Source organism: Rattus norvegicus, chromosome 18 (assembly GCF_036323735.1).
Source record: "Rattus norvegicus strain BN/NHsdMcwi chromosome 18, GRCr8, whole genome shotgun sequence".
NCBI lineage: Eukaryota > Metazoa > Chordata > Mammalia > Rodentia > Muridae > Rattus > Rattus norvegicus.
In genome coordinates this window covers 76,968,645-77,107,245 of record NC_086036.1, presented here as the reverse complement: position 1 = coordinate 77,107,245, position 138,601 = coordinate 76,968,645, and the positions used below count along the sequence as shown (strand labels likewise).

At 44.8% G+C, this 138,601-nt stretch overlaps 3 long non-coding RNA genes across 11 annotated transcripts; 2 read left to right on the top strand and 1 right to left on the bottom strand.

The window, feature by feature from the left end:
• Positions 1-29,611: 29,611 nt before the first annotated feature.
• LOC120098157 (uncharacterized) lies at positions 29,612-77,358 on the bottom strand. Of its 2 annotated transcripts, XR_010059910.1 has the most exons (5): positions 75,675-77,358; positions 71,539-71,617; positions 45,247-45,400; positions 40,579-40,715; positions 29,612-36,377 (listed from the first exon to the last, which is right to left on the bottom strand). It is a non-coding gene; the product is annotated as an uncharacterized LOC120098157 (long non-coding RNA). The 2 variants fall into 2 exon arrangements; XR_005496197.2 differs by having other exon boundaries at positions 29,612-40,715.
• On the top strand, positions 76,589-79,607 carry LOC134483065 (uncharacterized). The gene is made up of 2 exons (XR_010059909.1): positions 76,589-76,940; positions 79,157-79,607. It is a non-coding gene; the product is annotated as an uncharacterized LOC134483065 (long non-coding RNA).
• A 32,959-nt stretch (positions 79,608-112,566) lies between these two features.
• Positions 112,567-135,460, top strand: LOC102548287 (uncharacterized). Of its 8 annotated transcripts, none has more exons than XR_005496223.2 (4): positions 112,567-113,447; positions 125,893-126,003; positions 126,077-126,255; positions 132,070-133,964. It is a non-coding gene; the product is annotated as an uncharacterized LOC102548287 (long non-coding RNA). The 8 variants fall into 8 exon arrangements; XR_597075.4 differs by having other exon boundaries at positions 112,567-113,854; XR_001842161.3 differs by having other exon boundaries at positions 112,567-124,411.
• Positions 135,461-138,601: the final 3,141 nt, after the last annotated feature.

Below are 138,601 nucleotides of genomic sequence, written 5' to 3'. Positions count from 1 at the left end.
TTATAGAAGTTCATATTTGTGCCTTAATATTAAGTTTTGACCACATTCTCCATTCCAAGTGTACTTTCGTACTTGAGACAGAAAGAGGAGGAGGAAGAAGAGGAGGGGGGAAGGAGGAGGAAGAGGAAGAGGAGGAGGAAGAAGAGGATGAGGAGGAGGAGAGGAGGAGGAGGGGAGGAGGAGGAGGAGAGGAGGAGGAGGAGGAAGAGGAAGAGAAGAAGAAGAAGAAGAAGAAGAAGAAGAAAGAAGAAGAAGAAGAAGAAGAAGAAGAAGAAGAAGAAGAAGAAGAAGAAGAAGAAGAAGAAGAAGAAGAAGCAGCAGCAGCAGCCAGTTGACCCAGTTGAAAAAAATGATCCTTTTCTTCTTTAATGGTGTATTTGGAACAATTCCCCTGGCTCTCTGTGTGTCAGATTGTTCTGGATTGTCCTGTTTACTCTTCATTCACACCACTGTCCCTTCCAGTCTCCTCTCCTGAGCTATATTCCACTCCTGTCCCCTGTAACTAAGTCTATAGTGATGTCTTAGGCTTAGTCTGAAGTTTTAACCCATTTTGGTCCAAAGCCTTCCCCTTGATGAGCTTATTTACTCTGTGTGGGCAGTGACATGTCGATGTGTGCATGTGTGTGCATTGTGTGCATGGTGCACATGTATGCATGTGTGTGCATGTGTGTATGTGCACACATAGGGGGGGTGCAGGCTTGTGATGTAGATTTGCAAATATATACCTCACAATGCCTAATTGCATCTAGATATTCAAACAAGTATTGATTTCCAAATGACTGCTCTCCACATGTTCCCAGAGGATCAGCCCTTTCCGTCCTCCAACTCAGGCTCGGCACCAGTCCAGCTCACTTTCATCTGAAATGCACTCTCACATGTGTGTCCACTTCCACACTTCCCCATCCACAGTGTCGGCCAGATCCTGTCTTAGATGACACGATGACTTCATGGCTCACTACTGGTTGGCTCTCACCACCTAAGCAGATGTTCTGTGATCTGACTATGAGTTGCCCTCTGCCATCTTGTGTGTGATCTGCAGTATCTTCCCATCCTGATACAGGACGGCTGACAACAGTGACTGGGATGAGCTTCAGAAAAGTCCTTTGTAGATCATGGACTCTGATTTCTAAACACACACACACACACACACACAGAGAGAGAGAGAGAGAGAGAGAGAGAGAGAGAGAGAGAGAGAGAGAGGAGAGATTATCCCACATATACACATGCCTTCCCAGACAGCCACTGGAGACAAGCCATTTTCTGAGGCTTCCCATCAAACCCAGAAGTACAGAGTAACTAGCCAGAGGATTCATCATGCCTGTGAAATCAGGCCAAAGGTCACCTTTCCTGCTCACAGCAGCCCCCAGATGCCTCTTCAGCCACCCAGTGCCCTTCCCCATATCTTACAGTAGATGGCAAAGGAATTCCCCTCACACTAAAGGCCCATAGATCCTCTGTGTGCATTATCTTCTTTCCTGATAATTTCTTCTCTCAAAGGAGTCACCACCTCCCAGGCTGCTTGTTCTGTCCTTGGAGTTCATGTGAGCATTTCCTTTCATGACCATCGGACAACCATAAAGGATATCAGGTTTCCTCTTTCCAAGTCCAGAAGTATGTCACCTTTGCTTTGAGAGAAAGAACAACTTAGTCCCTTTTTGAGGATTTACCCAAAAAGAAGCTTTGCTCTCAGTTGCAGGCCTCCCTGGCGTGTGCTAGACAGGCTAGCCTTCTACTCCAAAGCTGAGCCTCTTCATGCTTCTCGCAATCTGTTCTGCAGTTGGGCCAGGTTTTGTATAAACAATCCACCTTCTAAGGAATCCTCCTTCGTGGATTCCCTGGACCTCTCAAGTCTGGTGAATGGAGTCTCGCTGATTCACACCAAGAGTCTGCCCTGGTCTCCTGGATTGCTGCTGCTCCCCCACACTCTGTTATCTCCTCCCGGCGCTCTCATCCGGTGTAGACTCACACACAATGCATTACATCTTCACTTTGGCCTGTCCAAGCCTCCTTCTTCCTCTCTGTCTGTGGCATTCATCTGTTTTCTCATTCTCCAGCTTTGGTTACTCACTGGTGTATTAGGCCCTTGTCTAGTTTCTTCTCCTAAGTAGCTGACAAGAAGGGATTTAAGGGAAGAGGGGTTTATTTTGGCTTATGGTTTGGGGATGCAGTCCATTGGTGGGGCACAGTAGCAGAAGCAATCTGTGGCTGTGGTAGCAGGAGGAGGAGGAAGCTGCTTGCCCCTATCCAGGGAGACACAGTAATTTTGGTTGAGTTTTTTTTTTCCTTTTGGCTTGGATTTTTCCCATGTATTTCTCATTCTTAGCTGCATCATTCCTCTCCAGGCATATCTTTATGCTATATGCTACACCTATGAACTTAAGATAGGTCACCCTTCCTACCACGTATTACACCTCTCGACCCCTTACATCCAGTAAGCAAATTAGCAACTAGCTTCAGCCTATAGTACACAGAATTACTGGGAATGATTAATCTAGCTAAGCCATTGTTAGAAGAAGATAACTACGTGTCGATTCCACTGGGCTGCGAATTCCAGTACTTGGGAAGTAGAAGCAGGAAGATCAGGAGTTTAAAGTCATCCTTGGCTACAGGGTGAGTTTGAGGATAGCCTGGACTACATGAGTCCTATCTTAACTCCTACCCCACCAAACAAAACAGAAGTCATATGCTGGTTCCAACCACCTTCTCAATAGAAAACAAATTCAACTAAATTGTGGCTGAAAAATCTCACATAGCAGATGCTGAATTTCTTTCTGTGCTAATGTATGTGTTCCTAGCTCAGAGAAAAGGTCCGGAATATCTGGAACCTAAAGGGTGAATGCATTTTTTTAGAGTGGAACTTGTTTTCCTGTGCTCATTTCCTTTCTTCTGTGATCTGAAGGAAGTCAGACAGCAGATGTGACCTGGCTACTGACACTGCAGTGCCATCACTTCCACATCGTCACAGCTGTGTGTCAACTCAGTTTGCTAGTATCCAATATTCCAGGAACAAAAGTTGTGAGAGCTTATGTGGACACTGAGGAGAGGCTCTGCTGCAGTGTAAACGAGCTGTGTTTAGGTTGGCCGTGCATGCGTCTCAGCCAGTAGCATTCAGGAACCAAGGGTCCAGCATAACCCTGGGAAAGAGAAAGAGCTCCAAAGCTGTGCAAAGCTGACTGAAGCACCTGGGCCAACCCCCATCTTCACAGCAATCACCAGTTTAAATTTCTGGGGGCCTCTGCCTTGTGAAGGAGACATGAGAGATCTTTACTACAAATCACCAGTCCTACCCATACTCCTGACACAGACTCAGCCTCAGTGATGGGGACCAAGTCCATCCAGGGAGTAAGTCATAACCAGCCTACTCAGATCAATTTGAGCTTTCAAATAAGTCCTTTCCAGGCTCCCGCAGTTAGCTAGAAGGTCTAGAAGAATCAGTTTACATCTAATGTAGACATTAGTCTTCCAGTATAAATGGAAAGGAGAAAATAAAGAGGAGGAAGAGGAGGAATAAAAGGAGGAAGAGGAAGAGGAGGAGGAGGAAGAGAAGAAGAAGGAGAAGAAGAAGAAGAAGAAGAAGAAGAAGAAGAAGAAGAAGAAGAAGAAGAAGAAGAAGAAGAAGAAGAAGAGAAGAAAAGAAGAAGAAGTTGGTCCCCAGCTTCTCTAAGCCCACACAAGATACCATCATTGTATCAATGCATGAGGGAAAAAAGTAAATAGATTCTCCAGATATTTCTGGCCCACTTGGAAATGCATGCCATTTACAGTAACTACTATGAAGAGCTCCAGCTTTCTGGGGTAATGCCTACTAAAGCAGGGGTCCATTGGGGAACACTTTATTTTAAGCTTCCATCAATGGGTGCTTAGCTACTACTAATGTAGAACAGTGGCTTGGGGAACTATATTTGTGAGTCACACATGTATCGAATTATTCCATTGTGATTGGTTTTATGGCAATGAATGCCGGCAAGGCAGCATCGATGGGCAACATAACGAGCTGGGCTGTGGTTGGCGTTGCTCTGCTGAGCTGAGCCGCTTTGAAGGGCCAGAGCTGGAGGTCAGTCCCACAGGACCCAGAGCACACCAATGCTGATGGGGAAGTGGCCTGGATCTCAGCATCGGCGTTGTGCAGAGGAGCCAGAATCAACCACACTGGCCCTAATGTACACATCCAACCACTGGATTCCCTTTGTCTGGTATTGCTAGGGAGCTGGGCACTTATGTGTGTGGGCAGTGATCTGCACCAATGGCTTTGCACTCCGAGTCCTTCATTTACCTGCCCATGATGCTTGCCCCATAATGCTCATTATGTTTTCTGGATGTTCAGTGTGCTCTAGCTTACCTTGGTCCTCACAGAATACCAGGTCAGGCTACCCTCCTCCTCCATAACATAATTGTTTCTACTACTGAGGAACTTCATGAGAACCTAAGTCCCTCCCTGACTGTAATTATGCAGAGCTCTCCTAGCAATGGACACCCAGGGTAGACCCTGAGCTATCTCCTTTCTCCATTCTCTCTACCATGCAGTCTAGTGCCTCTGTGGTCCCTCCCTTGGTTTCCCTTCTTCTTGGGTCATCCCCAGGGCACACGGTCTCCAACCTGCCATTTATGAGTAAGCTGACATCCTCAGCCCCTACTCACACTGATCTTCCTTTCCTGAAGGTAACAATGAAACCGATTTCCCAGCTGTCTTTGGTGCTGTGCGTTCTGATGCATCTAGCTCGAGGTGTTCCTTACTCCACTCCCGCCCCAGCACATGGATCTGCCCATCCTACCCATGCTATTCTAGGAGCTTCTTTGCCTTCCACCCCATGCCAGTCAGACTCTCTCCACTTTGGACCCCAGCTTCAGTCTTAGACACACAGAAATGCATGCAACTCTACTCTTGCGGTGTGCCCCAGTCCATAGCATTTACAATATACATCAAGTCATCCCAGCCTACAAGGGAAGATTCTCATGAGGGTCAGGAGGTGACACACAGAAATGGCGAAATGGCTTGAAGGTGTCTGGCCAATTGCTCATTGTGTTATTAATAAAAGCAAGTGCATTTGGGCTTTATTAATTGCTCCAACAAGGCCATCTGCCTGTGCACTGAAAGACTTCTCAGAACACCGTTAAGGCAGTAAGGGTTGGGGAGGAACCACTGACCAGCACACAGCTACTTTTATTAGCTGTCCTAAAAATGCTAGGCCTACATGAACTCGGGGGAGGGGGTCTCCATCCTGCCTTCCTTTCAGACTCTGCATTATGTGCCAACGGCCTTGGCGTTTGTCTTCACATCCCCATGAGACCCTTGTTATGAGGCTCAGTGGAAAGCAGGGAAGAGGAAGTAAGGGGCTGCCTCCCTGGAGAGACTGAGTGCATAGACTGGGCTTCTTACATTCTGATGACTTCATAGTTCTGAGAAGCCCTTCCTACTGACTGTGGAAGGACCTCTTCTGTGGCTACAGCGAGTCACTGAACTACATCCTATTCCTCTTCTCACCTCCTACTTCGTATTCTGGTCTTGAGTGCTCACTGCACACAGTCATGGGTACATAGCTGAGGTCACCACTGGTTCCTGCACATACGCTGGAAGGTTACCGGGAGCACAGGTGGTGGGTGATTTTGGAGTCAAAACCCACTGAATTGAGGCATCAGTTAGCCCCAGCCTTCTGTGCTTCCCCGGCTGAACCGTGGGACGAATAGGAGATGCATCGACTCTGGGCTTCGCTCTGCTGGTTTCCAAGTTTCCTGTAGGTGAAAGGAGAGTAAAGAGAAGAAATCCTGGAATGCCATAAAAGGGGGGGGGGGATGCAAAAAAGGAAGAATGGAGATGAAACAAAATGAAAGATGAAGAAGAGGAATGAATGAGGAGGGGAGGGAGAGACAGACATTGGGACATGGGGAGGAAAAAAAACAACAACCGCATCCCATATCATTGGAAGGATATAGAAAAGACACAGAAGCCAACAGAAGGAGCCTCCACAGTCAAAGCTGGGGAGATTCGCTAAGCCAAGTCAACTGTATTGGATGAAAAGTCAAGTACAACTATTCCTGGGTGATGGATGGGGAGGGAAGGGACAGGGGAAGAGGAGGGAAAGGAAGGAGAGAGAAAAGGGGGAAAGGCCAGCTCTCCTACGTAGAATAGCCATAAGCAATAGGTGTAAAGCCCACAGTTGGAGGGGGACAGGCGTGATCCCTCTCTGAATACAAGAATGGGTACTTGTTAAGTTACCCCATGTGGGTAGATGAGCCTCCCCTTGCCAGCAGAAAGTCATTATGGGGCACGCATGTCATGGGAGTCGCTGAGGGTGGGGCTTGCTTCCTTCCCATGAGGTCAGGTCTCCGGTCTACCCCAGGCAAAGCAACCTGGGGGCACACTGCAAAGCTCCAAAGCCAGGTTCTGCAGACCTTGTGGCAGAATTGTCAAGGTCACATAAGAATGAGAAAGTAACCCGTCAAGAGGAGTCTGGAGGGAAAGAACGTTGTCTCATGGCGGGACCCTGAAAAGATAAGGAGGTGTGAATACCAGGTGGGTTTTAGCCTAAGTCAGTTGCAACACACTAACTTAAAATGTCACTAGAGGCAGAGCGTAAGCTTGGGGTGCCAAAAGTAAGACGATCTCCACAATCCTCCTACAGAACAAAAACTGTCTCCAAAATGGGGCTCTTATGTTAGCTTTGGGAGACATGGAGGGCCTCACAGGCTCAGGAAGGAGATTTACCAGCAGGGATTCTGGACTGCATGACTTGGTAGGATCGCCCCGCAGAGACGCTGCCTGTGCTGTCGTGTGCAGTGGTGGAGTCAGCTGTGGACCTTCCTGGATGGCCCTGTCTCTCCCAGAACCTGCTGGAGCCTGGCTGGAGGTGGCAGACCTGGGTGAAGCCTCAGCTGATCTCACAAGACTGAGAAAAGCAGTTTGTGGAGGTGCACCCTAAATGCCAACCCAACCCAGTGTGGAGCACCACCCACGGGGCTACACATTTACCAAACAAAATGGAGATGTGCAATGTGACGGTGTCTACTCGTGGACGTGATGACCCTGGGTCAGAAGGGGGACTCTGCTGAAGAAGGACTGTGAACAAGGGGTGGGCCTTAGTAACACTAATACATCCGTGCCAAACATGAGCCACTCAGAAAGCAGTAATGGAAATGCTGAGGGCGGGGACCCAGTGCCTTCTAAAGCCCGTGCCCTCCGAGTGCTGATGCTGGCTGCCCAGCCTTCCCTCTGCTCCACAATCCGTGTGAGAGCCCCGCTTCTTCTACATCACCAGCTCTCTCTTCCCTTCTGTATAAGTCATCCGTAATCTTGGACGAAGTTCTCATCCCCATGTTAGAAAGGTAATTTAAGAAGCTGTCATTTTTTTTTCTGAGCACAGATATATCCTTCTTCAGATTGCATCACCTGAATCCCTTTAAACCTCCCATGAGCCCTCTAGGTACAGGTCAGAACCCACCTCTCTCACCAAACACAGAGAGCCTCTGAGGAAACCTCTGCCCACGAAGAGTACTGCTAATCCTGTAACCAAATTTGGAGACACACACACACACACACACACACACACACACACACACACACACAGAGAGAGAGAGAGAGAGAGAGAGAGAGAGAGAGAGAGAGAGAGAGAGACAGAGGACAGAGACAGACTGAGAGAGAGACAGAGACAGAGACAGAGACAGAGAGAAAGAGACAGAGACAGACTGAGAGAGACAGAGAGAGACAGAGACACACACACAGAGAGACAGAGACAGAGACAGACTGAGAGAGAGACAGAGACAGAGAGACAGAGACAGAGAGAGGCAGAGACAGAGACAGAGACAGAGAGACAGAGAGAAAGAGGCAGAGACAGACTGAGAGAGAGACAGAGAGAGAGACAGACACACACACACACAGAGAGAGAGACATGTCGATGTAGGATGTGATAACTAAACTCGCAGACACTTGAGGGGGGAGATAAACTTGGTTTTTAGTTTTATAGCCCAAATAATTTTTAGCTGAAGAAAATAATAGAAATGAAAACACACATAAAACTTTAGCCTGCGTAAATTAAATGGTTCTGCCGCATTAACTCCGTAAGGCCCTCATCCTGTCCTCTGCAGACTATTACATGCACGGCAACATATCTGATTTATGGGGTGGAGAATCGATGGGAAAAATTAATGCTTCAAAAACATATTAGAGACATTATTGAACAGATTTTAATTGAGATTTGATTTCAATGCCCCTTATCCCCGTGATTAATGGGTCCTACCCCTCGACTCCGTGGGCTGAAAGGAACCTTAATATGACAATTAAGTATCTGTCTTTGGATTTTATGGTGGCCTCCTCAGTGCTGTGACTTCATCAGTACAGTGCAGCCTTGAGCAGATTAAATTGAGACTCAATTTTCTCTATTTTCCAGCACTTACTTATGTTTTATGACAAGCACTAAATCAATTTTATGCTATTATTGATTTTTTCTTAAATGGACACAAACCATTTCGCCTTTTGCCCTTCTTCCCACTTTCCCTCGCTCCCGTTTTCTCACTGTATGCTTAATATATGGCCAGCGGGGCAGATTTCTCCCGTTTCCTGTGATTTCCATGGGTCGCGCCGACTCACTCCATTTTTACAACATCGCAGTTGACAAAGGTAACCCGGGATTCTCTCAAAACTTATATATCGCAGGGCTCTGACAAGGCCTATGAATCCCTAGGACGCTCCCCTCCCCCTTTCCCCCCTCCCAAAACAAAACAAGCCTCAAGGTGAATTCATTCCCCTGCAAGTTCTGGCCAAGATTTCCTCTATAATATTGCCTAATTTTTGCAGAAGCTTAAGCTATAATTTTTCTAACATCCTTGAAGTCTAATTAATATTGCAATAGAGGGAGAATCTATTTCATGGCTTGCAGGGAAAGGACATTATCTGCAAGCTGCAATGACTCCTTTCAGGTGCTCAGTGACATGGAGTCCTATGCTGTAGAATTAAGAAGCTCCCAGATCTGTGGGGCTTCATCCTCTGTGACCTATGGCAAAAATTAACTGCCGCCTTGGGCAAAAGGAGGAAGAATAGAAGCATAATTTGTAATCAGATAGCATTTTCCATCCCGGGTGAAGGATTGTATATGATAAGGAACAGCTAACAGCCTGGGCTACGGCAACAGTTCCAGGTCTGTTTGCTCACTGTATCTACTTGGCTTGAAGAGAAGACATATTTTCAGTGTAAATACCAAGATTTTCAAATAATTTTAAGGCATATAAATAGTGCAATTATTGAGCGCAGATGAAGATTCATTTAATTAATGTAACTGTGGCGTCCGGCAGCACATACGTATGAAGACACCATGCTTCTCCATTTAGTTGCATACAATCCAACACAGTATGACAGGAATACCTTTGTCTTTGATTAGACACGGTGTAGTTGTTACTTGCAACCAAAATTTGAAAATGAGAAAATTGCCAAATGGCCCAGAAATCAGTCACTTTCTTTCCATATCCCTGTACCATGCAGCGTTCATTTTCCCGTAAACTTTAGAAGTAAAAGACAAGAAGGACCGGCACGGGGACTCAGGGCTCGGTTTTCTCGAATTCACGTTTACGTTTCTCTCTTCACCTCTGTGTTATCTCAGAGCTGAGCAGTAATGGAAAACGCTTCCTGGTTAATGTTAGGTCCCATGCCAGGTGACAACGCACAGACTCAGATGTGAAAGCCTGGTGAGTGTTTTCCAGGACACTGACTCCAGGATGCTTTACAGCAAGCATATGGATGCTGATGCTAATGCTGGGGCCCCGAGTCTCTACAACCTACAGCTGCCATGCTACTCTGGGAGATGAGCAAGGTGTGGCCCGGTGCACAGATGTCAACTGCTAATGTCTTCGGGCTCTTTACCAGGACCCGTGTGCTGCAGCCTCGCCTCTTCAGGGTAGGCAGAGAGGAATGCTACTACAAACTAGTTAGGTCCCTGGTTCATCACTGTGGCCAGCATCACAAGGCAGCTCTTGGGAAACAGGCTCCCTTTGAACGAGACACACCCAGATGACTGCGCGTAAAGGATACATACACACTGTTAAGACAAACAGGGGCAGAGAAAGAGCAGGCAACATGTCAGAAAACGTGCTTCGAGGAAAGCTGTAAAATGAAGGTGACCATGGAAGATGCATTAAGCTCTTGAGATCCATCTCTAGTGTTCTCGACAGAGTTTAATTTCCTCACTGCCTTCCATGAGTTTTCCCTCCTGATCATGATACATCCCCGTGTTTCTGTAGAACAGTACTGGCTCCCTGCCTTGCTCTGCTGATGTGCACGGTAGGAGGCTTAGCAGCGTCTTAAAACCCCTAGATGCCGAAGTACCCCACTTCGCACTGAAAACCAAAAATGTCTCCAGCAGCTGCCGAAGTCCCTAAGGGATGGATAAGGGCAGAATACCCCTGGGAAGAACCATAGCAGACAGTGTGACTGCTTCAGCGTGGTGGGCGGCCAGCAGCCCTGCCTTCTGTTAGGGCATCTGCTCACTTCTGGTGTAGCTTAGTTTACAAACTTCCAATTAATCATCACCAAACGCCATTTGGTCTGTCTGATCCAATCGGCTCTGATCCATCTATCCATTGTACATATTCGAGGATCCCTGAATGCAGGGAGCACTCTTGGTTCAAAACCGGAGTCACTGCTCTGCTTGGCGAAAGCAAGCAGTCCGTACAGAACCCTACCACACCTTCCTAAGGCTCTCTCCAATTTCCAGAAATGTTCATCAAACGGCCCTATTGCTAACCTCAAACCCTGTCAGGACTGTTTCTAACATGGCCAATGGCCCAAGTCAGGGAAAAGTCACAAGAATGAAGCCAAATGGCTGTGAGCACTTTGCCACCAAGCCATTCACTCAACCATGGGAAATCCTAGGCTCAGGGTCATCATGGGAGCGATTGACCTCTCTGGACCTTCACAGTTGAGCTGACAGGTTGGCGACTGTCTACTTACCTGCACTCTCCAGGTCTCCAGTCCCACCAGTTTGGGCAGCAAAGATTGTCTACCAAGCATCTAGCCATTCTGACTCCACAAAGAGTTTACTCACAACAGAACTGTGGCCATAATGTTTGTTGATGAGGGCTTGTTTCATATGAAGACTCCAACACCAGATCATGTCTTCCTTTCATGTTCCAGAACACACAGATCATAGGAAGAAGACATTGCATACACACAGCCCCAGGAAGCTGTTGTTTGCGTTGTAGGAATAAAAACACGGGTAAAATTGTCTTTATCCGGTTTCAGTTCTGATCATGTGGGGTGGAAAACTATAGAAGGAGACAGCTTGCCGGGTTTGATGTGGAAAGAAGCTGGGCAGTTCCAGGAGACTGGAGTCTGGGTGCTTGGAGAAGTCCCAGGAGGTTTCCACTAAAAGAATCGACTTTAGAAAAATCTAGTTTCAAAAAAAAAATACATTCTGCTACAGAAATACAAACTGTTAAAATGTAATTAAAATGAGTACATGTTTGTAGTAGTATTTAACTGAAACATCGGTCTGAAAAATTAAGGTGGTAGGGCGACAACACTTTTAATGAGAGAGAGAGAGAGAGAGAGAGAGAGAGAGAGAGAGAGAGAGAGAGAGAGAGAGAGAGAGAGAGAGAGAACCACAAAAACCACAAGGCCTCACCTACGCCAAAGTTGTCTTCACTTTAACAAAAGTTTGAACCTCTGTTATCTCTGTCACTCCAATTAAGGCACTAATTAAGGCAAGATGGGGTTGTTCTTGAATAAATTGGGTCCTTGCTGCTCAGGACATGGAGCAAAATACTGACTTGTGTCAAACGGGGAGAGGGAGGACACCGACCTTAGAAGCTGCTCTATCAAGGCCACCTCTTTCCTGGAGAAATGATGCTCAAAGCCACAGCAGAGGTCATCGAACTGTCCCGGAGGGCGGTTGGCTTTCTCCTTTCCCACATTACCTACAGCTGGATGCAAGAACCCTCAGACCTTCAAAGAAGCCACCACCGACGGCCACGGGGTTAGAGGGACCTTAAATTAACAAGGTCAGAGAGGCCACCAGAGCAATGCCCTAGGGTCCCTGCCAGGAGCCCAGCTTGGTGGCTTCTTCTTCAGAGACTTCTTATCGAGCACAGTGGAAGCTGTGACCTCCACATAGGGACTTCTCCTGTGTGTCATGGGGTGAGGGTTAGGGGTGGGGGTGGGACAGTCAGGCTGAACACAGGTCCCCATCCACACTCCGTCTGTTACTCCTTCCCAGAGTCTCTTGTCTCCATAGTATGCAAGCCTGTAGGCTAAGAACTCCACAAGGTGGTAGGTCCTGGAACCTCTGCTCCACAACAGGATAGAGGCTTTGGAGCAAAACACCTTAACTCAGCGCGGGCAAGGCGGGCAAGCCCACCTTCCATGTGCAGCTGGGGCTGGAGCTGCCTGCCTGCACTGGAAAGATGTGCAGAAATTACCTATGGTTCCCTGTAGAGGCATCCAGCCCCAAGCCCAGCCCAGCCTTCCAGCGCGGCGATAATATGCTCCTATCGGTTTTAATAGCCCCATGCTGGATTCAGGAGGTATTATGGATTGTACGGCAAGCATATTGTCATTAAATTAAATTTTCAGAACACTCCCCAGCTCATCACAAATACCACAGAGAGTCATCATAATCGAGCCTCGACACATGTGTAATTGCCTTCAGCTGGCGTCTTTTACAGTTGACATTGTTCCGCAGTGATAAGGTGATTGGCGATTTGAATACACAGCTTGTTCCATAGCTGCCGTAATTGAAATATGGTATGTGTGAATGGAAGATTACATTAAGACCTGGGATAATCACCTGACATGAGAGTAATTGAGTCTACAATCTGCCACTGGGTCTCTCAGGGAGGGCTGCAATGAAAAGAAGCCATTAGTCGATTACACCACGGCTGCGGCTCCGAGCGGCGGTGCCAGGCTGGTATTCCAGAGCTGCGGGCGCCTCGCCGTGCTGTCGAGGGCACCATAAATGACGAGAATGAAAGGCGAAACAAAACAGCACCGAAGGAAAGTTGGATTTGGCTCCAAGGGGAGAGCCAGGCTGGTTCTAGAACAAATGCTGTGCCTGCTCCACTCCACCTTCTTGTGAGCTCTCCACTTGAGCTGTGACAGGGAGACTGGCCGAAGCTGGCCTCGGCCCCTCCCCTCTTCCCTCCCCTCCTCTTGGTCTCAGTCATCTCTCTCCCTCCTCTCTCTCTCTCTCTCTCTCTCTCTCTCTCTCTCTCTCTCTCTTGCCCTTTAGTACTCTCTCTGCCTCTATTGATCTTCCTGTTTCAATCTTTCTCTCTGTTTCTCCTCTTCTCACCCTGTCCCTGTCTTACTCTCTCTTTGCCTCACCATCTCTCTGGATGTCTCTGTCTCACCTCATATCTATCTATCTGTCTGTCTGTCTGTCTGTCTGTCTGTCTGTCTATCTATCCATCCATCTATCATCTATCTATCTATCTATCTCTATCATCACTTATCTATCTCTGTCTATATCTATCTATCCTCTATTTGTCTGTCTGTCTATATCTATCTATCTATCTATCTACCTATCTACCTATCATCTATCTATCTACCTCTATCATCTATCACTTATCTATCTCTGTCTATATCTATCTATCCTCTATCTGTCTGTCTGTCTATATCTATCTATCATCTACCTATCTATCTATCCATCTATGTATCTATCCATCTATCTATGTATCTATCCATCCATCCATCCATCTCTCCTCTCTTCTCCTCTCTCTCTTTCTGTCATTCTTACTTTCTATCTGTGTTGACCTTTCCTCTCTGTTTTCTGTCCCCTTTCCTCTTCCTTCCGGGGACCTTTCTCCCCTCCCCCCGCCCCCAGCCTTCCTTCTGGAGACACACATAAAGCCCCTATCCTCTTACTTGGCCCATAGGTTGCCTCCAGTAGATAAGCAGAAAGACAGACACCCCAGACCGGCAGGTGAGGGCACTTCACATACACAGAATCCAAGAGGACAGGCCAAATCACACATCTTCCAGCCAGGGGAGGGCTGTTTTTCAGAGAACTTGGCCTGGTTGGTCTGGCAACCTGGAGTCTAGTGACCCGCTGCTACCTAAAGAACAGATCACACTGGGGTTAATCCTCTTGGTGTACCTCATGCAGCCTAGGTACAGAGAACTACCTCAAGCAGAACTCCTGAGAGGTCCGTATTTCCTGTCGCCTCCAGAACCAGACAGGTGTGCTCTACTGCTCAGCCCACTGGGCTGTTTCACTTATTGCAAAGGTGAGGGATGGCGCCACTGTGTCCACACGCTCACTTTCCTCCCTTGCAGTCCCTCACTGCCCTGGCTACCTTCAGATCAACAGTGAGCCTCATCTGATGCAGCATCCTGAGAAGGCAGTTTCTCATGACAGGAAGCTTTGGTCGGCCTAGGAGCCAGGAGAGAAGCTTCCTACTGTGACTCTGTTGAGACCCTACTAACTCCATGAGGTTCCCATCATTCTTCCTACGGATATCAGCCTGGACTCTAGTCACAGTATTCTGCTGGTCCGCAGGCTGTGGTCTCGTTCTGAAAGGCAGATGGCTAACAGTTCTGGCCACCTCCGTGTGCCTGGGCAGGGTCTAGGCACATGTATGAACTGTAAGCATAAGCATCTGCACTGACTGCCATATTCTACTCTGTCCACTCTGTATTCACTGCAGGCCAGTGACCTATAGAAATGCACTAATGGTATTTAATCCTATTTAATAGAAGAGCCAACATGTCCATAAATAGAGGGAAGAGAAGCAGGGGGCTCCTCAGGCCTTTGTTGAATCTTCCTTTCAGATGGGGCTGGGAGGTGCTCTTGACCTTGGAGGCGAGCCTAAATACAGCTCCCACCGCACACATACCACCAATGACCTAAGGTGGGAGAGCTCATGAAAATATTCTAGGGGAACATCAGAAAGCCATTTCTTCTCCAGTCAGGAGCCTACGGGGTGTTTCAGGGCCTATGTCAAGTTGAGGACAGTGATGGATCTGACTTTCTGGGCAGAGGAAGGATCTCGTTAACTCAGATATTACACTAAAGGCAACAGTAGAGATGCCCCTCACCCACAAAAACAAACAAACAAGAAAAACAGGGCCCAGGATTGAGGCAGAGAAGTCTAGCAGGCACTTGCCATTTGTTTTTTGTTTTTGTTTTCAGCTTAAATGTGTCCCTAAAGCAATTCCACACAAGAACCATGACACACAGCAGGGGGCTGTGACTGGAGAGACAGCTTAGTGGGTGAAATGCCTATTGTCACGACTGAGAGCTGCCCTAGAGTGTGCACTCTCTCACACACCCACGTGCACACACGGGCACAGACAGTGCAAGCTGTTTTCTTCTTTGCGAATTTTCCTCCTCTATTTACTATTTCCTCAACGTGTCTCCCAGAAGATGAGATAGATGTCTTTGCACTCATGCCTGAGATGCCGACGAAGTACAACTTTGGTTCATTGGACCATAAAGTAACAAAGTTTTACAACATACAAAAAAAAAATACAGTAGTCCTGTACGGCACTGTCAATATCATTTATAGCACAGTTTTATACAAAGGCACAAGTGTCATAAAAGAGAACTGCCTTCCATCAGCCGCCCCAAAATGACTTATGTCATAAATAAGTCAGATTTCTCAAAGAGAACCAATAAACTCCTAGCAAATACAATTTTTCCCACTAAATAATCACCCTGACCTCTTCTAGTAACATTAACCCCTAAAAAAATAATAACACTGGTCTTGAAATGATAAAATGAGTCCATTCTTGATAAGACAAACCTCAGGTCTCCTCTCAGAAGGAATGGGAGCGCTGGTATCAGCATGGGTCAGCGGTCACGGTCACACGGGGGTCCTGAGCAGCAAGGGCCTCTCAGAATGACCGGCGACTTTTTCATTCTGTTTGTAATTAGGTGTCCACAAAGTGCTGAGCCGGCCCCATTGTATCTCTCCTGCCCAGGCTGATTTGCAGCCATTTTCCCTCCTGTTACACAGTTCATGACTCCCCTAGACACAACTCCACAAGTACTCGTCCTTGGTCACAGACACAGGTAGGAAGGACACTGACACACACATGTACACACACGAGGGCCAAAAGCTTTCTTCTTCCCACTCAGTCAGGGGGCCTCGAACTTAGCGGCACATTGTGCAACTCATCTGCCTGCCTGCCTGTTGGTTTGTCTGTCTATTCGTCTGTCTGCTAAGTGATATGACAGGCAGCAAAGGGCTGCCTCAAACACACAGGAGGAATGTGTGAGCACATGTGGAATTCAGTCCTATCTGGGTTCTTAACAAATATTCCTTCATGGTAATGTCTAAGCTGTCCATGTGGGTTTAGGCACAGAGCACATCATAATTATCATATCAACACTGAGTGCAGCTGTGTTTAAAAGCAAGCACCTGCAGTCATGCTACGTCTAATGTGAAGGACTTGAAATATTTGAAAACGTAATGCCTACCAGAAAACGATGAGTAAAATGGTTAATACCCATTCCTTACCAGAGAAAATGGTATGTCTTTTGTTTTAATTTAAGACACATGAATTCATAACTCATGGGTAATATGTCACTTTCCTATTTTTCCATCCTGGATAGTTTTGGATGTAGAGGAGTATGTGTGAGTGTGGTTGTGTGAGTTGTCTCTGTAGGTGTGTCCCTGTGTCTGTGTATGTGTATCTGTATGCCTGTATGTCCATGTGTGTGAGTGTGTGTCCCTGTATATGTTTGTTAGTGTGTGTGTGTGTGTGTATGTGTCCCTGTATATGTTTTTCGTGTGTGTGTGTGTGTGTGTGTGTGTGTGTGTGTGTATGTGTCCCTGTGTGTGTCCCTATGTGGATGTGTGTCTATATTGTCCATGTGTATGAGTGTGTGTGTCCCTGTGTGTGAGTGTCCATGTGTGAGTATCCATGTGTGTCGGTCTGTGTGTCCATGTGTGTGAGTGTATGCTCTTGCTAACCCCAGGGAGGAAGTAGAGACTCAACAGAAGCGCAGCAGAAAGTTCTTAATTCTACCTTTGTGTGCATGTGTAGAAGCCAGAGGTCAACCAGAATGCCTTCGTCTGCCTCCTTTAACCTAATTTTATGCAGACAGCGCCTCTTGCTGAACCTGGAATTTTGGCTAGACTGGCTGGCCACTGAGCACAGGGAGTTGTCTCTGTCCTTGCAGCCCTGAAGCTATAGGCACACATCACATGCCCAGCCCTGATATGCGTGCCAGGGATCCGAACTCAAGAATTCCGTGTTTCCACAGCCAGCACTTCCTAAGCTGAGCTATTGCCACCTCAGATGACGTAAAGGAGTTGAGGGAAGTAGACTCTGTAGCTCACTTGCTTTCCTATCATTTACTGGTTATAGTTTTGCACTTGTCTCATTTAGAGGCATGTGTAGGATAAATAGGTACACGTCCATTTGCTTTTGTGCATATGCATGTGGAGGTCAGAGGTCAACCTTGACTGTCATTCCTCAGGCACAGCTCAACTTACCTTAAAGTGTTTCACATGGTCTCTCACTGGCTTGGAGCTACCCGAGTAGGGTAGATGAGATGGCCAGGGAGCCCCCAGATCATCTTGTCCTCACTTCCCCAGCACTGGTATGACAAGAACATACCACTCCTCACACACGCATTCTTTATGTGGTTTGTGGGGATCAGACTTGTACCTCATTCCTGCAGGGCCAGCACATTACCAGCCAGGTCATATCTCCCGGCCTCTGTGGTTCCATTCTGCCGTGTTTTGTGCTATGTCTTCAGTTAGCTGCCATGCTCGCATGGCTTCCATCCCCTTTCCAGCTTTTTTTCCTCCTTCTCCACTCACAGCAACAAGAGATACCACAGTGAGCTTCAGCCCTCAAACTGTGACCCCCAAATAAACTGTTCTTCCCCCCAAGTGACTTATTGTCAGGCGTTTGACCACAGTGATGGGAAAGACAGCACACGAATCTGATCTAAAACAAAGTTATCTTCTCGGCTCACTCCTAATATCTGGAAACCAACCGGGAGGGCTGGCTTTGCCTTGCTGTGCTGGGCCTAAGAGTTGCCCTATGTGGCCTTTCTCTTTCTACCTCCCACACATGGAGGAAACCATCCTTATGTAGACAGGTGATTCAGGATGCAAGCCTCATCTGCATTCTCTGACACACTTTCCTTCTCAGAATTGAGAAAATGGCCGTTTCGATTTTAAAGTATGCTACTTTCCCAATAGGTGGGCAATGTCACAGTTTCATGAGAATACAAACCTGAAGTGTGGCTCCATGGGGAAGAGGGGTATGGATGACCTGGGCTTGTGATCACCTTCTCCTAACCTTTCCCTCCACGCACCACACCTCCAGGACAGCTCATGAAAAGAGCATGGGGGTACGGTGTCCCCAGAGAAAATGCCATGTGGTTTTTTAATAAAACACTATATTTTTCTTTCACTAGTTAATGTACACTAGTTAATTTCTATTCACTTGAGTATTTTCCTTTTACTGTGTCTCAGAGAGAGCCACAAGCACCCACACACTCACCCTGCTGTGTTTTCAGGAATTTGCATAGGTTAATCCACTCAGTGAGGGTCGAGTGTGGGCTGCTCTGCTCTAGACAGCATTAGCAGTACATGTGCTAAGCCTCGGAAGGAAGGGACGATGTTTCCACAGCAGCCGCGTTGCTGACGTGCTTGTTCTCGTGTCGGCTGTAGCTCTGATTATTTATCTCATCCCTGGAGTGATGCCTGATTTGAAGTATTTTATCCTTGTCACATTTACATTATACCCTCAGTCTTTTTCCAAGTGACACGGGCTTGCTGCGTGCATGCTGGAGGAAAAGGCATCTACGCTGTGCTGATGTACTGGGCTCAAACCTCCTTGTACCTTGTCAGGGGACAGAGCCGCTGAATGCAGTATTTCACCATCTAAAAAAAATGATTAACAGCTCGGGGGACATTTATCACCATCAAAGGTAAATCTCTTTGACTAGGAAAAAGAAAAGGTGCTCTGCTGGTCCTCTGGTGTCTGGGACGTCTTTGATTGAGTGTTTTCAATCCCTGCCTTCATCTGGCTCCCAGAACCAGCTGAACCAGGTGGGCTCTTCCCACTGCCTCACGCCAGGGGAGGAAGGGAATCGCTCCTCCATCCATGGTGGATAAAATGACCAATTCAGACTTGGATAGATGACCCCACTTCTATGAAGTGGAGACACTGCCAAGAAATAAGGAAGGTATGAAAATCCATGGCAGTGGGTATAAGACGTACACTCACAGATGACGGTGCAAACGCAGAACTAGGGGGTGACAGGAGGCTGACACATGGGCAGGAAAGGTGACCTGAGCCCTCGTGCGTTGAGGAGGTGAAGCAGGCACCCACAAAGGAACAAAAATGAAATCTACTCAGCTTGGGGAAGTCTCATCTTGAGAGTAGGCACCGGTTTCTGGAAAGCGCTGCTTTGGAGATCCAGAATATACTGCGTCACCTATGAGCACCCCCAACAAGTTATTGAGTTTACATTAATCACTACACCCATATAATCTTACCAGCTGAAGGATGAGGGATGGTTTCTGAATGTGTGCCCCAAAATCCCTACCCAGTGCAGCTGTCTCAAGAAAGAAAAACGAGTTAAGAGCAGTGTGAAAAAACAGGCGCAGTGACTGAAAATATGAGACTCTCCCCTATAATAGATAGATAGATAAATAGATAGATAGATAGATGGAAGGAAGAAAGAAAGAAAGAAAAAGAGAGGGAGGGAGGGAGGGAGGAGGAGAAAGAGAAAAAATACATCCAGGAAACAATGTGGAAGTGGCAATATCTCATCAGGAAGTCAGTGCAGGAGAATTACAGTTAGAGAGGGTCTGAGGCAACACGGAGGGCAAGTGGCTTAAGTTACAATACTTAAGGCTAGGCATCATGAGCAAAGATGTGCAATCAGCTTGGAGTGATATTCACACCAGACAGGGAGTGTTTCCCGGTCTAGATTAGATTCCCCCTGCCTGCTGCCTATATACCACTTGGACCGGTTTGGAAGTTGACCATAGACAACCACACAGAACATGAAGAGTGGGCCCTGAGCAAGGTAAACGTGACGAGCATAGTCAACAAGACACTGCACAGAAGAGCACAGAAGAAAGAGTGAGCTGAGCGAACACTGTGGTTTCTAGCAAGAAGAGGAAGCCTGAAGAAGGTGAAAGGTCAGCCTTGTTTCGAGGTGCTCAGAGACTACCTCCTTGTATCACATGCAGAATAAATAAATTCACACCTGCCCTTGACTCTACAAAAGACCAAGGATAAGAGAAGTTCTTAAGTCACCATGAGATAAAAGACGGTGTCCACAGAAGACAACGGTAAAGCAACTGACTTCTCAGAAACAGCAAAGCCTGCAGGAGACAGGCTGCTAGAGCTTCAGAATGCAGAAAAAACCTACCATGTACCTAGAAGAGGCTATTCAGAATTGCTAATATTGGTGGGACCAATAGTGACCTATGCACAAAACAACACCGCCAATACCTACAGTGCACTCAGATAGATCCTGTCCCCACTGCCCACATGTCAACTCTCAATGCCCCCAAGAGCCCTAGTAGGAGTCCCCCAACAAAGGGCAACTAAAGCTTTAGAAAGGTTTTCAAAGTCCACATACCCAGCAGGTCTAAGACAGTGTCCCTGTTAACACAGGAGATGGAGACAGTTACCACAACTTTACCAGAGACAGAGACTTACTCCAAAGACTCAGATGGACAATGTGAAACAGAATGACAACAGAGAAACTGAAAATCAGATGAGCCATGAAAGTAACAGAATGGTGTGTGTGTGAGCGACGAGGTTATAAAATACAGGACAATGATGCAAAACGGGGTGGAGGGAGGAAATGTTTGCGATTAAAGAATTCTGTCAGGTGATAAGTGCTTTTGTGCAATTGTGAAGACCTGAGTTTGTCCCCAGAACCCATGTTAAAATGCATACATACATACATACATACATACATACATACATACATACATAAAGTGGTCTTGACCCCTGCAGCCTTGACCCCTATATCACAAAGGAAAAGACAGGGGGATGCCTGAGGACCATTAGCTACCTACTCTAGCTGTATCACTAGGCTGAGAACTCTGAGAGATGCTATCTCAATAAGCAATGTGCACATCAATGAAGAATAACACCTTGAGATACCTGTCTTCCACACATACCAACCCATGCACGTGCACACTCCTGCGCACGAAGCCGCATGCACGCAGCAATAAATGAATTCTAAATGTCTATACTGAGGGGAGGAGCTACTGCCCATGTGGAATTATTTGGATCAAGAATTCCAATTAAATACTTGAAGTGTACCACGAAGACAGCAAACCTATCATGCATTCCAGCATACAGAACACTAGGCAAGGGAAGTCACTTTAGCAATGAGCTCGTAAACCCTAGTAATATGCAGCAGCCATTTGTGTTGAAATAGCTGAGTGTTCAATAACAGCAACCGAAATACTGCACCAAGAGGATACCGTTCCGGATTCCTTTACGCACCAGTGCCTTCTAACATATAAATAAAAATAACAGAAATACAAGGAAACATTGAAAAATCTATAACCACAGCAGTATCATTTATCATTTTTTGCTCTAACTGATAGATTTAGCAGACAAAAAGTCTATCCAGAGAATCTAAGATATTTGGCAAATCTAAGTTAGTGGACATACCAAAATATTAAACTTGACAATTGGAAAAGGTACTTCTTCTTGTACACATATAAAGTATTTTTGTTTGTTTATTTAGTGTGTGTGTGGTATGTGTGTGTGTGCATGTGTGTGTGTGTGCATGTGTGTGTGTATGTGCGTGCGTGTGTGTATGTGTGTGTATGTGTGTGTGTGTGTGTGTGTGTGTGTGTGTGTGTGCACCTATGTGAGAGAGTACATATACACAGGGAGTCCAGAGGTCAATGTCAGGGGTGCTCCTCATTTGCTCCCCACTTTATTTTTGAGTCTCTAAATGAAACTAGAATTCACCATTTGGGCTAAGCTGTGAGCTGTGAGCTCCAGAGATCTTTCAGTTCCCCTGACATGCAGTAGACATGCCTATAGACACATGCTACCTCTTTGAGCCCTTCCATTGGTTCTGGGGATAAGACTCAGATCCTCATGCTCTGGTGGCAAGCACTTCACCACTCCTCCTGGTTATAGAGTAGCTTCATTAAGGTCATTTGTTATATGTAGATGCGTATATCTTAGGAGGCAACTAGAGTAGGTAGAAGTGTGTGTGTGTGTGTGTGTGTGTGTGTGTGTGTGTGTGTGTGTTGTACACCATATACCACATAGTAGGCTTCCACTTGGCTTTCTCAAAAGTCTGTATTGGCCAACATGTGTGCACACTGATGCCCATGGTGGGGTAGAAACTTCACCAGTTTGTATCCCAGTTTATTGTTATCTGTTTCATTTATTGTTGTTATTGTTTCACTGATTGTTGTTATTGTTTATCTTGGCTGTTCTGTTGGGATGGGATGAAATCTCAAAAACAAAAATCATACCTCTTGTAAAAACAAACCAAGAGAGAAAAGGAGAACCTCTGTTCCTTATTAAGAAGGTATAGATTACAAGGAGTCAAACCCTGTGGTAGCCATCTTCACCATCAGCTGTGGTGGATCTGGGATCATCTAGGAGTGCCACTCAGTGTGTCCAAGGGCATTTCCAAAGAGGTTTAGCTAAACATGGAAGATGTCCCCTATATATGGGGAGAACTATCCCATGGTTAAATAAGAATAAGAAGGCGAAAGTGAACATGGGTTCCTGTACGATGATGTCATTACTGAGGTGAGGGTAGGTACAAGATAGAATGAGGTCTGACATTGGATGAGAAGGAAGGATGGGCAGGAGAAAAGTTTTAGGGAAGTGGAGAAGATTGGAGCTAGGAGAAGGAGAAGCAGCAGAGAAAACATGGAGGCCGATGTTAAGATTCCTCTCGGCACATTTACAGGTTGTTTTGAATGTTCTTAAGGGATGGATGTGTACAGGGCTTTGTATGTCTAGGTGAGCAAATTATATCTTATCAATTAGATTGGAGGCTATTGTGTTGTGTGTTCTTTCATGTGGTGATTTAAGTTTAAGAGAGTGTGTGGTGGCTAGACACACCAACCCCGCCACAGAACTGGGATGTGTATGTTTGGCATGGTGGCAACCTGCCTTGGGAACTAGATGGGTAGAGAGATTTTTGCCAGGCTCAGAGAGTAGCCATCAGCAGTGTGATATGAGTTGGAGCTAAATGGGTGAGAGGCTTTGCTGACTGAGATGAAGACATCCAACAGATGTCTTGGGGCACCTAGTGCAGGGTAAAAGACAGCATTTTTATAATTTTACAGCAAGAGCTTCCAGCTTATCACATGAAATCCTCACACATTCTGCTACCAAGTCATGCTGCAGCCACCCCAGACCCTTCCCAGGGCTGCCGGAGTAACTTAACGTTCAAACATCTATGAAAACAGTTTCCCATTTTCACAAATTAATGGGAGAGACAATGTAAAAGGACCTAATGAAATATGTAAAAAAAACCCCAATGGCTAAAAGTTAACATGTGATTTAATTAGTAATTAAAAAGTAAAAAGTCAACGCTAAAGAGACTCTCTAGCAATGAATTTTTGAATTGTGAAACATTTCCATTGCTTTCTTCTTTTAAATTTTGTTATAGTGTGTGTCATGTATGTGAGTGTATGTTTGTGTGTGTTGTGTGGTATCCTTTGTATGTGTTGTGTGAATATGTGTGTTTGTGTGTTTTTGTCTGAGTCTGTGTGTATATGTATACAAGTGTGTGTGTTTGTATGAGTGTGTATGTTGCCTTTGTGTGTGGGTATGTATGTGACTGTGTGTACTCGTGTTTTGTGTTTCTGTGTGTGAGTGTATGCATGAGCATGTATGTGTGTCTGTGTATCTGTGTGTATTAATTCCTGTGTGTTGAATGTGTGAGTGTGTCTGTGTGTGTTACCTGTGTATGTCTGTGGTGTGTGTGTGTGTGTGTGTGTGTGTGTGTGTGTGTGTGTGTGTGTTTAAGGGGCATGCATCTTCCACAGAACACACATGAAGGTCAAAGGACAACTTTGTAATTGGTTTTCTTCTCTGACCTATGCATGGGTTGTCGGTTGAGCTCAGACTGCAGGCCTACAGAGCATGTCCCTTTACCTGCAGAACCATCTAGCCAGCCCCTCCACTGATCTCTTTTTAAAATCAGATGCCAGCTGGGCCTAGGGGCTCTGGTCTGTTATTTCAGCTACCCAGGATAGGGAAAAGAGGCAGGAAGATGATGCCACGTTAGGTACAAAGGGCAGTTGGTAATTGTTAGCACATGCACTTCCAGTTTGGTAAGAGGTGAACCTGTCGACTGAGAGAAGCCAAGCAAACCACAGACTTATGATTCTGAAGGCATATAGCATGCATTATGTTGTGGGATCTGACACCTTGAAGTCAAGAGGACATACAAATAAATTACCACTGGGCTGACAGTACAGCTCAAGGATTGCTTAATAGATTCCAGCTACAAACAACCAAGAAATCAACCTTTAAACTCTAACTCATGAGAAATCTTAAATTTAAAAATAACTAGCAGTGAATCCAAAAGAGTATGTTTTAAGGAAAAAAATGTTAATTTTGGGTTTTTTTTTTTTGCTTGTTTTTGTTTGTTTTCCCTGTAGTCTAGGGAAAGACTATTTATTCACAGCCCCCTGGCGTGTATGTGGATGGTCCCCAAGGGATACTCAAGCTCTTGGTCAGTAAAGCTTGTACCTTCACTCAGGGCTCCTTGGGGTACCTGCTATGAAATACAGCCACATTCAGCTTCTTGTCCCCAGAGCAGAGGCAACTTTCAATCAGGGGAGCAATGAAACCAGATTGCCCACTCCACCACTGTCTGGATCCCCACCACCCCTGCTGTAGCCATGACAACCACTCACACCTGCCCACAAGGTGGCAGCAGAGTAGGAAGTGCCTTGCTTCCTTTACATGCCTGTCAGGCTTCCAGAAGATTCTATCTCGGTTACAGCCATCCAGGAACCAGTGGTGGGGGCGCTTGTTGGCCTCTGCAGCTAGGATACAGAAGGACAGGACCTGCCTGGGAGCAGCAGCAAATGCTGGTGACAAGCTAGTCTTTGCAGAGCACCAGGCATTCCAAACACAGACTCCTAAGCCCAGTATACCGTCGTTCTCATTCTAGATGATGAAGCAAAGCCACAGAGGAGCCCAAATACCCTCCATTTGTATGGCACCGCCACAGAATAAAACTGAAAGTCCAAGCCCACTGCCAGCCCTGCCTGTCCTTTCTAAATGTGTTCGTTTTCTCACTAAAATTCAATTAATGGACCCGGGGAGATAACTCAGTAAAGTTCTTGTCTCACAAGTGTGAGGACCTGAGTTTGATGCCCAGACCAACAGATAAAGCCAGGAATGGCTGAATATACACTTGTGATCCTGAGACTGAGGAGAGAAAGACAGGAAACTCACTGGAGCGCAGTGGCTGGCCAGTTCAGTCTAATTTGTAAGCTCTAAGCCAGTGAGAGAAAGACCTGTCTCAAAGGAGGAGGAAGGCATTGCTGAGGATAATATCTAGAGCTGTCCTATGGCCTCCACATACATGTGCACACCCATGCACCCGTGCATGCACACATACACACACACGTATACACACTCAATATACACATACATAAACATATGACACACGACACCCAAACATAGAACACACACCATACACACATGCATATACATGCACAAACTATACACACATACATGCCACATATATATATAAACATACTATACATACACCACAAATACATACACAAACATACTACACACACACATGAACACACACATGCATACACATGCACACAAACTATACAAACACATACATACCACACACATGAACATATACACACACTATACATATATATACACACAAACATACTATATATATACACACACACAAACATACTATACACACACCACACATATATACACAAACCTACTACACCACGCATACATACACAAACATACTATGCACACACATATACACACATGAACACATATAATACACACACTCGCATACACAAACTTACTACATACACCACACATACATACACACAACACAACACATACAAACTCAGTTACTTTTCTGGAACCTAGGACTTGATTTCCAGTAGCTTCTCCAATAAGAAATCATAAGTCCTTGGAAGACAAACAATGGAGGAATGGATGAATCTAGAGTCCCTTAAACTCCCATGAAAGCAGGGAGATAAAAAGAAAGAAAAAGACACACACTGATGGAGAGGTGTCAAGGGTACAAGAGGCCAGCCAGGAGTCACTTGAAAGAGCTGGGACAATTAGAAGAAAGAAAATAAACTATTGAGATTGGATGCAAAGAACACAGTAAATAGCAATGTAAATCAGGAAAATAAATATAAGAACAATGTGCCCAGGTCTCTGTTATCAGTAGGCAGAGAGTGCACAGTCATAAATGTCTGTCTTTAAGAGGCAGCAAGTGGAATGGAGAGACTGAGGCCCTGCAGACTAGCTACCAGTGTCACCTTCAGCACTGATCAACTATTGATAGCACAGAGGCCCTGCAATGGTATGGGCCTCACTCTGAGGAGTCCTTCCTCAAACCAGTAACCCCACTCTATCCACCAAAAAAAGGGGACAGACTGCTCAGAATTGTGCAGACCATCCAAATAAGCAAACTCAGAGCCAACCAAAGGCAGCATGACGCCCAGGAGGAGTCCAGGAGAAAGAGACTTTAGACTTAGTGAAGGAACTTGGAATGCATTATGGATTTAAGGGATAACACGATTTCAGTACTCATAGGTGTGCCCCACTCATATTAAAGGGACTCTCATACTCCCCCCCTTTGAAAATATTTCTGTATATATTCAAATAGTCTATGATTAATAACATTTTTGTAAAACCTAATAGAGCTTGGTCCTCTGGCAATCAGTATCCAACAAGGATTTATATTTTTAGTTTGTAATCAAGAAAGAGATGGCTTTATCCTTTATTATTTTATCTGAAAACTATCTACGTGGGCTTCAGAGAATATAGCATACAAGCCTGCCAATGTTGCTGACATTAACTCCTTTAGATACACACACACACACACACACACACACACACACACACACACACATATGCGTGCTTATGAACACACATGCACACACACTCACAACACACATGTGCTTGCACACACATTCGTGCATATGCCCATGCACGTGCACACGCACACCGTGCACACCTGCACACTCTCACACAGGTTCGGGTGGATGGAGGCTCCATGTGTCTTCAGGGACACACTAGGCAGGAATATTCACATGCTAGCAAAGCAGCAAGACAGGAAAGGTGTCCTAAGGGTCTCCATGCAGCTCTGCTTCGCTCCAAAGCAAGAAGAAAAGCTTGTCTGTGGTCAGGCCTATGCAGCACTTGCCACCTACTTTCCCAGTTTGTCTTACTTGGGGTGGTGGACCCATGGCGGTCTGGAATCCTTTCTCAGTCACACTCCATTTTAGTTTCCGGCTCTCACAGAACCCAACTCATCAACTAGAATAGATGGGCTAGCCAAGGAACTTCAAAGGTCCAACCTGATCTATCTCTCAGAACTCAGTACTGGGATTACAGGCACTCACTAGATTGCCTGGATTTTTATGTCTGTTCTGAGGGTTCAGGACACAGCTCCACCTGGTTGCATATGACAGGTACCTACCCAACTGAGCCATCTTCCCAGGCCTCCAACTCACAATTTTATCAAAATTCTAATTAGAAGAAAATGCAACAATAAGGCTATTCTTCCTATGAGAGAAACATTCAGCCTGTGAGAATTAGGGCATTTTTGAGTTCACTGACTTTTCTTTTAAATCATACTTTATTTCCATGATAACAAACACTCTCTTTCAGATTTTTTTCTCTTTAAACTGATCCCCATTTCAGTGAAATGAAGACATAATCATCGTTGCTCTGGTCCCTGCTTGTTCTGAGTTACAATATATGCCAGATCCTGTGACACTCCCGGGACTCAGTGTCACGCCGAGTAAATTATTCATTATTGCAGAACTGGTGAGACGCAGAACCCAGGCTGGCTTCTTTGAATCTGAGAGCAGGGTCTGGTGTCTGTTTTCAGCTGAATCCCCTTCCTAGCTGCTCTGAGTGGGTCAACAGACACAGACAGTTGGCCCACCTAGGTTAGGGGCAGCAAGCGGCCCTGGCTGTGGGCTCCACTTCTTACTGTTAAATAACATGCACTCCCACTCAGAGGACCGTCGTCACATCCCTTAAATGAGAAGAGACTCGGAATCCCAAAATGCCCCAAAGTTATTCTCAGAGGCAATGTTGTTGGTGACTTATCCTAGATCAATCACCATGGAAGGTCGCCCGTCCTTCTCGGCAATATTTGTTCAGTAACTAATAAAGCTCAGCCTGCGGTCTTTTATATTGGGTTATCATCTCTCCAGGGTGAAACTTAATCCATTTTGCAATGTTTTTCCCCAACAAGACAACATGAGTTTCTCCGTTGGAAAATGAATTAAGTGCTGGGTTTCTAAACATGGGATCTGACGTTGCTCTTGTTACAAAAAAAAAAAAAAAAGCAATTTATTCCCCAAAGGCTTACACCTCGAAGGTTATATAAAAAGGTTCAAATATCAACACTATCCATTTTTCAATTACTGAGCTTCCTAACACCTCTAGCTTTTGATAGATAAGCAGTGGTATCAGTTTCCTTATTCACCATCTTAAAGGTTTCCAATTCCACCGCGCCGGAGAAAGCAAATTTATTGTAATACATTTAGCCACTGCGGAAACAGCGACACAACTGTCCTCCATGACTATAGAATGTATCAAATCGCATCTGAAGGGGTATTGATGAGGCGCCAGATACTAACGATCGCAATTGTAGACAGAGCTGTGAGCATCTCTATAAACAGAAACATACAAGGAGAGGGTAAGGGGCGCCTGGGAAACTATTTTCGATGTGTGGAAGTCCAGAAGCTGTGGGATAACCTGCAAGTCCCTTAGAGAGTTGACGGCGGGCGTACGGTTTTCTATCAAAGAAGAAAATCTTCCTTTTTTCTGTGGTGCAATCAGATAAAAAAAAATAATCACGTTATTTGTATTTTCCTTCTGGTGGTTAAAAGAGATATTTGGAGCAAGTGAGGATTTCTTCTTTGTGAGAACAAATAATGCCTTGATCCCAAGTAACAAAATATTTGGGGCCCGGGGGCAAAATGTTGGGGAAATAGCTCAACCAGAAAAGTGCTTGTAATGTAAGCCTGAGATGCGTCTCCAATTTCCAGGATCCACGTTAAATGCTAAATGCAGGGACATGTGCCTGTAATTCCAACAGGGGTAGCAAAGGCAGGAGGATCTCTGGGGTTTGCTAGCCATTCAGCCTAAAGTACTTGACTAGAGCCCCAAGTTCTAAAGAGACATCCTGTCCCCCAAAATAAGATAGATACCTCCTGAGCACAGAGGTAGTTCTCTGGCTTCCACATGGTTGTGCATGCATGTGCACTTCTGCACAGACTTGCACTCCCATCCATACAGAAACATACGCATGCAAAATCAAAAATAAATTGTCTTTAACTCAAATATGTAACTTGAATACATAACCAAACAATTTTTCATAAAGATAATTTTTATTTCTTTAAAATATTTTTATTTTTAAAACTAAAATGCAATCCCATCTCTGCTTCCCTCTTTTCCTCCCCCACCCAATCCCTTCCTTGTGCTCCCCTATAACCCCTTGAATGTACGGCTCCTTTTCTTTTAACTGGTCCCATGTGTATAAATGCATGCCTATATAAATGTAGCCTGGTGTGTTTATGTTGCTTGTATATGCATGACTTCAGGAATGAACATTTGAAATCAGATAGCCAAGTAGGGGGATTATCCCTGATGATAACGAATTCCCCCTCTGCAGTCCTTAATTGTCTGTAGTTCTTTGTCTAGAGTGGGACCCATGAAATATCCCTGGGCAGGAGACTATGTCTTGTTATTGTCACCGTCCATGTCTTGCTGAGGCAGCCATATTGTTGAGGAACCATACAGTATAGCTTCACCCACCATCATTTCCAGGAGGAACTATCACATAGCAGGCTTTGGTCTTCTGTCTCTTACAATCTACCTTCTTTCCTGACATGCTCCTTGAGGCTTGATTGAAGGATCTGTGCTGTAGATCTACCCACTGGGTCTTGGAGTCGCATGAACAGTTGTTCTCTGGGTTTTGACCAGGTGTCATTTTCTGTTTTGATCTCTAACTGATGCAAAGAAAAGCTTCTTTGATGAGGGGTGAGAGATGAAGGCATATGTGGGTATCAAAAGTACATATTTAGAATTTAGTTAGGAATTATGCTGGCTTGCAGTGGTAGTGGTAGGTTTCCCTCTAAAATCTATGACCTCACCAGTCTTGGAGAGTTGGATAGGTTTCCAGGATCAGTCATGATTGCCTCCTGGTGAACGGGTCTTAAGTCCAATCAGACATCCATTGGTTACTGAGAAGATACGGATCTCAGAGTTGTAGGTTTAAGGATATCTTGGTAGGCTAGTCATGTTGTTCACAGATATTATAGGACTCTCTGTTGCTTCCTTCCTTTGGAAGCTTAGATAGTACCTTATGGTACTATAAAAATTATTCTTCTTGGGGGGTATATTTTCAGGTTAGATTCATCTCTAATTCTCAAAGTTCTGTGTCTGAAATATATAGTATCTTCAACAACATTTCGTACTTGATATCAAATACTATACATACAAGTATATGAGTATATATATTGTGTGTATGTATGTATGTATATACATGCATATAGTTGTATGTCCTCTTCTTAATTATCTTTAGTAACAAAACAAAACTCCTTTGGCCTAGGCAAAGCTCTTTTATCATTGTTCTCCCATAGGAAACAACAGCGGTATCAGGCCATCATGATACCCAAACATTGGGTGGGTACCTTGTGGTAAGCAGTATAATGAGAATGGGATATGGTGTTCATAGGTCTGCTTCATGATTCCCAAGGCTGTCAAGTGTCTGGGGTTGGGCACAAGCTACAAGTTACCAGGGTTTCCACTCCCTGGGGGAAAACCTTGGGCTATCTGCCTGGACACAGCAAACACAGCCAGCCAGCTCACCTGCACCCAAACAGAGTTTGTATTTTGTTTGGTTTCTGAAAAAACTCATGGGCTCAAGGTCTTGGTTTTAAATACTGAGGAAAACAGTGTGGTAGGTGAAAAGGGAGAGGGCAGAGACCAGAGTGGTTTTGAGGAGCTTGGGTTAGGATGTGGAAGGTCAAAGTACAGAGCCATGGGTTTGTTTGAAGGAGAGGACATAGGAGGGCCCTGGCATAAAAGGGACTTCACAGAAGTTCTTGGGTCCAGACACTGAGTTAGAAACATCTCTAGGACAAAGCAAAAATGGGTAGTCAGGTCCTCCTGGATGACTACATCAGAACATAGTCTCCTTGTTAACATGGCCAGAGTCCCACAAGACCTCTGAAGCTCCAGCATCCCAGAGAAGACTGTCCCCAAGCCTGCCAGTGCACTGCCTACCTGCTTCTAAGTGAAACTTTGTTAACATAAAAGTACACAGTCCTGGAGCTGTAGAGGGCCAGGTCCTCAGCCTGTCTTCTGTGCTCGGGCTCTTGTATTTAGAAGCCTGAGGGTAGTGTGTGGAAGAGGAAGGGTCCTTCCTTTGCTCCCCATGGAACTACCAACTGCTTGCCTAGTAGGGAAGTGTGTTATCACTTAAAAGTTAAATCTGTCCTAAACAGAGTGTGCATCTCTTATTTCATGAAGTCTTGAAAAGTGGTGTGTCAATACTAAGTCTACCTGTACCAACAGAAGCCAAGAGCGCAAGTCACCTGGTATGTCTGTAGCCCATGTGAGGCCTTACCAGAACCCTGACTCAAAGCAGGGTCCTCCAACTTCATAGTCAGAGACCATAGGTGCACAGCTCGTCAGAGCCTCTTTATAGGCATTCCCAGGGCTTGGTACCAGCTCCCAGACAGTATTGGTCGTGAGGTGTGATCAGCATGCTCTTGGCTAGACCCAAGTCCTTTTATTCTGAACTTTATGTTCATGTGGAACTGTTCCTTCTTTCCTATAAAGTTTAAGCTCACCTTCACCCTGGTTGGTTTCCTGTTACAGCCATGCCACTCTTGCTTTGGAAAGGTCTTCCCTAATGCTAGAGATGTGTTTTGGTGTGCGTGACTCTGATCCAAGCATCTTCTTGTAGGTTGATGTCATTTTACGGGTGAAGGCGGGTACAGGATAAAACGAGGCCTGTCATTGGACTAGAAGGACAGATGGGCAGGAGAAAAGTTTTAGAGGGCAGAGGAGGCAGGAGTGAGGAGGAGGCAGCCGAAAGAACATGGCGGCAGATACTAAGATTCCTCTCTGCGCATTTGCAGATTGTTAAAACTATTCTTAAGGGAAGGATGTGTATAGGATTTTGTGTTGTCTAGATGGGCAAGCTATATCTTATCAATTGGATCACAGGATATTATGTGATGTGTTCTTTCATGTGGCAACTTAATGAGGTCAAGAGAGTGTATGGTGGCCAGACGCACTGGGCCCAGCATGGAATTGGGATGTGTACGCCTGGAGTGGTGGAAACCAGTCAAAAGAGCTGTGAGTGAGGGCAGGGCAGCCTGACAGGATGCCATGTTGGAATGGCTCGAGGATAGAGGGTCAGAAAGCAGATGGGGGCAGGGGAAGTCACTGAGATAAATTAGCACTAGTTCTAATGGCCGACTAGAGCCAAAACTAGCAAGAGAGAGCGACTGCCAGAGTACACATGGGAATCAGTTCCGCCATTTTTTTTTAATTTTTACCACAACATCTTCTGTGTTCATTGCAGCACTATGTCACTCCAAGTTCCCTAGGCTCCTTCTGCTCCAAGCTCTAACCATCTTTCCTAATCTGTGTATACTAAACTTGCTAATCACAGCCATGGCCAGGCAAGCTGTCACTTCAAGTTGATGCATGTTTTCCTTAGGACTGCCTGTGCTCAAACCTTTCCCATGTGTCCCTTTCCTACCTTCAGCTTCACAACCTCTGATCTTGGCTTACAGGAAACCTCATGGATTCGAGTTTTCCTTATTTGACCTGGTGTCTGGAAACCTTAAGAAAACTAGTGATTAAAAACATGGGACGAGGTTCACACTTCAATGAGGCTGTCTTTTCTCCAGTGGACATTTGATCATCTTCGCCAAGCTTCAGGTGGTGTGTTTGCATAGAATCATCTGTGGGTCCTCGGCTCCGTTCAGCTGCTCTACAAGTCTGATTTTGTGCTTGCATGTGAGTTCGAGGATGTTTTGCCTATTTCTGTGAAGAACTCCTTTGGACTTTTAAAGATTACATTGTCAGTAGATTTTGGTCCTACAGCCAACATCACAGTGTTAATTCAGCTCATGTAGGAGCACGGGAAGTCTCATCAGCTTCTAGTGGCTTCTTTAGTTTCTTTCTTCAGTATTAATTTTCACCAATGATGTCCTTCACCCCCTTGGTTATATTTATTCTGGGGTATTTTTGTCATTACTGGGACTGAAATGGTCCCTCACCTTCTTTCTTAGCACATTCATACTGGAATACAGAAATGTTACTGATTTTCTGGTTCTGTTTTTGTTTGGGGGTATTCTACTGCTTTGATGAAAGTGTTTATTGATTCTTAGATTTTCTGTGGAGTCTGTGAGGTCTTTTCGAAACCAAATGGTGTATACAATAAACCCTCCCTCACAGGTGCTGCTGAAAGACACTACCTACTTAAAAGATTCCATTCCGTGTGGCAGTCTCTCAGAGTCTTACCTGTATTTCTTATGTGAAAACACGAAGCTTGGGAAGATTTGACTTTAATATATAACCTGCTCGATGGATGGGGTCAGAGACAGTTATAAACAACTTGTCGATGGTCCTCCAGTTGTTAGAAACTTTTGTAAAGGGAAAGTGATACATAGATTAATGTTATGCACATGTGGCCATGGGATGGGATGTCCTTGAGCTCAGGGAGACTTAGCTAGGGTGTATATCCACAATATACCCTGCCGTTCATGAAGACCATTTAAGTATCTCTCAGCCCATACCCTAGATATAAGGAGCAGCTGTCATGGGACCTCCTGCCCTGTTACCATTGGTAGGAAGCCACATGTCTTCACATCTACATGGAACTTCTGTGCTTCTGCTGAGAAGACATGAGCTATAACAATTATGGACTGTTGGCACCTGTGTGGAGTATAGTAATTTGTGCTTAGAAGGGAAAATCCCATACTGACTGCTGCAGTGTTACTGCATGTGGACAAGTTCTTATTCCGCCAAGAATTACTAGATTGTGAATTGCTATTTTGCAGCCAAAACGGAAGGAAGAAAGAAAGAAAGAAAGAAAGAGAGAGAGGGAGAGAGAGAGAGAGAGAAAGAAAGAAAGAAAGAAAAAGAAAGAAAGAAAGAAAGAAGGAAGGAAGGAAGGAAAGAAAGAAAGAAGGAAAGAAAGAAAGAAAGAAAGAAAGAAAGAAAGAAAGAAAGAGAGAGAGGGAGAGAGAGAGAGAGAGAAAGAAAGAAAGAAAGAAAGAAAGAAAGAAGGAAGGAAGGAAAGAAAGAAAGAAGGAAAGAAAGAAAGAAAGAAAGAAAGAAAGAAAGAAAGAAAGAAAGAAAGAAAGAGAGAGAGACCAAATTATACATTTAGTAAAAGATCACCTGTGGATTTAAAGTGTAAAATGTAGGAAACTTTGTGTGTATCAGAGTTTTCCTTAAGCCTCCTTTGCCAACACACAACAAAAGCCATGAAGTTCAATGTCTACAGTGTTCTCACATAGGGCTGAGCAATGGCTATAATGTGCCCTCCCATGGAGGGGGCCTCCACAGGACTCACTCAGACCTGAAGTGGAAGCCCTAAACCTCAATGTGCCTGTAGCTTTATCTTAACATCTTAGGCCACCACCTGTCCATGGCATTAATTGATACATTTCCCCCACAATGCTGAGAAGGGGGACTGGGAATATACACAGTAGGTAAAGCTTGTTCCACAAACTCAAGGACCAGAGTTAAGACCCCTAGAACAGACATAAAGGCTAGACATGGTAGGTGTGTGCCTGTAATCCCAGCATTTTTATCAACAAGATGGGAGGCAAAAACAGGAGGCCCCCTTCCTAAAGATGAAAACTCAAACTGCCGGAGGTTAAGAGGCCTGTCAAGATTATATAACTATCAAAGAAACTAGGAACAGAGGGAGATCTATTCAGATGGATTAAACGTGAGATCTTAAAACTGCCAGCTTACATACATACCTGCATAAAATCCATCCTGCCCTACCCATGCCCTGCTCCCCTTCATTCACTCTTCAAATAATATAGATTATGTAACGTGAAAACTATGATTTCCGCCAACGTAAGGATGGAGGAGTTGAATGTTTGGGCAAATCTCCCTAGACACAGGGTGTCTCCCCATGTGCCACCTTAATCATCTTACTCCTCTGTACTCGGCAATGATAGGTACCTCTGTCACCTCCCCTGCATAAGACACCATTGACTTGGCCTCCCCCTGCCTCTCCCAGACCCTTGACCCTGGCCACATTTTCCTAGCAATCGCTATATGGCCCTCCCTGACCTTCATACTTCACCAGCAGGACTGGATAAGTTTTCTGTCTAAGCTTCGGGAGAAGACTTAGGAGAAGGAGAGAAGAGCTGTGAGATACAAGGGGGTGTCTATGTGGTTCCTCTCCAGCCAGTGCTACAGTTCTGTTTGGGATCAGCTGCTGCTCCAACACCAGCCTCTGCCAGAGGTAGAACCTCCAGACAGTGACCTTGATGCATTTGAGCTTTGACTTTGAGAGACCTCTTCTTCTATCCTAAGTTCTTGCCCTTTAGGAATACTACAGGCCAGAAGGCTACCACATACTCCAATTGATATTGTGCTTTACTAGAATGCAGAAGACCCTAGGCTCAATCCCAGCACCACATAAGCCATGTATGAGTTTTGCAACCACCACTGAAATTAATTTTAGGGTGACCTTACCATTCCACTCCTCTATCCATGTCCTGTTAGTGCCAGGAACCTACTCACCTTGGGGTGTTCCAAGTCAGAATACACAAGTGTTCTGACTCCTCGAAGACCTGACTTGAGCTGGACTCCAGGACCTCATTGATTGGCCCAAATCTTAGCCACTGCAGAAGAGGTCAGAAGATACATAGAGAAAACAATCCATGAGGGCTCTCATTTTCAGGATTAGAAACTCCTTCCGTCAACCCAGCAACCCAGCCCCCGTATCAGTTTCGCCTTCGTGTTTCTCACAGTGATTTATACAACCACAATTCCTAGGCCAATTCCAGAAAGACATCTAACCTGCAGCGATTTTTCCATAACTCACATTTTTTTTTCAATTCGGGTCTGAAAAAAAAAATCACTTCTCATAGCTCTGGAGTTGATCCACTTAAATCTTCGTCTGGATAAACCACAGGATGTGTGGTACCTCCCAAGTCACTGTACCCTCATCCTTCTGAAAGCCAATGAGTTCATCATAATTAATGCTATAGAACAAACCCTGCATATAGTAATTAACCACATATTGTTAAGTGCCATCAAAAATGCACGGCGTTTAATTAGGTTGAAACAACATTCCCTGTATATTACAGAGTGGGCTAATGATGCCCTTCACGGGACCATTCTTCAGCAGGAAGCACTTTCGCTAACAGTCTTTTAATGTATTTATTAGGACTTCAATAATATTGAAGTAGTGCATGAGCAATTTAGCTTGAATATTCCATTTCAATTAAACATTTGACCTCTTTGAACTCTCCGGATTCTTCAGAGCAGAGATGGGCTTGCAGTCTTGTAGTCTGTGGTACAGTATGACACAGTGGCCCTAGAACACCGTACTTTAGCACCTAAGGAAGATGCTTTGAGCAATGAAGACTCCAACTTAGCCCTCTTAAAGTTTCCAGAGAGTGAGACCAGCCACAGGGTCACCCAGAGTCAAGAGTGAAAATTTTGGTGATATCCAGTATGTGATACAAGAATTCAATGTCCCCACCCAACATTCTTCCTCCAAACCTGTTGGTAAGCCTGCCTTGTCTCCAAGTGGCTTTTTTCTTCTATGAAATAGGATAATATTGCTTGATTTGTTGTACTTCCTGCCACTCCCGTGAGTCTATATTAGTTTAAATGTATATGTTAATGAATGGTGCTCATTGAGAATGACTACAGAGAAACATGGGATTGCAACAAAGGACAAAGAACTGCGTTTCTATTATTCCAGGAAGAAAACGCAACTTCATAATCACTTATCCTGGTCCTTAACCATCACTGCAGAAAAATGTTATCTATAAATAAATGGCACTGGCAGGCGAATAGAACTCTGAATAAATCAGCATGGGAAGAAATCCCAGTGGATAAAAACAGCTGCTTAGACCGCACATCTGATCATCTGTCCCTCACACGTTGGTTTCCTCTGTTTGTGTCTACCATGCAGGTGAGGAGGCTCCAGGCATGATGTGCCCAGGGTCAATCCCTGCTCCTGGGGAAATGTAGCAGTAGAAGGAAAGTCCTCTGCTCCCAGTGCTCTGTTAGAACAAGGTCCATGAGTCAGAACTGTGTATGTCTGAGCATGAGAAGAGAGAAAAAGGAAGGGAGGAGAGAGAATGAGAGACAGATGGACAGATGGATTGACAGATGGTCAGAGGGTAGAGTGAGGAGATGGCCCAAGTATCTGCAGTGCTGTAGAAGCTCATCCAGGATCCAAGACTGGAGGTGCCTTGTATTCTGGTAGCCCCGAGCCATTCCTCAGGAGGTGGCTGGCACTAGCTGCTGAGTGTCTTCACACGCTCAAGTCTCACATACTCCTGCTTCTCACACTGCTGCTTCTCACACTCACACTTCACACACTCACGCTTCACACACTCACGCTTCACACACACTTCACACACTCACGCTTCACACACTCACGCTTCACACACTCACGCTTCACACACACTTCACACACTCACGCTTCACACACACTTCACACACTCACACTTCACACACTCACACTTCACACACACTTCACACACTCACGCTTCACACACTCACGCTTCACACACACTTCACACACTCACGCTTCACACACTCACACTTCACACACTCACGCTTCACACACTCACGCTTCACACACTCACGCTTCACACACTTCACACACTCACGCTTCTCACACTCACACTTCACACACTCACGCTTCTCACACTCACGCTTCACACACTCACGCTTCACACACTCATGCTTCACACACTTCACACACTCACGCTTCACACACTCACGCTTCACACACTCATGCTTCACACACTTCACACACTCACACTTCACACACTCACACTTCACACACTCACGCTTCACACACTCACGCTTCTCACACTCACGCTTCACACACTCACGCTTCACACACTTCACACACTCACGCTTCACACACTCACACTTCACACACTCACGCTTCTCACACTCACGCTTCACACACTCACGCTTCACACACACTTCACACACTCACACTTCACACACTCACGCTTCTCACACTCACGCTTCACACACTCACGCTTCACACACTCATGCTTCACACACTTCACACACTCACGCTTCACACACTCATACTTCACACACTCACGCTTCACACACTCACGCTTCTCACACTCACGCTTCACACACGCTTCACACACACTTCACACACTCACGCTTCACACACTCACACTTCACACACTCATGCTTCACACACTCACACTTCACACACACTTCACACACTCACACTTCACACACGCTTCACACACTCATGCTTCACACACTCACGCTTCACACACTCACGCTTCACACACGCTTCACACACTCACACTTCACACACTCATGCTTCATCCTTGCTCTCTTGGCTCCTCCTACACTAAGCAGTGCTCCCGTTGGATAAAAGTCTAGAACCAGGCAGCTCCCCTTCTACACCATTGCAAATCATGCTGGAGACTCTGCTCCACAAGTCTTACCTCACCACCCAATTCCATGGCCCTGCTGGGAGGCAGGTATGTGCCTGGGCTGCTGGCACTTGTAACCTTGATAGTTCCCAAGTCCCACAGATGAGCTCTGTGACTGATGTCCTGGCATCCTATCTACTTGAGGCCTGGAAAATGGGTGACCAGTTGCCCTCAGTTTCTCCAGAGTGTTCTGTGCTGCAGGCCTATTCCTTCTACTATGATTGCAATCTCAATGGGATATATGAGATAGAGAAATATGAAATATACATGAGCTCTGTATCTATACATACATACATATATACATATATGCATATAAATAAATTCAAGAGCCTCATCCCTTTTGTTGAGTAAGCCTTCCCATTTTCTTTCTCCATCACACTATAAACAGAGAGGAGGAAGCAGGCTGTATTCACAACACTGCTCTGAGAAGTGCAGGCTCCGTTTCCTCTGGGAACGGACTCCAACTCTCCCACCTATGAGCTTGTGAAAATAAAATCTCAAGCATTGTGGGGGCCGGGGAGAGAGCTCGGTAACTAAAGTATCTGTAGCTCAAGGAGGAAGAGCTGAGTTCAGATGCTGGACTGGGTGTGGCAGTGCAAACCTGTAACCTCGGCGCTGTGGGGAGCTTGTGCAGACACATCTCTGAGATTCACTAGCCAGTCTAGATTCCTGAAAGGGAAAACTCTAAGTTTGTTGAGACAGCCTATCTCAAAGAACGGGTGGAGAACAATTGAGAAAGATGCCAGTTCCTAGCTTTCACAGCACTGGTGAGCATAGTTGCATACATGTGGGAAGTGCGCGCACACACACACACACACACACACACACACACACACACACACACCGCTCCAAGGTACAATGGAAGGAGAGAGAGAAGATGAACTCTTTATTTTCCCTGTTCCTAAAAGGCAAGTGGGGGAATAGAAGGCTCCGTTATTCAAGGTGAAAGGGGGGTGGATACATATCTAATTCACAATCGGCCCCACCGGAGACACGAGGTTCCTGTGAATCATCACACGGCTTTACCTTCAGAGCAATTCTATCTCCCGAATGCGTGATAATCTGATGCGGACACAACAGCCCGCCTCAGGAAAGATGACGTTAGGAGTAGAGAATGGCTGCTTTTGTTTTTGTTGCTGCTTTCTTTTCCCCAAACAATGAGGGTCCTGGGTGTCTGAGGTGTGGAATTTCAGCAGCATGACATCGGGCTTTGATTTGTTGTCCTATTCAGACTTCGATTTCGTTGTTAAGACCCGTCAATTTCATTTACTTGGTGTCCCAATCGCTCACACTGCTTAGCTATGGATGCCGCAGAGTCCTGGGGCGGCTTTGTTCCACCTCCTCCGTTTCTGCAGCAGCCTTCCCATTGGCCCACTTCCACTCGCAAGATCTAAATTTAAGCCCGAGTCAAGTCGTTCTTGGTGCTTAGTTACTTCCTAGCTGCACAGATCAATCATGTTTAATTGACTTTAATTGTATATGAGCTATTTGGTCTCACAATGGTCACGTGGTCAGGTATTCTTCAAAGGCTGTGACAATGGGGACCTCCACCAAACCACACAGGACATACCCGTCTTTTCCCACCACTAGAGCCCTGCTAGAAAAGACACCTCACCTACAGCTTGACACACCATTGCATGAGTTCTGCTTGTGATATTTTAAGACAGTAAAAGTGCAGGGGACTTGGAGGATAGCCAGCTCAGCGGGTGAAGTACTTACCCATGAAAGCACGTGGCACAGGTTATAATAAGTTTGATACCTTGAACCCCAGTTGAAATGTCAAGTGTGGAAGCGTGTGCCCATAGTTCCAGCACTGGGCAGGCCCACACAGGTGAGCCTTTGAGCTTACGATCCACCTAGCAAAAGAGATGAATACCAGGTTCAGCAAAAGAACTTGTTTCAAAACGTAAGGTGGACGGAGATAGAGGAAGGCAGGCAGTATCAACCTCTTGCCTCTACAGATGTATGCACAGATACACACATACAAACACATACATACACACATATACACATACACATATACACATATAAATATACACATACACATACATACACACATATACATATACACATATAAATATACACACACATACACATATATACACACATATACACATATACATATATACATACACATACATACACACATATACACACATACACACATATATACACATACACACATACACACATATACATACACATATACACAGACACACACTCATACACACAGACACACAGACACATACATATACAAATACACACACATGCACACACACTCACACAGATGTTTACACCCTGAGGACATCACTACCAACGCAGGAAAGCGCCACGGGAAATAATGACTTGTCAACATGTCAAAATCCGCACTGAGAAACAGGTTACATGATCTGGCGCATGATGCTGGCAGTGGGTACCTTTAAGTGGAAGAAGTTCCTTTCAATCATTCATTATCTCTCAGGAGAATATTTTGTAATCAGAGAATTTAAAAACTATTCTGAGCTAGGTGAAAAGGAGGAAGATGAATATTTTGTTAGCTGTTAGCAGAGGGGTGCTGCTCACAGGACACGAATTCTTCCTGCTTGCAAAGACTCCACCCTGGCTCACCCAAGCATGGACCCTGGCGACTCTTCTGACTGACTTTGGGACAAACCCCTGTTTACTTGGACATCATCACCCCTGGAAGCCAGTTCCTCACTTCTAGCCATGGGCTATGATTGCCTTTGCCTTTCATTCCCATCTCTATGAGAACTCTCTAGACATTCCTTGCAGGCTTGTAGAGCATGAGTGAGCCAGGGGAAAGGTCCCTGCATGGCTGATCTAGGAGCCCCCCTGTCACAGAGGGTTGAGGGACCATCTAGAGACCGGGCTCCACTTTAGAAATCCTCTGCATCTATAGTTGTAGCAGGGGACAGTTGCAGCAGGGACAGCCACCAGTCTCCAGAGGCACAGAGAGAGATGGAAAGCCTCCCACCCATGCAAACTTGGTGTTTTCAAGAAAAGTACCACAGAAGAGACCACCCAGACCAAATGCTGCACAGGTCATTTATTACCACCATGTTTTCCTTCTGGGTTCTGTGAGTTATCATTTTGGGCAATTTCTGACATAACCTCTCCACTCTAGTGCATCCTAGCCTTGAACTCATAGCAAGCCTCTTGCTTATGTAGCACTGAGATTATAGGTATGAGCCACTTTCAGGTTCTGACTTCCTCCTGGGTCTTAGTGTTAATAGCGTAACGCAGAAATGTGCTCTGAGTAAATTTGAAAACAAAAAGCCTCAATCTCTAGCCATCCACTCAGATTTTCTTATAGGGTGCCTTTTTGCAAAGCTATGGTATCAGATAAGACCCAAGGATAGGTTGACATTTGACAAAGCGTCCTAGCTTAAGTGAGACTTGCAGGAAATGAGAAGCAGCTCAAAGAAGCTTCACACTGAGCTTAGCGAGACGTGGGGATGATCTAAGTCCACGTTGTCAAGGAGGATGCAGCCCAGAGAGATGGAGGGCAGCATCCCTGGACCTGGCATGGTGGTACACCCAGGATCCTAAATCAAGGACACCTGCCTCTCCACGTGCTACCTCACTCTTTAGCAATTGACTCCTGGCTGGTTTTAGCTCCTTCCCAAAACACTGCCTTTGCCGGCACCTGGAGGACCACTTCATCTGCCAGCTCGCCCCATTGCTCAGCTGCGTGGTTCCAGCCAAGCTCCTCAGTGCACATGAGGACCCCTGGCCATCTCTCCCCTGCTGTTGGTAGTTACGAGAAAGATTCTCCGGCCTTTACTCTTTTCTGGGTTGTTTCCTCACCTCAAGCTCCCTAACTCAACCTTTGGTTTTGGGTTTCGTTCTCACTTCGTCAGGGCTGTGTTCTCCGTTTCCGCATCTCAGGATGTTTGAGCATCTTTCAAATTCCTCTCTACTATTGTCTCTGCAAAACCATCCCGCATGTCTTCGTTAGTTACTTGACTCCGTGCTGTGAGACAAAACCTGGCAAAAACCAACTTGAGGGAGGGTTGTGTGGGCTCACCACTTAAGGGTCCTGCCTGTGTGCCACCGCAGGGGAAGCATGAAATGAGGGCGGGCAGCTGCTCACACTGTGTCTTGAGATAGGAAGCAGAGACGGATGGACGCTGGTGCTCAGATACGTCTCAACTTTCTACTCAGCTTAGGAGTTCAGGCTGCGGGATGGTGCCTTGTACTTAGACCTAGTCTTCCCTTCTTGGTGTAACCTTCCCGGAATGGCCTTCATAGACATGTGTGCCTGTCTCTTATTTGATTTTAGTTATCTACCACGTGGGCAAGTGAACTGTCTTGATCTTGGAGTTAGAAAACATTGTCTCCTGACTTTCTTCCCAATCTCTGCCTCCTAGTGGCTCTCCCTTCACCAGACCCATGAAGCTTGAGCACCTGGCCTCTCCCTCCCCTCGCATAGTGGACCTTGAAGGTCTACTCAGCCATGCATATCTTAGTCCCTTCTGAAGCTGGCAGAGAGGGCAAATGCTACTTTCCCAGGGAGCAAGCCAAGACAATAGGGTCTTTACACTTCCCTAAGACCTTCTTTATCATAGGGAACCATACACAACTCAGCTTTATTGCTTCTTAAAGAGCATAAAATAAGCATATACAAAGATATAAACTAAGCTAACACCACACACAGAATAATTATGAAGCCGATAAAACGCCTGCAGTCTTCAAAGCACATGACAATCACCTGACAGAGAGCAGAAGCACAAACCAAAGAGCAGGGAAGCAAGCCTGCGAGAGAGGAGCATCCTGGGAAGGTGACTTGGCTGCCTGTGCTGTGGTGAAGGATCATGTCCACAGAGTAAGGAAAAAGAGGATGAAGGGAACAGACTGACGGCCCTCCTGGTCGATTTACTCACATGTTAGGGGTGTGTTCCCATGTATGCTTTTGTGGTTCATGATAAACTATGTGAAAAGCATTTTAATCTGCAATTCTGCCCATTAACACAGACGATGGTTTTCTGTTTTCTCACCGTATATTTCTGAATCAGCAGGTAACAGTAATATCACAAATTCTCACCACATTTGCAGGAGAAACACACAGGGCTGTGGAAAAGGATCAACTGCTTAAATCTTGAGAGCCAAGCTCAAATGGAAACAGCCATGCAGAAAGGCAGGTGTGGCAGCTGGTGCCTGTGACCAAGTGCAAGTGAGGAGGAAGTGGACACAGCCAAACAGTTCATTGGCTAGCAGGACTAGTGGAGTCCATGAGCTCCAAGTTTAGTAAGACCCTGACTTAAAAACTAGGAGTGCAACTTGGGAAGACATTTAATGTCAACCTCTAACCTAGCCTACATACACACACACATACACACATACACACAGGCACACACACACACATGCAGGCAGGCATTCATGCACACCTACACACACATACATACACACACACACACACACAGAGTCAAGCATGCACATAGTACAGCACAGCACACAACACACACACACCATACACACACACCATACACACACATACCACACAACACACACACACCATACACACACATACACACACACACGGTCACACACACACAGAGATACATAAACCACACCACACACCCATGCGCACACACACACATACACACACACCATACACACACATATCACACAACATACACCATACACATACCTCACAATACACACACATACCACACACATACCACACACACATGCACACACACATAGGTACACACACAAACATACACACAAACCACACCACACACACATACACACATATACCCGCATGCATGCAGGCAGGCATGCATGCACACAACACACTCACACAGACAAGCATGCACATAGTACAGCACAGCACATACACACATACACATGCACACACGTGCATGCATGCACACTTGCATTCACACACTTATATATATAGGCACACACACAAGCATATATGCATGCATGTATGCACATATTCGCATGCATTTACACAGGCATATATGTAGACACACAGACATACATATAGAGGATATATATTAAATTATATATATATTAAATATATAATACACATATGTATTATATGTGTATATATATTACACACATAAAAATAGAAAATTCCCAACAGGAGGTCCTAAAAATTGTGGCACCAAGCCTCAAACCACATCCCATCGTCAGTGTCCTTGGGCACTATGTCATCTGCAGCCATGGCTCTCCAATGCGTGATCACATATTCATTCTACTACCAGATGCTAGGACGGCTTTAACCGGAGCATCCAGGGGATGCTGCTGGGGAAGCCTCTCCTTCTGTTCCAGTCTCAGCTTCGTGGAGACCAAGACAATGCTCTCAGCTTCTCTGACCTTCTGTCTCTTTATTCACAAAGTGGAGACCATAGCAACTCTGCTTATTGACTATATGCATACCAGTATGAGGTAAACAGACAGGTAAGATATCAGCCCATTGAAATCATCTCGCAAGTAGTGACCACATATTTTCCAAGTCAATGGATGTAAGTCTCAGGGATGATCCATGTCTTGTTTGGACTCTGGGTTCCAGATGCCTTTACAGTCCTGGAAGCTAGGATGACACAAGGTAAGAGGGTGACTTACTGAGATGCAGGATGAACTTCCCCTGACGTGAGGGTGTCCCATTTTCTACCCTAGCGAGTTGTCATGGAGCGTCTACAGCCTTCTGACCTGGGGTCAGGCTACTTCACCCTTTGATTTTCCTTGGAAACCTGCTTGAGATCATTGGAATCCAACTGAATTGCCTTTCTAACTGTATTACATTAGACAAATATATTGTTTCAGGTAAATATAAACCTATATAGTACTCAATAAAGGCCAAAGAAAAGCACATGGTTTTTCAAATGACTGCATTTAGAAACCGTAGAAGGACTGCTTCAAAATAAGGGCAGGCACTGCAGAAATGAAAAGTACTTGGGTAAACAGAGCAAGAGGAAAACAAGATAACCATTGGCCTCAGCAGCTATGAGATGATAAACGTAGGGTCTTTATTAAGATGTCTTAGGCATGTGTCCATAAATAAATTCTCTGTCATGATAATATAGGGTTGCTATTTTAGGATCAAAGATGATTTTATATCAAGCCACAAATGATTAGAGACTTCAGTGGAAATTTAAGAAAATCAATGTTATATTTTTTTAAGAAAAAAGAAGCCACGGGTATGTTGAAGAGATGGCTCGGTAGTAAATAACATCACTTGCTCTTCCAGAGGACCGAGGTTCAGATTCTAGTACCCATGTGGTGGCTATAAATGTCTTTAATCCCAGTCCAAGGGGCTCTGACTACTCCCTGTAGCCTCCTCAGGAACTACATACAAATGAAACAGAGACACATATGCAGGCAAAAACACCAATATAAATAAATCTTTAAAATAAGAAGCAGTGAATAATGTATGCTGTATTTCACAAATATCTCTCAATCTGAAACTTTCAAAATGGTCACGAAGAGACAATATGGAGTATGTTTTGAACACATTCTCATCTACGCTCTTGCTGGAATAAAAAGCCAACATCCATCGAAATTCCCAAGTTTAGGTTTGTCTAAAATAGATAATCATGAATCCAAATGATTGTGTGCATAGTCAGATGCGCCTATGGGATTTGGCTTCATAATGGAACATACAAGAAAATGCAACTTCTTTGGACACTTACACATGTCCCCAGGGAAAACTTGTCTAAAGGAATACTGTGTTGGAGCATGAAACAGTTCCTGTGAAAGACTTTATCTACACAGTAATGTTTTAACCCACAGATATGAGATCTGTGGGGATTAAGGAGAAGGAGAACAGGAAGGAAGGAAGGAAAGAAGGAAGGAAGGAAGGAAGGAAGGAAGGAAGGAAGGAAGGAAGGAAGGAAGGGAGGGAGGAAGGGAGGAAGGATGGAAGGCAGGCAGACGGACAGGAAGGAAGGAAAGAAGGAAGGAAGGACAGGACAGAAGGCAGGCAGACAGGAAGGAAGGAATAGAAAAAGAAAGAAAGAAAGAAGGAAGGAAGGAAAGAAAGAAAGAAAGAAAGAAAGAAAGAGAAAGAAAGAAAGACAAAAAGACAGACAGACAGACAGTCTAGAGGAAGAGAGGACAGAGCATGAAGGAATGCAGAGAGCACACATGCGCACACTTTTCCTAAGGCAAAGGAACTGGATGCTGGATCAGGTAACATGCCCCTTATTTCAGAAGACTAGCATGAATATGTGCAAGAGCTGAAACCCCGCACCCGAGGGAAAGGTTTTCTTGTGAGATGCCAAACTCTCTCCTGACCCAGTGCCTGAAAGTGAACTCTGTGTGCAACTGCCTTCCCACAGCCATCTCAAGAGAACTGAGGATGCCTCGCTCTGCTCCTTATAGTACAGACCTCATGATGCTTGGCTCCTTAAGGGCGTGGCTCTCTGTCACTCTTCAAAGTACATCGTGTCCTCAAATGGGTGGAGTGTAGACAGCATGGGACAGAGAGGACCTCTACTCTTGCCACCATCTCTAGCTTCCAGAATCATAAGAACTCGGGGCTCATGTTCCGTCCCTTACCCAAGACAGGATGTGGCACAGTGCCTAGGACAACTTGGCAAATGTGGTAGAAAAGAACCTCAGAGCCCGTTTGTCCTTAGAAGGTGATAAACACACTTGTTCCTCCATCAGAAACATGTCACGTGGGAAGATAAGTCACATGTTTCATTCGGGTTGCCAAACAGTAGGGTTTGTGCATAGAAAGGTGGGAATGAGCCTCTCTCTACCCAAGCGCCTCATTCTCCTCAGCAGTTCTCCATTGTCACGGTCAGTCTGGCTTTGACTCACTGGAGCAGTGTGGGTAGTCTCAATGCAGGGAGAGCTTTAGAAATGGATGCATGAATTCAAGCAACCGGGTGCTTTGCCATTCTAAGCAAAAGCAGGTGGTAGGGGGAAGATCCTAAGACCAGTAAAGTATACTACCATGAATCGGGTTCATGATTCCCCACAGGGTGGGTCCTACCTGGTGACGTTAGTGCTTGTATGTGAGGAAGCAGGGGAAATCATGGCAGGAACCACACTCACACACACTGTGACTTTAGCCCCTACACCCCTCAAGTCTCCTTGCCTGTGACAAGCACCCTAGGAGAGCTCCTCTGGCCTTGTGGTGCTCTAGCTTGAGTGACCCCCATTGTTTCTGAAGTAAAGAGCACATGGTGAGGGTGGGTCTCTGGATTCAGTCTGGTGACCTCTTTTATGAGTCTCAGGAGTGGAGCAGTAGACTAAATGCAGCAGCTCAAAGTTGCCCACCAGGACAGCTGTGCTCTGCACGATTTCCCATCGAGCCACGCTGAAGTCACTCCCCTGGCTCACAGGCTGTAGTTCCGATTCTACGGTTCCCACTGTTGCTGGACTCCTCCTGGTGCTGCAGTTTTGAACGTGGGTGTTTTCTTAGGGTTCTATATCTCCACCTGTGGACATTTGGTCACATCCGCGGGGTGTTGCTAGTTGTTCCAGTTGTAGTGCTGTGTGTGGGAACTGGGAAGGCCACTCCTCATTTTATGTTCCCCGAGGAAGCCTTCCTGCAGACACCCATTCAGCCCAAAGCATCAGTAGTGTCACGGAGAGGAAACTGCCTTAAAGAAGTGTCCTGATGCCTCTTCTCCACCCTCATGGGGAAAACATCCATTTTTTTTCCTTTTAGGGTTATTGTGGCTGAAAGACTTATGTTTCCATTCCTCAGACTCTAGGATTTCTAGATGCTACTCCATGCTCTCAGTTCATCGGGGTCACCAGCCATAATGAATGTGGAGTTTTACTCAAGACTCAGAGACGATACTTGTGCTTTTTGACCCAAGCTTTCTTATAAAGACCCCTTGAGCAAACCCTCTCTGCACCACTCTCGTTCCTACAGTTAAACCTTAGGCCGCAGCCTACTTCAGCTTCCTCCTAAATTTTACAGTGAGTGAGCCTGGCCTGTGGGAGTATCTGTAATTTTCAAAGATTTTTTTTTCAGAATTTTGCACTCAGGGTTTTATTTTCTGAAAGAAATTAGGAGAACGATCATTTTCTGTCTTCTCTCAAAATAAAATAGGAAGCTATGTGTGTTTCTTGCAAATTTAAAGTAATTGCCTCTAGAGATGCCCAATTAAAAAAATACAGCTTGGAAGGAAAGAGGGTGCTGAGGCCCAGGCCTGTAGAGGAACTTTGGGCAACTGGTGACTTCTAGGGGAAGGAAAATCACCATTTGTGGATGTGGCAGTTGGTAGTTGGTCATACCCTGGTGCGTGGTTCTACATCCATGCATATATCAATAGCACTAATAGATCAGGGTAATAACTAATTAATAATAATAATAATAATGAGAAGAAGAAGAAGAAGAAGAAGAAGGAGAAGGAGAAGGAGAAGGAGAAGGAGAAGGAGAAGAAGAAGAAGAAGAAGAAGAAGAAGAAGAAGAAGAAGAAGAAGAAGAAGGAGAAGGAGAAGGAGAAGGAGAAGGAGAAGGAGAAGGAGAAGGAGAAGGAGAAGGAGAAGGAGAAGGAGAAGGAGAAGGAGAAGGAGAAGGAGAAGGAGAAAGAGAAGGAGAAAGAGAAGGAGAAAGAGAAGGAGAAGGAGGAGATTAGAAGGAGGCGGCTCAGGGATGAATTGTGAGGTAGTAGGGAGAAGGTGATGTGGGAGGGGTGACTAAAATCAAAATAAACTACAAACATTTATGAGAGTTGCAAAAAATATATAAAACTCCAATCAGACCTGTAAACTAGGAACAATTCAAGCAGGGGTCACCTTTGATAAAGGACCAGTTTCTGATAGGTGAAGGAAACAGTTTTAAATGTGAACTTCCGAAAAGATAGAATATAGTCTTCTACTCTGGAGGTCAACAGGGCCTTCAGCCCAACTGTCTGGGTGCCCAAGTCAGTAAGAAGCAAGGAAAGTCGTGATATGGGCATGTACAATAGGCAGACGCATTAGGACAGGCTCATGAATGCAGACACATACCTCACACTGGTTTGAGACAGAGGCTGATGCAGTAGACTGTCTGTGTTGGCTTGTGGCGTAGACAGGTGCATACCCTTGGCTTGCGACTTGGCAGAAAGAATGTGCTGGGTCTGTAATCTAGACAGATGCCATAGCCCGGGCTCATGGCATAGGCAGGTCCAAGTCTAGACTGATATAGGCAGGTTCTTTAGATTGGCCCTGTGGTGGAGGCAGGCATCAAAGCCTGATCTTATGACACAGGCAGTTCTGTTGGCCTGGGCCTGTGATGTAGTAGATGTTCTAAGTCTGAGCTTAGACAGGACATATACAGTAGCCTGTGCTAATGTTACAGGCAGACACCATAATCACCTGGTCTTTGGCATAGGCAGGTACCACTTTCTGGGCTTGTGGTGTAGGCAAGGGTAGTTGTCTGAGTTAGTGACTTAGTGCCTAGGATTGAGCCATACGCAGGTGAAATAGCCTGGCCTTGTAGTGTAGATCGATGCCTTTGCACTATGGCCTCGTGACACTGCAGATGCAACAGCCTGGTTTGTTAGATAGGCGGATGCCATAGCCTGCAATTATGATATAGACAAACCAATAACCTGAGCTTGTGACATGGACAGATGCAATAATATAGGCTTATGGTATGGACAGGTTCAATAGCATGGGCTTCTAACATAGGCACGTATCATATGTGCTTATGGCATGTGCAGGGCGTGTAAACTGTCATCGTGTGAGCTTGGAACATTGTAAGATGTCATAGTCTGGGCTTGTGACGTGGACAGATGCAATAATCTGGGCTTCTGATATATGCTGATGCCATAAGCTGATTTGAAACATAGGCATCCACTACAGTCTAGTCTTGTGACAAAGGTAGGTACTGTTATCTGGACTTGTGACACAGAAGATCCAAACACTTGGGCATGCGACATAGGCTGTTGCGTTAGCCTGGCCCTTTGACTCGAACTGATGGCTTGCCCTGGGTTATGCTGTGCAGATGTAATAGCCTGAGTTAATGTGAGAAGCAGAAGATACAATTGCCTGGGCCCATCACATACGCTGATGTCATTGTCTGAGCCCATTACCTATGTTGATGCTGTATCCTGGACTAATGACATGGGCAGATGGCATAATAACTGGGGTCAGAGCTTTGCAAATGGAGCAGCCTGGTCTTGGACGTAGGCAGATATAATAGACTTGTCTTGTGACGTGAGCCGATGCCGTAACCTGGGCTTGTGATGTAAGCAGACGCAGAAGCCGGGAACTGCGGCATGGATAGATGTGATGGCCCAGGTTTGGCCCAGGCAGATGCAATAGTCCAGGTTTATGACATGTCCGATGAGTTAGCTTGAGCTTGTGAAATGGGCAAATGATATACCCTGATTTATGATACAGGAAGATTCACCAGCCTGGGCTTATGACATGAGCAGTTGTTGTATTCAGGGGTGATGACGTTAGCCAAGGCCAAAATCTGAGCTTGTTAGATACACAGGTGCAATAATTTGGGTTTGTGACATAAATAGGTGCCATAGTCTGGGCTACAGATAGGCAATTGTATTAGCCTGAGTTTGTGACTTCAGCAGATGCACTAGCCTGGATTGAAGACATGGCCATCACTCAGATTCCTATGATGGTAGCTTACTTCATCTATGTGTATGACAGCCTGATAACCATAGCGTATGCTTGTAACACAGGATGATGCCATAGCTTGGTGATGTGACATAGGCAGATGCAATAAGATGGGCTGATGGCATTGACCCAGGCAGGCGATATATCACGTGCTTATGACATAGGAAAATGATATTTTGGGCTTGTAACCAAGGCAGGAACAGTACACTGGACTTATGAGTTTACAGATATTATAGCCTGGGCTTGGATATAGGTAGGTAGATAGATAGATAGATAGATAGATAGATAGATAGATAGATAGATAGATAGATATAGATATGTAGATATAGATATAGATAGATTAGATATATCAGTCATATAGGTAGACATATGTCAGTCTAGGTTTCTGACACAGGCAGATATGAAAGCCTGAACTTCTGACATTGGCAGGTAGGCAGGTCTAAATGTCAAGGATTATGATATAAGAGGTTGCATTGGCCCAGTCATGTGACGTAAACGGATGCAAAAAAAGCCTGTATTCCATCTTGAATATGTAATAGCTTGCATTCATATGACAAGAAGATGCCATAGCCTGAGCCCACCACATAGGCAAATGTCATAGCCTGGACTTAGGTCATGGGAAAAGGCCATGTGCTTGTGACTTGGGCAAATGACATAGACTGGGCTTAACTCTTGAACATAGGCATGTACCAAGAGTCTGGGCTTGTAACATAGACAAATGTTTTAGCCTGGGCCCATGACTTGGTGGGTGCAATAGCCTATTATTGCATGTGTCACAGAGAGGTGCCATAGTCTAGACTTAGGGCATATGTGGATGTTATAAGCTAGGTTTATGACATGGAAAAATGCCAAAGTCTGGGCTTATGACATAGGTAGATACCATAGCCTACATTCATGATATAGGCACAAACATTATTCTTTTGAGGAAGGCAGATGTGATACCCATGGCTGATGACTTTGGTAAATGCAGTCATCTGGGTGTGGTATATAGGCAGATACGTGGTCTGGGCTTGTAAGGTGGGTGGGTGCAATACATAGGGTCTGAGACTTGAGGAGATGCATTAACCTGGAATTTGTCACAGGACGCATGCAATTGCCTGAATTCAGGATTGGCCTGGAAGATTGCTCAGCCTGGCTTTATGACACATTCCAATAGCTTAGCATGGGATATAGACACATTTCATTGTAGAGAGACTCTCTTATGTACTGTGTGGAAGCTCTCAATAAAAAGTTGATGGCCTGTTAGCTGAGGCGGGAAATAGGAAGTGGAACTTTGGCAACAGCACCAGTGGAAAGAGAGGAACTTTGGGATAGAGTCAGGCACAGGAGAGATTTCATTTTGAACTCTGAGGAGACAGAAGTGTGGAACTAAGAAGAGGTTAGCAGGTATGAGGCACTCATAGAATAGAATGCATGAATTAATTAAGTTATGAAGTAGTCAGGGAATGTGCCCTAGCTTACAGCCTAGGCATTTGTTGACAAATAATGAGTCTTAGAGTCATTATTTCCTAAGATGGGGCATAGGTGGAAAAGCTGACGGTTACGCTCCATAGCCTGGGCTTGTGACATAGGCAGATGCAATGTTTTGGACTTGTGACGCAATGTAATATTCTGGGCTTCTGATATAGATAAGTGTCTTAGTGTGTGTTTACAACATAGGTAGACATGAGAATCAGATGCGCCAACCTGTCCTTGAACATAGGCATATGCCATCCCCTGGGCTTACTGTGTGACACATGCCACAATGTCTGCTTGAGATATGGGCAGATAGAGGCCATAACCTCAGTTTATAACATAGGCAGATGTTGTCATTTAGAAGGTGGAGTAAGCGATGGCACGGCTTAGACATGTGACGTGGCAGATACCTGTGCTTGTGACAAGGTGGGATGCATCAATCTGAGTTTGTAATATAATACCACAGTTTGGACTTTTGACCTGGCTGATACAGTAGACTAGTCATACTAGTTAGCAGATGAAATAGCTGGATTTGTGACATAGGAAGACGATGTAATCTAGGCTGATGCCTGGGGTGGTGATATTGGCAGATATAATAGCCCGAGTTTGTGAATAGCAGAGGCAATAACATGGGTTTATAACACAGCAATTTCAGCACCTGGGCTTTCTGACATAGGAAGATGTCATAGCCTGGGCACATGACCTGGCAGATAAGTTAGCCTGAGCTTGAGAAGTAGTATTTCTGTGGAGCAAACAGGCAGATCCTTCCAAGTGGAAGGAAACTAAGTTTTAAGAGGTGACATCACAAGCCCAGAGTCATTGGTCTCTGTTCCGTCTGGAGTCGCACAGCATCCCTCCATTTCCAGAACCCAGTGTGGTAGAAAGACAACCCTGGACCTAATCTGTGACTCTGTCTATTCCTCCTCCTCTACCTATGTGGCCACCCAGCAATGTGACAGACACAAGAGGAGGTGTGGATTGTCAGTCTGTCAGTGGCGTGCCTCTTGCTACTTTCTGCACACCCTTCTTCACCAGCACTGGGCACATTTCTCCATTTTTTGTAATTTAAATTGCCATGCAAGGTCGTTCGGCATACAGCAACCAAACTACTTTTTTAGCAATGAACTGATTATCAGAAGACAGTAGAAAAACAGTACTTTACTAATGCTGATGTGAAAAATTGTGTTCCACATTTCTTAGCATAAGTGGCTTGCTCCCGATTTTTTATGGGAGAATAATATTTAGAGACGGGGAAAGAGGAAGCACATCTGATCCAAGAAATGATGCTAACGGTTCTGTGATCAGTGTCCTTCCAGCTGTTGGAGAGATGACACCTGGGAAAGGTATCCTGTCCCAACCCAGACGTCGAAGCACACAAGTGTGTGTGTTCCTTTGTTTCTCGAGACTTTTCACTGTCAGTGCACCAGAGACACTTTGTCAATAATCTCTCTGGGATCTTGATGTATCTATGAAATTATGCAACTGGACAGGAATTCATACACCCGAAGCATTCAGGTCTAAACCTGAGATACCCGATTCTCATAATGTCTTGCAAATTGTCTTTATTACCGGCCAGATGCCTTCCAATCTATCTTGTCTGCCTCCCTACCCCTGTCATTGCCAGATAAACACAACAAACACAGCTAGAGATAGGAAATCTCTGTGCAAACATTTGGATTCCCTAGAAGACAGACAAGTAGATACAGGCAGGCTTTGGCCATGAATCTCCTTCCAACACAGTTCTGATCCTTTGCAAAGGTCGATTATTTGGACTCTCCAGCTGGAAGTCACTGTGTGTCATCATTTCCGTAGGAGAGAGGTGACCGTCAACGTGCCCGGCTTTCACGGTTACATACCTGAAACTGTGTTTTTTGCAATTCAAGGTCCCATCTTCAGAGTGGGTTTCAGTGAGTGGCCTACTGTTACTCTGTACACCATGGTCTTGAAATTGCCTTGCTTACTTGGATATTACCTTTGGATGACTACAGTCATTGAAAAGTCAACTTTCTCATCCCTCCCTCAGTGCTTTAGGTGCCCTCCCCTTCCTCTTTCCTCCTCTCCAATACAACCGATCTAAACATGGCCTGAATGACACACCAGGACCTCCCATATCCATCTGCCGTCAAGAACAAAGTTTATCTCCAACATTTTGACCAAACAATCTAAGTCTCATCGCCTTTTTCCATAGATCCACTAAGGGAGCTCTTCGCATCCTTTGGGAGGTCGGGAGCCACGGCTCACTAACCCAGGTCCATCCCAAACTTCCTGCCTTGGCTTCTTTCAAATAATTATCTATGGTATGAAACTGTGAGCTCAAATAAACCTTTTTTATCCAGGTTGTTTATTGGTCATGGCGTTTTATCACAGCAATGGAAACTGTAACAAAGACTGGTCTCAGGAGAGATGGGGCACCCTGGAGGGTGAGTGACCTGGGCCTGGACTGTCTTCCTATTCCTGTCCTGATATTCAAACTGTTCTATGGTTTCTAACCAGTTACTCCCAAATAAACCAAAGGAAGAATGCCGGAGATATCCGCAGTGCACCTTAAAACTGTGTGTGAATCCACAATCATACCAAAATTAAAAGTTTAATTAAAAATCTCAAGTGGAAGACTGGACTTAGGGTCAATTAATCAAAGATTAATTTGCCCTAAATCAATTTAGGGACTAGCAGTTCACTGATAAGCCAATTTGCAGATGCAAACACATCTCTGGGAGCCAGCTGGCAGGAGCCTTCTGCTGTTGACAAATTTACCAAAGGAGCCAGTCACCAGCACTCCTCCAAGTCTTCATGGAGGGCGTCGTGTACTGACTCTGCCGACCCTGCAGGGTGACTCTGTGGACTCTCTGCCAATTATAAACCTCTAGCGTAAGCTCTTCACAAAAGTGGAGGACTCTGAAGTAATCTTTAAAGCACAGATCGGCTTGTATCTTTCAACTAAAGAATTTGATTCTGAAATAAAGGAACAAAGGTTTGTTCACGCAGGAGGACACTGGAGTCCTACCCTAAAAAGATGAGACACCCACAAAGATTTGTGCGCACTCCACTCCTCAGCGTGACCTGACCACATTTTCTTAATCCCTGTCTCAGCACGTGATCGCCCCTACTCTGTAAGATGATGCCTCACACACACCAAAGGAACGTCTCTAGCTGTCTTCTCAGGACCTATCCTGCAGAAGAAAGCATCCCACATCCGGGGAGTCACTGAGTGTGAACAGGCTTGTCTTCCTGGAAGCAGTTCTTATAGGAAATCAACACCAGCAAGCTGGGCCCTCGAAGACAAGCACCAGACAATACACAGGCTCAAGTGGGGTTCTCCAAAGTGACTGCTTCCATCTCTAATCCTTATCTATTCTTTGGAAGTTCTGCCCTGTCTTGTCGATTCTATTGATTGCTCATAAAGCTCAAAATACACACACACACACACACACACACACACACACACACACACACACACACCCTGAAAGTAGCCGAGCTTCAGTAAAACAAATGCCTTGGAAAAGGGTGCTACAAGGTGTTTAGCCATGTTAAATGTGTAATACAGATCGTATAGCCTGATGTAAGATTAGCAAATGACCAGCCACATCCCTCTCTCTCTCTCTCTCTCTCTCTCTCTCTCTCTCTCTCTCTCTCTCTCTCTCTCATTCTCTCTCCCTTTCTGGGCCCAGCAGGGAGTCTGTGACTTTTCATGGTCAACATCCAAAGATAGATGTGCTGTGATCAGCCCAGCCTGGGCCAAATTCTCGCACTGCAGTGAGAAGCTGAGTTGTGTTGTGACACACCTAAAAGGTTCTGAGGGCTCTGTGTGCAAGCTGACCCAGCCATATGGCTTCCAATACATTCACCCACGCACTCACAGGATCTCAACTTCAGTTGGAAACACAAACAGTATCCCTGAAAATACATGGCAAATCAGTGAGGGGTGAGATTTTTACCAGCACAGAGTGGAAAGGTTTCTGGGGAGGAGAAGCTCAAACCAGAGGCACAGGCCTCATGAGAGTTCACACATCACTGGAGACATGAGGCACAGGCCCCATGGCGGTGCACACACCACAGAAGATGTGTGGGGCATCACTGAGGAGCTCCAAGAGGAGACCCACCTAATAGATGATCTAAAGCCTGTGAGAGGAGCAGGAAGAGAGAATCTAGAACCAGAAGGGACAGGTGGGCCTGGGCTCTGGAGATGCTTACTGTGGATGAAGGCTCCCTATCTGGCAATAGACCAGCGTCCCTGAGGTGTCCACAGACCTAAGCATCTGAGGTTCAGGGAAACGCCTCTATGTCTTTTCCCAACACCTTCCAGCCTTGCAGAGGGTCACCATGAGGGCTTCCAAATGAGGAGATGGCTGGACTCAGAGATGTCAGTTTCAGAATAGGCACAGGAGGGCATTTTGAGGCCACATCTTGGAAGAGGACCATCTGAGGTCTGAGAGGGACAAGGGCCTTCTGAGCAGAGATGGATATTCAGGAGGCATCGGAGCCTAGAACTACTGGTAGTGGATGAGAGAGGTCAGCAGGGATGAAGGAGGAGAGCCAGGAGGTCTGCTGAGGAAAACATGTGGAAAGGAGCCAGTGACCAACACAGGGTATCCCAGCGAAGGAACAACGTGAAATTAGGAACAGAGAGGCCACACACATAACAAGGGCCCTCACCTAGGGAGAGCTGGGTATGGCGACTACCCTGGTGAGAGTTTGAATGGGGGTGCACGGTCCCAAGTGACAGAAGGCTTCGTGAAGGTCACGTGACCTTCAACAGTGACTTAAGACAGCACACAGTGCCAGTCTAATAGTAGCAGCTCCCATAGCAGAAGCTTCTACCCAGAGGTCTCCAGCCTGGAAGATCCAGTTCCAGGCATGGGCAGAGCCATGTCCCCTGGGCCTCTGGGGTAGGATCTTTCTGCCTCTTCTATGTCCTGGCAGATTCCAATGATCCTTGGCATACTTGGGTACAACCATTACCCTCCCCTGTGTACGCTGTGCTCTGTGACCCGGTCCTGGCTTCTCCCTGCCTATGTGTCTATGACTTTCTATTGCTGTGGTCTTATAGAGAAGCACTAGGGCCCACCCTGCTCTGAAACAACCTATTCTTAGGTGACTACATATGTAAAAAACCGTATTTACACATAAGATCATTTTTTTTAGGTCCTCGGGTACTAGAGAGACACTATTGACATACTCTAAGAGTTGGTTAAGAGAATAGCCAGCTCAGGTCACCAGTGCAGCAGGGAGTGTACAGGGCCACCTCTAGCCTTACTTAGTCTCTGCTATAACCCATGGGCTCGTGGGAAGGAGTCCCTTTGGAGTCAGCACAGAAGGGGAAATTGTCAGAGTCCAAATACAGCCTGTGATCAAGACCATCACTAAGAGACACACACAGCAACGCCCATTCATCCTCTGTACATGACATGCGTGCTTTAGGAAGGGTTCTTGATCCTTGAATAAGAATGTCTTCCACAGGCTCACCTGGGAGTGAGTGCTTGGTCACCAGGGAATGGCACTATTATGAGGTATAACCTTGTTGGAGTAGATGTGGTCTTGTAGGGAGTGTGTCACTGGGGGTGGCCTTTAGGGTTTCAGTCAAGCTAGGCCCAGTGTCTCGCTGCCTGCTGCCTGCTGCCTGCTGCCTGCTGTCTGCCAATCCAGATGTAGGACTCTTCAGCTACCGTTCCATCACCGTGTCTGCCTGTGTGCTACCATGATTTCACCCATGACAATAATAGACCAAACCTCGGAATGTAAGCATGCCCTGTTGAATGTTTCCTTTTCTAAGGGTGGCTATGGTCATGCTCTCTCTTCACAGCAATAGAAAACTGCCTAAGGCACCAACCATCTGCTAGCCTTCTCCTAATGACCTCTGTGTATACCGCAAGAGGTGACAGCAGTTTACCTGTTGCAGTATCCTCTCCAACCCGAATAGGCCCGTACAAAGAAAACGCTACTCAATTAATATGAAAACAATCTACCGTCTAGATTGGGCAGATCCACCCTACACTGTCCTATTCCTAGCTCCCAAATCCCTCATCCCTTGCACCTTTTATTTGCCAGGTTTCCAGCTTCTCCTTCTCCCACGACTCTCTCCTCGCTTCTTTCCTTTCTCCTCCCCTGACTCCTCCCCCTCCTGACTCCTCCCCTCCTGACTCCTCCCCTCTCCTGACTCCTCCCCTCTCGCTCCCAACTCCTCCCTCTGCCCAAATCTCGCGCTCTTGCCTTTATTTTACAAATTCAGAGAGAACTCCAAGGCAAACCACAACATTTACCTGATAATCTCACTGAGTCCCAGACCTCATCTTTGGACAGGGACACTTATGTATGGAGAAGATGCATCTTAGAAGTACAACCGCCTTACAAGTATAGTCCCCAGACATGGCTGCCCTTTGCCCATGAGAAACATTCCCCTGCACTTTAAGAAAATTTGTATGCCTCTGGGAAGTGGCAAGGGTGAGGGAGGTGGGTGGGCAACAGAACATGGAACACACACACACCTCTTACCCTCATGAACCATTTCCACCAGAAATGTCAAGTCAATGTGTCAGACAGGCAGGGAATGCAGTTTGAGAACCTCTTGCTTGCTTCTCTCTTTCTACAGCAATGCCCACATCACCACTTCACGCAAAGAAAGAGGCTGCCCTAGTAAGTCAGAAAGAGCTGCATCGGTTTTCAGAGGAGAAGGGCTGTGTGCCTTGTGCTTCCAGCCTGGGTCATTGTCACATTCAGCCACTTGGGCTTTTGGCCAGGCCTCTCCAATGGCAGAGAGCCCTCTTGCTGATAGATGCTCTCAGCAAAATGGCACCCAATTTGTGCTTGGGAATTGTCACTGTCATATGAAAACAGACACTGTAGTATGTAAACAAGAGGGACAAGAAGGAAAGACACCTTCAGCGTGACACTGCCAGACACTGCAGCCCTCCGTGGTTTAACACAATGAGAAATTCTTCCAAGTGAGGACGTGGCCGCCAAACACCTTTTCCCAGTTCCAAGTTCTCTAGGTTCTCACGAAGACAGTTCCTTAATATTTTTTATTGTTATTTCCTCAAAGACAGTTCAGTTTAATAGGAACATTTTACAATTGCTGGATGTGGAACATTGTTTATGAAAGGGAATTAGAAAAGATTGATGCACAGCCATAAAATCGTGTATTCGTAGTTATTTCTTAATTTTCAAAGAAGAAATAATAGCGATATAATATCTCCTTACTAGCGAGGGAGAAAACAAGATGAGATGGTAAATTCAAAATCAAATAAGAACCCCGAAACGGCACAATGTGCTTTTTCCCTTAAAAGGAAGGCAAGGTGACAGGTTTCCATCTATGAAACCCAATGTTTACAAATATTCAGGCTCATAAATTTGGAGAGAAACTGATACAGAAAATTCTTGTTAATGCACTGCATTTTCTGGTAATTTTATAGTCCAATTTTCAGCGATTCCCCACAGAACAAATGCAGTTCAAAGGCAATTTTATAAAGTACTTTGGAGATAACTATTATCTGCTAATTATTAGAAATTGCATGTTGTTGTTAATTGCATAAATAAATTGTTTTATCTGAAAGCCATTAAAAAAGGTTCGGTGTTTGCAGCATATCTGGTTTTTTGATGCTCCTGTATAAAAACGCTTAACTGTTTAACTCTGAAATAATGCCACGCTGTTTTTAAGACAATTTCTTAGACTAATGGGTTATGGGGGGGAGGGTCCTAAGCATGACCGTATTTTATTTCTTTGACATCCTTCAACTGCTCATAAATACACATAGAAAAATGTGTGAATTTTCCTATAAAGATAGGAAAATAAAGTGGTACTTAGGGAAAAAAATCCTTAAAAATATTTATAGAAATATTTCCGTTTATACAAAGACGTACTCGTTTTCACAGAAAATATGCTCCTCTATTTTGTTCATTGACTTCACTCATAATTAGCTTCGAGAGAAACATGTCTTGGGGAGGGCCAGGTGCTTTTTATTTTCTGTGAAATAATTCAGAAAGAGTTTAATGAAGCACACTAACAGGATGGGAAATCAAGGTGCTGGGCTATCTCTGAAACTTCCAGAAGTTCGGGTAAAGTGCAAGACCTTCTCTGGAAATAGTGGCCCAAAACTCACTGCTGAGCCAGCAGACACACACTTGGCACTGGCCAAGGAGCTGCCAAGGGGCAGGCAACAATAGCTTCAAGAATTTCCAGGGAAGAGAGGGCATCACAAACCATCTCACCCACTGGAAGATGGCAGGCTAGGGGTGCTGGAGACCAAGACTGCTGCTGCTGATGTTGGAGATCTGGTAAGAGAGGCAGGCCTCCTTCCCAGTGTTGAAGAAGAAGGCCCCTCTTAGAACCAAAGGGAACAAAGAGAAGAGAGGGAGGGAATGAAGAAGGGATGGAGGGAAGGAAGGAGGGAGGGAAAGATGGAGGACAGGACAAGTCCAGGTGTGGGTGGTATGTATGGTGTGTATATGGGTGTGTATGCATGTGTGTGTGTCTGTGTGTGGTGTATGTATATGTGTGTGGTGTGTGTCTGTGTGTGTTTGTGTATGTGTGTATGTGTGTGGTGTATGTATATGTGTGTGGTGTGTGTGTATGTATATGTGTATGTGTGTGGTGTGTGTATATGTGTGGTATGTGTGTACGTATATGTGTATGTGTGTGGTATGTGGGTATGCGTAAGTATGTGTGTGGTGTGTGTGTATGTGTATGGTGTATGTGTGTGTGTATATGTGTGTGATATGTGTGTATGTGTAGTATGTGTGGTGTGTGTGTATGTGTATGGTGTGTGTATGTGTATGGTGTGTGTATGTGTATGGTGTGTGTATGTGTATGGTGTGTGTGTGTGTGTGTGTGTGTGTGTGTGTGTTTTGTGGGTATCACCATGGTCTCCTGGCAGGACTAGCTGATGCCCAGCAGGGTGCCTAACATTCCATGTGATAAAGCATCTGTGCTGATATTCTATGAGGCTCTCCCTCTCAGGGTAACCATAAGCACTCAGCCTTTCTCACTTGTGCAAACCTGGGTAACATGCAGAAGCTACCCCTTCCAAGGTTACAAACCAAGCTATCTCCCTCACCATGGACTCATCTGTGCTCCTGCTTCTAAGATCAGAATTGCCACAGACACCCAAGGGACCTTAGGGTGAATAACTGAGCCATAGTTTCCACAATGCTTCAAACTTAACAGATGTATGAAGCCTTGCCTTTCTACCATGATGAGAATACCAAACCTTTCTCCATGTTGTCTATTTGTCTTCACCAAATCAAGAGTCGTCGTCATCATCATCATCACCATCACCACCACCACCATCACCACCACCACCATCATCATCACTATCATCATCACCACCACCACCACCACCATCACCATCATCACCATCATCACCATCATCACCATCATCACCATCATCACCACCATCATCATCACCATCATCACCATCATCATCACCACCACCACCACCACCATCACCATCATCACCATCATCACCATCACCATCATCACCATCATCACCATCATCATCATATCATCATCACCCTCATCACCATCTCCATCACCATCATCATCTCCATCACCATCATCATCACCATCATCATCATTTTCTTGATTAATGACAGGTCTCCAGTTTCTCAAGGGTTGTCTACTGCCACTTCCCTATCCCCCACACCTCTGCATCCCCCCACTACCTCCCCAAACACCCCCACTCCAAGTATAAAAGGATTAGGGAAAACAGAGACAGAAGAGGTGATTAAGGTGAGAGGACCTGACTCTCAGGTATGTTAGCCAGAAAACTACTTATACTGATGGTGACCATTTCCTGGAGCTGCAGACAGAAGCTGGTGACTCATGGCTCTGGTGTTCCAAGCTGTGAAAACAATGGCTTTATGCCCAGACCTATGCCCTCCTGGGTACCTGCCTTTGTCAACAAAGTCCTGACTCCAGCTCTGCTGAAAGCAAGAGTAAAGGGACTCTGTACCTGAGCCCATCACACACTCCATTCCCTATCTCCTCCCGCTCTCTCACTCACAAGTCATATGAATATCTACAGACATGCATCGGGCATCACCCCAGAGCCCCCAGACACCCCTAGGCTTCACACATACTTCTGCGTGGTTTTCCATTTCTGGTTTTCCTCATGGCTTTCACAGCCCTGGGGTACATGACCGTGCCACCCATTCTAACTTTTTGAATGGGAAAGCCACTGGTTCCAGTGTCTTCGTCACCACTGACCAAAGTCTTGTGAGTGGGCACTGTAGGCATAGGGATGGAGGGGGCGCCTTTCGGATTCCTCCTCAGAGACAGCTGAAGGTGGAGTCTTTGTGTCATAACAGGTACAGAATGGAGACCCCATCGTGGTCAGAATTTGTTTCCATCTCCCCTCTACACTGCCCAGCTTTGCCAGGGTCCTAAAGAGATCCAATTTGCTACCCACATTCTCACAGTGCTGGCAGTTCCTGTGAGTGCACTCTTACCACACACGTTGGCCAAGCCTAAAGTTTCTTGCTTTATGAGATCTGTTGAGAACACATCTCAAAGGGGTACGTTTGAAGTTGTCAGTCAAATTGATGAAGGAAAGGACAAATTCATTAATTAATTCACTCATGAGCGGGGTTCTCACATGCCAACCTTAAGCTCAGAGTGGATTTTTATGGTTGAGTTATAAATCTTTCACCAGTGGGGTTTCCTATAGACAAGCTGTCAGAGCTTTAAATGCCACAGCATCCTTGGGTGCTGGGGGATGTCGTAAAAAGGACGTCGACTCATTGCCTCTTGGGCGAACTTAGAGTTAGACCTTTGGCAGATATTCCAAATGATTATCGTTTTAATTACCAGAACCCACAAAGCGACCTCCAGCCCCATATGTCTGCATACCAACTGGTTGACTTTAATGACCCTCTATGAGATGTGGGATTTTAATTCTGTATAACACACTGTATCCTTGGGTAGAGAATGAGTACCTCATGGAGAGTAGAAAGCGCATCTCCTACTTCTCCCTCCCCAGACTCTATCCCAAGGTATCTTGATTCCAGCAGCCCTGTTGACCCATTGGACATAGGAAGCCATAGTCTTCCGCAACTTTTCCTGAGACTCAGAGGGCATAATGTAGATGTCTGAATATTTCTTCCATTTGTGGCTGAGCGGTGGACTGATATTCTGCTGCCGTGGTCATTTATTACCAGCAGTTTGAATGCTTAGGAGGCTGGAGAAAGTTTCCCTCCATATCCAAGGCCAAGAGCAGCAGTAGTACAAATGTAGATGTTTACAGGAAATTTAATGGGCCTATCACATCTATTTATCAAAGTGATAACAACCTCTCCATTGCTCCTACGCCGTCACAGGGTTTTGCCCTATCTTTCGGCACTCCTACAAAGCAGGCCCTAAACCTGACCAGAAAACATTTGGTTACCTGACCATGTCACCATTGCCTCAGTAGGCCTATCTTGCCCGATAGAATGGCGTTGTAGCATGCCAGGTCTACAACCAAGAAGCAGCAGTAAAAACAATTCTCTTGCAGAAGCCCACAGAGCACCTCTGGCACTATTAAATCCACCAAACAAGGAAGGATCTTTGTGAGTGTAATTTTATTTGCTAGATATAATTGTCATCTTGGGGACTTAGAGTATTCCAGCCAGGGGGATCAAAGTTCTGTCATTCCAGCCGGATCACACAGACCTAGAAGGACTTTGGATGTGAGCCCCTGCCCGCGTATCTGCATTGCTGGATTAAAATTTCTCTACAGATCTTTAGCTCAGTCTCAGTTTAATTATTCCATGGCCTAAGACCAAAGCATGTGATGTCATCAACAATAGAATTTTACCACCTATTTCTGGAGTGCAGCCGACAGTAGTAGCAATAACCTTATTGATTTAGAAGTGTCTCAGGGACCGCCTACCAATCCATAAGGAGGTATAGCCAAGCGCTGGTATGGCGTTTTCATTCAACATGGCTCCCACCTCTAGGACAAGTACAATCTTTCCTACCTGCCATTTTTTTCCTTTCATCCCATAAGGGAATTGTTGCTCAAGCTCTAGTGCCTCCCAAGGCTTACTGGTTCGACATTTTTCTCTTTGGAACTCCAGCATGACACAAACATTCTCACATTCACTTTCAAGAGCCATTTGCTTGTCTCTTCCTGAGTGCAGACCAGGTTTCCACAGCAGTCTAGATTACTGAGATATGCCAGAGGTTCTCCTACTTTATAAATATCATATCTCACGGGGCTTAACAAAGCCACCAAACTCACATGCCAGTCCCAGGAGCCCTGCTGAATGAACTTCCTTTTTAATACTATAGAGAACACGGTCCTAGTCTGAGAGGCGAGGGCATCAGACACCGTCTCTCACATGTACCGTGTCCACTGTGAAGTCTCCCCATTGTTCTCTTCAATAGTTGAAATTGCGAGGACAAAGATGGAGAGCACCCGCTGTTCCCGGTAGCTCAGGCAAGCGAGTCTATGGGGGCTGATTCCCTTCACTTTGTCTCAGATTACACAACTTTTATTTCAAAGACGAGCGCACTGCTCAGTTCCTCTACTTTCAGGATACCTAGGCTGCTTCTACACACTCCATGCCCACTGCCTCACGAGCCGGGAGATAAGAGGTTCTTTTATTTCTTATGGTAAATTGTTTTTCCAATTCAAGCAGCTCATGATGAGATGATTGGGTAATTCTCACAGTTTACAATACTGGTTAAGTCTCTCTCTCTTTCTCTCTCTCTCTCTCTCTCTCTCTCTCTCTCTCTCTCTCTCTCTCTCTCTCTCTCCTTCCCTCCCTCTTTCTCTCTCTCCATTTAAAGTCAGGCATGAGTGTTATTTTCTATCATTGACTCCCTGACTCTTCTTTGTCTGGTTTCTCCTTTGGGTTCAATGTTCTTTTATTTTCATTCATTAATTAATTTATTCACTTTATATCACAATCTCAGCACCCCCTTCTCCAAGTCCCTCCTCTCACATAGGCACATTCCCCCAAGCCCTCAACCCTTCTTCTCTGAAAAGGGGGAGGCCCCTCTGGGTACCAACCTATCCTTGCACAAGTCATTGCAGGACCATGCACATCCTCTCCCACTGAGGCCAGATAAGGCAGCCCATTTAGAGGAACAGGACCCACAGGTAGGCAACGAGAGTCAGGGTTAGCCCCTGCTCCAGTTGTTGGGAGACCCACATAAGACCTAACTGCTACAAATGTTCCAGGGGCCTAGGTCTAGTCCACGTATTCTCTTTGGTTGGTGGTTCAGGTTCTGAGAGACCCCAAAGGTCCAGGTTAATTGACTCTGTTGGTCTTCTTGTGGAGTTCCTATCCCTGGGTCCAACAATCCTTCCCCACGAATCTTCCACAAGACTCCTAAGCTCTGTCTAATGTTTGGCTATGGGTCTCTGCATCTGTTTTGTTTGACTGATGGGTGGAGTGCTCAGAGGACAGTTATGCTAGGCTCCTGTCTGCAAGCATAGCTAAGTTTCATTAACAGTGTCAGGGATTGGTTGTTGCCCATGGGACAGGTCTCATGTTGGGCCAGTCATTGGTTGACCATTTTCTCAGGCTCTTCTACAATTTTGTCCCTATACTTCTTGTGGGCATATTCCCAGGACAAATCTTGGGTTGAAGGTTTTGTGGGAATTCTGCCTGGTAACAGAAGGTGGCCACTTCAGGCTGTGTATGCCCCACTGCTAGGAGTCTGAGTTAGAGTCACCCTGGAGCCTCCCCCACTACAATCCTCTAGCACATCATAGAGAGGCCAACTCACCTGCCTCCGATTTGGATTCACTCTCCTGGCCCTATTTGCCTGTCTCTAAACTTGATCTCCCGTTTCTCTCTTCGCCCCTATTGCATTCCTCCATAGAACTCTGATGACTGTTTCATTTCCTTTTCTGAGTGAGATTCAAGCAAGATTTCCTTGGGCCCTTCTTGTTATTTAGGTTTTTGGGAATCCTGTACTTTGTGGTAAATATCCACTTATCAGTGAGTACATAGCATTTGTGTCCATTTGTGTCTGGGTTACCTCACTTAGGATGGTATATCCTAGTTCCATCTATTTGCCTGCAAATTTTATGATGCCCTTGTCTTTAATACCAGGATAATATTCCATTTTGTAAATGAGCCACATTTTCTTTATCTATTCTTAAGTTGAGGGACATCCGGGTTTCTTCCATGTTCTGGCTTTTACAACTAGATCTGCCATGAAAATAGTGGAGGGTGTGTCCATGTGGTACGGTAGAGAATTTTTTGGGTATATTCCCAGGAGTGGTATCATTGGTTCTTGAGGTAGAACTATTCCCAATTTCCTGAGAAACTGCCAAATTGATTACCAGAGTGGTGGTACAAGTTTGTACTCCTACCAAAAATGGAGGAGTGTTCCTTGCCTTACATCCTCAACGACATTTGCTGTCACTTGAGATTTTTATCTTAGCTACTCAGCTGGACATAAAGTGAAATCTCAGAGTTATTTTGATTTGCATTTCCCTGATGACTAAGGATGTTGAACGTTTCTCTAAGTATTTCTCAGCTATTAGAGATCCCTCTGTTGAGAATCCTCTGTTTAGCTCTGTAACCCATTTTTAACTTAGGTTAACGAGTTTGTTGTTGTCTCACTTCTTGAGTTCTTTATATATTTTGGATATTGGCCTTCTGTCAGATGTAGGGTTGGAGAAGATCTTTTCTCATTCTGTGGGCTGCCATGTAGTCCTATTGACAGTGTCCTTTGCCTTACAGAATCTTTTTAGTTTCATGAGGTCCCGTTTATTAATTGTTGATCTTAGTGCCTAAGATATTGGCCTTCTGTTCAGGAAGTTTCTCTCTATACCAATGTGTTCAAGGATATGCCCTGCTTTCTGTTCTATTAGGTTAAGTATATCCACTTTCATGATGAGGTTTTTGATCCACTTGGGCATGAGTTTTTTTTGCAGGGTGATAAATATGTTTCTATTTGCATTCCTCCACATGCAGACATCTAGTAAGACCTGCACCATTTTTTGAAAATGCTTTCATTTTTCCACTTTATGGTTCTGGTTTCTTCGTCAAAAATCAAATGTTCATAGACATGTGCTTATTTTTATGTCTCTGATTTGATTCCCTTGATCAATCCATTTGATTTTATGTCAATGACATATAGTTTTTATTATTATTTCTCTGTAGTACAGCTTAAAACCAGGAATGGTTATACCTCTAGATGTTTTTATTGTATAGGAATGTTTTAGCTGGCCTGGGTTTTTTGTTTTCCTTATGAAGTTGAGAATTTTTTCCTTCAAGGTCTATAAAGTGTTGTGTTGGAATATTGTTGTGAATCGCATTGAATCTGTAGATTATTTTTGTAAGATAGCCATTTTTACTATATTAATCCTACCAATCCATGAGCATGGGCGTTCTTTACATTTTCTGGTATCTTTTTTCCATTTTTTTCCCAGAAACTTGAAGTTCTTGTCTCATAGGACTTTCTCTTACTTGACTAGAGTTACACCATGATATTTTATATTATCTGCAGCTATTGTGAATAGTGTTGTTTTCCATATGTCTTCAACAGCCCATTTATCATTTGTGTAAAGGGGGGCTACCGGTTTGGTTTTTTTTTTTTTTAGTTAATTTTACATTTAGACATTTTGCTGAAGGTATTTACCAATTGTAGGAGTTCTCTGGTAGAGTTTTTGGGGCCACTTGTGCAGACTTTCACATCAACTACAAGTAGCAATACTTTGACTTCTTTTTTTTTTCAATTTTTATCTTCTTGATCCCCTTTAGCTGTCTTATTGCTCTACCTAGAGCTTCAAGTACTGTGTTGAATAGATAGAGTAGGCAGGCAGCCTTGCCTTGTCCCAAATTTTAGTAGAATTGCTTGACATTTCTCACTATTTAATTTGATATTGCCTATTGGTTTGCTGTATGTTGCATTTACTGGGTTTAGGTATGTACCTTGTCTCCATGATCTCTCCAAGATGCTTAACATGAAGGGGTATTGGATTTTGTCGAAGGCTTTTTCAGCATATAATGAGATGACCAGGATTTTTTCTTTCAGTTTGTTTTTATGGTGGATTGTGTTTGTGTTTGATGGATTTGTGATTTTCATATATTGAACCACTCCTGCATCCATGAGCTGAAGCCTACTTGATCGTGTTGGATGATGCTTTCGATGTGTTCTGAGATGCAGTTTGCAAGTATTTTATTGAGTTTTTATACATCAATGTTCATAATGGAAATTGATCTGAAATTGTCTCTCTTTATTGAGTCTTTGTGTGGTTTCAGTATCAGAGTGACTGTGGCCTCATAGAATGACAAAGTTCCTTCTGTTTCTATTTTGTGAAACAGTTTGGGGAATGTTGGTATTAGCTCTTCTTTGAAAGTCTGGTAGAACTCTATGCTAAAGACATCTTGCCCAGAGCTTTTTTGGTTGGAGATTTTCAAAGAAAACTTCTATTTAGTTATGGATTATAGGAATACTTAGATTGTTTACCTGAACTTGATTTACCTTTGATAAGTGGAATCAATCTAGAAAATCATCTATTTCATTTAAATTTTCCAATTGTTGGGAGTACTGGCTTTTAAGACTTAATGCTTCTTTGGAATTCTTCACTGTCTACAATTATATCCCCATTTCATTTCTAATGTTGCCAATTTGAATGTTTTCTCTTGGACTTGTAGTTTGTCTAATAATTCATTTAATATAATAATTGGTTTCACTGATTGATTGTATTATTGTTTTTAATTTACTCATTTTATCCCTGAATGGGATTTTGTTTTCTTACTGTCTACTCCTCTTGGGTGTATTTGCTTCTTTTTGTTTTAGAAATTTCAGATATGCTGTTACATGCTAATATGGGATACCTCAAATTTCTTTATGAAGGCATTTAGTGCCATGAGATTTCTTCTGAGCATTACTCTCCTTCTGTCTCATAAGTTTGCATCTGTTGTGCCTTCATTTTCACTGAATTTTAGAATTTCTTTAATTTTCTTCTTTATTTCTTCTTTAACCAAGTGGTAGTTGAGTTGAGAATTGTTCCCTTTCTGTGAGTTTGTAGGCTTTCTGTCGTTTCTGCTGTTGTTGAAGTCCGGTTTAAATCATGATGATCTGATAAGATGCAAAGAGTTATTTCAATTTTCTTATATCTGTTAAGGTTTGCTTGGGGACTGAGTATATATGGTAAATGTTGGAGATGATTCCATGAGGTGCTGAGAAGAAGGTATATTCTTTTGTGTTTGGATAAATGTTCTGTCTTTTAGGTCCATTTGAATCATAACCTTTATTACTTTCATTTCTGTTTAGTTTCTGTCTGGATGGCCAGTCCATTGGTGAGAGTGGGGTGTTGAAGTTTACTACTATTAATGTGTTGGGTCCAATGTGTGATTTAAGCTTTAGTAATGTTTCTTTAATGAATATGTATGCCCTTGTATTTGGGGCATAGATGTTCAGAATTGAAACATCATGTTGGTGGTTTTCTCTGTAGAGGAATATGAAGTGTTCTTCCCCATTTCTTTTGATTAATTATGAATTAAAGTTTTATCTTATCAGATATTGGATGGCTAGTCCAGCCTGCTTCTAGAGTTCATCTGCTTGGAAAACTTTTTTCCGGCCCTTTACTCTGAGGTAGTATCTATCTTTGTTCCTGAGGTGTGTTTCTTGCATGTAGCAGAATGGATCTGCATCTCTTCTTTATATTGGGGAATTGAGTCAAGTGATAATACCTATTTCTTGTGTTTTCTTGAGTGTAGTTACCCTCCTTGTATTGGCGTTTTCCTTCTGGCATCCTTTGTAGGGCTGGATTAGTGGAAAAATAATATTTTAATTTGGTATCGTCATGGAATATTGTTTTCTCCATCCATGGTGATTGAAAATTTGCTAGGTATAGGAGTCTGACCTGACATCAGTGGTCACTCAAGACATCTGCCCAAGACCTCCCAGCTTGTAGAGTCTTTGTTGAGAAGTCAGGCATAATCTGATAGGTCTGCCTTTATATGTTACTTGGCCATTTTCCTTGCAGCTTTTAATAATCTTTCTTGGTTCTGTACATTTAGTATTTTGATTGTTATGTGCCATGGGTATTTTCTTTACTAATTTATTCTGTTTGCTGCTCTTTAAGTTTCTTGTAGGATTATAGGGATCTCTTTTATGTTTAGAAAATTTTCTTCTATAATTTTATTGAAGATATTTTCTGGGCTTTTGAGCTGGGAATTTTCTTTTTCTATTCCTATTACTCTTAGGTTTAGTCTTTTCTCAGTATCAAAGTTTCAAAGATTTTGACTTTCAGGAAGGATCCTTTAGTAAAGGTCTAATTTATAACCAACCTCATATGTCCCACTAACTGTGAGAAATATTAAGCCAGTACTACATCTCCTTTTCTCCCCTTTTCCTGCCAGTTTAGAAGCTAATGTGGAGGAAAGCTTCTCGGTGGGCTTTCATTTGTTTGTTTTAATCATTGTCATGCCTCACTTAGATGAGAAAGTTTTTTAGTAAGAAAACAGTTCAGTGTTAGTTGTTGTCTTATCAGTCACAACAAAGAGCACATTACTGCCACCATAGACTGTTTAAAATTCCATCCCACTTATACATAGTTTATGGTTGCAAAATGTTTTCTTCCCCACAGTTTTTTGAGCTGGATTGTGACTTCAAACAAGTTTGCATAAATAAACATGATGATTATAAAAAATGCTAATAATAAAAGGTTCCAGAATATTCAATAACCAAAAATAAATTAAACATCCACTGTGCCGTGAAACTTACGTGCCTCTGGCAAAACTCACCCATATGGTATTGCCTGGCTTCGGTGTGGCCTTGAAATCTGGACCCACAACAGGAGGACTTCACATTGTGTATGCTGCCCTGTCAGGAAATGCCAATAAACACTGTCTGAAATACCTGGTCATAAGTTTAGGACTATTATGTGTTACGAATTGTGGTGCTTTTAATGTACATACAAGCTTTCTGCTCCTATAGAAACATAATGGTTTAATTACAGGAAACAAACAATATTTTTCTACCATAATTCCTCAGCATGTGCCAAATTAGTATGGCTTTGGATTGAATTGTCAGACAGTTTGATTTTCACAATTGCTGTTGGAATTAATGACTAGAGTTCCATAAGAAATTGTTAAATGAATCTTAACTTGTGCTGAGAACATGAGTGTATTTATCAGAAAGAACATTCTCAACATTAATAATTATAAATTCAAAACATCAATCAACCATGCAAAACATTGAGGGTATTCCATGTTCTGTAATATAAAATATTCAGGAAAGATTTCTTTATATGAAATATATATACCATTAGTAGGACGCTTTGCTTTTGTCTTTAACAATCAAATTGATGCAAACTGAAAATTTGTCTTAAAATGAATTTCCCCATGCCTATTATAAATAAATCTTTTATACTTTTGCCTATTTTATATTGGTGTTAAGGGATCAGTGTGAAAAGTGCTGTATAGGAGGACCACCGAGCTTATTCAGCAGCATGGACAAAGAGTTATGCATCTTTGAAGAGGATCCCCTCAGACAGGAAAGTGAAAGGACGGAGATGGAGAGGGGCAGGGAGCCACTGACCTTATGGCAGCCAGAGATCTGAGAGTCAGGGGAAAGTGCAAGCAGCCACTCCCTCCCTCACGCTACCAGAGTGAAGGTTGCAGAGATAGTGAACAACCCAGACAGAAACTAAGTTATGATCCTGAGTGCAGGATGCCAAAATGGCCACTGCTAGTGGATTAAGTTGCAGCTCCGAAGCATCCCAGACAGAAAGTAACAAAGAGCTGAGGAAAGGATGCCAAAGCCACGGCTGGAGAGTGAAGGGAGAGAAATCTCTAGGGACCTGATACAAAGTAGCAAAGATACAGGGGGCTGAAGCGGGTGATCGCTTGAGGAGCCAGCCACAGATGGGCAGGGGGAAAGAGAGAACAAAATGACAAACTTTATAACAGACAAACAGCTCCCGTGGAGGAAACAAAAGGAGCCCAGTGGTGAGAGCCCACCCTAGGCTTCTAGGGCATGACCTTCTGAAGTCCTTCTCCCTGATTGGTCCTGCAGGTATGCTCTGTTGAATATATTGGTTTCCCCTGCCCACCATTTTGTTGCAATAACAGTCACTTAAAACTCAGGCAGAAACTGTCAATAGTAGAAAGTTTAAGAAGCCCCATTGGAACAGTCCATCGGAACTTCAGAAGGCATTCCATTAATAAGAGGCAAGTGCCAGACCCTGTTCATTAATGAGGCATTCCATCCCATACTGCACAGAGGAAAACAGTTACTCCGGGATTCCCTCCAAGGACTCTTCATCCTCAGGTTTCTCAGCCTCAGCTGAATGCCCTATTACCAGACCTGGGAACATACAATTGTCACTACAGCAAGAGAGCACGCCATCCCACACCACATGGGTAAAGATAGCAATGGCTGGATCAGCCCACATGTACTCTATGCCCGGGCAGATCAGCCTCAGGTGTACATCTTGTCACCAAGAGAAGGGTCTGTGCGACTACTCCGCCAAACTCATCTTTGCCATTCCGTACTTGAAGATAAAATGGTTTCTGTAACTTTTCCTGGAAAGGAATAAACAAATGTCTGTTCAGGCAAGAGAAGGAACTGGTATGAGACCAAAGAAATTATTTCACCCAAGTCAGCTTTTCCAGATGCATGATTGCTCAGAGGAACAAGGGTGACTAAAAAAGCCGAATCATCACAAGCACCTCCCCAAGCATGGGTGGCAAGTCGTGAAACTAACGCTATAATTAACTGTTCAATTCGTAGGTAACTTCACTTAAGAGTCTCTTCTTCCCTGGCAATTGCTGGCATGCCTCCTGAGTCTTGTAAGCTTTGTGGACTTCCTGAGTCTAACATGTCTTACCCTGGGAAGGGCAGTGTGACAAAGTGTCTTGGTTCCCACAAACAAGTCACACATGGCGGCTCTTGCTTCATGAACCTCGGAAGTCCTTTTGGCCATAAGAACTCTCTAGGATAGGCTGGAAAGGAGCAGCCAGTGGTATTTCAGGTCAACCTTGGCAAGAAGGGGCTTCTCCTATCTGAGGGAAGACTGAGATGATATAGGACACGTGGAGACCTTCCAAACCTGGTGCCATCTATGGCTTGAGATACAGGTAAGGAGGAGGCAAGAAAATGTATTCAGACCCTGGCCCTTCATTTTCTGAAGCGTCTTGACTTGCATCAACCTTGTGGTTCCCAAGGAGTGCCGCTCTCTCCTTTTGCCCCTTCCCTGCCCTGTTAGCTCTCTGGTGTGAGTTGGAGCTATTGTCTAGTCATTGTGACAAAATGCTCAACCTAAGAGAGGGAAGAAGCATTGTGGCTCACAGCTTCAGGTCTCACAGTCTATAATGATAGGGAACACAAAGCTGGGCAGCTTGTACAGTAGTGACAAGAACATGTGTCCATGGCCGCCTCAGCAGAGGTGGAACCAGGAGGGAGAAAAAGGTTATAACCTGGGAGTATGACCTTCAAAGATGCCTCTACAGTGACCTACTTCCACCAACCAGGCACCCCTTTCTGAAGCTACGATAACCTTTAAGACAGTAGTATAAGCCATGAACCAAGCATTAGTAGCATGAGCTTGAAGGGAGGAACTTCACACAATAGCATACCTCCCTCGCTCTTCTTCTTCAGAGACCTTCTCAGACATCTCCATGTTTCAGCTTTCCCTCCATCCCTCTCCCTACCTCAGGTGTCACTGACAGTGAAGACCATGAGGACTCATCATTGCAAGACCTGAGCTGAACTCAGACCCTGAGGAGGGCAGTGTTGTGGTGGCCCCACCCACCCTCATATAGTCTCCTGACTAAGGAGCAGTCCTGGCCTGAGCGTCAAGTTCCCTGTAATGCTGGAGACTCTAGAGTTGGGATGCTGTCCTCCCTCCCACTTATATACAGTGACACCAGGGCTTTGCTATCGAAGAGTAAGGTATTGAGCACGGTCACTAGGCATAGACACACAGGATAATCTTTGTGCTCATTGCCAAGGCAGACAGCACGCTGGCTCACCGTGATTATCAACAGCTGCTTTGGACACGTGGGTGAGCAGCTGCCAAGTGGATGCTGAAGCCAGGCTGAGTGAAAGCTGGGGACGTGGACTGCAGTACAACTTGAGTATTGGGTTCGACAGTTCAGTGTCCCCTTGGGGACTTTATAATATGTGGAATTCCCTGGCCCCATGAGAATTCAGCTTTGAAGAGAGGTGGTAGCCACACTGATCACATGGCAGAGGATCTTTATAAGGGACCTGGAGACTGTGTCAGGCAGCTGACAGTAGTGGCCTTGCTGCCTTCGGCCCCATCCAGTGATAGGAGGTCACCATGAGGAAACCTTCAACACTGTGACCATCAGCTGTGAGATGATTGGTTTGCCATGGAGGCACCAGCCTGCATATTCCCAACCAGCAACAGGACTTCCTCCCTACCACCCTGACACACAGGGCACAGTGAGGAGCCTTTGTTCAGCTACTTGTGACCATCAGGAAAGGATTGGTTGATGGATTAGAGATTTGGACAAGTCCCTACCATTTCTTGCCCCTAATCCCAGTGGTGTGTGTGTGTGTGTGTGTGTGTGTGTGTGTGTGTGTGTGTGTGTGTGTGTGTCCAAGCCGAAAACTACTCCCCGTGTCATCCTCAAGTACCATAAGCCTTATTGTTCCAGGCAATGTCTTTCACTGGCCTAGATTTTGCCGAGTGGACCAGATTGGCTGGCCAGCAAGCTGCACTCCAGGATTACAGTCATACATCACCATGCTTGGCCTGTTTGTTTTGATGTGGGTGCTGAGAACCAGCCAAGCTGTCATCTTGCTATCTCTCCAGGTCTCCTTCTACTTCCTTTTCTACCCAAAATAAATATAATCCAAAACAAAACCAAGTCCCAGAGACTGCTGGCTGACCCTTTCTCTTTCCTCTTACCTTGTTTCCTGAACTACCAAGTCTTCCCACTGAGGCGATGCTAAGACAAGGTCACATGTCCCATGGTGACTATTCAGTAGGATTTCTCAGCAGTGTGGTTTGGAGGAGCAGTGTCCTCACTCTGGGCATCAACGTCTTTTCCTCCGTGGCTCCGCATGTGACACTGTTTTTCCTGGTTCTGAACCAGTACATACGCGCCGAGAAACATTGTAGGAAACCGTACCACTGGGAAGGAAGGACTAGGAAAGGAACCTGCCTTTGGGATCTCCAGAAACCAGGCCTCCTCCATCCCAGAAATGCTTGCTCCATCCCTCTAGCTCCTGGGTTGTCACATCCCCGCTTTCTTTCTTTCCCTGCAGCTTTCGTGTGACCCCTCTAGCTCATACTATTCCACATGCTGAGTGTCAGCTGAGCGTGAACAAAGGGACCTTTCTCCTCTGCAGAGATCGCTCAAGTCGCAAGCTTCGGAATTTACAGCGGCTCTCTCTTAAAATGCTTGACATTTCCCCACGATTTCTTAGGTATACTTGGTGGGCAGCGTGCGTCATCTCTGTCTGAATTTATAGAACAGAATACGCCGTTTTCTCCACTTTAATGTCATCCCCTCGGTAACCAGGAGGTCAGAGGCAACAACGCCCAGAGAGCAAATTTGTCACTGGAATGTGGGAAGCTGGGTATAAATTTATCTTGTCCCGATCCCAGCCACTCTCTAGCTCATGATTTCTCATATGCTTGTGAGAATTTTCCTGGACTGGCTTTCTCACACATTTCACCTTTCCAGACAGATCTGAGACTTCGTCCTGTGAAGCACTGTGGCTCCGCCCCTTCCGCCCCTCCCGCCCCTTCCTCAGAGCTCTGCTCTTTGTGTTGTCTCTCCCACTGCTCTCCCCACAGGAATGGCAGGCAACACTTATTGTGATGTCTATGTGTACAGAATGTTTGCAGAGAACACAAAGTCACTGTGCCCTTGCGGGGGCCTCCCAGGACCCACTGGGCTCGTCACATAGCTGATCTCCTCCCAGTCACCACCACTCATGCCCTCCGAGGTGCCAGCAGGAACTCCGATCTCGCTTTACCTGCCTGGGTACCATCCTAAGTACCACTTTCCGGCCAAGTCCTGGAGGATAAGCCAGATCTTTCCCGCCCTCCTATGGCTCTGGCATCAGTGAGCTCTCACAACTACTACCTGAGAATCATGAGAGACCCTGAGGCTCTCCGGGACGTCACCATCTATCTCTGTGACACTGCTGAAGGCTGTTGGTGTAGGTGCGGTAGATTTTGACCTTTTTGTAATGGCACCCCGACACACTCATTGAGCAGGCTATGGCAAGGAGAAGGTCAACAAGGTATTCTGTGACCCCTAGAAGGACCTTTGTGTCCACCTCTCTTCCTCTTGCTGCTTCTGGTGCTTAGAAAGGGGTTTGGACTGGCAGTGACAAAGGCTCCCTGGGAGACCCCATTTCCCTCTCTTCCTATGGATGTCAGGGCCAATGTCCCCATTGCTACCCTGCTGCTCAGAGCCTCAATGAGACCCCACGGGGGATGTACAGTTCCTGTTGGCCAGCTCTGTTCCATCTATCCTTATAGTCATTAAGACCCCTGGCGATCTCTTTCCTTCTTTGTGGTGTGCCCTGAGGCCAGTACATCAAGAACATACAATCAGGAAGTTAAGAGCAAACATTGAGTCCCGTGAAGATTAGGGATGGGGATTCCAGAACTGGGGTCGGGGCTTTAGCCCTACAGTAGACAATGATGTCACAAAAGACCATGGAGAGCTGGGAGGAGGGGCTTCCCTAAGAGCACATCTCCACTGGCCAGGGGCTCTACTCCCTTCACTCAACCAGTATCACTGGGCTCTCTGCACTAGGTAAACCTGATCCTTGGGTACAAACGGACCAAAGTCCTCTGTGGACAGCAAGACCCTTGGTTATCTCTTAGGGGGTGTCTCATGCAAGTAAGCTAACCCTGAGGGCACAAGGGAGCTGGCCCTCCTCTCATCTGCTTTGAGGTGGCCTTGACTTAGGAGGCGTGACCCCTATTGTCACCCCTTGCCATCTGTGGCAGGAGGGAGAGCTGGCCCTGGACCTTACCTGGGCCACATAGTAGAGCTGACCTGGTGGCATGGGTGCAGGAGACCTGGCAGGCTACTCAGGTCCAGTGCTTTGAGTTGGCATACCCCAATATCTAACATATGTGATCTGCTGGATTGCATGAAGGGGCTGGTCCTGTAAAACCAAAGCTGCAGGATCTCCATGACATAGGGTAACAACAGGATATCGCAGAGGAGTCCAGGTGAGGATCCAGTATCGATAGTGTTGCAGGAGCCAGAGGCCTTGAACCAGACCAATGACTCAGTGCAGTGGGCATTTCCAAGTGAAGGTGTGTGGACAAAGGGGAAGACTGTGGGACACTGTGACACACTACAGCCTGCACAATGAGATCTTTTTTATTTTATTTTTTTAAAGACATATTTATTTATTTTATGTATATGTATGAGTACACTGCAAATTCAGACATACCAGAAGAGGGCATCAGATCCCATTACGGATGGTTGTGAGCCACCATGTGGTTGCTGGGGATTGAACTCAGGACCTCGGGCAGAGCAGTCAGTGCTCTTAACCGCTGAGCCATCTCTCCAGCCCTCGATCTTTTTTATTTTTATTTTCTTTTGGAGGATGGCTGTGAGGGCAGAATATGGATATGAAGGGATGAGGGGGATGATTGGAATTCACGAAGAATCAATAAAAAGTTTAAAAAATACTGAGAGCGTCAGCTTTGAATTAGAACGACTGCTACAATTGCAATCCTGGAGGTCACTCTGGGGATTCAGCTCTGCACTGGGATGCTCTACCCTCTTTTCAAGGCAAACAGTGCCAGGAAAGTGTTGTGAGATCTGAGAGGTGGACACACACACACACACACACACACACACACACACACACACACAGAGAGAGAGAGAGAGAGAGAGAGAGAGAGAGAGAGAGAGAGAGAGAGGGGAGGGGGGGGTGGGCTAGGATTGCTTTTAGAAGAATCCATCATGATTAAACGTGGTATAAAGTGTCCAGGTAGTGCTTTCATCCCCAGAACCTGTACCTCTAGTCTCTCAGCTACACTGAGAACACATAAGCAAGTAAGGTGACCCCAAGGATCAGAAGCTGAAACTGAAAACAGTTGCATCTGAGATAGGAGACAGGAAGCGAGGCTGGAGCCCAGCCAAACTGAGCAGAGTTTGGCAGTCTGGTGGTATTTCAGGTATGTCTCGGAGGTAGCAGAGGGGTTTCATGGGCCCTAGGGGAACAGTGAGCAGATGCTCTAAGACCACAAGAAGATCCTCACTCTGTGGTAAGACTGTATCTCCCCTTGGAGAACCTAGATAAGGCACCTAGAGTGAAATGAATTACTAAATGACTAAGTAAGGCTGTTCATGACATGGTAGGATGAGAACCCCACACGAACACACTCACAAGGCCCATGTGTTACAGGCATGGTCTTCAGCTGCTGGTGCTACTGGGAGGAGGTGGGACCACGAAGAAGATGACAGCCTCATCAGCAGACTCAGCCATTGGGCTCTTAGAAGGAAGTATGTCACCAGGCATGTTCCTTCGACCACAGACTGAAACTCCTGAACTCATAACCCCAAATCCCTCCTCCTCTAAGCTGGCATTTTCAGGCATCTTGTTTAAGTGACAAGAATGAAGTGACATCTTTATGGCTGCAAATAAAATCAGTCATCACAGGAGAGGAATACAGATGACAGATATACATCAACAGCTTTGCACCTCGAAGGACAGCTCTGAGAGGAAGACACTGCAGTTGTCACACTCTGCCTTCAGTGGGAAGTCCATCCTGATTTTAAAAAAAAGTTCTGTTTAATCTTCAAATCCCATGTTGTCCCAATAGAGCATCTGTGAAAAGAAAAAACGTAAAACGAGACCAAGTGTAATGAGGTGTTACCCCTTAAATCAGCTATCATAGTATCCTATGTCAGCCCCATTATTGTTAGGTCTTAAAACACCGGGAAGTTGCTGTCACAATGGCTGAACCACATGGTCAGGTGAAGCTGTGAAACAGAACAGGGAATCCAGAGGGAGCACTGAACGGCCACAGCGAGGTGGCGGCACACTAACAAGGGTCTTTTTTATATCATTGAGAAAAAGAAGGTCCAGCAAAAACTGTAAGGCATGGGTTGGCCATCTGAATTGATCTTTATCATTGATGCTAAAGTGAATATTATATTGAACAAAGATTCAAAGACAACACTTGAATGTGCTCCTAACTACCAAGGTAGGAAAATCTGTTTTGTAAGCAAGAGAAAGTCCAGGTGCCACACAAGAATTGGTAGATGGACTGAATTACATCAAAATAGAAACTTCCAGTGTCACAACATCATAAAGCAGACAAAAACATATACATATATACATACATATGTATGTATATGTATATGTATATATATGTATGTATGCGTATGTATATATGTATGTATATATTTAGCCAGGCGTACACTTACAAAACATGTCACAGAGAAACAAAGAAACCCTTTCCTGTGACTGGAGCTCTATCAACATGATCCATGACATGACAGAAATAAAAACAGAATAGAGAAGAGACAGAAAGTGGGAACGACACAACACACACATGAGTGGCTCACAACCCTCTGGAGAACACTCCACCTCTCTCATCATAGGGAAAAGACAAACTGTTTCCATGTCGAGACACAACCTTTCATTTACTGGATTGACAGATACAGAAGTTTATCACACTTACTTGCAAGGATTGCGGGTAAGGCACTGTCACTGGCTTCTCAAATGGTTGCCAATCAACGCAACTTCAGTTGGTAATATAGTGGCAGCTGTCAAAATTGCAATTGTGTTCCAACATCAGTAGCAAGTTTGCTCTTGGACCTATTCCTTGAGCCCTGGAACTGCGCTGTATTGTGAGAAAGCAGATAAGAGGGAAGAAGAAAGGGGGAATATGTATCACTTGTAAAGTTCGAGACTGGGAAACCACTGAAGTGATGTGTAACGGTGACGCTGATCAGCCCTGGGAATGAAGGGCTATGTGGCTATCTTGGAGGAGGCTAGCGGAGGCAATATGTGTCTGTGGAAAGGCAGGTATGGACCATGGCAGACAACCAGAACCACATGGCTTTGCAGAAGGCCGATCCACCCTTCCTGTCTATGAGATGGGACGTAGTAGCAAACGGGTCCCAGAGTGTAGGCTACATACCTTGCAGAAGGCTCTTTCCATAGACAGAAGGCTTACAGAGATAAGGGAAGTCTAACTCCCCGGGTGCACATCAGGATGATTCCCTAGTGTGAGGTGGGGTGGGGTGAAATGAATCTCGTGCTAATACTCATCTCAGTGAGCTGGACTCCAAGTCTGCAACTGCAGGCACATATGTGCTCCCCATTCCTCACCTTTGTTATACAGTGGAATCATCCTTGTTCTGAGGACACACTACACCTATGAAGGAGAAAAAGAAAAGAGCCAGAGAGAGAGCTAGCAGCAGATAAAGGGTCTATCTCAGAGGCAGGGAGGAGTTGCTGGGCGTTCTCTTGTCTGTCTGTGCTGAAAACACACAATCCTGGAGGAATTAAGCTGGCAATGATGTTATCATCCTTTCACCTATGCAGACTCATGTCCTGCTATGCATACTACATGCAAACTTGCATGTATGTATACATACATGCATACATATATACATACATACATACACATACATATATACATACACACATACATACCTACATACATATATACATACACACACACACACACACACACACACATACGTACCGGCTTTTAAATGGTCTCCCCCTTGCCCTCACATGCAAATGTACACATTATGTAGACATATGTGCTACAAAGTAAAAGGAAAAGCTATGTTCTTTAGAACGGCAATGCCAGTGCCTCATCAGCATAGCAACAGAATGTTCTCTAGATTGACTTTGGAAAGTTTGAGACTTCCACAGGTGTCTCCTTTCACTGTTCATTCGGGACGTCACCACCGGTGAGCCATGCTCTTTCTATACTGGGGAGGAGAAAGTATCCGTGCTACACAGCACCCCTTGCTCCACCATCCTCTGCTAAACTGACTCAAAGTAGCAGGCTTAGCTTTGCCACTTGACTTGGTCCCGTTTGGTTCACACCGTGTGGTGGTTGAATGAGATTGTCCCTTATAGGCTCATCATATATTTGATACTTGGTCCCATTAGTTGAACTGTTTGGGAAGGATGAGAGGTGGCTTCATTTAAGGAGGTGTGTCACTGGGGGGTAAGCTTTGAGGTTTCAGGAGGTCTTGCAATTCCTAGTCTCTCTCTCTCTCTCTCTCTCTCTCTCTCTCTCTCTCTCTCTCTCCCCCCCCCTCACTCTCCCCTCTGTGTGTGTGTGTGTGTCTGTCTATCTTTCTTCTCTCACTCACTCTCTGTCTGTCTCTGCCTCATAGTTATGTCACAGGATGTGAGCTCTCAGCTACTGGCCCAGCACCATGGTTATTATATGCTGCCATTCTCCCCACTGTGATAGTCATGGACTCTGGCCCTCCGAAACTGTAATCCCTAAACAAACTCTCCTATAAGTTTCCTTGGGCACAGTGTCATAACACAGCAATAGAAAAGTAATGAGCCACACTTCATGGAGATAAGCTCCTGCATTCAGAGAAACAATGATCCACACGGTAGACCTCATTAAACAGCCTAATGCCATAGCCATGCCTTTCTAATAAACATAAGTAAGCTAATTAGGCAAATACAGCCACACTCTCTTTGGACTCTGTTCTTTCATAAAGCTTCCCTTGAAGGTCAATGCTGAGGTGCTGTTTGCTTTCTTTGGAGACAGTGTCTTACCATGTATCCCAGGCTAGTTTCTTCTGACTCTATCACCAGGCCTGGTCCTATCTACTGTTTGGCTCTTAATTAGAAACTACAAGTTGGTAAGTGCATTCCGGTCAAATTTGTGGTAAGTAATGTATGCATGGTAAGTCCTCCTGGTACCAGTTATCTTGGATTCCACAAGGCCCCAAAAGCGAACTATAGAAGGAGAGCCATGGTACAGAGGAGACCTTGGCCGTCATTGGACAATATTGGTCTATGAGAGCAAAGGGAGCAGAGATGACAGACCGAGGTTTGGAAGCCCTGTGAGTAGGTACAATAATGAAAACACACCCAGAGAAGCTCAGGGAGACAGGGCAACTTGACATGGGCTGATTCAAGGCTTTGGGGATGGGGTCGGAAATATTCAGGATGGGCAAAAGTCATTGGCTAAAGGCTTAGGATACTGAAATGCCACATTAATATTTCAGGAATCCCAGGTGCTAGCTGACCAGGTTCTTATTGGGAGAAAGGAAGTTGAGCCTGTGATCTTAACCAAGGATATGTGACTTTCTGCAGGTAGAGATGGGGGGGCAGTTAAGCTCCTCAGACAAGGTCATAGAAGGGGACTCTCTGCCAATGAAAGGAGTTCTCCATTTTGCACTGAGACCAGAAGGCTACGGTGGACTTTGACCTTATTAGCAGGGCAATGGAGACATCTGGCACTGCTCTTTCCATGAATGAGCAGTTTGAGTTATAAGACATTAGGGCAGGCAACAATCAAATCATAATCTCTAGGGAAGTCAGACAAGTCAGCCTTTCCCTTACGTCATCTTCCAACAAACCCAACCAACCAGTCTTGTGACTACTGCATCCACCATAGGATCTCCATGTACCCGACACAGAATGGGTGACCCAGTAAGATCACCTTGGAAAACTTAGCTGCAAAAATCTGTCTTCGTCTAACCCTCTCTCTTCATCCTTGCCCCAACATGTTCACCAAAAGTCCAGTCCAAATTCAAAATATATGTCTGTCTATGAAGCTGTCTATCCCCGTGCAAGGATGCTAGAAGTTGACAATTACAACCTGAGTTCAGTTCAACACCTTTCCCTGCAGTTACTCAGCTACCTCTCACCAGAAAACAGAGACACAACTGACTTGGTTTTGTAGAAAGAACAGAAATGGCAGCTGCAGAATGATAGCTTGCTGACAGAAGATGGCCACTGGGACCAAGCTACAGCAAACATCAAAGAGCAAGGTCGTGTGTGTGTGTGTGTGTGTTCAAAACAGCTTGCTTGTTCCAGACCCTATGTCACTGTCACTGTGTAGCTTCAGTGTGGCCCTTGTGTGGCCCCTGTATAAAATGACCTCAACATGCTTTAAGCAAGAAGAAGATACCAGCCAATTGGACACTGATTCTGGGCACGAAATGGAGCACATGCCTCTAACATAGGAGGACAAGACAACTCAGTGTGCAGACGAGACCAAAAGCATCAAAGCAGCCTCCACAAGGAGGAGAGGACTAGGGAGGCTCAAGGGCCTGGTGGGTGATGTGATGCTGGGTTTCCTTCAGTCCCATTTCCAGCAGCTCAAAATCCTGTTTGACTCAGTAACGATGCGCATGGACCCACAAGGCTGCACTGTGGGAAATTGCTGTTTGCATGAGTTAATACAAACACTCTCACACATTTCCATCTTATCCTTGGAGATTTGGATGTAAAACGAAACAATTCTTACATGCATGGAAATCACAGCTGTAGAGTGGAGAAGGCAAGAAGAGAACAGAGAGGAACGGTACGTCTGCAGCAGCAGCATGGGAAAGGGGTTTCCTGCAGAGCTGTGTCTGACTGGAGACAGAAGCAAGTCACCTGGTCAGCAGAGAAGCTCATTATGACTCTGGCCCTGGAAGTCCACCCCACCACCTGGTGGAGCCCAGAAGTCTCCTGTCTCCCTCCATATGTTAATTTATAATAATGATTTCAAGAAATGGAGAGAAGGCTTAGTGGTAAAGAGAACTGACTGCTCTTTCAGAAAATGCAAATCCCCAGTACCCACAAGACAACTTACAACTATCTATTACTCCAGTTCCATGGTATCCAGAACCCTCTCTAGGACTCTGCAAACACCAGGCATGCAGGCGGGCAAAGTACTCATACACCTAAAGTAAGAATAAATAAATCTGAAAGAGAAAAATATTTCATCAGAGAGGAATACCCTGTTCCCAGGAAGTTGCAGGCATTGATATGGTATAGACATACATCTGGGTGAGAAAGAAATAGAATGAGCAAATAGATATACTGTCTCAACACTGAACAAACCACTAACTAGATTAGTTAGTTGATAGATTATTAGATATAGATGACAGATAGAGATGGATGGATAGATAGATAGATAGATAGATAGATAGATAGATAGATAGATAGATAGATAGATAGATGGAGATAGGCACTATTACATTATCTGTTATCCTAAACTTTGTAATCCAACACTATGGAAGCCTTCTGGTAGTGAGCCCCAGCAGGACATCTGAGATGACAGTTTCCCAGGTCCTGGGGATAGGAATCAGTAGACACAAACCAGGACACAACACTCATCCCAACTAGAGCAAATTTCCAACTAAAATCACCAGAATCCAGTCTTTGAGTTTGCCATTCTGCAGACAAAAGCCTAGCTGTCATCTTCAGCCATGCTGAAATCTTCAATGGAAAAGTCTAAGTCAGTGACAGATTAAAAATTATGCATTGTTGTATGAGAAATAAACATATAAAAAATCACTTCCAAGCTAAGCATTGAACATCCCACAGGAGACCCTAAATAGTATGCACTGTAAATTTAATAAAGTTTCTGTAGCCCCAAAGTACCCACTTAATAAATTCCTTTCTGGTTTCACCAATCATAATTTATTTTTCTCAGCTTACTTACACCTGAGGTTAAAAAAATATTCTAATTGCAAACAGAATGCAACATGTAACACTCAGGTAACAGCTAATAAGAGGTTTCCTGAATGAATCCTAGCCAAATGTTAGTCAAAACTTTATTTTATTAGATAGATAGATAGATAGATAGATAGATAGATAGATAGATAGATAGATAATTGACATATTTAGATACATAAATATCAATTTAGATATGGGTATAGAGATAGAACTAGATGACAGTTACATATATTTGAATGGAGAGCTGGTATGAATGTACAGATATTGATATATAATTAGCTGTGGTGTAAGTACAGGTATAGATAGACTCAGTCATAGATAGATAAATAAAAATGAATGTATACTTGCAATCAATATGCTATAAATGTGGTCAAATGTCACATATAGATATATGGATTAAAATAACATAAACTTGGATACTGATCTAACTATGAAGACATGTTCCTGTGAAGATACTGCTATATATATATGCTAGACATAAATAATGTAGTGTTACATCTGAATATGATAAGCCTACACATGTAGACACACCATACACACAGCTAAATGGATTAATATAAACATGTAAATATAGATGCGTATACCTATGTAGGTATGTATATAGCCATAAACATGATAGATGCACATGATATTGAAGTAGAGATATATCTGAACGAATTATACCTATGTGAGGCCATCTAGAGAGGTCTGAAAAGGTAGAATAAGAGAAGGCTGGATTGCGTCCCGCTAGGGTGGGGTGGGAAGTGGATGAATTCACGGATGTTGGAGGGAGCAGAATGGCCCACAGACACTGTCCCAGTGGAGGCAAGTAGCCATCCATTTAGTTTTCCAAAGAAAACACCCTTGTATGTGAGCCACCAGCAAGCCAATCGAGTTGCTTCTGATTTGCCCACGGATGGCAGAGTTCCAGGAGAGTTGGGTATTTTGTATATACAGTGAGTTGCAATTCCATTCTAAGTGGCCATCTGGTCAGTAATTTCTCCTGGAAATTCTCTCCTCAGATGGAGGATTCAGTTTCAAGACATAGCAAGCTGTCTCGTGTGGTCTTAGAGGATAAATCACTGGTCGAGCAGTGCCCGCTTCTCTTTGCTCCTCCCTCACTCCTTTAGAAAACATGAACAATCTGTAGATTGCTTACAGAACAAATGAAATTACAGACATTGCCATCCCATGGGAAGAACTTTGAGGAACATTGACCCTTTGAAGGACTTTATACCTTTGACTTTCACTTGTGGCAGCAGCAATGGCTAAAATGTTCCTTGAAAATAAATCATGAGGATCTCAGGCTCATCTCAGAAAAAATACACACCAGAGATTCTCAACCTTCGGGTCATGACCTCTTTGGAGACTGAATGGCCCTTTCTCTAATGCCATCAGAAAACACATGTATTTGTTATTTTTATTTTTGTTATTATTATATATTACGAGTCACAAGAGTAGAGAATTACAGTTATGGTGTAGCAACAAAGTAATGGTTGGAGGTCAGCACGGCATGAGAACTGTTGCAGTATTAGGAAGGCTGAGAATCAACCACTGCCTAAGACAAAAAGACTTGAGAATTTGTTGGTGTCGTGTGCTCATGTGCTTAACAAGTTACCCTTGCATGGCTAAAAGTTGCCTGTCCCGGGCTCTATGTATTCAGATGACACATGTAGATATATGGACAGAGATATTTAAAGTATGCATTATTGATATAGATACTACAGATATAGATGATATAACGATATGTATGTCGGTATCACCATTAATTCAGACAGGAATTAATGGATTCAGATAACAGAGGTATAGATGGCCTTGGCACAGAGCACATGAGAATGCCTCTGTTTATGTTATATGTGTACTGTATGCATATTGTATGTATACTGTACATGTACTGTAAGATGAGCTACAACCCCTGGAACCCTAACAGTTGTCATGACAGACCACACTCACTTTGAACTCTTCCTTTGCACCATGTTGTCATAGACCCATTTGCATAGGTTACACAGAGGCTAAATAAATTGTCCTCATTCTTGGCTCAAATCCAAACTCCGCACAGTGGGAAGATTTCTCTGGCTTTGTTGGGTAAGCTTTCAGCAACCCTGAATGACAACATAAGCAATAGTGACTGCAAAGCTAAGGTGGACACAGTCACTCAGTCCTCTTGGTTTCCATGGTGAAAAAGAACTAGAAATTTTTACAAGAATCTCTTTGTTATCCAGATTTTCAGAGCACCTGAGAGGGAGGGTTAGTGTCTGAGAGAATAAGAAAAGGAGCAGTAGTGTTACCATCCACATTCTAGAAGGTAAAGGGTTTGAGGTGACTCTCCCAAGGTCACCTGTAAAAGTTGAGCCCACGCTCCTTCATGCTCATCTATTTGGTCCATGTCCATTCCTGATCCCTTAAGGCTCTCACTACACTATCCCTTGGCTCAAAATGTCTATAGGTGAAAATTAGAAATAACATAACAACAAGCACTGTCATCCAGATACACAAGAGGCCCATGTGCAGAGCTTCTGTCCTTTGCTTCTTAGTATGCTAGGAGTCCCATCCTCCTCCAGCCACACCCACATCAATACAGACACACTCAAATAAATGTATGAATTCACACACACACACACACACACACACACACACACACACACACACACACGTAGGACAAAGCCAGCAGCAGTAAGCTACTCTCTGTCCCTTATGCACTCCTTTTCCCAACCCAGAAGTTACCTGCATTTTTGGAAACTTGCTGACACCAGAGACAACCAGGTGAGATTCTATTCTCCCAATCTGCTACCTGCCAAGTCCCTCCAAAGGACACCCACGGCACTAAACAGCACCTGTTCCCCCACACTCCATTCTCTGGCCTATAACTCTGTCTGCATTCCCAGCACCAGGGAAAACCAATGGCTAAAGGACAACATAAAAACACTCACCAAGAGTCATAGCAAGATGGCACCACTGGAGCCCAGCTATGTTACTACAGCAAGCCCATGATATCCTAACACAGCCAAAGAACAAGAAAATGACCTTAAATCCAATCTGTTGATGATGATAGAGGCCTTTAAAGAGGAAATGAATAAATATAAGAAAATACAATCAAATAGGTGAAGAAATTGACTAAAACTGTTCAAGACCTAAAAACAGACATAGAAGCAACAAAGAAAACACAAACTGAGGGAATCCTAGGGATACAAAACCTAGGTAAAACAAACAAACAAGCAAACAACTGACACAACTATCACCAACTAAATACAAGAGATGAAGAGAGAATCTGAGGCTTAGAACATCTGATTGAAGAAATCAGTACACTGGTCAAACGGAATGTTTAATCTAAAAAGTTCCTGATACAAAACATCTGAGAAATCTAGAGCACTATTAAAAACACAAACCCAAGAATAACAGGAATAGAAGGAGACAACTCCCAGCTCCCAGACCCACAAAATTTTCAAAAATCCATAGAAGAAAACTTCCCCAACCTAAAGAAAGAGATATCCATAAATACACAGGAAGCTTACAGAACACAAAATAGATTGGACCAGAAAGTAAAATCCTCCTGCCACATAATAATCAAAACTCTAAAGGAACAGAACAGAAAAAGTAATATTAAAAGCCACAAGGGGAAAAAGTCAAGTAGCATATAAAGGCAGACCTATTAGAATTACACCTGACTTCTCAAGAGTCTTTAAAAGACAGAAGGGCCTGAAGAGAGATCTTGCAGTTTCTAAGAGACCACAGATGCCATCCCAGACTGCACAGCAAAGTTTTCTATCAACAAAAAGGGATACAACAATATATTCTATGAAAAAACAAATTTAAATATCTACCCACAAATGCAGCTGTACAGAAGATGCTAGAAGAAAAACTCCTACCCAAGGATGTTATCTATACCCAAGAAAACAGAGAAAATAAATAATTCCACACTAGCAAAACCAAAAGACAAGAAACACACACACGTATTACCACTACCAATATCAAAATAACAGGTATTAAACAATTAGAGGTCATTAAAATCTCTCAGTATCAATAGACTCAATTCTCTAATAAAAAGACACGGTATAACAAAAGAGATGCCTAAACAGAGTTCATCATTGTGCTGCATACAAGAAACACAACAACATAAACAGACATTGCCTCAGGCTGGAGGAAACTTGACTGGAAAAAGACTTGCCAAGCAAACAGACCCAAGAGTCAAGAATCAAGATAGACATTAGAATAACAATTAAAAGAAGGTAAAGGGGGGCTGGGGATTTAGCTCAGTGGTAGAGCGCTTGCCTAGGAAGCGCAAGGCCCTGGGTCCGGTCCCCAGCTCCGAAAAAAAGAACCAAAAAAAAAAAAAAAAAGAAGGTAAAGGACACTTCATATTCATGAAAGGGAAAACTAACCAAGACGATGTCTCAATTCTAAACATCTATGTCAAAAAGGCTCTGATATTCACAAAAGAGACATTACTAAAGCTTAAATCACATATGGACACACACACACACACACACACACACACACACATTGATAGGGGAAGATTTCAACACCCTACTTCACAAATTGACAGGTTGTCAAGTCAGAAACTAAACAGAGAAATAATAAAACTAACAGAGGTTATGATTCAAATGGACCTAACAGGTATCTACAGAAAATTTCACCCAAACACAAAAGGATAGACCTTCTTCTCAGCACCTCCTGGAACCTTCTCCAAAATTGACCATATAGTCTGTCACAAAGCAAGCCTCAACAGATACAAGAAAATTGACATAACACCCTGTATCTTATCAAACCACCGTGGATTAAAGCTGAACTTCAGCAACAGAAAGAATGGAAAGCCTATATACTTATGGAGACTGAACAGCTCTCAGTGGTATGCTCAGTAACTACTGGGTTAAGGAAGAAATAATGAAAGATATTAAAGACTTTCTAGAATTCAATGAAAACAAAGGCACAACATAGCCAAACTGATGGGACACAATGAAAGCTGTGCTAAGAAGAAGATTCATAGCTTTCATAAGGAAATCTAAGAGTTCTTATACTAGCAACATAACACAGCTACAAGTACTACAACAAAACATAGCAAACACACACAAGAGGAGTAGACAACAGGAAATAATCAAACTGAGGGCTGAAATCGATGAAGTAGAAACAAAGAGAAGAATACAAAGAATCAACAAAACCAAGAGCTGGTTCATTGAAAAAAATCAACAAGATAGACAAACCCTTAGCCAAACTAAAAGGAAGAGAAAGAATACCCAAATTAACAAAATCAGAAATAAAAGAAGGGGGGGACATAACAAGGGACACTGAGGAAATCCAAACAATCGTTAGATCTTACTTCAAAAACCTGTATGCTACAAAATTGGAAAATCTAAACAAAATAGACTAGACAGTTTTATTGACAGATAGCACTTACCAAAGTTAAATCAAGATCAGGTAGACAATTTAAAATGTCCTAAAACACCTAAGGAAATAGAAGATGTCATTAAAAGATGCCCAACTAAATAAAGCTAAAACTATATAGTTTAGCATAGAATTCTACCAGACGTTCAAAGAAGAGCTAATACCAACACTCCTCAAACTATTCCACAAAACAGAAACAGAAGGAACACTACCAAACTCATTCTATAAGGTCACAGTCACCTCGATACCCAACCACACAAAAACTCAACAAAGAAAGCGAATTTTCAAACCAACATCTCTTATGAACATTGATGCAAAAAAATCAATAAATTACTCACACACAGAATTCAAGAACACATCAAAAACATCATTCACCATTATCAAGTAGGCTTTATCCCAGGAATGCAGGGATGGTTTAATATGTGAAAAATCTATCAACATAATCTACCATATAAACAAACTGAAAGAAAAAAAATCATATGTTCACCTCATTAGATGGTAAAAATGCCTTTGACAAAATTCAACATCTCTTTATGTTAAAAGTCTTGGAGAGCTCAGTGATACAAAACACATACCTAAACATAATGAAAGCAATATACAGCAAGTCAATAGCAAACATCAAATTAAATAGAGAAAAACTGAAAGCAATTCCATTAAATTCAGGGACAAGGCTGCTGTGTCTCTGCTTCTCTTCAATATAGTACTTGAAATTCTAAATAGAGAAATAAGATAACTAAAGGAGATCAACTGCATACAAATTAGAAAGAAGTCAAAGTATAGCTATTAAGATGATATAATAGTCTACATAATTGACCCAAAAAAATTCTACCAGAGAACTCCTATAGCTGTTAAACACCTTCAGCAGTAATTAATAAATTTGTAAGTTATCATACAAATGATAAAGAAATTAGGGAAACAATACCCTTCACAATAGCCACAACTAATATAAAATATCTTGATGTAACTTTAACCACGCAAGTGAAACACCTGTATGACAAGAAATTCAAGTCTTTGAAGAAAGAAATTGAAGAAGATCTCAGGAGATGAAAAGATTTCCTATACTCACGGATTGGTAGGGAGTACATAGTAAAAATGACCCTCTTACCCAAGGCCATCTACAGATTCTACTCAACTCACATCGAAATTCCAACACATTTTTTACAGACCTTTAAAGAGCAATTCTCAACTTCAAGTGGAAAAAAATAGTTCTTGAGGTATCACCAACCCTATTCTCAAGCTGCACTGCAAAGTAATTGTAATAAAAATCATATGGCATTGGCATAAAAGCAGACAGGTTGATCAATGAAATCAAATCAAAGTCCCAGATGCAAAGCCACATACGTATGAACACTACATTCTTGTGAGAGAAGCCAAATCCATACAATGGAACAAAGAAAGCATCTTCAACAAATGATGCTAATCTAACTACATGTGTGTTGTAGAATCATGACCATCACCATGCATAAAATTCCAATTCAAGTGGATCAGAGACCTCAACCTAAAACCAGATATACTAAATCTGATAGATGAGAAACTGAGAAACAGCCTTGAATGTGTTGGTACAGGAGATAACTTTTTGATCAGAACAACAGCTCAGATCAACAATTAATTAATGACCTCATGAAACTGAGAAGCTTCTGTAAGACAAACACCATAATTGAAAACAAAATGGCAGCCTACAGAATGGGAAATAATCTTGACTGACCACCCCCTACATCTGACAGAGGGCTGAAATCCAAATATATTAAAGAACTCAAGAGGTTAGACATCTACAAACCAAATAATGCCATTAAAAATGGGATACAAGTCTAAACAGAGACTTCTCAGTAGAGAAATCTTTAATGGCTGATAACTTAAAGAAGTGTTCAACATCCTTAGTCATCAGGGAAATGCAAATTAAACCAACTCTGAGATTCAATATTACACCTGTCAGAACTACAACGATCAAAAAGTCAAGCAACAGTTCATGCAGATGAGGATTTGGAGAAAGGGAAACTGTCCTCCATTGTTGATAGGAGTCTAAACTGGTACAACCATGTTGAAAATCAATATGGTGGTTGCTCAGAAAATTGGGAATAGTTCTACCTCAAGACCCAGCTATACAACTCCTAGACACATAACCAAAAGATGATTTACCATAACATAAGGACAATTACTCATCTAAGTTTATAGGAGCTTTATTCATAATAGCCAGAAACTGGAAACAACCTAGATGTCCCTTAACATTAGAATGGATTTTTTTAAAGTGACATATTTACACAATAGAGTATTACTCAGCTATCAGAAACAATGACATCATGAAATTTGCAGGTAAATGAATAGAACTTGAAAATGTCATCCTAAATGAGGAAACCAAGACTCAGAAAGACAAACACAGGATGTACTCACTTATAACTGGATACTAGCCACAAAGTACTGGATACCCCCTGCTACAAACCACAAACTCAAAGAACCGAAGTAACTAGGAAGGCCCAACTGGGGGATGCTTGAATATCACTGAGAAGGGAAAATAAAATATCATCAGGCATGGATAGAGGAAGGAAACTGTATGGGACAAGGGGAGAAGAGGGAAAGAAGAGGGATCAAGTGTGGGGGAATTGGAGTGAGAAAGACCTGAATTAGTTGCAAATCATCTAATGCATCTCTGGGAGAAGCTAGAAACCTGGGACAATGGAAACTCCCGGGAATTTACGAGGTTGAGCTTAGCTAAGACTCTTAGCAATAGAGGATATGGAGCATGAGACAGCCACCTCCTATAGCATGGCAAGACTTGGGAATGGGGACACCCACCCATCCATAAAATCCTACAACTTTTCCTGCCTAAGAGAATAAAGGAATAAAGATAGAGCCGAGACTGGAGGATGGACAGCCAGTGACTGATCTAGCTTGAGAACCCTGCTATGGGAGAGCGCTCACCCCGACACTATTAATGATGTTCTGCTATACTTGCAGACAGGAGACTAGCATAACTGTCCTCTGAGGGACTTCACCCAGCAACCGATGAAAACAGAGGCAGAGACCCACAGCCAAACACTAGCTGGGGCTCTGGGAATCTTTTGGAAGAGGGGGAGAAGGGATTGAGAAATCCAGAGAGGTCAAGGACACCACAAGAAAACCCAGAAAATCAACTAACCTTGGCCCGTAGCGGGCCACAGAGACTGAACCACCAACCAGAGAGCGTGAACGAGACTGACCCGCTCTTGCACATATGTAATAGATATGTAGCTTGGTCTTCATGTGGGAACCCTAACTACAGGAGCAGGGATGTCTCTGACTCTGTTGCTTGCCTTCATGTTTCCTTTCACCTAACTGGGTGGCCTTGCCCAGCCTCCATAGCAAAGTATGCACCTAGTCCTATTGAAACTGGCTATGCCAAATGGGCGGGTACTCATGGGAGGTCTCTCTTTGTCTGAGAGGAAAAGAAGGGCAAGGAGGGCTAGAAAGTGAGAGTGGGGGACTGGGAGGTGAGGAGGGAGGGAAAGCTGCAATCAAGATGTGAGGTTAATAATTAATATTAATTAATTAATTAACAAATGCACAATTCCATAGACAGATGCATAGAAGCAGGCACAGATGCACACATAAGCACACACATGCAGCAACTTCTCAGATAAATGTGAAATGTCCTTGTCACTATGCGCTTCTAGCTCTGCCATTCCTCCTCTCTACTCTCTTAAAAAGATAAAATGGTAATTGTTGCCATAAGTTAAGTTTCTTGTAGAAGTGAAGCCCTCCTTCTCTTAGTTAGCATGCTCATTTATTTATTTGTGCGATGGTGCACATACAATGTAAGCATTCGGACAAATAGAAATAAAGTCATAGCAGCAGTACATTGACATACACACACAGCTATGACTTAGTCTGTGCCATGCCAAAGTTCAAGAAAGCACTCAGGCAAAGTGACATGAATGACAAACCAGTTTCTTTTGCAAGGTGCCTTCCTATTCCAGGCATATTCTAGTAAAAAAGTTAATGTGACAATGGTATGAAAAACACAAGAGAAATTGGCACACAGCATGAGTAATGGATAGCAAGTTGCAAATTAAATACCAGACAGAGAAGCACCATTAAAGAGAGACAGAATATATCAAAATTTGCTGTGCCTCTAGGGATGGGCTAAATTTGTTGTGCTGTATAAAACAGTGCCATTAACACGTCATTGCAAGACTTCCTCTTGGGGGAGACGACTTTGGTAAATGTGGATGCTTTTCTCCACAACTGTTCAAGCACAAAAGAAGCCTAGAAGTGCAGAACACAATTTAAGAAGTAGCCCAGACAAGCATCCAGCCTCTGTAATGACCTCAAGTTTGGGAAAGGGTAGCTGTGCTGAGACCTACAGAGCCACGTGGAGTATTCAAGAAGGATAATCTATTAGTTCCCGGGTCACTCTGCTGAGGAAAATGAGATCTATTGCTCTTAATTAAGTATGGATTGAACTAGAATGAGCAAGTCACTTTATGAAAAATACCCTGGTCGTGAAACTTAACCCAGCTATGATAATCAGGGAAGACCTCAGTTTATCTTCCCACCCCTTCTTTGGAAAGACTTCAAATTTGGTTTCAATGGGGGAAAAAAAGAACCTACTGAAGTTTGGCTGCTTCCCAAAACAAATGAGAAGCTATTTTCTTGGGGGGGAAATGCTTAGATGTTCATTTACAAGGCTGAATTCTTTTTAAAGATTCATGCTATGGAGTAAACTTTGAAATTGCAAAAACGTAGAAATGAGTAAGCAGCACTACGTTCTCTGCAAATGAACAGATCTCTGAGGCAGAAGGAGAAGGCAGAAGCAGACTCTATGGTTAGTATTAGATATCCACTTCAAATGTATTCTTGAAGTAATAATTTTTTTAAAAAATTGATTTAGTTATTATGACCTAATCTTCCATGTATCTAAATGTAGCCAATCCCCACCTATCTGGATGGTTCCCGTGATTTAACAAGACAGAATTCACACCAGAAATAAAATATACCCGGTGAAGTAAATGAAATTTCTAGCTCTCTGATATGCCCGGTTGCTGTTCACATTAGTGAAGAACTAGTAGGCAGATCCCCAGGGGGAAGAGAGCTTCCTTATTAATGGGAAAAGTCTGCTACATGGGCCCATCCTAGGCTAAGTCCCCTCTCTGTGAGTGTGATGTTATGCAGACCTTTTCCAGATTCAGAAAAGATCACTATAAGTAACCAGGACTTGGGCCTGCCTCAAATAGCCCTCAGGTATGAAGGCTGTTGGACACCTAACAGAAAATCATTTCACCATTGCTCAACTAAATTTTCTAGAAAACTCTAGTAGTCTCTCTCTCTCTCTCTCTCTCTCTCTCTCTCTCTCTCTCTCTCACGCACGCACACACACACACACACACACACACAGAGAGAGAGAGAGAGAGAGAGAGAGAGAGAGAGAGACTCAATTTTTCAACAGCTACAAGTCCAAGAAGGCCATGTCTATGCAATTGCATTTCCTGTCTGTAACTCACAGCCATTTTCTCCACTTAGAATGACATTCCTAAAACCTTCCAAAACAGAGCCGAGTCACAGATCCTCTTAGCAGAGCTTTGAGAATTTCTAAAATATTTCATAATTGCTGTTATCAGAAACATCTGTGTATTTTCCAGCAAAAATGGAGGAGACCCTTCCCAGGAAATGCTGCTGTGCCCAGGATCCCTGCTGGGCTCCACATTAACAATCTGCTACATGAAGACAAATGCCAGCGAACCACCCGTAGGCAGGGCGCTAAGTCTATGCCATGAGGTGTGTGCTCTGTAAAATACTTGTCACCATGTGTGTCTACTGTTGTGTCTGTGATGAACCCCAGTTTAAACTTAATATAGAAACCATCACTGACCTTCAGTCCTCCATGACTCTTATCCCAAATCTTGCATCACATGCAATTTTTTTTCCTGGCACTTGTCCTACTGATTTCTAATGTTGTTTTCTTTTCTCACAGTGTGCTGAACAATTTCAGTATCATGCTTACAGTTATAGAAAGGGTCTTTAAAGATGGGCTGTGTGGAGAGCCTAGGCAAGTCTGGGCCATTCCTCGCCTGAGCCTAGGCACAAGGCAGAAGCTGAAGCTCTGGGTCTGCCGCCTACCTTTGTCACTAGCTAGTTCCTATGTGGCCACCCCAAGTCAAAGCATGTCCATGTGGAACCTGGCTTGCCATGAAGCTTGGAGGACAGGGATACCCATCAGGAGACTGCCATGCCATTTCAGATTCAGCCAAGAATCCAAAATGCCAACTGCACAGTGTCCTTCCCAAGTCACACCCAGCTACAGACACAGTGTCCTTCCCTGGTCACACCCAGCTGCTGACACAATCTCTTGCTTAGCCTATCTGTTTTCCACCAGAAATAGTGGCTCCCTGGTCCTCAGGCATCCATGAAGTAGCTTGACTCACAAATCTTTTTAATTGTGAAAAGTCTTTAACTATGTACCAGGATTCATTATCCACCGTGTCCATTAAAATGCTGGTTAATATGTTGTCTGTTTGTTAATCCTGATGGAAGAGGATGGGTGGCCTCTCTAAACAGGAGTCAAGGAAGAGACACTTTCACGGTCAGAAGAGTGCCATTACGATGTCTTGTGTCCCTTCTGCCAAAAGAGGGCATGTTGAGGAGAAGGAAGACTCCAATAACTTGTCTTTCACACTGGCATATCTGGGTGCTCACCAAGGACAATATCCTAGACTACAGGTGACTATAGTCTGATGAGATTCGATGCCAAAAAGCATTCTTCATGGGCCACCACCAGCCTTTCAGATCAGGACTTAGGTTCAGACATAAGACAAAACACGCTCTGCAGTTTTATTCTTGAATGAGGATAACAAAAGCAATTAAGAAATGAAAGGCTGGGGCTGGTGAGAAGGCTCAGTGGGTAAGGACCCGTGCCTACAAGTCTGTCAACCCAAGCTCGTATCCCCGCGGTCACATAAAGCAAGGCACAGCTGTACAAGTTTCTGAAATTGTAATATGCATACAGGAAGGTAGGAGGCAGGGAGAAAAGAATCTCCAGAAGGTACTGGACCAGTCAGCCTGGCTTAGTCAGTAGCAAGGAGACCCTGTCTCTAACAACGTGGAAAGGCAATGACTGACAACTAAACGTTGTCTCTTGACTTCCAACATACACTCCATGGGATGCAAATGCCTGTATCCATATGCAACAGCGCGCACACACACACACACACACACACACACACACCATGCACACATGCACACACACACACGCATACGCACACCATGCACACATGCACACATGCACACACACACGCATACGCACATGCACACGCATGCGCGCACACACACACACACACCATGCACACATGCACACACACACACACCATGCACACATGCACACATGCACACACACACACGCATACGCACATGCACACGCATGCGCGCGCACACACACACACACACACACCATGCACACATGCACACATGCACACACACACACACACCATGCACACATGCACACACACACACACACCATGCACACATGCACACATGCACACACACACACACACACACCATGCACACATGCACACATGCACACACACACACGCATACGCACATGCACACACACACACACCATGCACACATGCACACATGCACACACACACGCGCATACGCACATGCACACACACACACACACACCATGCACACATGCACACATGCACACACACACGCATACGCACATGCACACACACACACACACCATGCACACATGCACACATGCACACACACACGCATACACACATGCACACACACACACACCATGCACACATGCACACATGCACACACACACACGCATACGCACATGCACACACACACACACACACACCATGCACACATGCACACATGCACACACGCACACGCATACGCACATGCACACGCATGTGCGCACACACATCTACTCAAAAGTGGAATGCCCTCATAGCATGGAGGTAAGGAGCAGTTATAAAAAGGCCTAAAGGAATAAACGAGTGAGACATGAGTTTAGAATAGATTTATTTTAAATGGGAAAATGATGGAGACGCAATCTCGTTGTGATCATTTGAACCAAACTTCTCAATGAAGCATGATTTACCAAACAGCAGCCTAGGGGCACAGGGTCAGCCCTTCTTGACAACATATCCCTACTTCTGGCAGTCAAATATGACTCCAACCTTATACCAGTATAAGTAACCATCCAGTCACAGCACCGTTTGTCAAAAATGATAACCTCTTCTATTAAGATGCAAAATTCACTGCCTCTTTTCCCCCATCCTATTCTGCCTAACTTTTTTTTTCCTTTGAAAAGCAGAGATAAATCCCAGTGGCACAATTAAAGCCCTAGCTAAATATTACTTTGTTGGGCTTAACGATAGATTACGATGTGTGCATAATGACCCAGTTCTAGTAATATCATCTGATTTAGGAAGGAAATCAGAGCCCGCCATATGCTCACCAATAAGGTCGGAGAAACTCCTTCTATTTCTCAGTGCAGCGGCCGGCTGCCAGGAAAGACACTGTCTGGTAGGAAAGCCCATTGTCCTTAGACACAGCGGCCGCACCTTGACCCTAGGACACCACATCCTTCCACCATCTGTATGACAAGATGGGTATCTCCGTCATTCTGGGGAAACCAGGGTGGGAAAGACCAACCTGTGACTTCTAGCTGAGACCTATCATAGCCTCATACTGATGCCTGTAACCTCTGAGTTTTGTACACTAAAGTGTGGGTTGGTCTGAAGGAATAATGAGGTGGGGAGAGCAGTTGTGAAGAAAAAGTACATCAAAGCTAAACAAAGACTTATAGGTCCTACCTCCAAAACTACCACATTAGTGGAATGTGTTACGAGTGGCCATACAACTTTTGTACTTTAAACCAAAATTCCAGCACTGAACACACAAATTCAATTCACAGAAGATAAAGGAAATCCTGCTACCAGGACACAATACAGGTCTCAGATACATGAAATCATCTGATAAGATGAGCCACTGATCCACTGAAGTCAGGACTCATGAGACAATAGGAGAGATTAGTGACATCATCAAACACTTTCAATGATGCACTACGATTATGCAAATCATTTCACAGGGCTGAAGTGGCATTTAGTTGTTATGAAAGTGAAAGGGATAGATAATAATGTGCTATCCTTTGTCTGACAAAGGGGTCACACGTTAATAAATAGTTATATCGACAGGACCAAACGAAGGAGGCAGGATAAATCACAAAGTAGCAACAGAGTTGATGATTTAAAACAAGGAAAGGGAACAGTGGGGATGTGGGAGCCATGGATATTTTATATCATGTTATAGAGCAAGACATGACTAAGCATGTAAATTCAAGCCTATTATCAATTCTAATAGCATGACGACTAGAAGTCCCAATGTGAAGTGTGAATACAAGAGCAGCAGCAGGTAATCCAACCGTAAACAAAATCTCTGGTCTGCAGCTCACAGGGTCCACAGTGTCTAGGATGTGTGCCCAAATAATTGGAAAACACAGAAGAAGGGAAGCACAGCCAGTTATGTAAATGGAAAACCTTGTCGGAATGAGCCAGGAAAATGGGGCACAGAGGCAGGTAGTAAGAGAAGGGGAACCTCGAAGACATGTCACATGACCCCCTAAAGGCTACAAAGGGAAACTCATGCAAAGAGAGGAAAAACAGAAATTCTCATCACTCAAAGATTAACAAATGGAAATAAATCTGAGATTAAGAGATGGCTGGGTGACAAGGGTTGCTTTTCCCCTTGCAGGAGACCAGAGTTTGGTTCCAATCGCTGACTCTGGATAGCTCACATTGCCTATAATCCCAGCTCTGGGGATACATGCCCTTTTCTAGCCTCTGTGGTGACCATAGCCAAAAGCACATAAACATATATACTGGCAAATATACGATCACATAACTTGGAAGAATTTAAACAGATCTTTTAAAAAGTAATAATAACTTAAGAAACTCAGAGAGCATTGAAAGTTCCTCAGTTGAGGCAAAGGAAATAAAGGTGATGTGTGTGGGGGAGGAGGGGGATGTAATATTTAGCATCCATAATGAGCTCTAAAACCTAAACACAAAAGATTCCAAATTACCCCATCGATAAAGCTACTAATGACCTCAACAAAAAGTTCTCAAAGGATGAACTACAGTTGGCCAAGAAATAAACCAATGGCTGACATGCTTAGCCACCAGGGCAATGCAAAATGTCTCACCCCCAGTCAGAGTGGTTGTCACCAGGAAAATAAATGACAAGAGATACTGATGAGCCAAAAGGACCTTCTCTACTTCTGATGGAGCATAACTGGTACAGCCACTGTGGAAACCAGTATGGAGGGGAGAGCAGAAATAGAATTACCCTATGGTCTAGCTGTCCCCTTCCTGCATGTATACTGAAGTCAGCATAGACACTGATATGTCCATATTTACAACTGTGTTACTCAGAGTAGCTGTGCCCAGAGCAGAGCCTCCCAACTCAAGAGGTCAGGATATCATCTGCATCTATGTCAGCTATGTTTCCTGTAGCCACAGTGGAGCCTCAGAACATCTCTGAAGTCTTCAGAGCAGGCAGGCTGTCCTGACAGGCCAGTTTTTCATCAGAGAAGCAGCAGCATTGTTGACAGTGCCCTGCTCAAGGCAGCCAGGCATGCAAAAAGGTTCTGGCAACTGTCTATCACATGCCCAAGTATCATTTTCCATGATGTGCGTGTTTATATGTTGTGTGCATATTCGTGCGTGGGCCAATGCTCACAAAGGCCAGACATGTCAGATTGCCTGTAGCTGGAGTTACAGGTGGATGTGAACTTCTTGATGTAGATGCTAGAATGCAAACGCAGGTCCCCTTCGAGAGCAGCTCCTGTTCTCAACCACGGAGCCATTTTTCCAGTCCCCAGCCTCAGTCATTTAAAAGGAGAAGTATAAATTAAAGTGAAACCTTAGCGTGGCTTGACCTTACCAGCACATCTTCACCTCTAGCCAAAGTTCCTTAGGGCAGGTTGGCTCCTCTTTAATTGTCTGGACAATAGCCACATGGAGAAGCCACAGAGTGAACAGCATCTGGTGAGATGTGGTGAGGCCAGCACAGCCAGCACTAATGGAAGTGACCAAAATTGGATATCTGAAGAACATTTTTGAAAAGTGTACCACATGTCATCACCATGGTTGACTGTAGTCTTGCATGTATAAGCTAAAAATAACCCATAAGCATTTGGTACTGGTTGTGGATAAACTTTCCTCTCCATGACACCTGGAAAGGAAGCAATTACTTCCACCACTTAAGCCACAGTGGGTACTACCTTTGGGCCAAGTCGTGAGCTTGGGTTATCCAATCTCGATTAAGGACCAGAATGTGGTCTTTGATGGAGGGCCTATGCAGAGGACCTTTAACATTTAAGTCCACCTGAAATGCATAGATTCCTGACGATCCAAAGCAAAGTCATTAGATTGTCATCTAATTCTCAGCCAAGGGCAAACACTCGGGAGTCACATGCATAGGTCTTCCTTCACATGGACCATTCCAGAAGCCACACAAAGTTGAGAATGAGCCAGATAAACTGATGTGTTAAAGTACAAGCTGGCCTTCATTCCCAAGCTTGCTTCTTCAAAGCCTGTCCTTTGGTGTAAAAATTAAACTATAATTCTAGATAGAAGCATGAAATCTGATTATTATGGAAAAGTTGTCCTGGTTAGCATTAATTAAGAAATTGCCTAGATCAAATTGGCATGGGGCCCGTGTCTGTGGAGGATGCTCCGGGTTGTAAACTGAATCAGGAAGACCTAGTCCACAGTGTGTGGCACCATCCTGAGGCAGGAAGTCCTGGGCTACCGGTTAAATCTAGATAGACATGAGCCTCAGAACAGGAGAGGCTTAGAACAAAGCCACTGAGAAGCATTCATCTGTAGATCCTGTCTAGCGACTCTGCCCTGCCATTCTTGGATAATGAAGTTTGACCTGGAAGTATAAGAGGAGATAAATTCTGTCCACCAGAGGTTGCTTGTGGTCATAGCATTGTCACAGCACCAGACTGGAAATGGTACCAAGGTCTCTATTAGCAGGCTTTCTCAAGGGTCCTTACATTGGCTGCTTCCTTCTCTGACATCATCATCTGCTTATTAAGAGACAGTTGCTAACTGTCACCCATCAGTCAAGGTCACTGAGTCCTCTCTGCGATAGAACTCTGCAGAGTTAAGTGGCAGCTGTATTTTAGAGTAATCACTCCTTTTCTACCGCGTCTGTGGTTATAGGCCCTTGTTTTTCCCTTCAGAAAGAATTGGACTTTTTTTTTTCCCTCTGCTTCATGCCGTTAGTTTTCCTGAGGTACATCCCTGAGAAAGAGCATCAGAAAGTGGCTAATTGCTTTTTTATTTTGCGAGGCAGCTTCAGTTTCATTTTCCTCTGGCAGCCTGGTATTATTAAAAGTTGTTTGATTTGATTTTTCACATATCGGGAGGGTTTCAGGAAGCACGTGTTTGAGATCTCCACTTAATGTTTTGCTTTCTTCCCCCTAAACAGTTCCAATTGAGAGAATAAAAGAGACGACTCGGAGAGATTCGCATGCTCCCTTCTTTTACAATGAGACCATAATTTCTATATTTCCAAGTTGGAGGGGTAATTTAAATTGTTTTGTTCATTTGCTAAGCAGCCTCAAAAAAAGGGAGTTTTTAAAAGACTTCAACCCTGCTGTCACTCGCTGCTCTCGGGAAGACCCATGATCCTCTCTGTGCTAAAAGAGCTCAGGTCCTCACAAAGAATCTGTAGTTCACAATGAGCTCAGCAAGGCATCTCTAGGGCCAATGCATGCATGCGTTTGTGACAAACCAGGTCTACAAGCACCATGCGGAAGCATGTGGCCTATGGTAGCTAACTTCCTCCTTATGAAGGCTTGCAGTGTGAATTATGATCTGTCATTGGAAGCAGGTAGCTAAGAGTATGTGGGATGAGGTTTAATGCTTAAGGGATATGGTTAACGTTTTCAACAAGCACTTGAAGGAAACCTCTGAGCCCTCTGTCCCTTCTAGTAAGTCTCACTACTCAACACACACACACACACACACACACACACACACACACACACACACACACAATCTGAGGAGATGTGAACATCTATTCACCCCAGGTAGGAAGCTGTTAAGAGTCAAAAGTACAGACACCACGAAAGTCCAGCTTGAAGAGCCATTGAGTTTTATTGGGCTTGCCCATAAGAATATGGGTTAAGGGTTACTTATAGAAACAGAAATGACTCAAAATCAGCCATATAACCAAAGCACGCTCCAGCATGGGTGACAGCCCACAAAAGCTGGGAACCTAGAGCATATATCTACCCTATGGGCAGCTCAACAGACTGGAGAGTGTCCTTTCTAGGCAGCTCCTTAGGCCTACGTTTCTTCTAGGCAGCTTGTTTTAATGTTTGGATTGTCTGAGTGTGACTCCCAGTAGCCTTTATGGTTTACTTGTAGGGAAAGAAGAACTTCATGAATTTGGTTGGTTTCAGGTACTTCCTGAAACTATCTTGAGTTGTTTACTTCCTAAAGGAGCTTCCCTACACAAAAGTTTTCACCTTGCTCTCGAACACCCTGTTGGTTCACCTCCTCATAAAGTATCCTGTCCTAAAATGTCTTGCTGTTTGATGTCCCATTTACATCTTATATCTTAAGAATTTTGCCTCCAAGATAGAAGATTGTAACTTCAGAGGAAAGTGATAGATAGCAACCATCTTTTCTGGCATTTTGAAGACATTGCTTTCTGCTATAGCTGGAGTTTAGCTAAGAACTGCTGAACCCTTTGAAGGCAATTGTTAATACCAATGAACGAAAAGATACATCAAATTGATTTTTAAAGGGGATTGTCTTCTGGCTTTAGCAAATGAGTACATGTACATGGCCTCTGTACTCAGAGAACAGTACTGACTCCAGAAAGTGTCAGAGACTGGATGTGTCTCCCCGGGTAACACGAACAGGGTGCACATCACTAATTATACTCAGATTTTCAGAACTGGTGGACAAAACTGTCTCTAAGAAGTTTCATTGAATGAGAAAGATACTTATGACTTACCAGAAGTCACAAGGGAAAAAAGCAAGAGAAGAGTAGAAAAGTGGAGATAAGATGAGAAGGAAGGGGATGAGAACAGGAGGGAGAGGAGAGCAGATAGAAGAGGGAGATGGGGAAGTCAGTGGATGGGGAGGAGGGTGGATGGGGAGGAGGGTGGATGGGGAGGAGGACGGAGGGGTGAGGAGAGTGGATGGGGAGGAAGAGGAGAAAGAGGAGGAAGAGAAAGAAGAGAAGGAAAAGGAGGAAGAGGAGAAAGAGGGAAAGCGAACAGTATGGATAATGTAAACTCACCTCTTTGTCTCTTTGGCCACTTATTTACAAAACATTTCCTGTTCAAAACTTCACAATGTTAAAACTCGATTATTTTTTTCCAGACACAAAGAATAGCAACATGGGTCTTCATCTAGGTGCTTCTTACTAACTGTAGGATTGTAGAGAAAGTAGCCACCGACCACTTGTGGGTAGGGGACTATTTTAAGCCACAGTCTCTATCCTGACACAGGCTGACTTGTGGTGGAGACAGAGATACAGGCATCCAAAGATGAAGGGCCAGCCGCTGCTCACAGCTCAGGAAAGCTGTGTGTCTCTGTGAGAGGGGATGTTTAAGTGCTATCGAAACATATCAGTCAGTTTTCAGAGCTGAGCCTTCTCCTTTGGGGGGATTATCTGTAATCCTATTAATTTCATACAGCAACCCTCTTGGAAGAAATTTCAACTGAACGACAAGTTGATCTTGTGACTGTTGTCAATATTGTTACCATCTGAGACATGGTCACCCTCTGCCAAGAAGGGGTCTGAGCTTTTGTAAGTTTCCTGAAGAATCAGGACTTTGGTTCCGACCCTACTGCAATCAAACAAAGGCAAAAAAAAGATACTAGGAGATTCAGAATCCAAACCGCCTCCAGTGTGGGAGGCAGGGGGAAATCAGGCTGCAGTTATGACAGGAGCAAGTGTCAAGAGAACAAGCTGTGGCCCAGTCTCCATCCACTGGAGCATAAGGGAGGTCTAGGAGGATGGGTCCCATGCACATATGATCAATGGGTCAGGCCAACCTGACACTAGCAGAGCTAGTCTGTGAGGCCTCTGGACACCTGACTCTGTTTTGACAGACCCTCTTCAAGTCTTAACTCTGGCCAAGACAAGTTCACCCTAAAAGCCACATGCTGAAGTGGCCTGGTCACCACCTTGCCTCTGTTGTCTCTTTCTGACAATCAACAACTTCCCTCACTATGGGAAGAGCTTACAGGCACCTGTGTGTAGCTGTGAATAGGAGCACAGTGTGATATGTAACAGCCTATGCAGCCTGTCCTCATGGTTCCTAGAGTCTTGTCTCTAAAGTTATGTACCATCTCTTGAAACCCATGTGAGAAGAAATGAATGCCATTTCTGTCATGAGCACACTATCCAATCTCCAGGGGACAATGTCTCTCAGAACTTAGGAGATGCTATGTGAACCTAAATGGCCTCCCTGTGGAGAGTCTGCAGCTACACAAGGACTTTCGAGGGATACAAGCAGCAGTGGATGTTCTGGCTGTCCTCTGGTTCCCAAAGTCCCCTTCTAGCTTGACCCTACTCAGAACATAGGCTGTCTGAGGCCCTATTTGGAAAGGGTGTCCTGCTAAAGCTTTGGAAAGCTGGGTTTTCTTCCGTAAGGGTTACTTGAGACTGTAGTTGAGCACACAAATGCACCCCACATGAGGTCTTGTGCAAATAGATTATGCATCCCAACCACACACATACTGCACGAAGACCCATGTGGAAACATTCATATGAAACACACTCAGATGTACACAACGCAATCACCTGATGCAAGCACCCACTGGCCAAGGTCCCAGTGAGATGAGGTGAGGAAAGGGGACACAGTACTGACTCTGAGATGCAGAAAAGTAGGAAATAGAAGAAAAGTATAAAACCAACATTAATTTTGTAACAATGGCAATAATTTTTATTTTTGAGTTTTAATTTTATATGTTGACTGTATTTGACACTCTTATTGAACAAATTTTGAAAGTTGGCAAGGCAGTATCCATCCTGTGCATTTTAATTTTGCTGGTTCATGAAACCTAAGACCTTGAGAAGTACAGATGAGGACTAATCCCTGATCCTCAGTAATTTTTTTTATCTCCTTGGACTCCTTTGTAAGCTGTTTTTATCCTCTTACAAACATAAATTATACCAGAAAATTGGAGTTCACTTAATTTAAAAATAGAATGTACATGTATTCATTACCGTGCCTTCCCTGCCAATGGCATATTAAACTGTAGAAATGTGCTTACAATTACATGGGCGTGTGTAGAGATGTCGCCTTAAAACTATGATGTCAAACAAAAGTGCCAGGTGAGCCCCCCACAGACACACATCTCTGGACTACGCTGAGTCCCATGCTCTCAAACAGGAATTCTAGGAAAGAGGCGACTGGAGAAGGGGTAGCAGTACCTGGTGTGTTCTGACGACACACGACCCTGGGTAAAGACCCAGCTCCCAATGTTACAGCCCCACTAATATTTTAAAAATATCTCTCTGTGGAAACTAGTTCAGTAGATTTTCTCTACTGTTGTCAGGGATTAGAAAGAAAAACCAACAAAGATGTGGCTGCCATCAATAAATCTGTGTTGCACAAAGCAACACAGTTCCTTGCTGAAGTTCCTTGGACTAAAGGCAGCTTGTGTGATGGCTGACACGCTCACCTCAAGGGCCTCAGACCCAGCCCAGGGACTGACTGGCAGGAAGCCCTCAGGACATTCCAGGGCCTTGGCTCCCTTAGACTGCCCCCACTGACTACCCTGGGGATGGAATTATTTGCTGCATGTAAATCATGTCAAAGGAGTCCTTTGAGGGCTGCACTGTCAAACTGGATTGATCATTTCTATTTGTGAGAGTCACCAGAAATCTACCAAGCATGCTCTTCCATGGGACAAAGGAAATCATAAAAGATGGCAGCAAGAGGAAGAGGTACTTTAAAGACTGATGAACCCATGTTATTTTTATTCTTTACAATTTATTAAAAAAAAGTTTATTGATTAACCAAAATCTATGGGTAATGATCCCACCTGTGTGCTAATGCATGGATGGCAGTTCTTCAGAGTAATGTGACATCATAGATGACAAGTTACCTCATCGCTGTACTGACATTGCTACAAATCTGTCATCATCAGAATCAGATAGTGGAGCATAATAACATTGGCTGTTGTCCACTCATGTCAGCTCAGGGAACACACAGCTGAGTCAAATGTATCACTGAGATAAGTGCCAACTTATAGTTTCAGCTGCTGTAACTACAGTGGCCAACAAAGATAGGCATTAGCACATAATGCTACAATAGTTACCAAGCATCCAAATTAAATGAGAAGGGTCACCAAGCCTTTTAAAAATCTGCTCTATTTCTGTCCTAGATTCACTTCTGTTTCTGTTATAAAAGACTTTAACTAAAAGTAACTTGCAGAAGAAAGGGTTTCATTTCATAGTTTGAAGTAATGTATTATGGTTTGTATATGCTCGTCCCAGAGAGTGGCACTATTAGAAGGTTTGGCCCTATTGAAGTAGGTATGGCCTTGTTGAAGTGTGTGTGTCACAGTGTGTGTGGGCTTTAAGACATTTATTCTAGCTGCCTGGAAGTCAGTATTCTGCTGGCAACCTTCAGGTGAAGATGTAGAACTCTTAGGTCCTCCCAACCATGTCTGCCTGGATGCTGCCATGTTCCTGCCTTGATGATACTGAACCTGTAAGCCAGACCCCGTTAAATGCCCTTCTAACAGTTGCCTTGGCCATGGTGTCTACTCACAGTAGTAAAACCCTAACTAAGACATATGATATCCTTTAGAGGAAGCCAAGGCAAGAACTCAAGCAACAAGTTACATCCTAGCTACAGCCAAGTGCAGAGCGAAATAAATGCACCCTTGCTTCTGTCTGCTTGCTTGCTTTTACTTAGCTTTCTCTACTCTCATCCAGGTCAAAGCCCAGCCCATGAAAGGGTGCTATCTGTATTCAGAGTGGGCCCTTATACCTCAGTTACCAATAGGTCGACCTCATCTAGATAATTCCTCACTGAGACACTTCCCAGCCAATTCTAGGTTGTGTCGAGTTGACAGTTAAAACCAGCCAGCATAGTTACAGAAGACAGTTGAATTCATAACAATGACAGTGTCAGCTCTCAGATGATAATGTGAAGTAGCAAGTCAAGTTAATGTGCTTAGTCTTATTGTTTGATACAGAAAAAGAACTTGGGAGATCTGACACACACCGAAGGTGAGAAATCATATAAACAGTGACAGAGAGCAGTTGCTTCAGTGTAGTGATAGCCTTATAGGAAGCCCTCCCACTCATTCACACAATCCTTAGTGGAAAGATTGTGTATACTTTGCCTCAAGACAGAGCACACTAAGTGTGTCATCTCTACGGTTCTGGTGAGTGTTGTACCTGAAGTGCTCACCTGTACAATAAGACAAGAAAATAAACAAGGACTTGGATGTGAAGGGGGAATGTGCATACGATGTTTCACTCACGGCATGCCCGTCTGTGTAGATGATCCCACAGGGAAAGAAACCCTTCCTGAACCGGGAGGGATATCAAGTTTCAAGAAATATGGCGAGTACAGGAGGTACTGAACACTGAAACACCAAATAATGCTATTCACAAGCTCAACAGAGAACATGGTACAAATCTAAAAAGAAGCGTATTTGGTATTACTGTGTTTAAAATCACAAGCAAACGAAGCCCAAAGTTCCTGTTGATAGGTGGGTAGTAATTGTCTACTAGAAATTCAATATATCCAGATTTCATTTCTTTCCCATATTTCCTTATAGACCTAACAAAACAGACAAAAAGGTACTGAATTTCACTTGGACTAAAAGGCCTTTGATACAGCACCAGAGGCACAGCTGAAAAATTTTCTGCTTCATAAATAACATTGAAGGAAAGAAAGAGAGAAGAAATGGAGAGAGGGGAGGGAGGGAAGAAGGAAAGAAGGAAGGAAGGTGAAGGGAAAGGGGAGAGTTTCCAAATCTCGACAGAAAATATTTGTAAAAATGCTTTGCTAATAAGACCTGTATCCAAAATATAAAAAGAAACACTCCTAAAATTCAACAATAAAAAACAAATAGTACAATTTAAAAATTAGTCCAAAAATTGAGCAGAATACTTCACCAAACTTTTACAAATGCCAACGAAGCATGCATAAGAGATGTTTAAAGTGACTTAATCAGTAGAGAGCTGTAAAACAAGCAAGATGCATCCCTCCACAACTATTACAACGCCTCAGATTCAAACCACCTGCAGCAAAATGCTGGTAAGGACTTAGACCAACAGAATGCTCAGGTTGGTAGGAGTGCGAGGGGGCAGGAAGGCTTGCACAAGGCTTAGCAGATTCTTATCATGCTCACTGTAGTTTTTCCTGTTACCTAGAGAGCAAACTGTCTGGGATTTATTCACTTGATTTTAAAACTTTGTTTTCTGGGCGTGGTTGAGGACGCTCATAATCCCAGGTGCTCCAGAGGTTGGGACAGGCCTTGCAGGGCTACACAACACACCTCTAAATGCAGGAGACAACCAAAAGCTTCCAAGGAACAAAGTAGAAAGCTTTCAGCAAAAACTACAGTAGCATTGGATTATAAATACAGGTGTCAAATAAACACTGATATGAATGACCAAATGACTGGGATGAAGTTACTGCCTAGAGCACCAAGTAAGTAGAACTGCAAGTTATGCACGTGTTGTCTCACCATCGGGAGGATGATAGAGGTGCCAGTCTCAAAGGGGGTCTGAGGTGGGGGTGCTTTGGATTGACCAGCTGGACCTTGATAGAAAGTGTAAAGAGAATATTGCCTTTCCCTGGTGACTTCCTCCTAAACCTAATGCCCAGTGCTGTGAGAAAACACCATGTCGACTGAAATTGAGGAATTACCTGAAAAATGTCTGATGGTGTCCCCCTTAAGTCACCAAGGTCATGGCCTGTCAATCTAGAATACCTGGAGAAGCTGATTCCTCAAGGTCTAACTATGGCTGGTGACTACAGAATTGTAAGAGAAAGCTAATGTCACAGATCACTCTTTGTATCTTCAATGCCTCTTAGGAACCTTCTTTCCTACCCTGGTCCTCAAAGTCCTTCCATAGCCAGGAGCAGGTACATCCTCAGGGTGGGTCACTGTGTAAGTCAAGTCACCGAATCTGCCATTCCAAGATTCCCATCTAATCTTAACTGCATCAACTGAGCTCTCACTGTGTCCAGGAGAGCTGCTCACAGAACATCAAGGCAGACTTAATCATCCGGACAAGCCTGGGGGGGGGGGTTCAGAAAGAGAGTTGGGAGTTGGGAAATACCTTTATACAGAGAAGGGGTCATGGAGAGATAACACACAGTAATCAGCCACCTTGATCTCCTTTGGGTGGCTCCAGGTCACCTATTGTCCATATGTTTGGGTCTGCATAAATTCATGCCCAGAGTGTGTACTGTGGTACTGTTTGATCCACATAGATTGATGGCCACACAGTGTGTGCTGTGCTGTGATTTCTCCTGAGGAGATGTGAACAAAAGTGAAACCGTCCCAACTGTCTAGTGAGAGATCCAGCATATTTTACTGGGATTGTTTATAGAAATACTGGTGAAGGATTGCTTAGAGGAGCACAGAGGACTCAAAGGTGGCTGCTTCACTCCTAACCCCACCCTGGCTTGGGGATAGACCAATGCCACATCTTGTGACCCTCCTATAGGCCTTGCAGGCACGCTAGGCTGGTGGGAGAGCCTCCTTGCCAGCAGTTGTCAGCACTCACTCGGGGAAAGGCCTTATTTATCACATTTCAGTAGGTTACTAGTCCAGTGCATTTTGTTCACTGCCTATGTCTAAATGGAATGATTCCATGGGGGACAAAATACCTACACATCATCATTTACTGGTCACTATCTGCAGAAAGGGGGCTCTGTCCTCAGCTACCTAATTAGTTCTTCTCATCTCAGACATGCACTGACTGTTCCCTGCCACTGCATCTGTGGTCCCCTGAGACAGGCTGAGGGACCACTGGGGGTGATATGATGTTGTAGAAAGAAATTCCACAACAGCCCAATGTCTCCAGGCAAAAACCAGAAAAGAAAGAAAAATGAAACAAAGAGAAAGAGACCAATTCTATAAAACATTTCCCATGTGGTCACCAGATCTCGGGATAACTATTCTATAGAGCAGGTAATGTCAGCCTGAAGTTTCAGGGGGCTGTGGCCCTGGACAGGGGCCAGCCTAGCACTTGGAGACGCTATGCTGCAGTCTAGAAGATAAACTATCTTCTCCAAGACCCTCCATCTTGATTCTTAAGGCATCATCTGATGGATTGGAGCCCCATAGGACCATTTCTTTCCCCTGAGACACCCGTTTCAGTCAGATGTTTAAAATGCTGACCTCTGGATTCCTGTTTGATGAAACAGTTGGGTTTCATTTGAAGGTTCCTAAATAGATCGTCATGTAGAACTCATCCACTATGACACTGTAGAGGGAATGTGAACAAGTGATACATGGAGATCCAAGGTAGGAAGGGCCGTGAGACCATGTGGAACAGAGGAAAAACCCATAAGGAAGTTGTCTTTCATGAAGGCAGCTTTCTCTCCTCTATATACAAAGAGCTTTCTGAGTCCTGCATCCTGGAAAAAAATATGACCATAGTCATCTCTTGTCATGCAATTGTGAAGTGCACCAGTCAGTGAGGAGACAGTACCTATGACAACCTTGGGGCTCTGGCTGCTGTGTCACAGTGGTCCCTGTCTCTGCATTCCGAGCTGTCTGAGTTCAGTAGTCCAAGGCTTGGAAAGACTCCAAGAAAAGTAATCATTTTCTCTGGAAAAGAAATCAATCTTGAACGTCAGGAGCAGTGAGGATTTGTTTGAGATATTTTAACCTAAATTGGCTCATCTCACACTCTGTCTATAGGAGCACAATAGATGAACTTTGGGGAGAGTTGATCCTGTCATCTCAGCTCCTCACCCACAGACCTGGGTGGCCACAGCAATCCATATGGCCCAGCAATCAGAATTGATTAGGAAGTCCTGGAATGGAAAGGCTGGCCAGGAGTGGATTAGCTGCCTGGGTATAGAAACATTTGGGGCTCCTGTGTTCAGGGTAGCAGTCATGCTTCTTACACTCCCAGCAAAGAGAAGAAAACCAACTAGCCATTCCCGGGATGATCTGAACAACCACAGCACTCTAGCAGACAGCCTCTGCCCCAGTCTAGGGAAGTGCCTATGTAGACAGGACTTCTCCACAGCAATGGGTAGATTGCATGTCCTCATGTCTGCCTGATAGCACAGGGCCTCAAAACCCATGTTGTACCAAAACCAGACTAAGGTAAGTCAGTCGGTGATGTCACTGATGTTACTGGTGATGTCACTGATGTTACTGGTGATGTCACTGATGTTACTGAGCCAACCTCCTTTCCAACTGTGCACACAGCCTAGACAACTCTCTCTGGAAACATATTAATTCTCCGTGTCACAGTGATGCTCTGTTGTTGGCTTCATGGATGTAGGCTTAGCTGGGTGTCCCTGTTAGTCCTCCCAGCACACAAGGCATACCAACCGGGATTGAGATGCAAACAATTGGTCTATCCGGATACTTTATCTTTATGGTGTCCAGAACCCTATTGTGGAGGCAGGGATTCCGACTTGGGGACTGTAAGTCAAGCTTCTTGGCAGTATGAACCTCTGGCCCTCTAGTGAGAAAGCTCTATGCCCATCTCAATTCTGCTCCCACATGCCTTCATTTAAATGTTGACTTCCTGAAAAAAAGGTTCACAAGGCTCTGCGGGACATATGCTTCTCCGTGTACTGGGCGTTCATTTCCCAGAAATCACCTTCTCACCAGATAGACAGGCATGAAATGACCAGCAGTCCACCTGAACTCAGTGCTAAGGGCAGGGCGCTCCCACCCCACCTGTGGTCTCTATGCCACACACAGGCCTTCCAGCTTTCTTTCCTCGGCTGTGACAAAGGAGTGGTAAGCTGGCACGGAAAGTCTCGGGCAAACCCATGAATCAGTGATGACACAGCACATCTTGAATCCACCGCAGGTGGTTGCACAGGTACCTAAACCTACTTAACATATGAAACCCCACTTCTACAGAGGCCTGTGGAAGGGACAGTAACCCTGGTACTCTTATCAGAAGCCATGGTGCATCCTCAGGCTTATTCTCATTGTGAGTAAAGCTCCAAACCTTGCATCCAGCCTTGAAAGAGCTTGTCTTTGGTCACAGGTGTCCAGCATGGACTGTAACTCCTTGAGTCCTCATCCGGTTCCCAGACTCTATGGCAAGTTCCCACCTGTGGGGCTATTTTGAAGGAGCGAGTATATACCTAATTCCACATACAAGTGGTACTGGGCAGCAATGATTACAGTCCTTTTGATCTTCATGGAGAGCACTCAGATCTTAGCCTCCTAGCCCTTGCTCGCTTCCAACTCTACTTTAACTTGAAAGTGTGGCCTGCCCTCACCACCAGTGGGTGGCCTACGGAATGCTCCCTCAGTTTCTGTGTGACTATGGTACCCTCTTTTACACCTTTGGCCTAAGACCTTGTGGACAAGTGGATCAAGACTTTGTGTAAGATCAGTCCTGTCTGGCACTGGCACTCCCATAGCAAGGACATGACACCATGACTTCCAACAACAAATGTTTGTAAGTTCTGTAACTGTCTGAAGTCTCTCCAGGGGTGACAGCATTTGGAATAAGCACAAATCTTGTCCTAGTGGTCATGAGGGATACATGCACTAGCTGCCCCTGGGGGTTCTCCAGGCTCCAGAGCCATCCACAGCATCCAGCTGGAACATACCCTCGATGTCCAGAAAATCCCTTTGCACAGTTATCAATGAGAAACACTTCATAGGCAGGCACAGGCCATGGTACATGTTTGAGAAACAGTTCAAATGATGATTTTACAATCTGAAATGAAAGGGACTGGGAGCAAGGCTCTGTGGGTAAAAGACCTGAGTTCTGATCCATAGCAGTGACACACAAAGCAGGGCATGGGCTGTGAACACTCCTATAAGGAGGCAGAAGGATTGCTGGGGCTTGCAGCCTGTCAGCTTGGCCAAATAAGCAACAGAGAAAAAAGTAAAAGCAAACAACAGTGAGATCTAGGTTCTATGACAGAGGGAGAGACCTCTCAAGGGAATAAAATGGAGCACACTAGAGGAGGACACCTACCACCATTGCCTCCACACATGCATGTATGTACGAGTACACCTCCACATGCACATACACACACATGCACACATGTGCACATACACACAATTAAACACATATGCAAGAGCACAAACATGTACAGATACATGCATACATGCACATGCACACCCACAAATGTGTATACACATGCACACATGTTCGTGCACACATGTTCGTGCACACATTCAGGCACACACATGCACATATGTGCACGTGCATTCACTCATGTACACACACATACTTATACATTCATACGCATGCACACACACAAACATGCATGCACTTACATATGCAAGCACACATGCATATGCACACATTCACACACATGTGCACACAGGCATGTACTACATATCTACACACATGTACACACATGCATGCATACACACACATACACATACATGTGCACACATGCACACATGCACACACACACACACAAACACACACACACAATCCAAAGCACCCTGGCTTATGTGCTGGCTGCCTTACTGGCCATGCCCTGTTTTTCTGCCTCTTACTCTGTCCCTATGAATCTTTGCCATGTCTTTATTCCTTGTATTAAGGTCATCGGGGTCTCAGTTGTATTGTGCATTGATAAACAGCAACACTGCTTACTCATGTCCTACTCATTCCCTCCGTTCATCTTCTCCTGAAGTTTTAAATTAGCTTCCTGTGACCATGTATCTTTCCTAATTGTTACTGCTGGTTAAAATTCTTCCATTGACATGGTAGAGAATGTACAGTGAATTTATTTGCTACTATGAATAGGTAAATAGTTTGAGCCAAGTTTACCTGAGCAAAGTGTCTTTGGGTAATATCTCTGTCCTGAGTTCAGTCTGTGCGTGTGTGTGTGTGTGTGTGTGTGTGTGTGTGTGTGTGTGTGCCTCTGACATCCTAAACTAGCCAATCTCTGTCTCCCCAACTCATTGCTGTGCTTTTATAACGTTCTGAGTGTCCATCTGTCTGCATGCATCTACCTGGATGGGGTAGGAGCAGAAGCTTGGGAGGGCTGGAGGAAGCATACAGAGGTGGGAACCTCTTGTGTTTGAGCACAGTTAACTCCTGTGGGAGGGACATCTTCTACTGAGACACAGCCCCCTTGAAACCACTTTGTTTGCTGAGCTGTTTACATAGCATTCCCTGTGCTCATGTGTTCGTTTGTGGGCTCCCATCCTCTCTGTCCTCCTCACCCCAGCAAGATAGAGGTGGCCCCTATGTAATCCGGGAAGGGCCGGATGGGAGGGTTCTTGGCTATGGAGCATGGGTCAGCAAAGGTGTCAATGCTCACTTAGATTCTGGTCCTATCACTGAGGTCTGTGAGGAGAAGCCCAGGACCCAGAAGCAGAGAGCCGCACCCTCCTACTGCCCTAGCACCAAACAGCTCATTGTTAGTTTCCAGATCTGAAGAGAACATAAAGGGTGGAAGGTAAAATAGTCAAACGCCTTCTCTCTCAGAATCAGAGACAGAGACCTTTGGGGGCCACTCATGGAAATCTCTACACGAACCAAAGCATCATTAATTCTGAAGAAGGATGAGACAATAGTCCCCAAGTGCAGATATTTCTAAATGAGGCTGCAGCCATCCCCAGAGAAGCTTCCAGATAGAATTAGACCAAGTTACCCAATACTTCAGCTTTATGGACCAGGAAGAGAGTGCCCATGAGAGGTGGCGAAATGTGTGGACTTAGAATGTGGAGCCTAGAGATAGACTCATACCAGCAGGACAGGTAGTAGGCACCTACATATGGGTGTCTCATCTGTTGCTGTGAACGACATGGGATCTTCCAGAATGCCACAAAGGTGTTCTAGGTCCTCGTGGCTAGAACACACCTGGTTTTCATGAGGGGCAGGTCTTACTGGAAAGTATCTTTCTGCACTGTGTCCACTGGAGAGGAGGGAACTTAGCCACAGACAGGCCATGAGGGAAACAGAAAGCTATGAACTCCAGGCTCTTGAATAGAACTCCTTGGGGAAGTATGTGGTCCATCTGTCTGAGTAGGCTGCTGGATGGAGCCTGTCAGAGGACAGCCATGCTAGGCTCCTGTCTGCAAGCTTAACGGGGTATCATTAATAGAGTCAGGGATTGGGGCTTACCCATGGAATGGGCCTCAAGTTGGGCTGCTTATTGATTGGCCATTCCCTCAGTCCCTGCATTTCTTAAAAATGGGATTAATTTGGGGAGTTGAAAGTTCTGTGATTGGGTTGGTGTCCCTATCACTTCAATGGGGTCCCTGCCTGGCTACAGAAGGTGGCCTCTTTAGGTTCCACATCCCCAGTGCTGTTAAGGTCAAACCCCCACCCCTGCATTTGATTCTTTGATGGGAAGGAAAGTGTTTAGAAGTGCCTTCTCTCCTAAGTGGTGTTTGAAGTTTGCAGAAATGCTATGGAGAGATTCTCAAGGAAAAGGGTTGTTCACATTGGCAGAGTGATTACATACTGGCCCCAGGGATCCATGGTCAAGAGCAAAAGGTTTTGCCTTACAGTCTCAGGAGTAATACACTGACCCCAGTACCCTTACCCTGCTTCTTCCCAATCATGTCTTACAAAAGTGTTGATAGCTGTATCAGGAACTTCACTCATTACTATACCAAAATGTCTGATGGACACAAGTTGATAGAAGAAACATTTATTTGGGAATCACTGTTTCAGAGTTGCCCATCATGGCATACAAAAAAACCCCAGAGAATACTATACCAGAATCAGGATGTATAGATCCTTCAAAACCCCACGCTTGGGGACTTATTTCTGTCTTTAAACCTCACCTCTAAAGGCCTTATGGCCTTTAAAATAATTCCTAAGCTAAGAAACAAGCCCTCAGAGCAGAGGACTCTGGGAGACATTTGACATTCAAGACAAACTTTCAGTTTTTAACTCCAGAAGGCTCATGGTCTTGCTGCAGTGAAAATGCAGTCATCCCCCTAGACTGTCACGGTAGCTTCACAGTCTCATAAATGTTCAAGGGCCCAAAGTACCAAGTCCCTTCTGAGACTCAAGGAAACAGCTCTGAGTGTCCATAAATCCAAAAAGCAAGTTGCGTGCTCTGAGTAGACAAAGGCACAGACTGAACATTCCCCCTTTGAATGAAGGAAATGAGAAAATAGCAAGAAAAGACTGGACCAAAGCAAGAACAAAACCCAGCAGGACACACAGTAGGTCCTACAGCTCCATGTGTGGCTGATGGTGGCATGAGGTAAACTCCAGGGGCTTATATAGCTCAACCTCTGGGTCCCTGCTGCCTCTTGTATACATGAACTCTACCTCAGGCCAACTTCACTCAATGAGTGTGGCTTTCCTTGTGTTCTGGACATCCCCAGCATTCTGTAGTTACCTAGGCTTTACTGTTAAAGCTTTACCAATCTCTCTGTCAGGGCTCCTCCACATAGACTCCAATTGCCTAAGCTCACAAGCTTTTCTCTGTTACCTTGGTGCTAACTTCCATAGCCTTCAAATCCTTTGCATTCTGCATATCTTAAAAAAAAAAAAGCCCCTGCCAAATAATGCCACGTTCTGCTACAAGCTCATGGTGGCCAGGCCCCTTTAACCATGGCTGCAGTGGCCATCAAGTTCTAAGGTGGTTGAATATAGAAAAAATACTTCCCAAGACAGTCCTATTTGAGCTGTGAGCCCCTGGAGCTCTGTTGACCATGGACTCAACTTTAACTGCTACGTTTCCATATTTCACTCAAACTCTGAAGCTGTTCCTGTTGCCCTCACGCAAAGCTCAGAAGTTCATAGCAACTTTACATGAGATCACCCCCCTTTCCTTCCAAACACTATTTGCCATTCTCTCCTTTTTTGCCCTTTAAACTCTTAGTATATAATCTGACTAGAAACAGCAAATAATAACCACTCCACAGCCTGTGTATTCAGATATTTGAAATTTCCTCATTCAAGTAAGTTAGTCCATTACTTTTAAATTTAGCTCCTCTCCAATGTTTAAAAAACGGGCAAACGTAGCCAGATATTTTGCAGAATCTAACACAGATGGCCTCTAGTCCTATTCTTAATGGAGGTTTTAGTTTCTTCTGAAACTTTATGAGTACATTCCTTACCGTCTGACTTTCTATCAGGCCTGAATGCCCACCGGATGCTAAATTCTGCTTAGAGCAGTCGAGGTCTCTAGACCACATTGCAAGCTCCTTCCAAGCCCAAAGCCGAATAATCACCCGGTCATGCCTATCCAGCCGCAACCCCACTTCTTAGCATAAATTCTCTTGATCCATTCATTGTCAAGAAGAAAAGGTTTATTTTGACTCCCAATCAGAGTCAAATCAGAGGATTTCAGTCCATCCTAGGGCAGGAGGAAGAGTAAAATTCCAGATGATGGGAGCTTGTGACCGAAGTTTTGCCATCATGGTGGATCAAGAATCAGAGAGCTTCGGACCAGAAGAAACAATATAAAGAATCTTTGAAGGCCCACTAAAAGGATCCAGGCCTGTTAGCCAAATCCTATCTCATAAAAGCCCCACATCTTTAATATAGCACCACAGTTGGGGGATAATCTATAGTGGGGCTCAGAGCAGCCAGCCATATAAACAGTAACACAGAGACTTCCTAATATTTAAAGCTTAGGCCTTGTGGGAATAGGTGTGTCCTTGTTGGAATGGGTGTAGCCTTATTGGAGTAGGTGTGTCCTTGTTGGAGTGGGTGTGGCTTTGTTGGAATAGGTGTGTCCTTGTTGGAGTAGGTGTGTCCTTGTTGGAATAGGTGTGTCCTTGTTGGAATGGGTGTAGCCTTATTGGAGTAGGTGTGTCCTTGTTGGAGTGGGTGTGGCTTTGTTGGAATAGGTGTGTCCTTGTTGGAGTAGGTGTGTCCTTGTTGGAATAGGTGTGTCCTTGTTGGAGTGGGTGTGGCTTTGTTGGAATAGGTGTGTTCTTGTTGGAGTAGGTGTGTCCTTGTTGGAATAGGTGTGTCCTTGTTGGAGTGGGTGTAGCCTTATTGGAGTAGGTGTGGCCTTGTTGGAGTAGGTATGGGTTTGTTGGAATAGGTGTGGCCTTGTTTGAGTAGATGTGACCTTGTTAGAGGAAGTGTAACACTGTGGGTATGGTCAATGAGACCCTCCTCCCAAACACTTGGAAGTCAGTTTTCTCCTAGCCGCCTTCAAATGAAGATGTAGAACTCTCAGCTCCTCCTGCACCATGCCTGCCTGGATGCTGCCATGCTCCCACCTTGATGAAAATGGACTGAACCTCTGAACCTGTAAGCCAGCCCCGATTAAATGTTGCCTTGGCATGGTGTCTGTACACAGCAGTAAAAGTCTAAGACAGGCCTTTCAATGAGGGCCATCTCCCAGCTACTCTAACCCGACTAATCCTGGCACCACATTCCACCATGTGGCCAGCTCTATCTCTATGCCTCAGCCCTGGTCCATCCATTCACCTGTGTCCTCTGGTGGAATCCCTTGCATCTGTCTGGTTCTTCTCCCAGCATCCCTCTCTCTGCTCTGCTATTGGCTGTCAGCTCCTTAGTACAGCCAATCAGATACAATTCTAGATTGCCTCAGGCAGGTGAGGGAGAATGAATATTTACAAAATATGAGGCTGGTGATGGACCATAGAAATAATGACGCCAAGATCCTGCCAGTGTTTAGCTCCCTGATGGTACAGAACTAACAACTGAATATATAGAGACCTACGTATGCACCACGTACCCAACGATAATCATTCAAGCATGAGCCTAGAAGTGACATTTCAGGGAGAGCCACGACAGCCACGTTCATCAGCAGGAGTTGGGAGAGGTCACAATACTCACATGAAGTCCATCGGCACGGTCTCCTCAACCATGCCTCTGTCTCTATAGCTGTGCCCAGCCCTCACCCCCATTCTCCCCAACCTGCTCTTCTATATCTGTTGGGGTATCTGTCTCACCACGCTCACGGGGACACGATGTAAGGTGTGTCACAGGTTCCAAGATGATCAAACAGCTCTGTCATCCTGGGGTTCTTTCCATTTATCCACCCAGTTTGAGGACTCTCGGTCCTTAGCATGACAAAGAGCTTCTCATGGAATCATACACTTACTACAATTCTGGATCTTAAATGTTTTGTTTTAGTCGGGCTTCTTTGACTTTGCTCAGTCGGGGAAGTGGAGGAGCCAGTTAAGGTGGAATGTCCGGTATTACCACCCAGCCTCACAGATCCATGGGGAGGGTTCTATGGCCGCTGCCTACCCTGATACTGTCTGGTGCCTTCTTCCTCCCCAGCATGCTGAAAGGCCTCCTTCTGAGTACACCAGGGTCAGAACCCACGGTGAAAGACAGGAGCAGCAGAGAGGCTCACACCAGCCCATCAGGATCACAGTCCCAGCTCCCCAGTGACCTTAGATCCCCACTGGAGGACCAGGTACCTCATGACAGCTGATATGGAGGCTGAGGAAGATGGAAGGACTTTCTGACCTCGTTACAGGGATAGTTCTAACTTATCCGTGTTGTTTCACTTGTGTAGAGAAGTTACTACCCTTAAGTCTCCCCTGTAAGGCTATCCATTCGTAGGTCCTCAGTGTCATGACCAGGTCTTTGAGGGATGTGTTCGAGCCTGCTTGTGCCTCAAAAAACTCATTTCTTTACCCTCATGTTGGGATGTGGAGGCTGAGGTGACGCCAGGATGGTGCTGAGCAGTCTTTCTCCTCTCACTGGAAAGGCTGAACGTTAGGGAGGGTTTCCAAGAGGGGGGTGTTTGGTTTGGGTTTCAGTGATGAAATGCAACCCATAATCCTTTGCTTGCTGGATGAATGCTCTACCTCTGAGAGAAAGCCCTTCCCTTTGGTCTTTATGTCGAATGTGTGATGCTCAGGACTAGTGTTACGTGGCGGGATAAGCAGAAGAAAGCTTCTCCATCCCTCTGTACTAAAAGCAGAGTCTCCTTACCTTGGAGACTTTAGGGTTTTGGGGAGCCAAGACTCAATCATCCAAGTGTATTTCCAGCTTACAGAACACTTCACAGTCTTGCTCTGTGGATATTCATACCACAGGTTCTGGTCCCCTCTCTAAAACTGCACTAGGCCGCCCACCTCAGTTCATCTTTGTTTTTGAGTTGCTTTGCCCCTTCTACAGTGAGAAAATTTAAAGTGGTGTTTTAGTTACTCATCCCATGGCTAAGGTAACCTCAACAAAGGCAAGACAAGGAAAGGTTTATTTGGACTCACCGCTTGAGAGGAAAGTCTGCCGTGGAAGGAAGGTATCACGGTAGGACCTGTGAGGCGACTGGTCTCCCATTAGCCAGGAAACACAGGGAAAGGAATGCCAGTGTTCAATTTACTTTCTTCTTATTTGATTTAAGATCCCAGTTCATTAGTGCTTCAACATCAGGGTGGGTCTTCCCTCCTTGGTTAAACATCTCTGGAAGCCACGTCAGAAGCATCCCCAAAGGTATGCCTCCTAAACAATTAATCCAATCTAGCAGACGGGGAATGCTAACCATGGCTGACAGTGACAGGAAGATACTTTCCTTGCCTTCTAATAAGGAAAGCTTTCACTTTCCCTGGGACGCAAGCCACCGTGTTTTAGTCCCATAGTCATTATTTTTAAACACACATACACACAAAAAAATTAATTTATTTACCCTGTCTTTTAACCTTCTGAGACAAAAATATCCTGTAAATCCATCAAGATGCCTTGAGTAAGTGCCTCTCTGCGTGGAGCTCCATCCTCGGTGACACTGATCAAGGCAAAGAGAATCGTCCCCAAACCTAAAGGCACTGCTCAACCCAAAGTTGAGCAGCTGATGTGAGTCTACCCTGCCACTCTGTGCTGTGCCTGAGGCTTCTGGACTCCGATCCAACTGTCATCTACCAGACCATGAGATTCATGCCACTGTCACTGCTATATGCCCCCCCCCATTTCATATAATACTCAATCCCAGCGCTGAGCAGCCATCCTGTGTATCCAACAAAAGAAGCCCGAAGCTCCCAGTCTCCGAGCACACTAGTGCTAAGTGATGAGGGACCGACCGGGGCTATGCATATGAGAACATCTAAGCTGGGAGGAGACAGAGCTCAGAGGCAGAAGTGAGAAAGGATTACTGATGAGCACAGGGTCTTGCCAGACTGCTCTGCCAGGAGGCAGGCATCCTCCTCGGTTCGGCTTTCTACAGCAAGGCCATGGCCCTGAGTCAGCCACAGACACTAGCACAGCTCTACCCTCCCCATTGGCACAGCTCTGCCCTCCTCATTGCCCATGTGCACGAGCTGAGCTCTTCTCCATCTGAGGCACTGGAGGGTGTGCTGGGCTTTTCCCCCCGTAAGTGTGACTCCCCAACAAAGCAGCAGCATGCCCAGCGTGATCTGTTCCCTGGGTGCATCACTGGGCCCTACTATGGGAAGCACTGCATCACCCTCACTACCTTATGAATCCAGAGCTCCAAGAGGCAAGCACTTCTTCCTGCAGTCACTCACAATGGTTTGTTCTGAAAAGCCCCAAGTTGGAGGAGGGTGTAACCTCCATAAAAGCCTATAGGTGACACCTTCCCTTCCATTTGGACCTCGCTCTCCAAACAATAGATGGATTCTTTCAGAAGTTTGCTTCTCTCCCTCACAGGATGACCCAGGATGCTCACCATTTACCTGTGTGGGTGTCTATGAGTTGAGGGAAGAGGGGAGACACTGAGAAGTCAGGAAACATCTGTTCCAAATGGCGTCCCCAGAAGGATTTGGAGTACCAGTGACTTGGGTTATCTTTGCAGTTAGGGAAGAAGGGAACACATCCCAGGATCCCTTGCTCTGCTTTCTATGAAGACATGGAGACGTGCGGGCTTTATTTCCCATCTCCCAGCCCCGGGTGCCTCTGTGATGAAGCCTTGACGGTTTTGGCTGCCCTTTCTCGACTTCTGTTGTTTTCTGGGGCTCAGTGGGATCAGTATTCTGTGCCGTGGCAAGACATGCCAACAAATTGCATCACTTCTGCCTCGGTGACCAAGGACAATGACATGCCATATGCCAGCGGCAGGAAATGAATGGGGCTCATTTACACTGGCACCGGGTGATGCGGCCATCAGCTTCCTGAGACTGTCTGCAGCAAATTGGAAGGTGGCAGAGAGGCGGAACCCCTGGGCTCCCAGCTACAGGACAGAGAAGGTGTGGTTGGAAGTACCTGGTCCCACAGGGTGGGGTGTCCTTCCTGGAGGAACTTAAGCCTTCCCGTCTCCGAGGAGGCCCTGAATCAGGTCAGCATCTGCTCCCTGCACTGAAGGGAAAGAAAGGGACTGGGTGTAGCAATGCCTTCCAGCTGCTGGACAGAACAAAAACTCAGTGGGTGCCGTGCACAGAACAACTGAAGCATTTGCTTGTGCAAGCGGCCTGCCACAAAAGCTTGCCCTGTCGGTGACCCCATGCCTGGACCCCACCCCGTGACGGCATAGCTCACACCATCCGACCTCCAGCCTCTATGGCATCTCCTTGTTTATCTTCACACATGGACTCGGGGACTCAGGTAATGATTAAAGAGCCGGTGCTCTGGAGACCTCAGTAGCTAATGAGGAGATCGGGGGGTCACCCTCAGATGGCAGCCAGCCAAGAGCTCACCCATCGCCACTGTCCCTTGCACTTGTTTCAGGGCAGTGAGGAGACAGATAGCAATCATATGGCCCCCTCTTCTTAATCACCACAATTAACCATTGTCAGAGGTAGGTGAGCATGGGGTGACATCCTGGCAAAGTGACAAAAAAAAAAAAAACCCACCTAATATATTTGGCATTTGTGATGACTTCTTATCTGATCTGACAATGACCCAGGGAGATGTAAAAACCCATCCCTTCTATCCTTGGGAGGCATAACCTCAAGTCTACAAAGAGCTAGAATGAGGTGACAAGGCTCAGCTCTCAGGACACCACAGCAGGAACCAGCAGTGCACTGAGCATAGCCAAAAGTTCTGGTCTGAAGCCACCATAGGCTGTCCCCTGAAGCCGGAGAACACCTACAGCTGATACTGAGAAACAAGGAAAGGTGTCTCGGGCTTCCAGGCCATGGGACATTAGAAGCAGCTAACGGCAGCGCCTATTCTGTCTGGCCTCCCAGTCCAGCCTTTCTCCAGACAGGACCCCTTCCTTAGAAGTGTAATTGGAAGAGAGAGCAATGCCCACTGACCCGTTTCTAAGCATAACCTCAAGAAAGATGGTACCCTACTTGCCGCGGTGTCAAAGAACATACTGCCTCCTGTGTCCTTCAGAGGAATCCAGGGTGTCAATTTCTCTGTGGCTGACAGAAAGACGCACAGCATCTAGCTCACTCCAGCTTCTTTGCTGGGCCCAAGATGTTTTCACATTCCAGGTTTTCCCAGAGAAGCGTGCTTCTGGGATGAAGGGAACAGGGGCATTCTGTACAGTATGACTTCAAGAGAAAGAGCTAAGCCCACAGCCACAATTTCTGCACTTAACCATGTTCCCGAGTCCTGACCTAGAACCATAGGGCACACATACATACACACAGGCCTGATACACACACAAAACTTTCAAGGGGCCTTGTTCCCTGCAACAGAGAGCTGTGCAGATCTAAATGCCCTTTCCTGATAATATCATCGTTCAAGAGATTGTTGGAGTTCTCCCTCCAAGCACACTATGTGCATTTCTAAAGTGAGGCATTTTGGCTTCTGAACATCATTTAAAAAGTAAAATAACCAGTGAGTTCAGAGTTTGCAGTTAAGTCTTAATCTGCCAACTTTAAATTTTCATTCTCTTGTGAAGATGTGATCGTTAGTATATGTGATCTACTTGACAGGACCGAGAATCACCTGGAACACTAAACTTGGGGCATTGTCTATGAGGAAATTTCTAGATTAGGTTAACTGAGGTGGGAGGACCCCCACTGTAACTGTGGGTGGCACCATTCCCTAGGCTGTGATTCTAGAATGAATGAAAATGAAAGTAAGCTGAGCACCTGCTGACATCTCTCTCTGCTTCCTGACTTCCAATACAGGTAACCAGGGTCTCTCTTTCACTAAGCTGGACTGCACCTTGAAACTGTGAGCCAAAGTTAACCCTTTCATAACATGCCGTTTACACTTAATTTTTCACAGCAACCAAACAGGTAACTAATACACAGGGTGGGGTATGCAGATCACAGGCCATCACTGACTACTATCCTTTACTCTGCTCCTTAGACTCTGGAGCCAGGAAGCTCAGTGCTTGGGTCTGCTGCAAACTGCTGGAAGCGTAAATGGGAAGAAAGTTCTCTCTGCATAGCTCACAGCTCTGCACTGATCTCAGCGCTGTCGGAAGTGTGTACCGGGATTCCGTCTTTCTCACTTGTTTTCTGTGCTCAGGGCTGTTGCAGGCAAAGGTAAGGATCCTCTGCTAACATGTACTCCTTACCATCCCCCTGCACCTGCCCTAACCTTCCCCTGCACCTGCCCTAACATCCCCCTACCCCATACCTGCTCCATTCTTGGCAGTCAGAGTCTGACATTCACAGAAATCAGCACAGCCAGCTGCCTCTCCCAACCCACCTCATTAACCCATCTGGGTGCAAGGCCCTGTCCATAAGATACTTCAGTGTCAAGGTGACACGGCAAGTTCCCTGTCACAGCCAGATTGGGTGACCATTCCAATGTGTGCTTGCCCGGAGTTAATGCAAGTGGCTGGGCATATGATTCATTGTTGAGTTGGTAAAAAAACAGTGCCATTCCTTCTGCCACTTGTCTGATAGGTACAAAAGAGAAAGTAGCAGTTTTATCTGCACTCACCTTGACCCTAAATCCTGTTTTCATGTCTTCCCTTTGGTTCAGGCTGTCAGGGTGAAGGAGGACTTTGGGTCCTCTTTATCCATAGCTGCCACCCAGTAGGGCACCACAGCCTGCCCTTGGATGTACTCCCATCCCTGTCTGCTTTTCCAGCAGGCCTCTGTGATTCTGGCTGGTTCTCTCCTCTCCTCTCCTCCCATCCCCTCCTCTTCTCTTCTCTCCCCTCCTTTTCCTTCCCCTCCCCTCCCCTCCCCTCTTCTCTTCTCTTCTCTTGACTGATGCTATCACTATGAGGCAGTAGAGTGAATTGTTTTGAGACTTCTCGTCAATAAACTAAGAAACTTACTTGCCCTCTACATGTAAAAACCCATCTCAGGACTCAACCAAGACAACTTTCAAGCTGTTGACTAGCCATGAAAATTAAACCTTTACCCCCAAAGGAAAAGTAAAGCTGAAATCTCATTGTCCTGAGTAGTTATTCTAGCTTTACCTGTGTCAAATTGAACAACAAAAGACTTCATGGGGGGAGGGGTTAAGACTCAGACATGGGAATGTCTCTTGGCCTTGTCTTCTGATGCCTAAGTTCCTATTTTTTCCTCTGGGAACCATGCGTTGACAAGAGGACTATTTCTGTCATTTTCACTCACTCTTAAGCAAGTCGTTTAATGTTTTAAAGGCTTGATTTATACAGCTGCACGGTGGAGAGAGAATGTCTGTATCATGGGACTGTGGTTTAGATTCCATGAAGTGATCTACACAGACATGGCTGAAACCAGCAACCTCACTGTCAGTATAGTGACCATCTACCTCAGTACATGGGTACAGTATATAAGCTTCCCAGTGTCTACACTTACCACAAAATCCAGAGAAGGGCCACTCTGGTTGGATTAGCTTGATGTATGTGATTTGTCCATTCTTGGACGTCTTATAGATAAGATAAATGTGTATGCTCAGTAAAAATAAACAAAAGCACAAATCTTTTGAATAAGTAGAGTTTTACCATTCAGGAGTTATTGGGGATTTTTCAGTGAACCTGATCTCATAGATTCCCCACATTCTGTTTTTAGTCATAAACAAGTCCTACCCTCTGCTTAGCAAACAGCCTTGGTGGCTCTCTGGATGACCCCCTATGCCTTCCAGTGCAGATGGCAGCATCAACAGTGGTCTGATTTCATACAGTAAATCCAATAAGAGAGCATAGTTAGTCACTCTGAAGCACCAAGTCTGCTTGGAGTAGTCATTCACTGGGATCCTGGAATAAAGTGTCTCACAGTGATGGGCACAAGGAAAGAGGAGTGGGTTACAGGACCAGGGTTTCTCAGCAAGATTGAACAGTGCATCCCTGGACATGAGTGGACTCAGGGCACTGCGATGGAAAGGTCCCTAGTGTGCAGGTGAGCAGTTATCCTTCTGCAGAAATCAAGGCATGGGGGGTTAAAAATCACATGGTGATATGAACATTTCAAAATGCTGACTTGGTAGCCACATGTTGGAAGTACAAAGACAGGGGTGCTTGTTGTAAATATATAATGCTTGCCTACCCAAAATGGCAAAGACACAAGGAGAAGATGAAAATAATAGACTCCAGCACAATCTGTCAACATACATGCATCCATTACACAGGGACAGAGAGGTGGCAGGTAAGCCAAGCTCTCAAACATGGCTCATTCTGGCTCTAATCTATAGGAAATCTAAGTGCTGTTCATCGAGTATAAAAGGAAAAAGATGAAGTAGTTTTGATGTGTGGGGCCTGTGTCCTTTGTTCTTTCATGTGTGTGTCTGTCTTCATGCATCTATGACTACGCACATGTGTTGCTTATCTGTATGCATGTATTATACATCCATAAGTGTATGTCTGTGAATGAATGTATATCTGTCGAGGAAGGACAGTTTCAGTTTTATGATAGAGATATCTAACTAAGATAATTCAAATAGTATTTTAATTTTAAAAATCAGTAGTTGGTATGCTAATATCAGATAAAGCAAATAAACATTTTTAAAGGAGTGTTATTACATTATGATAAAAAAAAAAGGAGGACTCCACTGGGAAGTAGAATTCTGGCATGTGCACACTCCCAACACCAAACAAAATGGAGAATGCGCGTGTCGCAGTGTGTGAGACGCAGCAGACTTAGGCTGAAAGAGAAATTCATAGGCATACCTATTTCACTGCAAGACAAAAGAGGTCTTGAATCGATACTTAGGTTCCAACATCAAGATCTAAAAACACAAAGTCAAAATAAACTGGATCAAGGAGAAGAAATAAAAAGTCCTTAAACAAAATTTAAAACAAGAAAGGGCTAGAGAAAACCAATGAAATGGAAACGCTTATTATTCAAGAAAATTACTCTTCATGACCTCTAGAAATATAGTAAAAGTTCAAAAAGAGAGGCGAAACCCCAGTGTAAGACTCAAGCGAGTACATCCCTGCATACCACAGCTACAAGAATGGCATTGTTAAATCACAGTAGCTGCACCACACCCATAAGTCCAGCCTCATACGAGCAGACCAGTACCATTAGAACTCAGCTGCACCAAAACGCCACTGAAGTGAGAGACGCAGTCTGAAATTTCATAACCATCAGAGTAACCGAATTTGTGACTTAGACAGTGATAGTTTCCTGTTAGAATTCTACCACTGACAAGATGCAAAGAGGTTGGAATGCATCATCAAACACCACTCTGGAACAGTTTATGAGTTTCTTAAATCTCTAAACATGGGCATCTTTCTGCAAACAGCAAATCACTGAGAAAATGTGATGACCATTCTTGGCTGTCAACTTAACTACCTAGAATTCAACCCAAGATGCTCGGTATTGAGGAATTTTTCTTGATTGGATCATTCAAGGTGGAAAGACTCACCTTAACTTGGACCACACTTTCTGGGTGTCGTCATGGACAGGGAAGAAGGAGGTTGTTTCTCTTTGCCTGCTTGCCCTCACTCTTGTTGGCAAGTTCAGTTCATTCCTTCACTGGCATTATAGCCTACTTCTTCAGGATTCTGGTATAGCTTGAAGACCCTCTGAGACATCCAACCTCATGAACAAGACAGCTATTGGATTCCTGGGTTTTCTGTTGTGAGGCAGCCATTTTGGAACAGTCAGACAACTGACCGTGAGTCAATCTAAGGAATCCACATGCATATTTTTTTTCTTATAACAAAAAGCATTTAATTGGGACCTCGCTTACAGTTTTGGAGTATTATTCCTTGACCATCACGTTTGGGAAGAAATAACTGAAAGTTTTACATCCTGATCTTCAGCCAAGAGACAGCAGATACAGACTAAGCATGGCATGGGCTTTTGAAACCTCAAACCCTTCCCTCGGGGACCTGTCTTCTCCAACATGGTCACACCTTCTGATCCTCCCCAAGCTACTTGTGACTAAACTTTCAAACATATAAGCCTACAGGACCTGTTCTCATTCAACCACCACAGGGTATCCACCCTTTCTATTATTTACCTTCTCCACGACTGTACAAAGCACATGTCAGAAAGAACTAAAGGAAGAATGGTATATCTTGACTCATGGTTTCAGTGGGATTATAGTTTGTCATGGAGGGAGGGTGGAGCGATAGGAGGGGCTCCATCTATAGTGGCAGGAACATGCAGCTGCCATTTCTCATATCAGTGTGTGTGTTTGTGTTTGTGTGTGTGTGTGTGTGCTCACACGTGTGGGTATGTGTGTGTGCGTGTGTGTGTGTGCGCGCATGCACGCACGTGTGGGTATGTGTGTGTGTGTGCATGCATACATGTCTGTGCACCCATGTTATTCAGTTCCATATTGTAATGGCAATCATAGGTTTGTGATGAGCTCTGAAGCAATGTTTTCAAAATATGTTTCTCAGGCTCCTGTCTTGCTGTATGACAACAGCTGACACACACACTCATACACACACACACACTCACACTCATTCACATGCACTCTCACATACACATTCACACACACTCACTCACGTACACGTGCACACGAGCACACACACACACATGCACAGGCACACACAAAGAAAAACAGAAAACTTCACGATCTGAGCAAGATCAGAGGTAACACTCGTGGTCAGCTCCTGGATTGAGTATTGTTCTTCAACTGTAGAAAAAGAGCCATGAAGAAGCTGAGGGAAGGACAGGCTGTTCTCTGCTGGTTCCCCGAACTGAGAGATTACGCTACAATATAAGATGGCAAAATAGCTCTTCTTTTGTGGGTTGCAAATTAAAACACAAACATTAAACTATAATTGTTAAAACAGCTATGGGTTATAGTCTTTTATTATAAAATTACATTTGGTGGGTGCATCATAAAGATGTTAACAAAATGAAACCTAAAATCTCTGAGTATTTCTATAAAGCGCAGAGTGGAGTTGTTGACTAGATTTAAAATCACAGTGGATTAAAAAAAAAACAAAACAAAAAAGGAAATGTCACAATCAAAGTTGAGAAAGGCAGAAGCACATGATTATGTCTTGATTTCTATACAATAGAATCAGATTTGCAGCATTTTCTAATGTATGCTGTGTACTGCTTAATATTTAACACAGCTAAGTTTGTATTAAATTTCTGGCTTTTATTTAAAATGCAGCCTTATTGTCCTCGGAGGACAGCTTCCTAGGCAAAGGTAGACTGTAGGAAGGCAAAACAGCAGAAGGGACCAGGGAGAAGTCAAAGCAGCCCTTCAGGCTCCACTGCAAAGCCATAGCAAGCTTCAAACCAAAAGTTTGAATTGTATTTTAAAGCATGTTCCTGACACTTGACACAATGTCTTTTTTGCCACCTTTTGTTCTCTTGTCAGAGTATGAATGGTTGCATGGTGTCAACAGCACGGCATCATGTGCAGTTCTCCTGTCAATATTTTAACATAGAGGACCTCAGGGTCAAGAGATCGTCACCAGCTTCAGCACCTGGACAGCTCCTGGTAACAGGACTTCCTCCTGGAGAACCACAGCAGGGATGTCTACCTCGATAGGAGTGTTCTGAGCTCAGGAAAGCTCAGGGGTTGGCAACAGAACTGACGTCACGGGCTCAGGTGTTTCCAAAAGCATGTCCTGGGTGCAATTCATGGCCTTCATTGTCAGCAACTACCTTACAGGAGCTGACTCAGCCATGGAGAGAGCCATTTCTGAGAGAACAAAGAGGAGGCAAATGCCTGGAGGATGAGACCTGGACCTTTGAAATGATAGTAAACTACCACAGATATCTACACTTGCATAATATGCAACGTCCTTGGGGAATGAAAGTCTGGATGTGCAGAGAGGGTTATATCTTTCTGCTCTCTTCGTCTGGCAAACCTCCGTGTGTTTTATAGGATTTTTTTGCACTGTTTTTAAAATCGTCTTGCTCGTTGTGAAATTGGCCTGTTTACTTTTTAATGGTCTCCACACAGCAAAGATCTCAATATATAATTTTCTTTTCTGTCTTTAGGTCTTTTGCTAACGAGGCGAGCAACGGGAGATGGTGAGAGTTGGTCGATGGCAGTTGAGAACAGGACATGAAAAGATGTTTCCATACATTGCCGAAAGAGAAAGAGGAGGAACCATCAGAGTGTGGGAGAAGGAATGATGCCCATGACTGATCCAAGGATGCTCTGGGTGTTAGCTCCAGCAGACAGTGCTGGGTGCATGCTTGCTCAGCGCTTGTATATGCTGACCCCTAACCTTGCTGACCCAACCCTTGCAGATAGAAGTCCCTAACCTTGCTATCCCAACCCTTGCTAATGATGACCTGTAACCTTTCTATTTCAGCCTTTGCAGATGTGGGCCCTTGACACTGTAATCATCTTTGTTAGGTGTGCAAAAGATGACCCTCCGAACCATATGAACACAGTTCTGGGAACTGTGCCCTCTATGTTCAAACTAATATAAACAAGAATGTAAGGAAAAGAACCCCACCAGAGTGTCATGAACACAGGCTGACCATTTGGAATATGGATGAAGGGTATCCTTGTTTTAGAAATGACCCAGCAGCCAATTCAACCAGACAGTTGGTATAACTGACATTTATCTAGTGCATGGAATCTGTTAGCTTTTTCTTCTTTCTTTCATTCATCCTTCCTTCCTTTCTTTTTTCCTCTTTTCTTTCTTTCACTTTTCTTATTTCTTGTTTTCGCTTGAGATGAATCTGGCTGTGTACTGCTGGCTGTCCTGAAACTCAATCCTGCAGAAGAATCTCGTGCTCTGTCCCCAGGGCTAGGCTGGCTGATAGAAACCACCACGCACTGTCCACTGAGTAGTTCATTGAGCTCATCTTCCAGAATGGTGGCACTAAGACCCCCACCTAATTTTTTTTAAATACAAGGTAGAAAATTAAATAACCACTGGAGAATAGCCACATGTCTACTATCCTGGGACGTGCTGCCAGTGCTTTGGAAGGACTTTGCTGAATAAGAGCTTCCTTTTTTCAAATTGTCTCTGCAAATATCTGAGCTCCATCAATGTGCCCCAATGTATAGTCAGTGATGTGTTTGTCATTTCCACAAACTTAAGGGGGGACTTACCCATCATGGCAGAGGACTAAGCATAAGATACAAATAACTACAGCGAGACATGATGGTAAGAAGTAAGGAGAGAGAGGCTGCCTCCACAGTACACAGGGAAGTCAGCATCCTGAAATCCCAGGCCCTAGACTGACCCAGCTCCCGGAGGTGAGTGACAGGCAGATGCATAGGGCATCCTCTGGACTCCACTTCTTTTTTTTTTTTTTTGTTTCTTTTTTTCGGAGCTGGGGACCGAACCCAGGGCCTTGCGCTTCCTAGGTAAGCGCTCTACCACTGAGCTAAATCCCCAGCCCCTGGACTCCACTTCTAATCCATCCACTTTACCTTGGCCCATGCTATACTTCCTGGTACACACCCTCTGGCTTCTCATATGTGTGTGATGTACCACTAACAATCTGACAGCTGATACCATGATAGACACCAGGACTCACCCTAGGTCCTCCTACACAGGTTACAGGGAGTGTAAGAGGTGCTCCCATGAGCTGTGTCCCACGAAGCACATCATGTCTATGCTCGTGGGTGTGGCTCGGGTTTTCAACAGAGCAGACTCATCAGCCAACCATGTGTGTGGAACTGAAGGACTAAGGTTGGTCTGCAGAACAGTGAGGCTGAGCTGCAGACAGAGCTGGGACCTCAGGGCTGGAATAAGTACAGATACCACAACCTACTGGGGCCCTGACTTGGAGGTACAGGGACTCTTGAACATTGGACACTCCCCTACTACTTTAAGATATTAATTTCTCATAGAACCCAATGTCATGGTGGAGCAAGGTCAACATTCTGTTCTTTCAAGAAACTTGGGACATAAAACTCCTGCAGGCCACTGCCTTGGATGTATGGCTCTTAGTGGGAAAAACAAGCTCACACCATCCATCAGGACCTTAGGAGCAAGTGGTGCTATCAAAGAGGCAAAACAAAAGAAGTTCTTGGATTTCTCATTGCCCTCTTTCCTGGCTTGAACTATCATACATCACTTGCTGCTAGTGTAGATCACTTACTCATATTATACATTTACAAGAGTCTTACCTGCTGAAACCTTCCCTAGTGATGTCCAATCCTACCTAGCTCAGAGCTGGACTACAGAACATCCGTCAGAGAGCACAGATATTTACATTATGATTCATAATGGTAGCAAAATTACAGTTAGGAACCTTTATGGTTGGGGGTCACCACAACATGAGCAACAGTATTACAGAGTCACAGCATCAGGAAGGTTGAGAAGCACTGCTTTGAACAATAAAACCTTTCACAGTCAACAGCTACATAATAACTGTGCCCATTGAGACTTAGCCTCTGTAGACTTTTAAGGGAGAACTTGTAGCCAGAGCTGTGAGAGCAGCATGCCTCTCTCCTCAGCCTGGCTCTTGCTTGAGGTAGTCATACATTGCCATAGCAACATAGGTATGCAGTAGACGCTTTCTTGAGTGATGGAGACATCTGAGGTGCCTGGTAAGGAGTTGGGGATGAAGAAAGCCACATCCACCTTTTTCTACTGTATAATAGATTCTCCCAATGGATTGAACAATGTCCCCTCAAACCTGAACCCCAGCACCTGTAAGTGCAGCCTCAGACCTCGTCTAAAACATCCTCATCCCTTACAAAGGGTGGGGTCCATATTAGCCAAAATCAAAATGTGTCTGGGGTCAATAAAAGGTGATTATAGGCACACAGGCACAGGGGAAAGCCCTGTGAGGAAAAACTCAAAGTTAGAGCAAAGTCTCCTTGATCTAAGCCAAGGAGAGAAATCTCACAGAGCATCCTTGTCAGTGTCCAGATCTTAAACATTTCAGACTGAAGAACCGTTGAGATGTTGAGGAACTATTGACAAGATTTGTGACAAAGGCCCCAGTAGGTCACTAGCACATAGCGCAAGAAACTCTGGCCCATTCATAATTGACAACGGAGTCAAAGCAGCTCCTGGAAAAATAACCTAGTGGGAGAGCTGGTCCGGGTACCTCACCCAGTGGTCCCAGGATGAGAATGAGGTTACCTAGGTTACAATTTGTCACCCTCAGAAGCTTCCCAGTTCCAAGGGTATATAGCACCCACCTCTGTCTTCTCTGTAAGCCAGTAGTTCTCACCTGTGGATCGCAACCCCTTTAGGGGTCAAATGACCCTTTCACTGGGGTCACCTAAGACTGTCTGAAAACAAATGTATTTACATTGTGATTCATAACAGTAGCAAAATGACAGTTATAAGACATAATATCTTTATGGTTGGGAATCGTCACGACATGAGGAACCGTATTAAAGGGTCGCATCATTAGGAAGGTTGAGAATCACTGCTTCAAACAATAAAACCTCTCTCGCTGTCAGTAGCTGAACAATGACTGATCTAAGAACGGAGGAGAAACCTCCAAGGGTACTGAGGACAGTGGGGGTCTGTACTAGACTCCTGGCTACCACAGATACTCAAAGGCCCCAAGCTAAGGGAGAAAGTGGAAGAAACGTTGGATGAAAGGTCAGAAACCCTCTGGAGACAAAAGCCAAAAGCTCTAACGTTGGTGTGGATTTGGTTAACTTGAGGGAAACCCTGACTTAAAGTTAGCCCTTGTGGTCAAAATCCATGTGAAAGAAACAGAAAAGGGAGGAATGTAAGATGTTAAGATTTCTTGAAACGTGAGATTTAAAAAAAAAAAAATCCAAACAAAAGGCAAACAAAGCCAACTTGGTAGCTGCTGACTGTCTAGGGAAACCCCGCGGGGGTGCAGACAATGCCGGAGGCGGGAGCCGCACCTGCAGGGTCCTGGTAAGCTTAGGGTTCACCAATTTACTCCTGCACGCGAGGCCTTCACACGGCAGGAAATTCCATGTTGCAGAGAAGAGTGGGATGAAGACCTGGTAATTGTTAGTTCTGTTGTAAGCACACCAAGCATTTGGGAGGAACGGCTCTCCATGGTCGCGTATGACCTTTTGCGGAACTCGGGGATCTCAGGGTGACAGGCTCACACGCCCACGCTCCGTGTATTGTCACAGTCTTGGCAAGGCTGGGAGGCGGGCCCGTGTTTCATGTCATCAGATGCTTGTAATTATGACAAATGATGAAATGTGTTATTTTCAGCAAAGCCACGGCAGGCAGAAGGGACACCAAGAGCTGGGATGCCGGAGTCTGCAGTGGCTTTGGAAGCCGTTCCCTCTGCTCATACCCAGGGACGCTGAGGCTGGGAGCCCGTGGCTCTGTGCCTATATTCTTTCAGTGCCAACCTCCTCTGCTTACCAAAGAGTCCTGCTGCCAAACCGCTGTGTACTGTGCTAGGATTCTACCAGTGAGCACAGAGTGCTTCCCGCTATGCTACAGTGAGGCATCCCTCATCAAATCATTAAAGGGCCTCTACTCTGGACTAGGTAATATATATATATATATATATATATATATATATATATATATATATATATATATATATATATATATATATATATATATATATATATGCTGTCCCACTTAATTGTGCATTAAACCAACCAGAGGGCATAATTTCAAATCTGACAGTCTTGGGCAGTGTCTGAGCAATGTGTTCCCCTCTCTCCCCACTTCCAACTACTTTATCAAAAACAAAACAGCAAAACAAGATCCCCTTCCTCAACTCAAATGCTGTGCACATCACATCCGTAAGGGGCAAGAGAGGCTGCCGTGACCCAGGAAGCAGCAGTGGTATACGCGTGTCTTGTCTATCTGACAGCCTCCCCAACACTGGAATGTGCTTCCTGAGACCCCAGACTCCCCCAAGTGGGACACACCTCTGTAACAATGGGGTAAGGACTGCAGGGTTGGTGTGAGAAAGAGCCTCAGTGGCAGGAGGGAGGTCCTCATTCCCTGCCCATCAGGATCACTCGGCTTGCACTGCACAGAACCCTCAAGACACATAGGAACTCCCCACCCCCAAACTCTGCTGAAATTGCTGTAGAGCTGTTTTCTTTGTCAGCAATGTTTTTATTTACCTCAGACCTACGTCATGCAGTTTAAACTCAGGGACATCATGGGCTCTTGTGAGCCTGCTGTGTGGTCAGTCACGGGATTCAGGGTCACCTTACCTCTGTCCCCCAATTCCTATCTTCACACCGCCAGGCATATCCCCTCACATCTTTTCTGCCTCTCGTCCATGGGACAAAAACATCCCTGCAAGAATGGAGAGAGGTGGGGTCAAGGTTCCTGGATGTGGAAAGTCTACAGACATGGAAGAGAAAGCCTTTTATCTGCACTGTGAAGACCGCCACCCCCAGGAGAGGCCTGATGGGCAGTGGAGGGTTTATATACTGTCCACATGTTTTCTCCATTCTGCCCCCTTTTTGGTTGTGAGAAGGGACAGTAGGAAAATGAGGAAACAGACCAACCCATCTGCAATCTGGCCCTATGTTGAAGCCCCTCTGTTTATGGGGCACTGGCCCTGTCTAAGATCCTCCAAGATGGCAGTCGGCCTCAGTAGGTTGAACAGCCCCACTTCCTGGTGTCCTGACCCAGGCACATGCCAGGTGGGTTGTTTCAACTCTTCGTTTACCCTTCCTGTCCTGTTCTTCTCCTTAGGCCCACAAAGGGCACCGACTGACACCTGCAGACCTCACCAGTCCATCCCAAAGCAGATGTTGTCCTTCAACCTAAGCTGGGTCGGATGCAGAAGTCCAGAGACTGGCAGCAAAACTGAGCCCAGATGGCATGTGGAAAAGTCCCAGGTCTCCACCCTCAGCCTTCCCAGAAGATGCTTAGACAGTGGCCTCTTGGCCCTGAAATGACCAGGATCAGGAAGCCCCTGCTTATGAAAGGGCAGAGAAAGACACAGGCCTTGTGGTTTCTTTAAAAGCACCAGTGCCCTCAGAGTCTCCCAGTAATGCTTGTACCCTCATAACTAAGCCCAGTTTCCCAGTGTATCAACTCCTGAAGGCTTCAGTGTGTCCCTTTCACTGTGCCAGCCAGCTTTTGTGTCACTGTAACAAGGATATGACCAGAACAGCTTAAAGAAAACAATTTCCTGATTCTGTTGTTGTTCTTGTTTAGATGCAAGGCCAACAGCACTGCTCCCTTCACAGTGGTGAGGAGGAGGGAGACAGGGAGGGAGGAGCATGACAGATGCCCTTTAAAGGTAACTCCTAGGGACCACCATCCTTTCACTAGACTCCACCCCTAAGGTTTCAAGCACCTCCCACACCACGTGACTAGCTGAGGACCAATCACGCAGCACGTGAGCCGGTAGGGGTCTTGGAGGTGGGGGGGGGGGATGCATTTCACATTTAAACAGGAACTGCATTGTCTCCAGAGAGAGTAGGAAATCTACTAGGATTAGAGAAGCCTGGCTCACAGGAAGAATATCCCTTCTGCACTGCACTGTCATTCAAGATGAAAGGGATCCCCTTCAGGGAGGGAAACCTCTGATCCCCTCTTGAGAGGGAATATACTGTAAGGAGAAGATCAAGCTTGGACAAGCTGTCCCCGTCATGACCTAGGCTGTCTTCCTGTGCCTGTCACCC